The 143,957-nt window shown below is 40.1% G+C and overlaps 1 long non-coding RNA gene across 1 annotated transcript; it reads right to left on the reverse strand.

Annotated features, from left to right (window-relative positions):
- Positions 1-15,586: 15,586 nt before the first annotated feature.
- LOC139042160 (uncharacterized) lies at positions 15,587-101,097 on the reverse strand. The gene is made up of 3 exons (XR_011498481.1): positions 100,942-101,097; positions 16,212-16,268; positions 15,587-15,633 (listed from the first exon to the last, which is right to left on the reverse strand). It is a non-coding gene; the product is annotated as an uncharacterized lncRNA (long non-coding RNA).
- Positions 101,098-143,957: the final 42,860 nt, after the last annotated feature.

Consider the following 143,957-nt stretch of genomic DNA (forward strand, 5'->3'; position numbering starts at 1 on the left):
TACTATGCAAGAAAAAATATGAAATAAAATGCTATAAAAATTTCCAGGAAGATGGAATAGATGTACCTTTCCCTATTCCTCCAGCTGAGTACAATTAAAAACGTTTGACATTATTTATAAAGTGAACATAAGAAAACTCTGAAAAGTGGAGAGAAAAAGGCAGACTGGCGAGGGACCCTGGAAATGACTACCATATCATCCCCAAGGGACAGCAGGGTAGTGAGTTCTCCAGATTTTCTTCTTGTCTTAAATATCCCAGACTTGTAGCTAAAGAGGCTACAATCCAGAAACACCAAACTGTACAGATAAAGAAAAAAGAGCCCTAACAAAACTCTACTCTTCCTAGCCAAAGGATCAGGAAAGAGACTAGCAAGACAGAAAACTTTCAAACAGTAACCGTTCTACTCCAGCCAAACACCAAAGAAAAAACTGTGGCCCCACCTGACAGCAAAGAGTGAGGGGGGAGTCTAGACTCTCACCCTCACCAGGCTGTAATGAGATGTCCCAAGCCCCCTGTCAGGGTGGTGTCAGAGAAGGCTGAGTAGGGACCTAGGATTTCCACCCCCATCCTGTGGTAATGAGGTATTGCTCACTCTCCCAACTGGGACAGTGTCACAGAGACCTAAAGAAGAATCAAGACTTTCACCACTGTCCAGCAGTAATGGGGCCCCTCCCCACCTGCCATGGTGTCCGTGGAGGCTACGTGGAGAGTAACAATGAGACACTTTTATCCTTCCCAACCAGAATGATGTCAGCAGAGGCCTAGAGGGGAGCCAGAACTCCCAGGCCCAACCAATGGTAATGTGGAGACTTCCCCTTCACAGGTATCAACAGAAGCCAAGTAGGAACCTGAACTTCTACCACTGCCTGCCTGATGAGGCAGCACCTCTTTCCCCTGCCAGGGCAGTGTCAAAGGAAACCAGCTAAAACAGAAGGTTTACATAAGATCCAGATTCTCATAACATAATACCCAAGATGTCCAAGTTTCAATTGAAAATCACTCATCATACCAAGAATCAAGAAAATCTCAACTTGAATAAAAAAAGACAATCAAGACGTTGCAACAAGCAATTATGAAAAAACTTGAAACAAATGAAAAAGTAGAAAATCTCAGCAAATAATAGAAGATATAAAGAAAAAGAAATGAAAATTTCAGAACTGAAAAATACAAAACTGATTTTTTTTAAAAGAACTCAATGGATAGGCTCAACATGGAGGGAACAGAGGAGGAAGGACAGAGGAAAGAAACAGCAAACTTGAAGTTAAAATAATAGAAATTACCCAATCTGAACAACAGAGTGCAAACAGACTTTAAAAAACAAAAAACATGAATGGAGCCGCAGGAGCCCATGGGACTATAACAAAAGGTTTAACACACATGTCACCAGAATCCCAGAAGGAAAGGAGAAAGAGGGTCGTGCCAGAAAGTATTCAAAGATATAATGGCTAAAAATTTCTTTCCAAAATTTGGCAAAGACATAAGCCTATAGATTGAAGAAACTAAGATCCCAAATAGGATAAATCCAAAAAAATTCACACCAAGACACATCATAGTCAAACTTCTTAAGGCTAAAGGCAATGAATATATCTTCAAAGCAGTGAAAGAAACAACACCTTACTTACAGGGGAAGAGCAATCTGAATGACTACAAGTTTCTCATCAGAAACCATGGAGGCCAGAAGGAAGTGGCAGAACAATTTTCAAGTGCTGAAAGAAAGGACTGTAGACTCAGAATTCTATATCCAGCGAAAATATCCTTTAGGAGTGAAGTGGAAATCAGGACATTTTCAGATAAAGGACAACTAGGAGAATCTGTTGCCAGCAGACTATCTTAAAAGAATAGCTAAAGGAAGTTCTATAAACAGAAATGAAGTTATAAAAGAAGGAATTTTGGAACATCAGGAAAGAATAATGAACAATAGAAAGAATAAAAATATAGTTAAACACAACACACTTTCCTTCCCCTCTTAAGTTTTCTAAATCCTGCTTGATAGTTAAAGAAATTATAATATTGTCTAATGTGGTTCTAAATGTATGTGCAAAAAATACTTAAGACAATTATAAATGGGGGAGGGTGAAGGGACATAAATGGTTCTACACCTGAACTGGTAAAATGTCAAAACCCATAGACTGTGATAAGTTCTGTATATATAATGCAACATCTAGAGCAACCACTGAGAAAGCTGTACAAAGAAATACAGTGAAAAACACTATAGATAAACTAAATGAAATTCTAAAAAAGCCCATAGGAAGGCACAGAAAATAAAACAGAGAAACAAAAAAAATAGAAAGCATAAGCAGAACACAAAAAATAAAATAGCACACTTAAGCCCTAACATATCAATAATTACATTTAATATAAATGGCCCAAATACACCAATTAAAAGACAGAGATTGGCAGAGTGGATTGAAAAACATGACCCAACTATATATATTGTCTATTAGAAACTCACTTCAAATATAATGATTGTCTTAGTTCGTTTGAGATGCTATAACAAAACACCATAGACTGAGTGGCTTATAAACAGCAAATATTTGTTTCTTACTGTTTAGGAGGCTGGGAAGTCCAAGATCAAGGTGCCATCAATTTGGTGTCTGGGGAAAGCCCACTTCGTGGTTCATAGATGGTCATCTTTTCACTGTGTCTTCACATGGCAAAATGGACAAGGGATCTATCTGGACTCTATTTTATAAGGGCACTAACCCCATTCATGAAAGCTCTGCCCTCATGACCTAATCATCTCTCAAAAGCCCCACTTCCAAATACCAACACCCTGAGAATTAGGTTATAACACATTAATTTTGGGGTGACACAAACATTCAGTCTCTAGCAATGATGTAGGTAGGTTGAAAGTAAAAGGATGAGAAAAGCTAGACCATGCAAACATTACTCAAAGGAAACAGGAGTGAATATATTAACATCAGATAAAGCAGACTTCAGAGCAAAGAGAATTACCAGAGACAGAGAGGTGCATCACATAATGATAAAAGGGTCAATCCACCTAGAAGACATAGCAATCCTGATCGTGTGTGCATCAAGCAAGAGAGCTACAAAATACGTAAGGCAAAAACTGATAGAAATAGGAGAAATAGACAAATTCACAATTACAGTTGGAGACCTCAACACCTCCCTCTCAACAATTGATAGAAAAACTAGACAGAAAATCAACAAGGACACAGGAGAACTAAATCGACCAAAAAAATCTAATCAACATTTATAGAATATTCCACCCAACCACAGAAAATACATACTCTTTTCAAGTGTCCATGGAACATATACCAAGGTAGACAATATCGTAGGCCATGAAACAAACTTTAACAAATTTAAAAGAATTGAAATCATACAGGGAGTGTTCTCTGACTACAACGAGATCAAACCAGAAATCAATAACAGAAGGATAATAGGAAAATCTCCAAATATTTGGAAACTAAACAACAAACATCTAAATATTCCACGGATCAAAGAAGAAGTCTCAAGAGAAATCGGAATCAATGAAAAAAAGAGCTGTAAGAACTGATAAAATTTTGCAAAATGGCCAGTTACAAAATAAATACACAAAAAGTAATAACAACATTCACTTAAAATATGATGGCAAAATAATTCTGTTCACAGGCGCAATAAACAAAATAAAATATCTAGGAATATACTCAAGAGCAAATGTGCCAAAGTTTTACGGGAAATCATAAAATTTCACTGAGGACTGAATTTTGTCGATACAGACAGACTTACTCTAAAATTTATATGGAAAGGTTAAAGAACTAGAATAGCTAAAATGATTCAAAAAAGAAAAAGGAAGTGGGAGGAATCAGTCTACCCAATTTCAAGACTTATACAGCTACAGAAACCAGGGCTGTGTAGATTTTCTATATTCTTGGAGGAGTAGATTTAATAGTGGAAGAAATCCATTAATCTTCAGATAAATCCACAAATATAAAATAATTCCAATAAAATCCTTATGGAATTCACTTGGGAACAGAAGCACCAGATTCAGGTGAGACCATTTTGCAAAAGAAGGATAATGGGGTGAGATTTCCCATACCAGATACTGACATGTGTCATATAGTTTCAATAATTAAAGTGTTTTACCGGTAGAGGATTAGACAGACAGACTAGTGGAAGAGAACAGCAAGTTCATAGTCAGATCCATGCATATGTACAAATTTAGAATGAGTTTATGTACGTGAAACAGTTGTTTAATATATTTTGACGGGTTTTCTAATTGTTTGTGGCAAGAGGGTAAATCGAGCCCTGCATCTCCCTTTTGCCAGGGACAGACATCCCTAGCTGCTGTCAGAGAACAGACTGTAGGGGGTCCAGGCCATAATGGGGAGACAGCTACGGCTCTGTGGTGATCCAGACAAGAGCTGCGGTCTGGAATAGGAGAGTGGTGGGGCTCTGTGAAAAGTCCTTGAATTTGGGTGGATTTTGAAGAAAGAACCAATAGAATTTGCTAATGGATTAGCTGCATGGGTGGCAAAGAGTGGATTCCAAGATGACTGAGCAACTGGAGGAATACAGGCCTGAGCTGGGCAAGCCTGGAGAAGGTTCAGGTTTTGGTCTGGTTCAGGCTGATGTCTATTAGACATCCAAGTGAAGATGCTGAGCAGGCAGAAAATACAGAGCATGCATATGAACATACACATCTGTATTTTCAAATTTGTCAGAATGAATTACATTGTTTCTATACTATTTTATCTGAAAAAGTCACGGGTTATATTTCATTGAATTCAGAGCTTCAGAATCATCTCCATTTCTAAGTTAGCAGACTTGCCCCCTTAACAGTTCAGAAGAGGTTGAGAACGCATGTGAGCCCCCTAGAGGAGGGAGTCAGTTAAGGAGATGACTCCCCGGAGCCCCAGAGAAATCTTCTGCAGAAGGAAGAGCGGGCCCAGCCCTCACACCACCCAGCCCAGTGGCAGGCCCAAACCACCGCTGAAGCAGGGTCCAGCCCCCTGAGGTTTCCTTTTTCTTTTTTTAAGCAGAGAACCCAAAGGTGGAGGAAGATCTTCCCTCACTGCCTAGGAGGACAAAATGGCGGCTTAAAAGTGGTGGAGACGTAGACCAGCCATCCAGGTAAGGAAGTGGGTTGAATTCCACATTTATTGAGTACTTGCCACTTGCCAGGTTTAGGAGATACAAACAGGAACATAACAAGGAATTTGCAGTGTGTAGGGAGAAAAATTTAAATCACGAGCAAGCAGGGAAAGGGAAGGGAATGAACATTTATTAGTAACTGCTCAGCTGTGACATTTCACCACAACGAGGCTGTGCAAAGAGTCCAAGCTTGCAGAGGGGGAAGTGGCAAACCCTCTGACACAAATGCCTAGATGCGGGGGCAAGTTCCACACATTTAACAACAGACTTATGAGGGCGTCCTGGACAATTAACAGTACTGCCCAGGCAAGTGGTGGGGAAACCCACTGAGAAATGAGCTTACACTTAGTCCTAAAGGAGAACTGGCAGTTTCTTACAGGCAAGTAACCTTTCTGGCTTTTGTTTTCTAGAAGCCTGAGCTCCTTGAGGAGATTATGAGTAGGGAAAAGAAGCAAGAGGGGAAAAGGCCAGAACGTGTGGGGATGGAGCAGGACGCAGACAGAGAGAGCACAAGTTGCCCATCTGGGGAGGGACTGAGTCAGCAGGTGCCATAAGCAGTGGGGAGAGCTGGGCCTCAGGGGAGGCTTGGTGTATCCCGAGAGGCTGAGAGCTGGATCCAGGGCTTGTGATCCCAGGGCCAAGCTCACAATAGAAGTAGCAGAGCTACCTGCCTTCATGGAGCTGGGCTGATTGCAAGACTGAAGATGGGTCTCTTCTCCCATTGTCCAGGCTCCGAGATCCTTGCGAACCCTGGGAAGGAGGATGCTTTATTCCCACTCCCCAGGATGAATGGGATCAAATTTCCCTCCAACCCAGCAATGTGGGATTCAGAATTCAATTTATTTTGATTTAAGGGAAATAAAGGGAAGGTTCATTTCTTTTACATGGGGGTCTATGGACTAAGATGAATACTCGTCATAGATGTTTCAGAGCCCCCGCGTCATTTATTTATGGAGCAAAACTCGAGGGGTGAGTAGAAGAGAGGTTCGACTGGGGCTGCGGTCTTATGGCTCTCTGAGGAGAGCTTCTTTCATTTTTCCAATAATATTTTCACTCCTGCCATGGGCAGCCTCTGGCCTGGCTGTTGGCAACACAAACTTAACAAAGATACAAGTCCTGCCATTAGGGACATCGGTCTGGAAGAAGAGGCAGATGTGCCCACAAATGATTCCTGAGCTCCTTGTGGCCGAAAGAGACACAATTCAAGAGTTGAATTTGTCACTATTCATCTGGGAAGACCCTTCCTGCCTGGTCAGTGGCCAGTAACAAAGCACTGCCACCCAGAGGCAGGTGCCTAAATTGAAAGCTGAAAAGTTTCAAGGACATGAACAGATAGTTCAGTCCAATTCAGTGTGAGTTACAGCATCTCATATTGGGAAACCTGCTCTCTAAAGGCCTCTAGGACCAATAAATATTGTGAAATTATGGGGAAATTCCAGGATCCCCTAACAAACAGTGAACCTGAATACAGGACTAGGACCTAACAGTCTTAGTTAGGTTGCAACAAAACAAACAAATAAAGACAGTCTACATGCAAAAGTTATGAGTTTTAAAAACTAGCTAAGATTCCCCAGCCCAATATAGTGGACCAGGCAGGTATAATTTATATTCTCTTTGCATCAGCCAGAGAGTCCCATCTGGAAATAAAAGTACACTCAACTAGGTTCAATCAAGGAGAGTTTAGTAAAGACATTATTTACAAAGATGTGGACAGGGTGTAGTGTAAGTACAAAAGAGAGGCAGCGCCCAAGGGCCAGAAAGACTCAAGTCCTTTGCCTTGCCACACCTGGCCTGAGAAGGTGAGGCTACTACAGTCTGGAGCCAGAAGCCTGTGTGAAGAGAGCCATCTGGCAAAAGATTTTCCTTACTGAACCCTGCCAGGCAACCTCACAGGGAGAAAGCTGAAGGACTAAACACTGTTGGCACCCTCTGATCTTCTGCTGGGGCTCTCCATTGGCCAGATCCAACCAGACGCAGAGGGCAAGGAAGGTGGTTAACGTATCTCCACCATCAGCCTCCTGGGACAAACCTAAGGAGAGGAAAGGATGAAGAGTGGATGTGATGGGTGGCAGAGGGAAGGCATTTGACACACTCTCCCTCCTGAGACCCCAGGGAAATGATGGTAGAAGAGAAGAGATTCACTCCCACACTATGAAGAGAATAGAGAGGGATCACTGGTGGACCAGAGATTTCCACAAAGGTTTGGTTGAGGGGAAGGGACAGGTGTGAGATAGCTGGGGAGGTAGGGCAGAGAAAGCTGCCGTTTGAACACAGGTGGAAGGCCTGTAGCTGTGGGTAGGAAACTAGCCATGAGAGGCTCTAGATTCAGAATTGTCAAGCTTGACAACCATAGAGTGAGCGGTGGGATGGGAAATAGGGAGATTCATTAAAGGGTCTGAATATCTGCCATCTGCTCTCTCAACTCCCAGTGTAAAAAAAGCAGCATCCAGGTAAGCATTCTGACCTTGGGCATATGGGTACTCAATCAGTCTACGAGGTAAGAGGGTCTCTCAAAGATTCAGCAAGCTCAATGTACAAGACCCAACCTAAATACATCATTGTGAAAATCAGAAAACCACAAAGAGAAAAAGAAGATTGAAAGACTCCTGAAAGAAAACAGAGTCAGCTATAAAAAAACAAAAGAATCAGACTCACGTTAGGTTTCTCATCCGCAGTACTAGATGCTAGAGGACAACAGAGCATCATCTTCAAATTGCTGAGGGGGTTTTATTTTATACTTGGAATTCTATACCCGGCCAAATTATTGACCAAATGTGAGGAAAGAAGAGAAGCAGTTTTCAGACACGCAGACACTCAGAAGGTTTCCTTCTTATGCACCCCTTCTGAAGAAGTTACTTAAAGAGTTAGTCTAGCTGATTACATGGGTCTAGCTTATGTGGAAGACGACATGGAACTGGGAGAGCAGGGAGGAACCAGAATGTCGGCTGCTCAGCAGCCAGAGAACCAACAGCCCTGCCTGGAGCAGGAAGACAACAGGCTTTGGAAGGGAGGTCTCCCGGGAAAATGGCGGGGGTGGGATTTCCATAGGAGAGTCTAATTGGGCTTTATAATAACAAGAATATGGGAGAGAATACAAAAATGCACAGAATGCAAGGCAAAAAAAAAAAAAAGAAAGGAAAGATAACTAGAAACTCTAGGAAAAATTAACAGCTGCACCATAAAGTCATAACATTGTAAAATCAGGGTAGATCTGAGTGGAAGTCGGTGGACTTGAAGAAAGAATGGAATAAATTCTAAGTAATGGAGAAAATAACCTGGAAGGTATTAGTAATATAATGAATAAAATATATTTCTCCTTTCATCAAGAATAAAGATAAGTAACCAGCAAAGGGGGTGGGGAGAAATACACAAGAAAGTATGATCTAAATATAATGTAGAAGAAAACATGACATGACTGTTGGCAATTAGTTGAGTATAAGAATAAATTCTTTTGAACGTTCCTCTGTGGGTAGCGCAAGAGTGGGGTCTCTGGAATCATCGTGAAGGAATGCAATAATCGTTTCTTCTCTGTTCTGAAGCAAATACCATTTACTCTTTATAATATACGTATACTTACTGCATGGAACTCTCTTTCCCCAGACATCCACATGGCTTATTGCCTTATCTCCTTTAAGACTTTACTCAAATATCACCTTTTAGAGAGACCTTTCCTGACCGTTCTGTTTAAATCGCAAAACATACACTCCTGATACCCCTTCCTAGCTTAATTCTTCTCCTAAGCACAACTAGAATACTAAATATTTTACTTGTTTATTTTTTCTTCCTCCCATTGGAAAGTTATTTTTCACTAGGGCAGGAATTTTTTTTTTTTTTTTTTTTGCTATTGTCTTCACGCCTGTTTCCCCAGCACCAAGGACAGGGACTGGCTTATGGTAGGTCCAAAATAAATATTTGTTGAATTAATAAATGTTGAATCAAGCCATAAGCAAGTCACATAAACCTTAATTGTGTTTGTCTGATAGAAATTAAATGTCATTGTACTTGAAAATGCAAAAATAAAGGCACAGCTCACAAAAGTTGAGGTGGAAAGGCAAAAAACAAAAGAGGGAGAAGGAAGGTTAAGAGTGCTAATAGTCTCATTTTACCATGTGGATAATCAAGATGCTGTCCAGAGCTGGTGAAATAAGAAATATAGGTTTAGGAAAGTTATTTAAAGTTCCATAGGTATCAACCAAAATAACTAAAAATTGTGATGTAACCATATTGGTATAAGTGAGCCAGAGGGGGTGAAAGACATATAAATTAAATTTCATCTAACATAGCAAAAGTCCCCTAAATAATTCTAACATTAAGACATTCAGAAATGTAAGCACCGGCATAGTATTTAGAGTATGGAGATAACCTCAGAAGATCTTACACAAGAAATGGTTGAACATGATAGCTGTGAAATTGTGGTTTCAATAATGAAAGACTACAGTGTATTAGACTACTACTTCTGTAGATAATTATTAACCCTGGACAAAATATTTAAAAAACTATTTGAAGGCACAAGAGAATGACCCAAAGTAGACATAAAGAGGAGGGGATTTAACTCTTGAAAGAAGGGAATTTCACAGGGTAAGATCTATGTTCTTACTAATTTTTCCCAAAGTCACTCCATAGTCTGCCTGGAGTGGAGCAGATAGAACTGAAACAGAAGCCTGAGTTGGCTTGAAGTGTTAGAGTTTGAAACAGCCAGAGAAGCTGAAAATTGAGAGGAGAAAAGCCAGGAAAAAAAGAGGAGTCACAGATTGAGGAATAGCCAAATTTGCATATAAACTCCCCCCAAATCCTCAGCTGACCCTGAACTGTGAATGTGCAGGGAAACTCTAAGAAGCCTGCTAGAAAGCAGCAGCTGGAACACCGGAAAAACTGAGCAGCTGTCATGCAAAATGTCCAGTATTCAATAAAAAAATTTAGACATACAAAGAAACTGTAAAATGTGACTGATAAGTCATGGAGGGAAAACCCTATTCAATAAAAATAGATCCCAAGATGATCTAGATGTTGAAATTAGTAGACAAGGACTTTAAAATAGCTGTTATAAAATATTCAAAAAATTAAAAGATTTCTGCAGAAGATGGAAACTACAGAAATTTTAGAACTGAAAAGTATAATATCTGAAATGAAAAAATGCACTGAATAAGCCTACAATAAATTAGACATGACAGAAAAGAGGGTAAACATACTTTAGGATGGATCAATAGAAATTATCCAGTATAAAGAACAGAGATAAAAAGTTGAAGGAAAAAAAAATACAGTCTCAGTGAACTCTGAGATAATATAAAGTGGTCTAACAATAAATGCAATTAAAGTCCATGAAGGAGAGGGTAAGGAGCAGAAAAATATTTAAAAGAATAGTGACCAAAAATTACCAAATTTGGTAAAACAAAAACAAACAAACAAACAAAAAATAAAAACAAAACACAGGTTCAAGAGGCTCAACATCTACCAAGAAGAATGAACACAATCACACTTAGTCACGTCATAATCAAATTTCTAGAAGCTAAAGATAAAAAGAAAATGTTGAAAGCAGCCAGAGGGGAAAAAAGAGACATTACACACAGGGTACAAAGATAAGAATTTTCACTGATGTCTCATAAGACATAATGGAGGCCAGTTGACAATGGAATGACATCTCTAAAGTGTTGAAGAAAAATGCTGTCAACACGGAATTCTATATTCAGTGAAAGTATCCTCCAAAAATGAGATTAAATAAAGATATTTTCAGATAAATGAAAGCTAAAAGAATTCACCATTAGACATATAATACAAAAAATGCTAAAAGAAGTTCTTCAGGCTAAAGAAAAATGATGCCAGATGGAAATTTGAATCTCACGAAGGAATTAAAAAAACTAGAAGTGGTAAATAACTTTGTAAACATACAAGACTTTTTCTCTTCCCATATTTACTTTAAAAACTTTTTAAAACAAAATAATAGCAGTGTATGGTGGGCTTTATAAAGTTGAAATAAAACATATAACAACAATAGCATAAAGGATGGAGTGGGAGAGTGGATAAATGGAATGATTCTATTTTAAATTTATTACATTTGTGAAGCATGAAGTATGATCTGTGATGTGGGAAGTATAAAGTGTGAAATGAGAAGTGCTAGGTGTGAAGCATTACGTGAACAGTGTTACGATATAGTTCTAAGCAGCCTTTGATAAATTAAGGATACGTAAGTCTAGCCTTAGAATAACCACTAGTATATAATAAAAATAGGTGTAGCTAAAATGCCAATAGTGGAAATAAAATAAGCTCCAAAACCATTCAATTAATTCCAAAGAAGGCAAGATAAAATGATCGAAGGAATGAAGGCCAAAAGAAGAAAACAAAATAACAACAAGATGGTTGACTTCAACTCAACCACGCCCATAATCGCATTAAATGTAAATGAAGTATATATTTCAATTAAATGGCAAAGAATGTCAGACCATATAGAAAAGCAATACCCAATTATATGCTACCCATAAAAGACGCATTTTAAATATAAAATAAAGTGTGATTGGAAGTAAAAGTGTGGGAAAATACGTACCATGCAAACAGCACGCATGAGAATGCTGCAATGGCTATTTTAACATCAGAAAAGTAGATGTCAAGACAAAGAGTACTATTAGAGATAAAGTGAAATATTTTATAATGAAAGAGACGACTCATCGGGATTCTAAACATGTATGCACCTAATAACAGAACTTCAAAAAACATGAAGCAAAAATGACAGAAGTAAAGGGAGAAATCAACAACTATACAAAAATTAATTTGAAATAGATCATAGACCTAAACTTATAAGATAAACTACAAAACTGCTACAGAAAAGATAGGAAAAAATCTTCATAACCTTGAAGTAGAATGTGATATTGTGATTTATAGTAAGAAATATATATTTAGTCTTCAAATCTGTTCCTGGCACGGAACTCTAAAACCCTCAGAATTTCCTGTGATGAAAACCATAAAGGTGTCTCCTGTTACGTGAACGAGGTGACTTTTGGAAGGCTCCTAGGGATAGGGGCTGGTTGCCAGGAGAACCAACCACGTGATTGGAGGGTCGCACCTTTCAGCCCCATCCCCTGGCTCTGGGGAGGGGAGAGAGGCTGGAGGTTGAATCAGTTGCCAATGGCCAATGATTTAGTCAGCCATGCCTGCGTAATAAAGCCTCCATAAAAACCCAAAAGGACAGGGTTCAGAGAGCTTCCAGGCTGGGGAACCAGAACACTTCCACATGCAACCATGCCAGGCCCACACTGCAGGAGGACAGAGCTCCTTTGTTCGGGACTTCGCCCTCTGTACCTCTTCATCTGGCTGTTGATTTGTATCCTTTAATATCCTTTACAAGAAACCAGTAATCCAGCGAGTAAACGGGTTTCCTGAGTTCCGTGAGCTGCTGTAGCAAATTAGTCAGAACCAAGGAGGGAGTCCTGGGAACCTCCAATCTGTAGCTGATCGGGTCAGTCAGAAGCACGGGTAACTTGGGCTTGTGATTGGCACCTGAAGTGGAGGGAAGTCTTGTGGGACTGAGCCCTTAACCTGTGGAATCTAATGATATCTCAGCGCAGACAGTGTCAGAATTGAGTTGAACTGTGGGACACCCAGCTGGTGTCAGAGCTTTGCTTATTGGTGTGCGAAACTGTCGCCCCACGTTGGAACTGGAGTACAGAACAAATGTAGACAAAGATGTCTTAGAACACAAAAAGCACTAAATGTAAAAGAGAAAAATCAATAACATGCACTTCATCAAAATTAAAAATCTCTGCTAACCAAAAGACCGAACACTTTCCTCCCAAGATTGAGAACAAGACAAGGATGTCCACTCTTACCTCTTCCGTTCAACGTTGCACTGGAGGTTCTGGCCAGGGAGATTAGGAAAGAAAAAGAAACAAAAGGCAGCCATACTGAAAAGGCAGAAATACAACCATCTTTATTCTCAGACAACACAATCTTGTATTCAGAAAATCCTAAGGAATCCACTTTAAAAAAGAGGACTATAACTAATAAATGAATACAGGAAGTTGACAGCATAGAAAATCAACACACAAAAGTCAATTGTATTTCTACATGCTAGCAATGAACATCTGAAATGAAATTAAGAAAGCAGTTCTGTTCATAATAGTATCCAAAAAAGAGTTAGGAATACATTTAACAAAAGAAGTGTAAAACTTATACTCTGAAAACTACAAGATATTGTTGAAAGAAATTAAAGAAGATCTAAACAAATGGAGAGACATTACATCTTCATGCACTGGAAGGGTCAAGATAGTTAAGATGGCAATTTTCCGCTAACTACCTAAGACTATGCAATCCCACCAAAATTCCAGCTGGCATTTTTTTTGGGCAGAAATTGACAAGATGATCTAAAATTCCTATGCAAATCCAATGAACACAGAATAACTAAACAATCTGGAAAAAGAAGAACGAAGTTGGAGGACTGATATATCCCAATTTCAAAACTTAGTACAAAGCTACTGTAATCCAGATGGTGCGGCACTGGCATAAGGATAGACATTTGGATCAATGGAAGAGAACTGAGAGTCCAGAAATAAACCTGTACATTCTCAGTCAACTAATTTCCCACAAGGGTACCAAGACAATCCAATGGGGCAGAGAATCCTCTCAATAAATGGTGCAGGCACAGCTGGATAGCCACATGCAGAAGGCTATATTTGGACACTTATCTCACACCATACATCAAATTTAACTCAGAACAGATCAAGACCTAAATCTGAGAATTGAAATTATAAAACTCTTAGAAGAAAGCATAGGGGTAAATTTTAGTGACCTGGGTTAGGCCGTGCTTTCTTAGATATGATATTAAAAGCATAAGAGAGAAAAGAGAAACTGAGAAATTGGACTTCATTACTCCCTCTAGTGGATCTAAAATATAACCTTATTTATTATTATTTCATCTTTTTTTGAAACAATAGTAAAAGAAATTTCTATAGCTATCGCTCTAATCAGTGGTCATTTTAATGGTCACTCCTGTGAATTAACTTTGACAAGAGGCATGAGGGCCCTTTCTGGATAGAAATGACCTGTATCTTGAGTGTGGTGGTAGTTGCACAACGGTACCAACACCAATTTATCTGAAGACTGTTAACTGTGTGTTTCACTGTATGTAAATTTCACCTCAATAAAAACTTTATTTTATAAAGTGGCCGCTCTGAGGAGTGATACGAGAGGAAAGGAAGTTGTGCCTGGAGTCTGCTTTTCATTATAAGCCCTTCAGTGTTTCTTAAAATTTGTAAAAGCATGTGTATGGATTACTTTAAATTCTTAAAGTTTTGAAAAATAAAACACATTCAAATTTGAAGCTTCGTTGCTTCGTGGAAGACAGAAGATGAGAAGAAATCTGTTTGGGAGGGCATCACTGACCCCGAGCTGGAGCGCTGGCTGGGGACACCCCCCGGAGGTCTGGGGGCAGGGTCTGCAGTCAGCACTTGCTCCTGAAAGCCACAGTAGAAGCGAGGTTGTCATCATTTACTCCCTGTTGTGGGGCTACTGTACCAAACACATAATCTGTACAAAAAATGAAAGTCAAAATCTCAAAAGCTTCCGTTTTTTTCATGCTAAAGCTTATTTGCATATCAAAATTGCCTCAGGACAATAAGCAGAATTTAAAAATTAAGGAATTTCATTAGATAGAGAGAAAGAAGTAGGACAAATGCGTCAAAGTATAGAGCACTCCCCTCTGTCACCGAAAAGCTGGTTTCAAGTTGAAATTAGCCACCGCGAAACATTCTTAAATAAAGAGCGAGACAAACCATCACAGTTGTTGAATTCTGGTAATTCTTCTACCGTAAATTTCTTTGCTAATTCAGAGACAAATCAATCTTTTTCATTAAAAAATATACATCTGTACAGCATTACTCCCTCTAGTGGATCTAAAAAATAACCATGTTTATAGCAATTTCATCTTTTTTGGAACCATAGTAAAAGGAATTTCCATAACAATCACTCTGATCTGATCGGTGGTTATTTTAATGATCACCATAGCGAGTTAATTTTGCTTTCCTGTGTAGGATGCTTTTATCCATTCCCTCTCCTCTAAGAAAAAGGTACTTCACATTTATCTGAATAATTAACCACTCATAAATCAGAAAATGATAGACAAGGATAAAAATTTGAAAACTACCGAAGGTTGTATAGTACTTGACATAAATCATAAATATTCAAAGAATTTCAGTCACTTTCGAGTAAAGTGCAACTTAGAGAGTCATTTCAACAGCTCCCACGTGTCACTCAAAGTGTTCAAAATTGGGTTAGCAATCACTTTTTAATAAGTAATCATTCAGCTTTCATATCTACTTATTTTTTTATAAAGAAAAATTTAAAATAGAATCTAATTATTCATCAGAACATCAAGGCTCAAATGCTATTTAGAAGTTTTCAGGGAACATTTTGTTTGCCTACATTTTGCATTTGGGGACATGTAGATAAGTAACAAAATGGCATGTTTCATTGGCACGACTTCCATTTCCAGACAAGCGAGCTTACCACAACTCAATTAGTTCGTCCAGACGCCGCGCCTCCAGAACGGGCACCTTAAAGAAAGCAAAGATGGGTGAGTTCAGCTGAGCGGATCCCTGCGGCCGAATCCATGTGAAATTTTAATAGTCAGACAGCAAGCCCTGTGACTCCGGGACTTGGAACTAGTTTTACTATCGCAAATAACCAAACAGAGTTTCACATAGCTTTTCAAAATGAAGAATTTGAAATGGCAACACATCTTAGAAGTGCGGGCTCTTACGGAAGTGGATTTGGGTAAAATGTTGATGACAAGGTTTCAAGTGCCCAGGAAGTAACATTTAATGGCAGGCAAAGAGATGCATTTCCCACCAAAATCGAATGCCACTGCCATCAACAACCCCACAGAGGCCCAGCTACCTCAAATGGAAATGAAAATATAATGTATGGAAATATTCTCTTAGAAAAACTCCTTAAGGCTTCACATGTATTAATGTATTAGTTTGCAAACATTAAGATCAAAGCCAAAGCAACAAATACATCCTAAAAAGTTTTTCGTCAGATTTTTATTAACGATATACAAGTAGCAGGGCATAAAAAATTAATAGGCTCAAACCTTGAAATGTCAAACCCGATGATCTCTAGCCATGCTCACCTCCTTTGCTTTTTGTTTCAGTCTTGCTGGCTGTGGGTCCTCTTGCCTTGAGCGTCTCTATATGGTTAAAAAAAGGAGAAGGAAAGGTTAACAGATGGTTTAAGAGCCCCTCGTCTGTTGCAGTAAGTTAAAAAATAGCAAAGGAAGGAGCATAGGACCCAAGGTGTCAAACGCAAGGCCTAAATTCATAGACGTGTAATGTCAAGCCTTTAGGCTTACCCAATCGACTGCTAAATATTCAGTTTTAAATAAAATCTACTGTAGGTTTAAAAAAATCAACCCACTTTACTTATAATACGGCTAACTCTTAAGTTTAAAAATGTTCCTGTTCTTTTTTCCGTATAAGATGCTGTACACTGAGTCCGCCACATTCATTAGGCCCTCTAAGTAAATCTGTGCCCCCAATCTTTTCTTTCCAGGAAACCCAACTCATCTGATAGAGAAGTGGCCACTATAAAGCCAGAAAAGAAATGTGCATAACGCACATTTCCCACTTACTGGATCCCAAAATATCCTGTGGTGCCCAACTTTCAGTCCCCAAATCTCTTGGACAATGAGGTCAATCCTTATTGCTAACAGATCTTCCCACATCTATCACATAACTATGCCAGCCACGTGTGCAGGATCCCCTCTGCCATGCTATTTAGCACGTGCTGATATACTTAGGACCTAAAGAGCTACGTAAAGAAGAAAATAAAAATTAATAATGTTTAACTTGAAAAGACAAGAGATAACAAATGCTGGCAAGGATGTGGAGAAAGGGGAACCCTTGTGCACTCGTAGGAATGTAACCTGGTGCAGCCACTGTGGAAAACAGTGTGAAGGATCCTTAAAAAATTAGAAATAGAACTACCACATGATCCAGCAATTTGACTTTGGGGTTTTTATCTGAAAAAAATGAAAAGACTAACTCAAAAAGATATAAGCACCCCCATGTTCACTGTAGCATTATTTACAATAGCCAAGATATGGAAACAACTTGTGTCCATCAACAAATGAATGGATAAAGAAAAAATGTATATTCATATATATGAAACATTATTATATTTAGCCATAAAAGAGAATGAATCTTGCCATTTGTGACAATAAGATGGACCTTGAGGGCATTATGCTAAGTGAAATAAATCAGACAGAGAAAGACAAATGCTCTATGATCTCACTTATACATGGAATAACGAAAAACAAAACCAAGCTCATTGATACAGAGAACAGAGATACAGAGAACAGGTGGGTGCCAGAGGCTGGGGGTGAGGGGTGGGCAAAATGGGTAAAGAGATTCACCTGGTACAAACTTCTAATTTTAAAATAAATAAGTCATGGGTGTGTAATGTATAGCATGGTGACTATAGTTAATAATACTATTTTGCATGTTCAAAAGTTGCTAAGAGAGTAGATCTTAAAAGTTCTCATCAACCAAAAGAATCCTGTGGCTGTGTTTGGTAACAGATATTAACTAGATTTACTGTGGTGATCATTTCACAATATACACAAATATTGAATCATTATGTTGTACACCTGAAACTAATATAAATTGTATGTTAATTAGGCCTTAATAAAAAAGAAATCAAAAAACAAAAAATATTTGACTTGAAATTCCAAAAGAAAAAAATTGCCTGGTTCTAATCTGTATTTATTAGCAACACGTTTTATACAGACAAAATGGAGAATGCTAAGCCACACTGTGCCGGCTTACACGGATCAAGGGCAGAGACCTTCATCAGAGGGACGTGAATCTGGACACTGACACCAACGCGGAGATGTGATGGGAGAGGAGACAGCTTCACTGTTGGCAGAAGGAGGAGCCTCCTGGTGCTGGACTAATGGGGGCTCCCCTCTCTCCCCAGAGAGGAGCCCTGAGCTGCCCCGTGACTGCCACCAGTGCCTGTCCCCCATCCTGACTGCAGTGGCTGGACCCTCGCCATCAAACACACAGCTGTCCCAGGCAGCTTCTGATGTACAAACTGCCTCCTGACACACACGAGCTTTTCCTCCTCTAGATAATAGGCACCGGACCCTCCCAGTTACTAGAGCTGCTGACGGAGATCAGCTTCTTGTCTCATCACTGCTTCCTTCCTGCCTCACCAGAGCCTCCTTGTACGAAACTGGTGGGAAAAGAAAGAAAATGAAAATAGAGGAGCAAGGAGGAGACGTAGGAAACGAGGTCGTTATTTAAATGTGAGGAAGAGAAAGGGTGTTAAAGATTGGAGGAGAGATAAGAAGGCATAAAAGAGTGGTCTTGGAGAGTGGCAGAGTGAACCCGCTGGGAAATGGACTCCTACACTGGGCTGTGCTAAGGACCCACTTGAGGTCTGCGGTGATAACATTAAAGTAGGGCTGACGTAGCGGGGTACTGGGCCAGCAGAGGGACGAGGGAGTTGGGAATGTTCCGAGGAGTATAGCTGTGGACCACACACATAGAGACGGCTGTATTTCTAGTTACCTAAAAAGGGATTTAAATCAAATGAAAAGAGACACTGTCCCCAAGAAGTGGAATGATGGATAGTTTTCGCTACCAAAACTCTATATTTTTCAGGTCTTTATATGTTTCAGGATTTCGTAATATTTTTCAATGAGTATGTATTTCATTTTATAAACAGATAAAAACAATAAAACTATTCCTTAAAATAAATTTAAAAATTTGAAATGCAGCAAAATGAGCTTTGTTAGGAAAGCAAGCAACTAACCCAATTTCCTGTAGAAAAACCGCTGCCCTAAATTTGGATGCTTCCTTGACTATTAATTTGGATATTAATGATAACCCTCTACAACAGCAAAATACTAATGAATCGCTTGGGGAAAATGCAGAAAAGCACAGTACTGGAAATCACACCCAAGACGAACCTGCAAAGCCGCTGGAAACATACCCGGACGTCAACAGGACCCGAGCGTCCTCCTTGTGGATTTCCAGGTGAAGTGGGTGGAGACCATTTTCTAGCCATCCCTGGAAGGTGGGGTAAAGAGGAAGAATTCCCTACCAGCTCAATCGAAGCAATAACAGAGCAGAAGATGAGGCGGCCTTGGAAAGGCTGTGACGCTTATTCAGAGACTCAGGCCAGGGCTGCAGTCTCTTTCCTGTTGTGTGCGGCCCACTCTGCCCTATGAAGGCGGGACAGAGGGGCCCACAGCCCCTTCCTTGTCACACCACAGGCTGAGCCTAGGGTCTGACTTGGGAGAGGATGGGGTGCCTCCAGTTTTCTGGGCCCTGAAGGCCAGTGGGGTGTGGGTGTTGGGACTCAGCGTCTACAGCTTTCATCAAGAAAGTCAAGAAGGACCAACCTGTGGGCTTGGGGAAAAAAGTGCCTGATAAAGACACACACAGATATACCATATTTTAGTTTGTTTTCACTAAATTTCAGCTTTCAGTTCTTGTTGGAAGACATGAGGAAGGAACTTGACTGAAAGACCCTTCACCTCCTCCTGCTTTAAATTTTAAGGATGATAAATTACCGTGAAATTAATTGAGTTTCACTATTACACTTTACTGTGAGCCCTGAGCCGAGGACATTTTTATGTTAAAGTCTTTGTAGATGTAACATTTTGTACGCCTGAAATACTTCTGTGTATAATACTGATATTGGAAAAATCTATTAATATTTTGTAAAATGACATGTCTGGTATGGCACTTGGTTTTTTTCTGGGGGAAAAGAAAATAATTCTACAAAATATTAGAAATTCTACTGAGTGGACTGTGCAGCGACAGTTACGCCAATCTCAATAAGTTGAGGTCTTCATGAACGGGAAACTACTGTTTGAAAAGATAATTTCTGATATAATTGTAAATTGGCCAGGGTGGGGGGAAGGGGGTCTTAAGACTTTCCATAAAAAGTACCTTTCTGAGTATTTTGCTTTTCACCCCCCAAAAATTAAAACTCCTAAAGCCACTCCCACTGGTGCAAAGACTATACCAGGGCTTTCTCACTGGGCTTCTGTTATAATTGGGAGCAGCATATTCCAGCATGATTGCTTGTTTCGGACACTTGCCAGCTTTACAGGGTTGGTAAAAGTGAGGAGGAACTCTGCTTTGCCTGACCTCATTTACGAACGGGAACACACGTTCGTTTAGAATTTGAAACCCCAAGTACTCACGCTTTAATCTTTCAACCTTGGCTTTCATCAGAGCTTTTCTCATAGTCATGCCTCTTATAGTTTTATAATTTTAAGAAGGTAATACTGGAAGAGTTTAAGGCACTGGTATCCGTTTTCCATTAAATAAAGTGTCAAAACTCCTGTTGCTATACTACAGAGTCACCACCAGGCCAACAATTTCAATTTTAAACCCGTTTTCCCCATTCCGATGACATTAGAACTTCACCCATGGCACTTCTACCTTATAACTTTCATTTTTAATTAAAGAAGCTAAATTGGCAACAGAAAACACTTTGCTTTCACATTAGCTTTGTTAATAAAAAGTGAAAGTTAAAAGCAGTGTACCTGTGGATAAATCTAGTTCTGAACTCCAGGTTCTCCTTTCTCATAAAGGCGTTAAGTTAAAGGTCGATGCTTATGACGAAATAAAATAAAAAGAACAAGGAAAGTCGAAAATATTTAAAAACCAACTATTGGGGCTGATTACTAGTCTAGAATAGATATTTCTATTCAGCAAAGCTTTCACCATTCTAAAGACACTTGGCAAAATGGTACGTAGATAATTAGTAAAGATAGACAGCAGAAATCCCAAAAAGAGTGAAATAAAAATAATTCTTCTCAAAAAGAAACGTGTAGATGTTGACGTATAAGAAAGAAAGCCTGCGATTATCAAATCTAAAGAACTAATGTTAAGGCATAAAAGCACTATACAGATGTAAAGGGTTTTATTATTATAGAGTGAACAAATTAAGGTACTTTTTATTTGGTTAACATAAAGAGACAGAAAAATCTGGATGTCTTCTTTATCAGTTATACATATCTTCTAACATTAACGAAAAGCTCTATTTCAAACCAATGAGCTGAAAAAGCCAAACATCAGATTTCCAATCAATTCCTTTAAAATTCACTCTTCCACTTGTCTAATAGCTATCTTTGTTATCAACAATAACAAAATAAAAACAAAAATAAACCCTACGAGCTTGGAATGCATATGGGGGCCAATCCCATAGCACTGCCAAGGCTTTGCAAACGGAATTGCCATTGGAACCATAACCCATAGATCTGATTGAAGATTTCAGCCTGAATCCAACAGGGTAGATAAAGGTTTACTACATAAGGCAACTATAACATCAGAGGGGTGATAGAATCTATATGATGGTGAGTTTCTACATTCCACCGGAAGTAGTAAAATATTGATTCTAGATAAACTGAAAAGTTAAGTGTGTTTATTGTAATTCCTAGAGCAATGAAATTATACTGAGATATTATCAAAACCAAAACCGATAAACTAAAATGGAATACTGAAACCTTTAAATATTACAAAAATATTCATAGCAGCTTTATTTGTAATTACAAAAAACTGTAATCAGCCTAGATGTTCTTCTGCAGGCGTGGTTAAACAAATGGTGGTACCTACATACCATAAAATATTACTCAGCTATAACAAGGAACAAACTAATAATACATGCAACGATGGATGGATCTCCAGAAAATTATGCTGTGCAAAAAAAGCCAATCCCAAAAGGTTATATACTGTATGATTCCATTTTTATCATATTTTTAAAATAATAAAATTTTAGAAATGGAGAAGAGATTAGTGGCTGCCAAGGATTAGGGCAGGGGAAGCTGGAAGAAGGTGAACATGGTTATAAGAGAGAAACACAGGGACCCTTGGGCTCGTCGTGGTGTTGGAACTGTTCAGTATCTTGACTAGGGTGGTGGATACACACACATACGCAGGCAATGAAATTGTACAGAACGTAATATACATACACACACAAATGAACACAAGTAAAACAGGGGACATCTGATAAAATTAGTAGGCTGTCTTAATGTCAATATCCTGATTGTGATATTATACTATAGTTTCGCAAAATGTTATCATTGGGGGAAATGGACAAACTGTACAAGAGGTCTCTTCATGTTATTTCTTAGAACTGTCAGTTAGATTTTTCTTTTAAAGTTTAAATAACCCAAAAGAAGGCAGGAAAGGTAAACACAGGAAATAAAAAAAGAAGGAACAAACAGAAAACAATAAAATGACCCATCAAAACATATCACTAATTACATTAAATGTAAACAATCGAAACACACCAATTAAAAGATAAATCAAGTAGAATGGGTAAAAATGATCCAACTAAATGCTATTTAAAAGAAACTCACTTCAAACATAATAATTTGATATGTTAGAAGTAAAGAATGGAAAAAATATACCATGACAACACTAATCAAAAGAAGGAATGGCTATATTAATATTAGACAAAGTAGATTTTAGAACCAAAAATTATGTGAGATAAAAAGAGACATTGCACCATGATTAAAGTATCAACTAACCAGGAAAACATAACAATCCCAAATGTGTATGCATGTAGCAACAGAGCTTCAAAATACACGAAGCAAAAACTGACAAAACTGAAAGGAGAAATAGACACACCTGCAATTAGAGTTGGAGACATGAACACTCTGTTGGTAGTTAACAGAACTCGTAAACAGAAAATCAGCAAGGATACAGGAGAACGAGTCAACCCCATGGACTGACGGAATCTAAATCTACGTTACTGAAGGCTTCACTTCAGGACAGCAGAATACACATTCTTTTCAAGGGTGCGGGGAACATTCACCAAGTTAGGCCACATCCTGGGTCATAAACTACGTCTTAACAAACTTAAAAGAATTAAAATTATACAGCCTATATTCTCTGACTATAACTGTAGTAAACTAGACATCAATATGGAAAGATAAAAGGAAAAATCCCCTCCTCAAAACTTAGAAATTAAACAACATTCTCCTAAATAATTCATGGGTCAAAGAGACAGCCACAAAGGAAATTAGAAAATATTCTAAATTAGAAGAATATGAAGATAAACATTTCAAAATTTGCGGGGCGTGGTTAAAGTCGTGCTTAGTGGGAGGGCCAGCCCAGTGGAGCAGTGGTTAAGTTCACACGTTCTGATTTGGTGGCCTGGAGTTTGCCGGTTTGGATCCCCAGTGCAGACCTGTGCACCGCTTGGCAAGCCATGCTGTGGCGGGCGTCCCATGTATAAAGTAGAGGAAGATGGGCACGGATGTTAGCTCAGGGCCAGTCTCCCTCAGCAAAAAGAGGAGGATTGGCGGCAGATGTCAGCTCAGGGTTAATCTTCCTCAAAAAAAGAAAAAAGTAGTGCTTAGTGGAAAATTTATAGTGTAAAATGCTTATATGAGAAAAGAAGCTCTTGGGGCCGGCCTGGTGGCGTAGTGGTTAAGTCACCCACTCCACTTCGGCAGCCTGGGGTTCACTGGTTCAGATCCCGGGCAGGGACCACTCATCAAGCCACGCCGTGGCAGCATCCCATATACAAAATAGAGGAAGAAGGGTGCAGATGTTAGCTCAAGACTAATCTTCCTCAGCAAAAAGAGGAAAACTGGCAGTGGATGTTACCTCAGAGACAATCTTCCTTAAAAAAAAAAAAGAAAGAAAGAAAAGAAGCTCTTAAGTCAATAATCTAATCTTATGTCTAAGAAGTTAAAGAAAGAAGAGCAAACTAAGTGCAAATCAAACAGCAGGAAGGAAACAATAAAATTAGAGCAGAAATCAATGAAAGTAAAAAGAGAAAATAATAGAGAAAATTAATGAAATCAAAACTGATTCTTTGAAACAGTCAATAAAACTGAGAAATTTCTAGCAAGATACACCAAGAAATTAGAGAGAAGATACAAATTACCAATATCAGGAATGAAACAGGGATATCACTACAGATAGGCACACTAAGAACAACTCTACACACAGAAACTCAACAACTTAGATCAAATGGGCCAATGTTTGAAAGCCACAAATTATCAAAACTCACTCAAGATGAAACAGATATTCTGAATAGTCATAAAACTATTAGAGAAACTGAATGCCTAGTTTAGAAAATCTTCCAGGAAAAGAAATCTCCAGGCCCAGATGGTTTCACTGGTGAATTCTACAAAACATTCAAAGAAGAAATGATATCAATTCTACACAATCTTTTCCAGAATATAAAAGAAGAAATTTTTTTTTTGAGGAAGATTAGCCCTGAGCTAACATCTGCTGCCAATCCTCCTCCTTTTTGCTGAGGAAGACTGGCCCTGAGCTAACATCCGTGCCCATCTTCCTCTACTTTACATGTGGGACGCCTACCACAGCATGGCTTGCCAAGTGGTGCCATGTCCACACCTGGGATTCAAACGGGTGAACCCCACCGGGCTGCCAAGAGGCAGAAAGTGCGAACCTAACCACTGCGCCACTGGGCTGGCCTCTGCTTGATTTTCTTAAAAACAATGAGTATGTATCTGTTCAAAAAAAATGAAGTTACTTCTCTTTTAAAAAGATCTCTTTAAAAATCTCTAAAAAAATTAAAATGATAATTTGAACATACACATCTACTTTTACTCTGAAAACCTCACTAAAACCATAGTAAAGTTATTTTCTCAAAAAAAAAAAAAAAAGAGACAAAGCCACAAGAAGAGGATGAATAATAGAAGCAACAAGAACAAACTTTTGGGAGGTGGAAAGCAGGTGGAAGAATGACTTAGACACAAGAACACCGAATCCTAAACTGAGAATTGACTAATCTGCACTGTGCTCCCTTCACACTCCTTCTCTGTGCAAACCCCCTCGATTCTCCAAAGACCTCCTCCTTTTGGACATTATCGATACTCCAGCCCGCCCTCTGTTCACTCTAAAATCCTGCCTTTGTGGTTCTAATAATAATAATAACCACGAACCATCTAAAGAGCACTTAACAAAGTGCCCAGTGTAATGTCAAGTCTTTACAAAATGAATGGACTTGGGCATTTGGAGGTTCTCAAATTGTTTCTTATTGTTCAGTATTTTTTCCCCGACTTTGGCGTAAATCTCTTGAGAGGAGAATTTCTATTTTATCCAGCTCTAGATTTTTTTCACAGCACCAGACTCCAATGGGTAATTAATAAGTACCTAAGTTGCATGAGTTCATAGACTACGCGTCTACTGACCTTCATTAGTGCCAATTAGCCAATGTCCAACCGGCGATTAAAAATAAGGGAGCATGGCTTTGTTGCCAGTTTAGGTCTCGCCACCAAAAAATTTGCCAGTTGTCCCAAAGGACAGCAGGTGGCATATCAGAGAGCCATCTATCCACTTACTGCAGGGTGACCTGACTAGTTTAGCATTTAGCAATCAGACTTCTAAACAGCAATAAACCCCATGCTGAGTAGGCAACAGATGAAAAAAAAAAAGAGATGCCTTTTATGGCGCTTCATGATAATGGCTTTATTGCCAAAAGCCGTATTAGCAGAAGATGGAAGATTCAATTTATAGAATCTCCTGAATGTCTGTCTGTTCAGCAACAGCCTGTTTATGCCCCCAAAGAGATGGGTGCCTGTGGAAAACGTATTTGAAGGACAACCCGCAATGCTACTTGAATTCACAGTCTTTTCTTTTTCAAGCCAAAAGGGGGCGAAACTAATCAAATGAATTAGTGCATCCTGCTCTAAACTTCAGAGTCAAATTGGAACATTGAGAATTAGGACCACCCCACTCACTGTGATGATCCAAAAGTCACTGAAGACGATTCAGAGAAATGCCAGAAAAACTTCCTTCTTTCTGAGACAACAAAAGCAGATGGAAAACTGCTAAAATGGCTCAAGTATGTGGCACTTTTATAACATTTATGTGGCTCTTGAAAAAAATCCGCTTTAATTGACTTTTTGCTTCCCATGTCCTAATTCTGTCAAAAGCTCTTCTGGTGTTTCAGGGGTTTGAATCAGAGAACACACCATTCCAAATATACCTTGAATTCCTATGCTTCAGAAACAATGCGCTTCTTCTCAGGTCCTTGCAAAAAAATTATAAATAAAATCCATTTCTATCATGGCATTGAAAACAAAGCAAATGGAGGAATTACACTGGCAATAAATTTCACCAGGTGGCCTAGCAGAGCCTCCAGCTCTCTGTGTGACCTGGAAAATTCCGTTCAACCTCTCTGTTTCATATTATCTCCATATGAAGAGTAAGAAGTGAATATTCTTCTATGTCAAATACCGACTATGAGAGCTGAAAGAGGCCTTGATACTCACCTTGTTTATCTGCCTTAGTTTATACATGAGGTACCTTGAAAGGCATGTGGTGAAAATAAATGCAAGGATGATGGTTCTCTAAGTCTCAGAGGGTGTAAGTAATGGGTTTAAAAAACAAAGAACTAAACAAAACTATCTTTCACCTTCTTTATGGACAAATTTGACCTTGGGTTAACATTCTTGCTCTGTCCCCCTGGAAAGCCAATCAAGGTGGAAGGTCAGCATGTTCCCAGGCTGTCCTTGTGTGGAGGAAGGGAGGCAAAGAGGATGACTCACTGGAGTGAGTAAACAGTGCCAAACATGGTTGATTTGGGTCTTGTGGGGCTAAATGTCTGCCTAGACCAGAAAACCCCCAATATGGGGCCTTAATAGAACAAAATCACTATACACATCTCTTAAAGTATTTTAGTCACCTTCTCATTACTTTTTTCTTTTATAACCTTTTTATTATAAAATAAACATCATTATAAAAAATAAACAAACCTTGTAACCAGCACCAAGGTCAAGAAATACAAATTTACAGGCGACCCCAGAAGTCCCTCTGTGTGCCTTGTCCCGGCATCAGCTCCGTCCTATTCCCCAAAAAGAACCAATATCCTGGCTTTGCTTTTTTTTTTTTTTTTTGGTGATTTTATCACCAAGTGTGTACCCCTCATATACACCTTGCCATGCCCTTTTAAAAAATTTTATATGTCTTTACAATACTTCAAGCTAGTAGCAAGCAAAAGAAAGCAGGTGTTGCAATACTTATATCAGACAAAACAGATTTCAAAATAAGGCAGGTAAAGAGAGACACAGAGGGACAATATATAATGATCAAAGGGACACTTCATCAAGAAGAAATAACACTTATAAATATCTATGCACCCAACACAGGAGCACCAAAGTTCATAAAGCAACTATTAACAGACCTAAAGTAAGATGTTAAAAACAACACAATAATAGTAGGGGACCTCAACACCCCACTCACATCAATGGACAGATCATCCAGACAGAAAATCAACAAGGAAATAGTGGAGCTAAATGAAAAACTAAAACAATTGGACTTAATAGACATATATAGATCACTTCACCCTGAAAGAGCTGAATACACATTCTTCTCAAGTGTGCATGGAACATTCTTAAGGATAGACCATACGTTGGGAAACAAGGCAAGCCTCTACAAATTTAAAAAAATTGAAATAATAACAAGCATCTTCTCCAATCATAATGCTATAAGGCTAGAAATTAATTACAAGAAAAAAGCTGAGAAAGGCACAAGGACGTGGAGACTAAACAACACACTACTGAACAAGCAATGGATGATTGAAGAAATTAAAGAAGAAATCAAAAAATACCTGGAGACAAATGAAAATGATAACATGCCATACCAACTCATATGGGATACAGCAAAAGCTGTATTAAGAGGAAAATTCATCGCAATACAGACACATCTTAACAAACAAGAAAAATCCCAAATAAGCAATCTTAAACTGAACCTAACCGAATTAGAGCAAGAAGAACAAACAAAGCCCAAAGTCAGCAGAAGGAGAGAAATAATAAAAATCAGAGCAGAAATAAATGCTATTGAAACGAAAAAGGTGGTAGAAAGGATCAATGAAACAAAGAGCTGCTTCTCTGAGAAGATAAATAAAATTGACAAACCCCTAGCCAGACTTACAAAGGAAAAAAGGGAGAAAGCTCAAATAAACAAAGTCAGAAATGAAAGAGGAGAAATAACAACAGACTCCACAGAAATACAACAGATTATAAGAGAATACTACAAAAAATTATATGCCAACAAAATGGATAACCTAGAGGAAATGGATAAATTCTTGGACTCCTACAATCTCCCAAAGCTCACTCAAGAAGAAGCAGACAATTTGAACAGACCAATCACAAGGAAAGAGATAGAAACACCAATCAAAAACATCTCAAAGAATAAAATCCCAGGACCAGATGGCTTTCCTGGGGAATTCTACCAAACTTTCAGAGAGGATTTAATACCTATCCTTTTCAAGCTATTCCAAAAAATTAGGGAGGATGGAACACTTCCTAACGCATTCTATGAGGCCAACATCACGCTGATACCAAAGCCTGACAAGGACATCATGAAAAAAGAGAACTACAGGCCAATATCACTGATGAACATAGATGCAAAAATTCTACACAAAATTTTGGCAACCAGAATTCAGCAATTCATCAAAAGGATCATACATCATGATCAGGTGGGATTCATACCAGGGACACAGGGATGGTTCAACATCCACAAATCAATCAACATGATACACCACATCAACAAACTGAGGAATAAAAACCACATGATCATCTCAATAGATGCAGAGAAGGCATTTGACAAGATCCAACAGCCATTTATGATAAAAAGTCTGAACAAAATGGGCATAGAAGGGAACTACCTCAACATAATAAAGGCCATATATGACAAACCCACAGCCAACATCATATTCAAGAGACAAAAACTGAGCGCCATCCCCCTGAAATCAGGAATGAGACAAGAATGCCCTGTATCACAACTCTTATTTAACATAGTACTGGAGGTCCTGGCCAGAGCAATCAGGCAGGAAAAAGGAATAAAAGGAATCCAAATAGGGAGGGAAGAAGTGAAACTCTCGCTGTTTGCAGACACCATGATCTTATATATAGAAAACCCCAAAGAATCCATTGGAAAACTGTTAGAAGTAATCAACAACTACAGCAAAGTTGCAGGGTATAAAATCAATTTGCATAAATCAGTAGCATTTCTATATTCTAATAACGAATTAGAAAAAGAACTCAAGAACACGATACCATTCACAATCGCAACAAAAAGAATAAAATACCTCTGGGTGAATTTAACTAAGGAAGTGAAAGACCTATACAATGAAAATTACAAGGCCTTTCTGAGAGAATTGGATGACGACATAAGGAGATGGAAAGACATTCCATGCACATGGATTGGAAGAATAAACATAGTTAAAATGTCCGTTCTACCTAAAGCAATCTACAGATTCAATGCTATCCCAATCAGAATCCCAATGACATTCTTTACAGAATTATAACAAAGAATCCTAAAATTCATATGGGGCAACAAAAGACCCCGAACTGCTAAAGCAATCCTGAGAGAAAAGAACAAAACTGGAGGCATCACAATCCCTGACTTCAAAACATACTACAAAGCTACAGTAATCAAAATAGCATGGTACTGGTACAAAAACAGGTGCACAGATCAATGGAACAGAATTGAAAGCCCAGAAATAAAACCACACATCTATGGACAGCTTATCTTTGACAAAGGAGCTGAGGGCCTACAATGGAGAAAAGAAAGTCTTTTCAAGAAATGGTGCTGGGAAAACTGGAAAGCCACATGTAAAAGAATGAAAATTGACCATTCTTTCTCACCATTCACCAAAATAAATTCAAAATGGATCAAAGACCTAAAGGTGAGACCTGAAACCATAAGGCTTCTAGAAGAAAACGTAGGCAATACACTCTTTGACATCAGTATTAAAAGTCTTCTTTTAATGTCTTCTCAGAGAAGGGAAACAATAGAAAGAATAAACAAATGGGACTTCATCAGACTAAAGAGCTTCTTCAAGGCAAATGAAAACAGGATTGAAACAAAAAAACAACCCACTAACTGGGAAAAAATATTTGCAAGTCATATATCTGACAAAGGCTTAATATCCATAATATATAAAGAACTCACACAACTCAACAACAAAAAATCAAACAACCCGATCAAAAAATGGGCTGGAGACATGAACAGACATTTCTCCAAAGAAGATATACAGATGGCCAATAGGCACATGAAAAGATGCTCATCATCGCTGATCGTCAGCGAAATGCAAATCAAAACTACACTAAGATATCACCTTACACCCATTAGAATGACAAAAATAACTAAAACAAATAGTAACAAATGTTGGAGAGGTTATGAAGAAAAAGGAACCCTCATAAACTGCTGGTGGGAACGCAAACTGGTGCAGCCACTATGGAAAACAGTATGGAGATTCCTCAAAAAATTAAAAATAGAACTACCATACGACCCAGCTATCCCACTACTGGGTATCTACCCAAAGAGCTTGAAGTCAGCAATTCCAAAAGTCCTATGCCCCCCAATGTTTATTGCAGCATTATTTACAATCGCCAAGACATGGAAGCAACCTAAGTGCCCATCAACAGACGAATGGATAAAGAAGATGTGGTATATATATACAATGGAATACTAGTCAGCTGCAAAACAGAACAAAATCATTCCATTTGCAATAACATGGATGGACCTTGAGGGAATTATGTTAAGTGAAAGAAGCCAGATAGAGAAGGGCAATCTCTGTATGACTCCACTCATGTGAGGAATTTAAAAATGTGGACTAAGAGAACAGATTAGTGGATACCAGGGGAAAGGTGGGGTGGGGGGTGGGCACAAAGGGTGAAGTGGTGCACCTGCAACACGAATGACAAACATTAATGTACAAGTGAAATTTCACAAGATTGTAACCTATCATTAACTCAATAAAATAAATAAATAAAAATTTAATACATCTTTTAGGTCTCTCTTAATTTTACAGGACTCTCTCCATCTCTTGCTTTTCATTACAATTTATCTGTTGAAAAACCTAGGGCACTTGACCTGTAGAGTTCACAGGTTGGTTTTGCTGATTGATACCCTTAGTGTAATTCAACATGTTCCTATGTGTTTCTTACAACTTGGTAGCTGGATCTAAAGGCTGGATCAGACTCAGGTTCAGTCCCTTTGGTGATAGCATAGGTGGTTCTGAGGTCTTTCAAGAGGAGGCACATATAGTCTGATGATCTCTCTATCAGATGTGAGCAGCTGTCAAGGTGCAGTGCCTAAATTCATTAAAATGATGACATTCTAATTCTAATTCTTTTTTACTTATTAGGTGGAATGTTTTTATAAAGAGATGCCTCCTCTCTTCTACAGTCTGGTTGCCACTGTCCCAGGTCACCTAGAAAAGGCTGATTAAATGCTTGAATCTTTCCTTTTATTGATGAATTACAAGATAATTAATTGGACCCCTATCATTCTTTGAAGGTGACCAACCGAGTTTTTATTTTAAAAATCATTATGCACTCATGGATTTAAACAGACTGTGATAAGCTTTGATCCATTACAAATATTTCCCTTATTGTAGTGCAAATGGTCCTAAACTTGGCCAGTAGGGGTCTTTTCAAATTAGCTTCTGAGTCCTTATAGTCTCTGCTAGCTTCCTCATTATGTGGCTAGACAAGATGCTCCAGTTCATCTTGTACATTCTCTGCTCCAGATCTGGAACCAGCCATTTCTCCGAGAGCCCTGGTTTCCTTTAGTGGGAAATGATATTGTAAGGCTACAATCTGGGCACTGGGGGTGCTCGCTCAGTCCTAGGCCTTTTCATTAGTCAGAACTAGAAATACACTTACACACAAATGCACACACATATAACATTTTTCTAAATAAAATAGCTTATGGGTTTATACTGATAACTTCTCATTTAAACTCAAGACTGCTTTTTAACATAATCTCGCCTGCATTATACCTACGTCTCCTTTCTTCTATACTTCTAGACCATTCTACTCTGGTCCTCTAAAACACAATAGATGACAATTAGAATATCTCACAATTACTCATTTTCTTTATCCCAAGTTACCCAACATCTTCAGATTAACAATACTAATACTACCACCGCCAACCGAATTACAGAGAACAGTTAAAATAATCTTGCATATGCTCTCTCCTTTCTCCTCCATTTTTTGTAGTTGTACCATACAGCGTCAGCGCACATACCATCACATACCACGCTCTCTCTCACCCTCATTTAGTCTAAAATTTGTAAGTAATTATATGTTTAATGTTCACCACCAGTCCTTATATTGATGCCTTTCTAGGCATTTTGGTTGTCTGAAGCTCTTTCTCTAGAAGATTCTTCAAAAAAGGTTCATAGAAACATTATTTTCTGAGTTCTTGCAAACTGATAACAGTAACCTGTATACTTGAAAGTCAGGTTTCCTGGATATAAAATCTTTGGCTCGCATGTCCTTTCCTTGAGTATTTCAAACATACTACTCCATTTTCTTCTAGCATAAAGTGCTGCTGCGAAAAAAAGTCAATAATTTAATTGACTTTCCGTTTTAAGTCACTTGTGCTTCTCGTTTAGGGAGCCAAAGGAATTGTTTTCCATTTTTTGTCCAGTTTTCTTGATATAATTGACATACATCACTGCATAAGTTTGAGTGATTACCATAATAGTTTTTTTCTTTTAAGTCCAGTTACTTTACCGGAATATGTCTTGGTGTTGCTCACTCTGGATTAACGTCCATTCTGGATCAATATTCTCAGTAGGCGGTGGGCTCTTTCAATAGGCAATTTCAAATATTTTTTAAATTCCAGAAACTTTTCTAAAATTATAGCTTTGAGCGTTTGTTTGCTCCCCTTGCCGTCTTCCTCAGGGACTCATTTTTTGCAGGTTGCACCATCTTGGCCTCAACATTCATCACTTCCTCTAGAATATTTTCATCTCTTTCCTCATTTATTTTTTATTTTTAACAATTTCCTCCTTTTAACTATTTTTTTTTAAAGATTTTATTTTTTCTTCCTTTTTCTCCCCAAAGCCCCCCAGTACACAATTGTATATTCTTCGTTGTGGGTCCTTCTAGTTGTGGCATGTGGGACGCCCAGGTTTGATGAGCAGTGCCATGTCTACGCCCAGGATTTGAACCAACGAAACACTAGGCCGCCTGCAGCAGAGCCCACGAACTTAACCACTCGGCCACGGGGCCAGCCCCTCCTTTTAACTATTTTTAAGATGTTATCTATAGTTTTGTTTGTTCTTCTATTCCTTCTAGTTTAGTCTTAATTTCTAAAACGATGTTTTCTTTTATTCTTAAAAAAGTTCTGGCACCTTTTCTGTTTTTCTAATTCTGATTTATGTTGTTCTTTCACGACTTGTATGATTTTCTTGGCGTCCTTTACCTTACTCTGAAATAGAACGTGAGAGTTTTGATTTGTTTTGTGGGCACGACTTTATGTGTGTTTTCATTGTCTGAAGACATACTATTCTGCTCTCTAATCTCCCTTTAAAAATAACAACTTAGTATGGGATTTGACCTCAATTGCTTGCTCATTTTTATGTGAAATTAATTTTCCTGAAATTTTAGAAGAAAGGGTTAGCTTTTCTAATTTCACAGAGCTCCCCCTTCTGTCATTCTCTTGAAGCATTAAAAAATATGGAGGTTGATTTTTTCTTTTTCTTTCTTTCTTTTTTTTTTTTTTTCCTGAGGAAAATTCACCCTGAGCGAAGATCTGTTGCCGATATTCCTCTTTTTTTTGTATGTGAGCCATCACCACAGCATGGCCATTGACAAGTGGTGCAGATCTGTGCCCGGGAAGAAAACCCAGGCAGCTGAGGTGGAGCACACTGAATTTAACCACTAGGCCAGTGGGGCTGGCCCTGGAGGTTGCTTTTTGAGACGTCCTGTCTCTGTTCCCCTCCAGCACTTTTATCTGGACCTTCTCTTTCCTTCCTCTCTATTGCCTCCACTCAGCTCAACTTAATTTCCTTCCCTAGCAGTTGCTTCTCAGTATGAGGCCCTATCCTAGAAGGGACAAGCTAAGAGCGTCCATACAGGCTAGTCCGCTCCAGCCCCTTCCACCCTCCCTTCAGGAGAGAAGATGGCATGACCCCTCCTGGTCTCAGCTATGGTTTTCAAATTGGTCCGCTCACTTTCCCTTGAACCCCTGTTGGCTACTTTGGGGTGCCGCTATTCTGAAGTTGGCCAAATGCCCCGTTACTTTCTCTGCATCCTTCCACATGGACACCGATACTCCAAAGCTCTGCGGCTGCTGTCGCTTTGTCTTTGCTCATTGGTGTTTTAGAGTTTGTGGGGATACCTGGGCACCAGTTTTGCTGTAAATGTCATCCATAGTTTTTGGTTTTGCCATCTAGTGCTCTCTTTTTATGTGTAAATTTGCATAGATCAGAAAACTCTGCCACCACTAGTGCCAACATCTTCCCAGAATCCCTTATTACTATGGCTACTTTAATATGATCATTCAAACAGCTAATATGAATACCAGATACCAGGACGGGTCTCCCTGATGCACTTACGGCATCAATATCCTAAGTATTGGTTGAGGTGAACCTAGAATTCCCAAATATTATAAGAAGTACCCCAAAATTGTCCTGCCAATTTTTGCCAAAAACCCAGTGTGTGTGTTTTCATGCACATTGGCTTCAGTTCCTCTGTAAGAGGTTCACATTTATTTTTTCTTTATGCTGGAATTCCACTGCCTGAGTAACAAGGGTAATATTTTTAAAATATTAAAAATATGTAATTTTTACTCCCTTCTGGTCATATTCCACCAAATAAGCAAAGCCAAGATTTCGTGTACCAGGGAAGGAATCAGTGGCATAGCCGAAAACTGATGGGTCCCTTGTCAGCTTTCCATCTCAAAACTGGCTTTTTGGAGGCCACAAAAAGACCAACATCCTGAAGGGTGAGTTTTCTTGAAAAAGAAAGGCCCCTCCCATCTCCAGCCCCAAAGGTCCTCCATAAATATCCGTGTTCCATGCTGGGAGGACTTCCCAGGGAGGACCACTTCCTGAGGCAGAGAAGACTCAAATCGCCACAAGGGAGATTCCCAGTGAACAAGAAAGGAAGAGCCTTCTGTGATGAAGAGGCGCCAAGGGCATGAGAGAAGCTCAGGAGGGACCTGTCTTGATCCAGGCTCCTGAAAAAGCAGAGCCTGCAGCATGGTTTCATTCGTGATCACACAGGGCAGATGTGCGGATACAGGAGGATGAGACAGGAACAGCCAATCCGGGGCACTTTCTAAGTTCACTACCACAGCAGACATGGGTGGCTCAATCCCATGGGACTGCCCAAGGAGCTTGATGAAATGTGTCTGGGAACCGCCAACCCCGCCCACTGCCCCGCTGCAGGGAAGAAAGGAGCAGCGTCTATCCATCAGCCCCATCCCCCACGAGTTAAGGGTTTCCCTGGGGATATTATCTCCCCTAGACTTCCAAGGTGCTCCTGTGGGAGTGCTGAACAGGTACCCATGGGCCTCCCACAACCCAGCATCAGAGGCCCCAGGGCAGGAATCAAGAGGCGCAGGGAAGTGCTGACGGTTTCACCGTGCAGAACTGGTCGCTGTGGTGGCGACATCTAGAAGAGGGGAGAGCACAGGCTGCATCCGGTACAGGACCCACGGAAGCGCTTGCCACAGCAAAGGTGAAAATTCAATCCGATGTCCTACCTCTCATTACAGCGTGATGGATCACTTTCTGTAAGAAGAGAAGATATCCACAGTCTGTTGACATCAGATTTTTATTTCTTTCATGCACAATAAAGGACGTGTAAAGTGCTATGTAGATGTAAAAAAATACTTTATCAGTCACCTTTACAGAGAGCAGAGCTGCCCCTGTCCCCGTGGGAAATACATTTCTCCCAGATCACACGTGCTCTGCACATTCGCTCCACAGTCCTCTCTGCCTTCAGAGCAGCCGGTAAGCTCTGCTGCAGACAGACACCAGCCGGGGGCGGCCGCATCCTCCTGAACCTGCCAGGCAGATGAGGAGCGATTCTTCCAGTTAGATGGCGTCGGCCTCACTGAGAACCAGGGAGGCTCAGGAGCAGCTCCCGGGTTTCCCACATCGTATATAAAATGCCAGCAGACTGTCCTCCTGTGACACACAGCCAGCCTCCCTCAAGACTGATTCAGGAGCCACATTTTTCAGTACCCTTGAATCAACAATCTCATAACTGAATCTCTGTAGGTTTAAAGTTTTTAATACCCTTTCACCCTTTAATATCTGCTTCAACCAGGATAATGTTCTTCTTACAATATCGTTTGTCTATCCTGCCACTTACTCAAATATAAGGAAAGTCTGCATCTCCCTGACTCGAAGTCTCTAAAGTCAGCAACCACGGCTTAGCCATCTCTGCACCTCCAGGATGCAGCATAGGGAATCACTCAGTACGTTTTAGTTAAACAGAAATGTAGTTAAGTTTTATCCCTCTAGTCTTAGAAACATCCGCGGTAAGATTATCTTTTGGTAACTGCATATTTAAGGTGTGAATTTCAGCCTAGGAGACAGGCTTCCTTTTACAGTCTGCGGTCCTCGGCTCGCTTCGTCATTGCACTAAATCATCACTGGGCTCGGGGTCACATTGACTCAAGCCAGGCTCTGCGTGTCAAATGACAACCAGAGCCAACATCTACTGGGGGCTTAGCGGGTGCTAGACACCACTCTATGCCCTTTACATGCTCTAACTCATCCAATGCCCTATCGACCTTATGGGTAGATACTATTATTATCTCCATTGTACAGGGGAGAAAACTGAGCAAGTTCAACAGCTTACCAGGCTCCCACAGCTAGGAAGCGGTGGCTTCATTTCCAGCATGTAAAGCGTCCTTTGGCCATTTCTGCTCTGAGGACTGAATGACGTACTTGCTGGAGCAGTCTGTGCTGCTCTGTGATGCTGTCTTGGTTCCTCCCTAACCTTTCTGTGGTTTCTAATACTCCCATTACCACAACATACCCTGTGTCCTTTCAGAGAAATGAGAGCCATCAAACGATAACTGTAGTTCTTGCTGCCTTGATCACGTGTCTGTCCTACTGCCCGCTCCCGGGATGGTTCCTCCCGGGTGGGTGGAGGAGCAGAGCTTTCACTGGGTGCTAGGGCTGCTCCTGAGCACTCACTGTGTGCAGAGCACGCGGCAAGACGCTGCGCTCCGGAGCTTGGCAGGAAGCCCTAACCCACGAACGTACAAACACCAGAAGACCCGCAAATGAGACATGCGAACCGCACGCCAGCAGAGTCCAGAGGAGGGAGAGCACTGTGAGCTGAGTGGGAAGGCTTTCTGGGTGACATTTAGACAGATGGAACACACGAAACAGCGTCTCAGGAGGGAGACCAACTTTGAAAAGGCGCAGAAGTGGGAACACAACTGCTGCTGTTGCTATTCCAAGTCTAGGCTCAGTGACTCCTTTCGGGGGAAAAAAATTGCTGGCAGCGATGGCTACTAGCACTTAGAAAACTACTCAACAACAGTCTAGATCAAGGGTTGGCAAACTCAGGCTGTTTTTGTGAAAGTCGGTTTCTCGAACAGCCACCCGATCATTTATCATCACCCATGGCTGCTCTCCCACCACAGCAGCAGGGCTGAGCGGTGTGAGACCAGATGGTCCACAAAGCCTAAAATATTTACTGTCTGGCCCTTTAAAGAGAAAGTTTGATGGCCCTTGATCTAAAGCATCAATTCTGCAAAAGAAAAGCTAACAAAGCAACTGATTGGCACTATGGGTGTACTATGCTAAAAACATCGGAAACTTAAACGAAATTCAAGATGCTCAAGTTAATCGCATTCTCAAAAATGGCATCAAAGAAGATAATCTGAAAAAACTGATATTACAGATTTAAATGTAACCATTTCCCATATGTTCTGAAAGCTCCTGGAGCGTGCTCTAATCTGTACACAGTCTATGGGGATGCGACTGAGGGTCCTGGAAGATTTGGGATTTCAACAACCAGATTCTCACATTCATTCCTAGCAATAAATATAAAAATATTCAGAGGTTGTCTATACTCTATTTGTTAAGCATATAAGAATATATATATATATATATATATAAGCATAAAAGAAAACGTGCATGATCCATAGATGTGAAACAACTTTAAATAAAAATTCAGTTAAAAAATATGTTTTATAGGGATAAAAATAACAAAATGAAAATGCAGTAAAGCCAAGGTCATCTCACCAAAAACGTCACTAAGCAGGATAAGTCCCCATCTGCCAAAATGACGATTAAGGGAGAGCGGGTGTCTCTGTGCGTATAGGTATTTATGGGAATAGGGGAAGCGCTGATGGACATGGAGATGAAAGGCAGGTAGAAAAAGCCCTGCCTTGAATCCACAGGCCTCAGTCCAAGCTCCACCAGGAGGGAGCCGTTTAACCACGAGGCATTTAACCAGCCGGGCTCAACTTCTCTGCAGAAGGAATCTTGCTGGATGATCTTTAAGGGCTTTTCCATTTCTGACATTCATGAAAATTAACAGAATATTAGACTATATTTTAGAACATGGGAAAACTGATTAATTTAGTGAACACAAACAGAAAAAATCCTTCCACAGCCTTCTGATGTTTTTTGGTGACAGTATTTAAGTAGACTTCCTAAACTTGAACTAAGAAAACTACTTCATGTTCGGCCTAATATTATCTAGACTTCCAAGAACCTTAACTTGTTGGACCCCCCCCCCCCCAGATCAGAAAGAAAACTGTAGACAGAGCAAGGAATGAATACAGAAGTCCCCTGAGAAGACTGAGGTGCTTAAGAATCAGCCTGTGGCCTTAAGCCACTGTGGGTCGCCCACTGACCGGGCTCACTTAACAGTATGGCACAGAAGCCAGGAACTGCACCCACATTCTCCCTAAGGCCCCTCAACAGGAGTGAGGAAAGCTGCCCTCCAGGGAAAATTCAAATGAGATTTGAGAGACGGCACCAAGCACATAATAAATGAATAGGAAACGTGAGAGAAAAGCTCCACATTACCAAAGGAGCAAAGATATAATAGAGGGGTGGAGGAGAAAACTGTTTCTTCCATGACTCTGTCTCCTAACAGAGGAAAACATTCAGGATTCAGATTCCAAAGAGTCGCACAAACTAAACAACCAGGGCCAGAGGCATTGTGTGAGGACACCTGGGGAGCAAGTGTGTAGGTGATTGCACAGCAGGGCCAGGACTCGGATCCAAGGATTGTCAGATAGAATGGTCTGGAGCTCCGAGATTTGGACAGGGGTGCTACTCAGTGAATGGTCTGCATCTAAGTGGGTGTGTGATGTCACCTAGAGGGAGCCCATGCATCCAGGAAGGGAGTGCTGGGGAAGCCATGGGAAGGAGCTAAATGCTGCTGGAGAACCAGTAGGGAGAGGCCTGGACATCAACCATCAGAATTAATGACACAGGAGTGACCTGTGGTCAGAACAAGAGCTGTTCCAGTGCAAGGCTGGCGCTGAAGGCAGACAGGATTGGGTGGATGGAGGGGAGAGAGAGTGAAGAGGACATGGAACAACATGTGTGGACAACTCTTTCCAGAATATGGCTGTGAAGGGGGTGGGAGGGTTCTTTAAATCCAGATAGATGTGAGCTGGTTAACAATAAACAAAGGATCCCGCTGAGAGAAGCAAGTGGAATATATAAGAAATGGAAAGGATGATCTTCAGTGGAATTTTTCAAATTGTGAGTCAGGATCCACCCGTGGGTTGAAATATCAATATATTGGCCAGAATTTTAAACATTAAATGGAATGGATAGAATAAAACAGAACAAAGTAGAAAATATCAGAGAACATCCAAATAAGGATTGCTTCCTGAGACCTGTAGGGTAAGTGTGTGTGCATGCTCACGTGTGCACACTGGAATGCAAGGGAAACTGCAGGGCTCAGCCAAAAAGTGTGGGAGCCACTGATGCAAAGGGCAAGGCTTGAGAAGATGGGGGAGGCCAGCATGTATGACATCCAGGTGACAGAGTGTTTTGGAGAGAGCGACAGCCCCACTGTTGTACTAGGAACCAAGGAGGAGAGGATGGGGAATTCCTGTAAGCAGCAAATCAGAGACTCAGGATTCCTCCTGATTCAGCCCCTGCTCTCTTGCTTCCTCCCTCCCCCATTTCCTCCCTGTTAGATCCACTCCATTAGAAAGGCCTGGCCATGAGGCCAGAAGGGAGGAGGAAGAGATAGAAGTGGCAAGTCAAATACCAGCTCCTCCTATTTTCAAGAAATTTTAGGGTTGGGGGATGGGAAGGAAAGAAGGAGACCAGAAGACTAAGAAAAAGCAGAGCAGTCAATGGCCTGGAGGACCCGGTCAGGGAAGAAACGTGGTGGAGGCCGCTTCACCAGAAGGACTTGCGGAGGCACTCAGCATGAAATGTCTGAATAAGTCAGCAAGCCCCAGGGATGATAAGGCCAAGGTGCAGCGGCTGAAGTGAGGAAGAAGGTCAGCGGAACCCCAGGGTCAAGGCGCCGGGCAGATTGTCCAAGTGCTCACAAGGAACTCCGGGATGACTGCAAGGCTCAGAGTGGAGAGGGAGTCACGACCCAGACGCCTACGTCGTGAACAAGGCTCTCAACCTCAGCCCCCTGGACAGTGAAATTGCTGCCCTCTGCCGGCGCAGAAGGGGGCAGTCCCCCAGGAGTACTGAGGCGGGGAGGATCTGGGGCTCCAATGGGCTTTCAGACGGCTTTTCATAGAATTCCCCTATTTTCAGGTTCACTTTCCACCTCCGGCTGCCTATTCCTAGGCCTTCGCAAGACTTTGTCATATAAATTGAGATGCTTGCTGGCTTTCCCCGACCGGGTTAGGATACGCTTTCTTCTGTCGGCCGAGTTACCGCTCATCCACGTGCTTCCTAGCTTCCAAGATGCTGCCGTCTTCTTCTTTCTTGTTTGTTTGTTGTCCTAGAGGATTTTTATTTTTAAAAAAAAATCTTTCTGGTCTTGGTCTGGACGGGTTTCAGGAGAGACCACAAGTAAATGCATGTGTTGAATGCACTATGTTTACCCGTGACTTAATTTTTCTAATTGTAAAAAATAATACTATATTTATTTCCACACACAAAGATATGTGGCCTCCTTGGTGTGTGAACTAACGCCCCAGCCTCCTGCCCCGGGGCGGGCTGATGGAGTTGGCTGAGGGGAGCCCAGTCATGCGGGCAGTTCGCCCAGAGGCAAGCACGGGCCCCTGGCCGGCGGCCAGCCCGCCCCCACCTCCAGAGCTGCGTCTCTCAATGAAAGTTATCAGCCCGCTGGGGAGAAAATCACCAAACTGTTCTCTGAACATCATGGCAGAGTAGAATCCTCATTCATTTAAATAAAACATTTTAAAACATCCTTTCACTGTAAGGTACAGATATGGAACCCAAATAAATGATTTAAGAAAATGGTTTCATCAGAAAATGTAATTCCTTCATGATTCAGTAAAATGCCATCTAGTTAAACCTTCCTGAAGCTTTGATCGCCATGCAACACAAATGCAAAGAGCGGTTTCAGATGTTTCACTATCACAGTCAGAAACCAGAAGCATCATGAGAGAGAGAATCGCAGAATTCAGGGACTTCAGAGGTGGAAGGAACGTTAGCTACGGCTGTAAACCGAAACTTCGTACGTTGAAATCCCAGTCCCCAGTGTGATGGGGTTAGGAGGTCGGGCCTTTGGAAGTGATTAGGTCATGAGGGTGGAGCCCTCATGAATAGGATTAGTGCCCCTAAAAAGGGACCTCAGAGAGCTCTCTCGCTCTTAACGCCACCATGTGAGGACACAGTGAGAGGACAGCCATGTCTGAACTGGGAAGTGCGCCCTCCCAAGGCACTGCCCGTGCCTTGATCTTGGACTTAACCCCAGAACTGAGACACGAATGTTTGCTGTTGAAGCCACCCAGCCTCTGGTATTTTTGTTACAGCAGCCCAAGTGGACTGACACGCCTGCCATCCAGCTCTGTTTCAGGAAAACAGACCACCTGGGGAGCTTTATAGAAATGTCCACGTTGGGGCCCAGGCCCAGAACTCGGGGACAGACTCAGGGCCCAGGCATGGACATTGATCAAAGTGCCCAGATGGCTCTGCCAGTTCCAGGCACCCCCAGGAGACCACTACTTGTGTGTCCCCATTCCGTGCCGTACACGGCCTGAAAATTGGCTCAGAGAACTTACGCACTTCACCAGAGAGGTACTCAGACAGGCCTGGCGGAAGAGGCATTGAAAACAGGCTGGCACGTGTTCCGCTTCCTTTTACATCTCACTTTATTCTTCCATTTACTCACTTATTCTTTCCAAAAAATGTACCGATATCTACCATGTCTTAAGAATAATAGCAACATTTATTGAGCACTTTCTAGCTGCCTGGTACTGGTACTGCTTTACAGGTATTATTTCATTTAATCGTCACAACAGTGTTATGAGGTAAGTGCTCTTAATATCCCCCATTGTACAGATGAAGAACAAAACACAGAGAGGTTAAATAACATGCTTGAGGCCACACAGCCTAGAAATGACAGTGCTGAAATATGCCTCTGGAGCTTGGGCTCCTTCCTAACTACCAGATGTCAGCTGCCTTTCAGCCACTCTGTTTCCAGGCATCAGGTTTGTGATGGGGTGTAGAAAGAAAGAGCACACACTGGGAGACAGGTGGGTGCTAGTCCAACCCAACACGGTAAGTCGGATGGAGGTGGGCACCCAGGTGCCATCAGAGCATAGAGGGGTACACTCGTCCCAGAGGTTAGGGCCGCTGAGCTGACTCCTGAATGACAGAAAGTGGGGAAGGGGCGATGAGAGTGGGGGAGGAGTCCAGGCAGCAGAAATAACAGAAGACTACCATTGGGAAAACCACAGCAGTGCAATGGATTCAAATTTCAGTGCACACATCCCGGTGGCAAGATGTGCCGTTACCTCTTTTCTTTGGGACCTTAACATCTAGCAGGATCCCCCATTCTCTAGGTGTCAGAAACAATTTCCTTCAATTCAGAGGCTGAGTTCACCTTTGCCCTGGGACCGTGTCCTCAGCTGGGGCCTTCTGTGGAGCCATGGTACGTATCTGCATGGAGGACGGGGTTGGGGGGGGGAAACTATCCTTACTCACCAAACACTCCACACGTTTCTGCTGACACAGCCAACAGGGGTCCCTGGTCATGGGTCTATGATTTTTCCTATCAGAATACCGACTTGCCTTAGCAAGCCTATCCGATCATCTGCTTCCGGACCTTCTATCCTCCTATGGTGATGGTTCCCTCTCTATTCCCTTCACTGAATAGCTTCTCCAAAGACTCTCACCGCCACGTCTCCACTTCTTCACCTCCCAGGCTTCATTCACTGTTCAGCACACAGTAATGTGGATTCTGTTCCTACAACGCACCCAAATTGTTCTGCTAAGATCGTCACTGGGGTATATGTTGCCAACCCAACAGATGCTCTTCTCTTCATCTTAGCTGATTTCCCTGCTCCTGTGACTCCACACTCTCCTGCTTTTCTTTCTACTACGTTGACCACATCTGAAAGTCATCCTTGATTTTTCCCTTGTCTCCTTGATTTTACCTCCTCCCCAAATTTAATCTATCAATAAGTTCTATCAATTGTACTGTCAGAAATTATACATCAAGTCCCTCCACTCCTCTGCAGTACTGCTGCTGACAGAGTGGCATATGCTACCATTCTCTCTCCCCTGGATTTGTGAAACAGCCACTTCACTCATCTCTCTGCTTCCACACTTGCCTCCGACAATCCAGTCCCCACAAAGTGATCTTTACAAACAACACACTACTGTAATTATGGCATTCTCTTTACTAAAACCTTTCAATGGCTTCATGCTGCTGCAGGAGGAAACTCCAAACCCTTGGCCTGACAAGATCTGACCTCTGTTCTTGGACTCCTCCAGCTGCCAGCACCCTTGCTGCCTGGGCCCCGGCCTCACTGGCTTTTCTCCCTCTCCTTCCCCGACTCCTTCCCACCCTGGGCCTTGGCACTCTGCTCACTCCGCTCCAAGAGCTCTTCTCCCAGCTTTGCACTCAGCTGTGACCTTCTCCCCCTTCACGTCACAGCTCACCTGGCACTGCCTTAATGAGGTCCTCCTCCCGTCCCCAACTTAAATTCAAGCTTCCTTTTATATGCCATCTAGATCTCTGTGTTTTCTTTTCACAGGATTCACCACAATTTCAGGATTGTTTGTTTAAAACAGGCTGCCACTGCTAGACTCTAAGATGTGGGAGGTCTGGGAACATGTCAGTTTTATACCCAAGCTACGTAACCCTTGCTTCAGAGAGTCAGATTCAGTCAATGTTTCTGGGATGAATGACCTAAATGGTCTAAGGATTTAAAATGGAAAATTTAGCGAATGACAATAATTGACTTTAAATATACACAACAGATGTGGTGGTAATTATTCTATCTTCACGGAGAAGAGGAAATAAGCTTAAATACAGCAATTCCAACCTATCTTAGGTACAAAGAAGTTCTTCCTGAAAGGAGGGCTGATTTTGGAAAGAACAAGTCCATGGAAAGGTGTGTGACATTGTTTTCTTGGAAATCACTGAAGCATGAACAGCCACATTCTCTAGATGACTAATCCAAACTTCCAGGCCTGTCTTACACCCTCATCCCAGAAAGTCCTTCCCACTGCATCTTTCTCCACTCTCTACTGCCCTAGTTCTTTGCTCCTCTTTACGATAAAACTCCCAGAAAGAGTTACCTGTCCTCGTTGGCTCCCAGTTTTTCTCTCCTACTCTCTCTTTGTTTCATTTGTACACAATCTCAACTTAAAATAGAAAGAACTTAATTTTTCTTAAACCGTTGTTAGGAAGCTGCCAATATGGCGCTGCATCACGCTTGAATAGTCCAGTGCACAGTTTCTACGAATGAGGACATTCTCATATAAAACCACGGTCAAAACATCAAAATCAGAAAATTAACACTGATACGTGACTTCCATTTAATCCTCAGACCACGTTCAAGTTCTGTCCAATAATATCCTTTGTAACAAAATAATTCCGTTCAGAATCACATGTTGTATTTAGCTGTCACGTCTCTAGTCTCCTAGTTTGAATCAGCTCCTTAGTCTATCCTCGACTTCCATGATCCGGACAGTTTTGAAGATTACAGGCCAATTAAATTGCAGAAGCTCCATCAATTGGGCTTTGTCTCTTCAGATTTGGGTTATGCATCCCCGGCATAAGTGGTGCTGTGACCTTCCCATTGCATCTGATCAAGTCGCACAGGATTTCAATTTGTCTCTTTACTGATGATGTTGGGTTTGGTCATTTGATTAAGGGTGTCAGCCACACTTCTGTACTGCAAAGCTACTTTTCCTCTTTATAATTAATAAGCATTTTGTAGGGAGGTACTTTGACACCTTTTGAATATCCTCTTCCTCACCAAACATTCAATTTATTCATTCATTTATACCAGCGTGAACTCAAGGATTTCTGTTTTCTTCAATCCATTGCTCTCACTCTTCTGATGCTTTAATTGTCCCAGATGTGGCCAGTGGAAGCCCCTTTGAGATGGCCTCCCTGTCTGTTTGATACATCTCCATCATTTTTGAAGTACACACATACTTCCCGGCATACGATGTTCCAGGTTCATCTTATACTTTCCTACCCCAACCTTCCTTCTCCCATTTGAGTTCTGACACTCCATGCCAGGCAGCTTTTCCACCCTTGCCATATGCATGCCTTCTTCATTCTGCATGGACTCTCATACCCCACACCAAGCTGCCCACCATGTGTGGATGCCCTCCTCACCCTTAGGGCTCCAACACCCCACGTCAGGCTGCTCTCCTATGCAGATATCTCCCTCACCTTGCTCAAATTCTGATCCCTTGTGTGGGCATCCTCTCATCTGGTCAGTCTCCAACCCAGCGCACCAGACCCTCCTATGCAGACAACTCCCTCCAACTCAGACACCCTCCCCCACTAGGTTTTCATCCTACATGAATGCCCTCCTCACCCCAATGTTCTGCACCCCAAGCTGGGCCATCCATCCATTTTGTCCCACTCAAGTTCCAATGCCCTGTATCAGACCACCACACCTCATCCTGGTTGGCTCCAACACTCCAAGCTGGGCCATCTCCCCGCTATGTGGCCACCCTCTTTTGTAGGACACCAGTAGACACGTACTTTGCGGTATGGGGGCTTCCTACCACTGTATATGGATACTTACCTTGCTTGGTCTTATCTAATGGCTTTTAAATTGATTTGTTCAGGAAAAGAAAGAGGTGAGGGGAGAGGAAGAGGAAAAGCCTATTCTCTTATAAACCCTCTCTAATCAGACTTTTGTCCCACCACTCCGCCAAAACCTCCCCCATCAAGGGGGAGAAAGTGACCAATGATCAACTCTCAGTATTCATTCAACAGCGTGATCGCTCTCTCCCTTCTAATATACTTTCTTCACTTGGGTTTGAGAACACACATTGTCCTGGTTTTTTTCCTACCTCTCTGGAAATACCTAAGTAGACAAGCCACTTGTTCGTGAACCTAAGACACTAAAATCCTGAAGTGTGTACTACATTCCTGAATTAAAGTGCACCAAAAATGTCACTGCCCTGACATACCCACCACAGATGTATACAAAGCGATTAGACCCACCTACCATGAGAACAAAATTAATAATTTTATAGTCATTCATTATAAAACAATCACCTTCACCAGAGGCCAAAGTTAAATAATAATTTAAACACTAATCTGGTCCTTAGTTTTAATTAATTTTCTTTAACATAATCATCATCATTTATAAACCCACACTAACGAGTGCTAATTCATATCACTGAGGTAAAAAAGAAAGGGGTTTTTGTTTGAAGTGCTTTTCCAATTATTTAACAAAACGAACACTCCTAAAATATTTCGTGTTTAAAATCTTCTCTGCCAGGGCTCCAGTTAGCTTTCCCACTGAACAATGCAGCTCTTGAGAGTTACGGCAAATGGCTTGTTAAATGAGCTAAGACAGAGGCTGAAATAGAAACATTTTTGTGAAGTGTTCATATTTTATCAGCCAAACTGAACTACAGCAAATCATCACATGTCTAAAAAATGTAGAGAAAACTGTGAGCTGCTCATTTTATATCGATTCGACCTTCTGTTCCTTTAATGACCTGATCTAAAATGACCTGGCAGGCTCGGCATCACCCCCGGCTCAGTGTCAGCAAAGGGACCCACTCTGTCCATCACTGATGTGACGCAAACTCGCCGCTGCCGCTCACCAGCAGGGGGCACTGCAGCGGGGTCTTTCTGTAGGCAAAATCGTTCAAAAGCTGAAGATTGACAAACGAGTATTTCAGGAAACTGAAAAATGCATGTCGCCATCCCAGACAAACACATTGCCACACAAGTGATAGGACATCTCCACGTGTGCTTCGGTGGGAATGGCCACTGTAGGGTGTTCTGAGGACTGGAGTATATCTTAAAATGACAAAATGGCACTGGTTGGGTCATAATGGTTGGGTCATAAATACCAAGCCCTTCTGGAATCCTTTCAGTAGCAGGAACGTCATAAAAGACAGAGTACCAAACTCTCCCTCATTAACACTGCTTCGGGGTGGCCCGGTGGCCCAGTGGTTAGGTTTGTGTGCTCAGCTTCAGGGGCCCAGGGTTTCCCCGGTTCGGATCCTGGGCACAGACACGGCACTGCTCATCAGGCCATGCTGAAGCGACGTCCCACATGCCACAACTAGAAGGACCCACAACTAAAATATACAACTATGTACTGGGGGATTAGGGGAGAAAAAGCAGAAAAAAAAAAAAATTGCCAACGGTTGTTAGCTCAGGTGCCAATCTTTAAAAAAAAAAAAACCAGACTGCTTCAGTTCATAGCTTCTTGAGCCTAAATTATTTCCTAAGCAGGCTCAGCTATAAGCCAGGAAAGTGCCCTCAGATGTAAGAAAATGGTCCAACTATTAGTATTTAACATAAATTCAACCAATTAACCTGAGCCATATGTCACATTTATTATTACTAAAATAGGGTTACCAGGTTTAGGAGAACTGGTAAGTACTAAAATATAAACATTCTAGATATTTTGCATTAGCAAAAGTGTCTTGCAGGAATAATTTTGAAACCTCCAAAGTTATAAAAAAGAAAGTTTAAAAATCATATAGAATCCTGAAGTCACAGGCGGTCAGTCACAATCCAGTGATATCTTTTCATAAATGCAACGAGCTGAGCAGAAAACTAGTTTTAAATGATTATTTCTATGAATCACCCTGTCAAGAAAATAAGTAGAATGAAACATTTTCCCCAAACACAGAATTATAAGATTGGAAAGGCACGCTGCAGATTTTTTCAATTTGGTACCTCATCAGGAAAAAATGTGGCAACATGCTCTCCAAGTGGATGTATATTTTACTTACAAATTATTCCCAAGATCGTACTGATATAGCATGTAATGATATAGTGTACTGATAAAACACATAAAAATAAAAATTGTTAAAAGGCAGCGTAAAAAGAATAAAGATGTAAGTTCTAAGATTTTTCTCCCATATCCCAAATGATCATCTTTCTTGAACTTTCCCTAGAATATACATTCCCGACTTTAATGTGGGGAAATTGGGGCCCATAAGTTATGTGTTTTCTGATACATGAGAGAGAAAATAAGAATTTTCGTTTTGTTTGATGTTAAAAAGAATGCAATGGCTGAAGCACAAAGCTTCATTTCATCGGTTTATTTCTTCTCTATCGGATCATTCCAATCAGTACGCTTTTTTCCCATCTTGAGAAACACAGTTTTGAGCTTATTTCACCCTCTAGTTAATGCCCTATTTTTCCTTCCCTTTACAGTGAAACTCCTCATACGAGCTGTGTTGGACACACTCTAAGGTGACCTCCCCATGATCCCACCGTCTGGTATCACCCCCTTGAACAGTCCCCTCCCCTTGGCTGTGGGCAGACCTGTGACTTGCTCCTACTCAACAGTGTATGGCAAAAGTGATGGGGTGTGCTGCCCGTGATTACATTATGTGGTATAAGGCTCTATCTTGCTATCAAGCTCACTCTAGAGACTCTCTCTCCCTAGCTAGTTGTGAAGAAATAAGCAGCCATAATGGGAGGCCCATATGGGTTTCTTGCCAAAAAGCTGAAGGCAGCCTCTAGGGCCTGAGGACAGCCAACAGCCCGCAAGAAGCTGGGGCCCTATAACCACAAGAAAATGCGTTCTGCCAACAACCTGAGTGAACGTGGAAGCAGGTTCTTCCCCAGCTGAGTCTCCAGATAAGAACACAGCCCAGCCTTGATCGTAGCCCTGTGAGACCCAGCTAATCTGTGCCAGGGCTCTTGTGAGACAACAAGTGTGTTTTCTTTTAAGTCGCTAAGTTTGTGGTAATTTGTTATGTAGCTGTGTCCAGAGGTCTCCAAGACCAACCTTGGGTTCATTGATTTGCTAGAAGGACTCACATAATTCAGCAAAGCCATTACAATCATAGTTAAAGTGTATTGCCATTAATGGATACAGATTAAAATCAGCAAGGGAAAAAGATGCATAGAGCAGAGTACAGGAGAGACCAAGCATAGGTTTCCAGTTGTTCGCTCCCAGCAGAGCCATGTGGACAGCACTTAATCCCCCCAGCAATGTTTTGTGACAACTCACACAATGTATGGCCTAGGAAGCTCACTCAAGCTTTGGTACCCAGGGTTTTATTGGAGGTTGGTTATGTGGGTGTGGCCGACCTTCAGTCTCCAACCCCTCCAGAGATCAAACACATACTGTGTAGCCTAAGGCCCCACCACAAATCACAACATTAGCATAAACTATCCGGCCTAGCCCCAGGCCTCAGGTAAACAAAGACACTCTTAACAGGCAGGATATTCCAAGATATTAGAAACTATCTCCCAGGAGCCAGGCAAGGACCAAACCTTTCTTTGGAATGTGCAAGGTTTGGACAATCCAGCCTTGCTGAGTTAATCTTTTACTTCACGGCAGCAACAGATAACTAATAAAGATTTTGTTACCTGGTAGTAGTACTACTGTAACAAATACCTAAAAATGTGAGAGTGGCTTTGGAACTGAGTGTGGACAGAGGCTGGAAGAATTTTGACAAGCATCAAAGAGAAAGCCTAAACTGAAAGGCTTAAACAGACTATAAGTAGAAATCTGGACGTGGAGGATACTGCTCGTGACATCTCAGAAGGAAATGAGGAACATCTTTTTGGAAAATGAAGGAAGGGGATCATTGTTATGCAGCAGCAGCAAGCTTAGTTAAATTGTCTCCTGCAGTTACATGGAAAACTGAACTTGTAAATAATTGACTTGGTTATCTAGCTAAGGAAATTTCCAAGCAAAGTATTAAAGATGCTGCCTGGTTTCTTCTTGCTGCTTATAGTAAAACGTAAGAGGAGAGAGGTAAATTAAGAGAAGAATTGTTAAACAAAAACAAAACAGAGCTTGATGATTTTTAAAATTCTCAGCCTTCCCAAATAGCAAATACTATTAAATGACTTCCAAGCATTAATGGGAAAGCATTCTCCATAGAAAAAGCTGAGGGCATGACTGTACAACCTTTTCCTTAAATCTCAGAAGGATGAAAAGGTCACAGTATTCAGTCACACAGTGTCCTTTCAAGAGATTAAGGGTAGACCTTGCAGATCCTCTCAATCTAATCATACACCCTGTAGGAGCTTAGGAAATTGTCCCCCAACCCTCTTGGCAGGAGACCCAGGTAGGCAAGGGCTTATCTTAAAAAGATCTGTGCATGGGTGGCTTTGTTATACGGGGGGGAATCTAAGAGAAATCCATGGAAAGCCCAAATAATTCTTGAGAAAATTATTTCAGCAGAAACTAAAAGAACAGACTAAAAGGGAAAAAGAGTACAAAATGAAAGAAAGCCATAGGACCCCTAAAATTCTATTGGCAGGAAGCAGGCTGGTAAAATTCAGGTGCAAACACATGCTATCTTTTGTGAAAAGGGAAAAATGACTTAAAGGCAGAAGCAAGAACCCAGAGAGCAGAGCTGAGAAACACTAAAGGAAAACTGTTTCTCTACTCAGACTTCTGACACCAGATGTGTGGGTCTTCTCCACACTAAGAACCAATTCTCCAACTCTCTGGACACTAACTAGATGTCCTACAATTCAATGCAATTCAATTCTGATACTATCTACCTGGATTTAGCATCAGACCCCATGAGTTAAAGGCTTGGTCCCACAAGACCAATCCACTTCAGATGACAGTTGCAAGTCCTGGGTCTCTGGTACTTCTGACTGACTTGGTAACAAATTAGGGATTCTCACAATCCCCTCCTTAGGTTTGATAATTTGCCATAACAGCTCACAGAACTCAGAGAAACTTTACTTACATTTACCAGGTTATTATAATAAGGATAATATAAAGGATAAAAATGAACAGTCAGATGAAGAGGTACATAGAGTACAAAGGTGAGGGAATCATTGGGATTAGACTGTGGTGGACAGACTCTAAGGTGACCCTCAAAAATCCCCACATCCTGGTATTAGCAGCCTTGTATAATCCTTTCCCCTTGAGTGTGGGCAGGACCTATGACTTGCTTTTAACCAGAGACTATGACAAACGTGATGGGAGGTCACTCCCACTATCATGTTACACCATATATGATTCCATCTTGCTAGCAGACTTACTCTTGGAACTTTCTCCTTTGCTGGATGTGAGGAAACAAATGGCCATGATGGAGAATCCTAAGTGGGAAGAAATTGCAAGTAGCCTCTATGAGCTGAGGACACCTCGAGCCAAAAGCTAGAAAAAACTAAAGCTCTCCATCATACAACCTCAAGAACAAAATGTTGTCAACAACCACATGAGTGGGAAAGGGATCCTTCCCCAGGTGAACCTCTAGATGAGAATCCAGTCCTGGCCAACACCTTAACTGCAGCCTTGTGAGACCTTAAACAGAGGGCTCAGCTAATCCATGTCTGAACTCCTGACTCATAGAAACTTGAGATAATAAGTGTGTGTTGTTTTAAGCCACTAAGTTTGTGATAATATCGTTATGCAGCACTAGAAAACCAATACAATTTGTTTTTAATCACAATCTACAATTTCTCTCTTCCTATTTTCTATTAAATCCCACCACCTCAGAGAACACACTTCATGTGATTTTAATTCCTTTAAATTTGTTAAGATTCATTTTATGACAGAAGGTGTGGCATATCTTGGTGAAGGTCCCACATGTGCTTGAAAAACAAATGCGTTTCGTTGTTGGTAAGTGGAGGTTCCATACATGTCAATTAGATCCAGCTGGTTGATGGTGTTGATCAATTCTTCTATATCCTTGTTGAGTTTCTGTCTATTTGTTACATAAATTACTGACAGAGAAGTGTGGAGATCTTGTAATTGTGGATTTCTCCTTTAAGTTCTATCAGGTTTTAGCTTCATGTATTTCAAAGCTCTGTTGTTAGATGCATACATATTTTAAAGAGTTGTGTCTTCATGGTGAATTGAGCCTTTTATCACTGTGTAATATCCATCCATATCCCTGGTAATTTACCTTCCTCTGAAGACTATTTTGATATTAATATAGCCACTCCAGTTTCCTTTTGATTAGTATTTGCATAATATATACTTTTCTAATATTTTATTCTTAATTTACCTATATCATTGTATTTAGGGTGAGTTCTCAGAGACAGCGTATAGTTGGCTTCTGTTTTTTAGTCCAATCTGACCATCTCTGACTTTCAGTGAGTATGTGGCGATCAGTTACATTTAACGTAATCATTGATATGTTTGGATTTAGGTCCACCATTTTGCTGTTTTCTGTTTTTTCCATTTTCATTTTCTATGCTCCCCCTTTCCTATTTTCTTTGGTTTATGCAAATATTTTTAGCATTCCATTTTAATTTATCTGGTTGCTTTCTAATACTATATCTCTTTGTATAGTTTTTTGTTGTTTGATTTTGTTGTTATAATTCTTGCCTAAATTTTCACAGTCTAATTAGAACTAATAGTTTACCATTTCAAGTATTTAATCTATTTACATGTAATATAATTACTGATTAAGTAAGATTTACATTTGCCGTTTAGCTATTTTGTATGTGTCTCATGTCCTTTCTGTTCCTCTGTGCCTCCATTATTGCTTTCTTTCATGTTAGATATTTTCTATTGAATCATTTCAATTCTCTCATCATTTCTTTTATTATCTATCTATATTTATTTTTTCTTTATTTTCTTAATAGTTTCTCCTAGGGATTATAATTAATAACCTATAACAATGTAGTTTAGATTAATACCAACTTAATTTCAATAGTATTAGTTATCTTTACTGGAGCTCATTATTTCAGCATGTGGATTAGGTCACTGTCCAGTGTCCTTTCACATCAGCTTGAACCACGCTGTGGTGGGCGTCCCACATATAAAGTAGAAGAAGATGGGCACAGATGTTAGCTGGGCTAATCTTCCTCAAAAAAAAAAAAAAAGAAAAAGAAATCATAATTTACTGTAAATAATCCAAGGATTATATGTTATCATACTTTAAAAGACACTAACAATTTCTTAAAGATATCAGAACAACACTCATTACTACTATAGTCAAGAAAGTGGCAGTTGACAAATAAACTGAGGCTTTTGAAATAGACTCTGATGACAGTCTCACCCAAAATACAAAATTATAACCAATACTAACCCTAAAGCAAGTTCTGAACTAAAGTCCAGAATAAAACATATGCATCAGAAAATTGTAGATCATGATGCTACTAAAAGTACCACAGTTAATTAATAAAGCAAAAATAAAATAAAATAAATACTGAATATGTAAGAGGGGATAAAGGACAAAAACATAAAGAAGCAGAATGCTTCCTTCATCTCACATGTGGGTATGTGACACTGAATCAGGCTTTTTAGTAGTGAAACATTGCAACATGATCACCTTCAAACAAAACAAAACACACAAAAGAACTAATGTGCAGTTTTTATCACATTCTAAAAACCTATTTGCTTTTCCTTTTCCTCTTAAGAAAGCTGAGAGCTCGCGGATCCCTCATCTGACTTTGTTGTGCCTATACCTCCAACATGAACAAGAGCCAAGAATCTACCCCGAGAGAATGGTCCTTAGAGGGTTCTTTTAAGCCCCAATCAGAAAAGCACACAGAGATGGATGGGGTCCAGGCTGTGAAAATGGACAAAAGGAAGAGACAGGTAAGCTGGAAATGAGGCCAGCATGGTTTTGTAATTTCCCCCATATCCCTTCGTAAAATAGAGATCAAGTAAGACAGCAAAAGACAAAACTGATGGAGGACATCATCAACAAAACTAGATCACAAAGAATTCCCAATAATCTTGGAATGCAAGTGGGTGGGGCCGAACCACTGACAGCAGGAGACCCACAGGAGAATGAAGCAGGCCACACGCAGCGGAAGCCAGGGTCCTACGTGCTGGGGGACTGAGAGATGGCCAGCAGTCAGCCCCAAAAGGAGGGGCTCCCACTGAAATGTGGATGCGGGCACAAAGGTGAAACTGGGAGAGGCCTCACGGTGAGAGTGAGGCCACTACAGGAAGATTGAAAATCGGTGAGGCAGCTGACCATTAGGACTCTGAGTAACACCCAGTAGGGCTACCTTCTGCAAAGGCAGAACCCCACATGGAGGAGAAACAGCTGGGAGTAGAACCCAAGTCGATCAGGGCAGGACACCTGGGCAGAAAAGACAGAAAATGTTCCTATACTAGTGGGGAGAGGACAAGAGGAAGCAAATATCAGAAAGCATAAAGAGATGAACGCACAGGACCCATTAGATACTTTGTGATAAAATTGGAAAAGAAAGACATTCTGGTCTACCCTCATCCCCTACACAGAAACTTCCTTGTGAAAATACAACTTCAGCCACAGAAAAAAGACTATGGTCAATCTTCCATTCGAAAATACCAAAAAGAGAAAAATTATCCAAATAACCTATATTCAGAAAATAAATGTTTTTCAGAAAAATATGACTACAAAGCAAATGAAAACAGCTAATCTTTCAAAAATGAGTTAAATAAAATTAAGAAAATAGTAGAAGCTAAAAAAGAACAGCATAAACCAGAACTAAAAGCTGAGAACTGAGATGGCCAGACAGCAGGCAGATAGGAAGAGAGCTGGCAGACCTCGGGACCAACTCTAAGGAAAAGGAAAAACTTCTCAGGAATGAAGACTAAACTAGAAGGAAAGACTAGAAACCACAGAATGGACAGCAAGAAATAAATTTTAGAAATGAGAAGAAAAGGGCAAAATAAAACAGAAATGAGGAAATAAAAAGCAGTAAGAGAAAAATGATAAATATAGAAGGGCCAACATATGCACAGGAATAAAACCAAAGAAAGTAGTGAAAAAATACTTAAAAACATAAAACTATAACTAAAAAACCTTCCCTGAAGAAAAAGAAGTCTTGAACATTCATATTTATAAGATACACCATGTATCTGGGAAAATCAACCCAGAATGGTCAATATTGAGACATATTCTAGTAAAACAATGGAAGTTTAAAGAAAAAAATGCACTCAGCATTCAGGCAAAAAGACAAAGTGACTTTTAAGAAAAAGAAAATCAGCTTGGCACCAAATTTTTCAACAACAACCGCAAAACCAGAACACATATGAGTAGCATATTTAAGGCCCTCAAGGAAAGATAATTTCCACCAAAGATTATCTGCTGAATAACAGTCAAGTATAAAGTCACCAACCAATTTCTTATGAGCACATCAGATATCCGATATCACCTCTTCCTTCTTCCTCTTCCCCCTTCCCATCCTGAACAGTTCAGTCCTAACTCAGCCAGTAGGTGGAGGAGAACAAGGTAGTCACCTGCACGGGGGGTGAGGGTGAGAGCAGGGAGCAGCTGTGGTGGCCTAAAGTGGGCTGCAGTGCCCAAGTGGGCTGAGGAAGGCATTCACAGGGGAGGGTGCCTAGCAGAGTTTGGGTGGGAAGAGAAAGATATTGACACAAAGCAGGCAGCCTGCCATGGGGTTTGGGGGCTCAGGCGGTAAAGCCTGAGATAGAAAGTCAGAGTCTGAAGGGGATGAAAAAGATAGTCTAGATTGGGGTGCCAAAACCCAAGCAAGGGGAGGAACCATCAATGTGTGTGGAGGGAGGGTGGGGAGGCACCCCAGTATAGGGAGTCAGAGGCCAAGTAGGATAAGGGCATGTAAGGGACCACCTGGCCCAGGTGAAAAAGGCATCCACATAGGGAGCATCCTGGCATGGGGAGTGAGATCCCAAGCAGAGTGAGAAGGGCATCCATGTGAGGGCTGAAGGGGGCAGTCAAGATGGGAGATTTGTTACTTATAAGAGGGTTAAACAAATAAGTTAATACATTAAGGATAATAGGAACCAGTTTCTCACTGTCAAAGAAAAGGGATACAAACATGGAAAAGAAGTGAAATAGAATGAACTCTGTGATTCTAATTGGAATTGGAGGAACTGATGTGACTCCTGCTTACATACATAGGTATACGATGGGCGGATGGATGGATGGATGGATGGATGGATGGAGGATAGACAGACATAGATGCAAATATGTATATATGCAGAATATTGCATACAAATATCCCTTTGTTTGTTCACTGAGTGTGCCTGGGAGCAACTATACCACAGAATTGGTCAGCACACCCAGCACCCAGATCTTAGTTTCTGCGTATCACTCCGCAATAGAAGAAACCAGGGCTCCTTGGAAAAATGACTGAGTCCAGGGCTGGGACAGGAACAAGATCTGCCTAGATATCTTGTACCAGAAAGTAAGGAAGTTCTCAAAAAATGATAGGCACATGTCAAAAGAACACAAGAATGAGCTTGAAGAGGCGCCCACTCGCCAAATCTGGGACACATTGAGCATTAAATTGAATAATGATGACAATGGAATATAATCTACTAAATAAAATAGAAAACCTTGAGTCTGATATAAATGAATGAATGAATAAATTGGAAGTTTGATGAAGAACAGCGTATTTATGCAGTTATAAATTACCTCCCCACAAAGCACTAATTAATTACAAAGGGGAAGAGACACTTTGCAGCAGAGAAGCCTGGCAACATCACCTTAATCAAGTGAGCACCGTGAACACATCAGTAAGGAGACAAATCAAAATTGCATGACACCTGATAGGACGCATTCAGAACATAGCAGCACTTTTGTAATATTCTTCGCCTAAATGGATAACCTGAGTCTAATTGTCAGATGGCGTCAGACACCCAACTTGAGGGACATTCTACAAACTAACTGGTCTGTAATCTTCAAAAATATCGAGGACATCAAAGTCAAGAAAAGACAGAGGAACTGTTTCAGACGGAAGGAGGTAAAGAGATGTGAGCACTAAACACGATGCATGTTCCTGGCTGGATCTGGGCTGGATAACGTATAAAAGACATTACCAGAACGACTGGTGAAACTTCAGCTGTGCCTGAGGGTTAGACGTTAGTAATATATCAATGCAACTTTCCTAATAATATTGAGATTACGTGGGCAAATGTCTGTTTTTTATTTATTTATTTTTTTAGGGTATGCTTTTTGGTGAGGAAGATTGGTCCTGAGCTAACATCTGTGGCCAATCTTCTTTTTTTTTTTCCTCCTCAAAGCCCCAGTACACAGTTGTATGTTATAGTTGTAGGTCCTTCTGGCTGTACCAAAAGGAGGGGGGGGTGTCTTTCTAAATATCAAAGGAAATACCAAGAGAGACAGAGTGAGAGAAAGAGAGACTACGGAGAAACTATACATATGAAAACAAGAGAAGGGCCACTGGGCTCAGGCCAGCACCCTTCTCAAGGAGGATGTCACAACCACCAGCAAGGTGCTCACGTTCTTCCAGAACGTGATTCCAAATGTGCCCGACACCCAGCAAAGCCAGGGACCCTGGGAAAGAGTCTATGCGAACACATGGTAAAGGAAGAAGGATAAGAGTCCATATTGCTTTTCAGGAAATAGAGCAAGACAAACCTTCAGAACCACAACTTAAAAAGAGCGTGGTCAGGGCTTTCTGCATAGCTGTGATCTATTTTAGGAATAAACACCTTTTTCAAGAGAATGCTTTTCAGTGAAAGAGGCTGATAGGGAAGGAATTCTCCTGGGATAAGAAGCACGAAAAGACCTCTACAGAAGGTTTCCAAAGAGAAATGACAGTGCCTCTTCCTCACCAATAGCAACACACCCTACGGCTCGTGATGATGCTCAAGCCACCAGCCCTCACACAGACAGCAGCCTCGGCAGCATGAGAAGTCGAAAATCATACACCTATGAAACAAAAATGATAAACTTCACAATACTGGTTAGACTGCTAATTACTTAGGTTTATTTAGCAAATCTACTGCCTTTATGTTTTCTGTTTAGGCTCTAAAATAAATCATTGCATAAAGCTGAAATTCTCTTTGAAGTGCTTAATCATCTACCTAAGGGGGAATAAAGGAAAATAATTTTCTTCCACATTTGAGCAACTAGCATGTTCTCTTCCCTCATGATGAGCTCAAGAGACAGGAGCTTCCAACAGTCTCTCCAACGGACCATCCCAGGTGCTGACAGGCTCACGTGCCATAATCTGCTGAGCCCTCACAGCAGTGAAAGGCCTGGACCTTCAGGTTCATACCCGTCCTTGGCTCCAGGTGGGCACAAACACACAACTGTTATAGGTACCCATCTAACCTCACCTCTTCAGGCTGGTAATTGGTAAGACTTTGGGTCTGTCACCAACAGCCAATGCCCTCAATTCTTCTCCTGTTCCTGTTAAACTATCCTCATATCTCTACTTAGCCAGTCCTGAATTTAAGTCAATACAATTAGCATTGATCTAACACATGTCTCATGTCAAGCCTTGGGGTGGGCACCACCCCAGATAAGACACACTGTTCCTGCCCGTGAAGAGCTCGGTTTAGTTGGAGAGACAGATGTGAAATGACTGCCACAGGTGCAGTAAGCACCTCAAGAGACATGATTCAAAGACACCGAGAGCACAGAGGAGGAGGGTGCCAACTCTGCCAGAGGGATTCAAAGGAGCTTCGGACAGAAAGAAATATTTACACTGGATGTTCAAGAATGGATGTGAATTTGCTAGGCACTTGGGGGTGGGGGGATGTCAGCGGAAGAGACTAGCATGTGAAAAACCAAGAAGGCGTGAAAGAGCATGGCGTGTTCTAGATCTTCAAGCAGGTCAGGATGACCAAAGCATATACTGTATATGTGAGGAGGGGACGAGAGCCTGGGTGCGGTACAGGGGACCGGCAGAGGCCAGATCCTACGTGGTCTTGGGTTCTGTGCCAAGGAGTGTAGATTTTCTTTGAAGGCAGCAGCACAGAAGAGTTTCCGTGGGGGAGTAGTGTGGTCAGATTTCAGTTGTAGAAACATCACTCTGTTGGCTGAACGGAGTCAGGTAAGACCAGAGAAAGCGAGACCAACAAGGAGGTCACTACAGCGCAGCAGCACGTTTAGACAAGCCGACCCTGGGAGTCTGCGGACCTCCGTTTAACGTCAAGTTCATTGTCATAATGTGAGACTTTCACTTGGCTTCCTTCTGCCTCAGATTCCTCACCTCAGGACTAGCTTGTCTGGCCTGGCTAGTCACAGATGGCCCCACCATTGGAAGGGCTCTGCACTTGCTTTAATGCTCTGTGGTCCCTGTCTTGAAATTCTTGGTAATTTTTAAACAACGAGCCCCACGTTTTCCTTTTGTGCTGGACCCTGCAAATGATGTCACCAGTTCTGCCTCACCTCTAAGTAGGTGTAATAATAGCACCTATGATGAGCACAGCTTATTGGGAAGAGTAAATGAGCAAATGCTTAGAGAAAGCACAGCGTCTGGCACAAAATCTTCCATAAACGGAAGCCATTTTATTACTGTTATTATTATTACACCCCTGAAAAGAAGAGGAGAGGCCTGAAGTAAGGAGCCTGCAGAAGAGAGAGAAGAGAAGGAAAGCACAGGGCAGATCGGACAAGATCTCTCCGGAGGGCAGGAAGGCTAGCTGGGCAACAGCTTTAATAAAGTGGAAAACAACCTGCAAACATTCGCAAGGCTGTAAACTAAAGCACCTCCAACATTCATAGCCAAACACAACCCTTTCTAACAGGGAAGTCTCATTGCTACTTCTGTGTGGTTTTAGCAATCTCAGAACACGGTACAAAAAAGGCTAAGACGTGGCCTGTGGCCTGAACAGTTAAAGGAGAGGGGAGTAAGCCAGGAAGGCAACAGAGCCCAAGGGATCATGTTCCAGCAAACTACCCCAGCTCTCATCAAATTAATCTGCGACAACTAAGAGCCAGAGTTTTAATTAAAAGGCTGGGTGAGTGTTAAGAAATATTACTAAAGCAAACAGAAGTATTAGGTTGAACCATTTGGAATTGCCATTTCTGTAGCCAAAAATAGTCAAACGTCAGCAATTTCATATAACCCATTAAACGTTTCCTGAAAATATAGGTAGCTATTAAAAAGGCAACACTAACCCAAAACATGACAGTAGCAAAAAGAACATTACACCAAAAAAGGGGCAAATTTAAGAAAAGGGCATCATTTATCACTATTATGATTAGAGAAAAATAAATATTGATTTTTAAAATGCGACAATTCAGGAAAGAAAGGAACCATTTTACTAGAAGACATCATAAGATAGGATCAGAGAAGAAATAAATGAACGCAGGTCCTGACAAAAACTAGAGCTGAAGAAAATAAGTCTGGGTAAAGCAACAGATACTATAATAAAAATAGTCTTCTGTTTGAATTACAGGCATATTATAGCACATGTTCAATAATACAAAAAGTAGCAATTTATTAAAACATGAACTCTGCTTGATAAAAAAAGCAAATTAGTGACTGGGTAATTCCTCTATTTATTATTTATTGAGCTAATAACAAATGCACAGAGAAATGAGACAGAAGGCTTTTAAAACCTATTGGAACTCTGTTTGTGGAATTGGGCCAATCAGATCTTCCACGCAGTTCTAACTCATGATATAAAAAGCCCTCTAGAGCATTCGGATGGGCTCTTTAAAAATATACACAGCTGCTTGACACCAGGATGCCACTATGGGGTAGGTTAAATGGCTACCAACAGACACAAGGCCTCCAGCACGTTTCAATTCTTTAATCTCTTTCATTCTAGGCCTAATGATACACTTAGAATGGGATGGGGGTTGTGGCGTGGGTTTTAATTCCTCCCCCCAAGACCATTAACAAATACTGAGAACTATAATTAAGATAGCAAAATACAAGAAAATCAAAGATAAAAAGGAACCAAAGGGTTTAGACGGTTTTGGTCTCCTCTCAGAGCTCATCTTAACCTACAGCAGCATTTGACACAGTGATTTTCCCTTCTTCACGTGCTGCCTTCTCGTGGCCCCTGCCTCACCGCACTCCTCCTGGTTTTATTTCAGTCTTCACTGGCGTCCTCCTCCCCTTCCCTTGCTAGATCCTTTGCCCTTCTAGCAGAGTTCTAGCTCTTAGAGTTCCACAGGCTCAGTCTGAAAACCTCTTCTCGTCTCTCTCCACATGCCTGGGTGATCTGAGTACTCTCACCCGAGCCTGTGGTTTTAAACATGATCCTAAGTGTCTCCAGCCCCTCCGCACCCCACTACCCCCCGAGCTCCCAGCACGCATAACAAGCTGCCCATTCCATTTCTACTTGTATGTCTAACCGGTATTTCAAACTTAATACGGCAGGAGCAACTCTTGATTCTCCCAATGCCCTCGTTGTCCTGTCTTCCCCATCTCATGAGTCAGAATAAAGACTAGGAGTCATTCTGTTACGGGCCATATCCAATCCATCAACAAGTTCCGTGAACTCTATCTTCAGAGTGTACCCACCATTTATCACCATCTTCACCAGCACCACCCACATCCAAGGTACTGTTGTCTCTCACCCAGATTACTACAACAGCCTCGGAACTGTCTCCTGCTTCCTCTCCTACTCACCACCCCTAGGTCCCCACAAAGCAGCCAGAGTTACTTCTCTATTAATCAGATTGTATCGTCCTCCCACTCAGTCCTCCAGTGGCCTCCCACCACCCTTGGAACAAAGTGCGAACTCCACCACTTCAAGACATGGGCATATAAATCGATACAACTACCCTGGAGAACAATCTGGCTAATGCCTAGTACACTTGAAGATCAGGACATCTTTTGACCCCCATTCCTCATCCCGCATCTCCCTGAGAAATCTCATGCAAAGATTCTATACAGAGATGTTCATTGCAGAATTGTTTCTAATAGAAAGACATAAATGTCCTTCAGTAGAAAAACTGAAAAATAATTCTTTTTTCCACATGGTAGACTGCTATATACTAGTTAAAATCAATGCATTAGACCTGTGGGTATGGTACTAGAGTCTGTTTGATGTTTGACCACTGACAGCTTTCCAACCCCACTCCTCCCTTGGGGCCGGCAGGGAAGTTCAAACCAGCACGCCCCTCCACGGAACCCGTCCTCCACCTCGCTTCCTAGCCACCAAAAACCAGAGCCATGACGCCCACCTTCTCTCTTTTCCACTTTAGACCAAACTCAAGCCCTTCTCCTTCAGGGAATATTTCTGATGTTGACAATGTGGGGAATAAACCGTGTTTCATGTCCATTGAAAGCTCTGTGTCAACGTAGGCACCCCAATATCCATAAATTCTTGGGAGGGGGTGCCCTGCATCCAGCAGGGAATGCTGCATCCAAATAAAACAGACACCAATTAGATAAACCTCAAAAACATAAAGGCAACCAGGGGGAAAAGTTGTGACTGGACAGATACTGCATCATATAATTCATGTAATGATCTGTCCTTTTCTTTCTTTTTTTTTTTTTTAAAGATTTTATTTTTTCCTTTTTCTCCCCAAAGCCCCCGGTACATAGTTGTGTATTCTTCGTTGTGGGTCCTTCTAGTTGTGGCATGTGGGACGCTGCCTCAGCGTGGTCTGATGAGCAGTGCCATGTCCGCGCCCAGGATTCGAACCAACGAAACACTGGGCCGCCTGCAGCGGAGCGCGCGAACTTAACCACTCGGCCACGGGGCCAGCCCCATGATCTGTCCTTTTCTAATGATTTTTTTAAAAGTCTATTTTATCTGCTAGTAATCTTCCTTTTGGTATTTGCCTCATATATTTTTTATCATCCTTCTGTTTTAGATGTACCTCTTATAAATAGCTAATTTGTAAAGGAATTTTAAAAATCCAGCCAGATAATCTTTCTCTCTCCGTGAGAACATTTACTCTATTTACACTTATTGTAATTATATAGAGAGATAAGTTTATTTCCAGATTCTTAGTTTATGCTGTCTTATGCTTTTTCTCTCATCTTTGCCTTTTTTAAAGAACTGTTTTCTATCTTCTTATTCCATTCTTTTCCCCTACTGGTTAGGCAATTACATGCTCTATATTCTTTTAGAGGAAACCCTAGATATTTTAACTTTCATGATTCACTTATCCACTGCGAATTTGGTCCATACCTTTAGCCTCCTCGGGAACAACACAGGACTTCAGATCAATTCTACCCTAGTCATCTCTGCCCCAGACTCACAGGCTATTGTTGCCATGTATTTTTATTCTATCTTGTTTTTGACTCCCCAAACCCTTATTATTATCATTGTTTTATACAATCATCTTCGTCCAGGTTTAACCACGTATTTATTATTTTCTCTGATCTTCATTTCTTAGTGTATCTCAGACTTCTTATCCGGGATCACTTTACTTTTGTCTAAGATACATCCTTCACACCAGTGCTGTCCAATAGAAACATAACGTGAGCTCACGTGTAATTTTAATGTTCTGGTCGCCAAATCAAACAAAATTTTAAAGGAACAGGTGAAATTTATTTTCATAAAACAAAAATATCCCACGACGAATGTTTGACTTGATGCAGTTTTTCTTAGTTAAAACAAAAGCGTCAAAGAATTATCTTTACTCAAAGATGACTTTGTCATTGCTAACAATTTAGTATGCCTCGATTTTCAAGATATACAAGAAAGGATTCTCTAGGAAGCTGCCACATTCACAGGGAGCCGTGTGTGAACATAGTGAATGCCGAGTTTGGAAGGATTCAGGAGAAGCTGACCCCTGAGTTCCACCTATGCTAATCTATTTCATGTCCACTCTCTTTTTAGGCTTTTAAGCTGAATTTCTTATTGATATTATTATACATCCTATAGCCATTCCTCAGATTTTCAGAGAAAACTTTCTGAGTCAGAACTGAAGCTTTCAGCCCATTGGTGAGCGGGAGCCAGCTTGCACCAACTCACAACAGCAGATTGTGCAAGATCAGGAATTTTATGAGTTAAACCCCTGGTAGCTTGAAATTGGCCATGGTGGGAGTATTTACCGCATGGAAATCAGCAAACGCTACAAGTCAGAGCTTCCTCTTTTTAGAGCCTACCGCTAACACCGCCATTTAAATTCATCCTCACTTTCACCCATTTCAACTTCATCATGTTAGGGGCTGTTCTTCAGGTTGCAAGTAGAGACCCTGTGACTAGATCATAAAATGAATGTAAGCCATCTCAAATAGCATCTTTCAGCAAAATAAAACAGATTAAGCCAGAAACTATTAGATTTTATTATATGTAGTAAAGATAAATATAGATTTTTTTTTTCAGTTCTTTCTGTATGTATTTATATTTGTATGCTGTGTATGTCCAGGGCTGTCTAGCTTTGGTTTGAATTAAAAAATTGAAAGCCACTGCCAGAAGGCTAAGTTTGGGGGGATATGAAACTGTAGTTACATTCAAGAAAGCGCTCAGAGTGTCCACTCAAAGCCCCAGGAAGATGAGGCATTTGTGCTCAGTGGGTACCACAGTTTCAATGTGGAAAGATAAAAAACTTCTGGAGCAGGATGGTGGCAATGACTGCAGAACAACGTGAATGTACTTAATGCCACAGGACTGTGCACTTAAAAATGGGTAAAATCACCCATTTTATTGCACGTATATTTTACCACAATTTAATAAAACTCATGGACTACAGAAATATTTATATTTTCTATCAATAGTGTTTATATAATATTCATAATACTAATAAACATTCAGACACGACATGACCTGAGGCCCTAATCCTGATGGCTAAGTGGCACACTGTCTCCAGAAAGAGGGACCAATTATCCTGTTCCTCTCTCCTACAAAAGTGGGGCCTCTACTACAGCATTTGTCCTTTGCTGGAGCCCAGCTAATGGGTTTTGTTTTAAGATTTTAAGATTGTCTGTTTCATTGGAGTGCTAGAAAAAAAAAATTTTAATCCAAAATTCTGACACAGGCTACAACATAAATGAGCCCTAAAGACATTATGCTAAGAGAAGTAAACTAAATATAAAAGGACAAATATTGTGTGATTCCACTTACAAGAGGTACCTAGAGTAGTCACATTCCTAGGGACGGAAAGGAGAATGGTGGTTGTCAGGAGCTGAGGGGAGAGAGGCAAAGGAGAATTATTGTTTCATGGGTACAGAGTTTCAGTTTGGGAAGACCAAAAAATTCTGGAGATGGACGGTGATGATGGTTGAACAGCAATGTGAATATATTTAATGCCACTGAACTGTACACTTAAAACGGTTAAAATGGTAAATTTTATGCTATGTATATTTTACCACAATAATAAAAATTAAAATCAAGCTATATGCTGTTTCCCAGAGATATACCTAAAACAAAAGAACACAAAAAGATAAAAAATAAAGAGCCGTAAAAAAGAAAAGCCAAAAGAAAGCTAGAGCAACAGTATTATAAATAAACAACACAGATATTAAAAGAAAAAATGACAAAGGGGCATCAAATAATAATACAAGGAAAAATTTGCCAGGAAGACATAACGATCTGTAACTTATTTATATCTAACAATACATATAAAAATGTATAAAACGTATACGGCAAATATTATAACAAGAGATTTAAACACTACTTTCAGAAATTGACAGATCAAGAAGACAAAAGAAATTTGTAATGACAGAAGATTCAAACATCATAAATAGCAAGGTTGAAATAATGGGAAGATATAGACACCTGACAATTACAGAATACATATTATTTTCTACCAACCTGAAATAGATAAGAAAAAGAAGAGCATATACTATATCACAAAGACAGTCTGAAAAAATAAAGAATTAATATCATATAAAGCACATTCCAACCACAATGCAATAAAATTGGATGCTCATAACAAAAGACAGTCCCTGGGGCTGGAATGGCATGGAAGTTAAGTTTGCACACTCTGCTTCTGCAGCCTGGGGTTCACAGGTTCAGATCCCGGGCGTGGACCTAGCACCACTCATCAAAAGTCATGCTGTGGTGGCATCCCACATAAAATAAAGGAAGTTTGGCACAGATGTTAGCTTGGGGCCAATCTTCCTCCAAAAAAAAAAAAGTCCCCAAAATTGATCCATGAAGTACTAGCAGATTAGGTAATTCAAAACAATCCTCCAAGGACCACTAGTAAAGCTGAATTAAACATGATTTGTAAAAATCTTTTTAAAAGCAGATGCTGGGGCTGGCCCCGTGGCCAAGTGGTTAAGTTTGCACACTCCACTGCAGGCAGCCCAGTGTTTCGTTGGTTCGAATCCTGGGCGTAGACATGGCACTGCTCATCAAACCACACTGAGGCAGCGTCCCACATGCCACAACTAGAAGGACCCACAACAAAGAATATACAACAATATACCGGGGGCTTTGGAGAGAAAAAGGAAAAAATAAAATATTAAAAAAAAAAAAACCAGATACCAGCTAAAAAGAGAATGAAGAATTCTTGAAACAAAATCTAGGAGGTTAGAATCCAGAGAAGTAATCCAACATTCAATACACCTTTTATGTGGGCGACATTTAACAATCCATAAGGTAAAAATACACAAACTGAGTTATAGCTATGAAATGAGGGAGATAAAAGGGAAATTGCAGGATCCACACACAGCTGAAAGTCTGATAAACACTCCTTCACCTTAAGCTGGGACAAGACCTCAAGACTTTGCTTCATCTGGGTGATTCTGGGGATCTCAAGCCTTGAACTTGCTGTAAGGTGGTCCTAAACTAGTAGGGCCTGCAGACTACTGGTAAAAGCAAACAAAAATTCTCTCTGGAAGAAGATTAAATTATCTCAATGTCTCAAAATTTTCCTACAAATAGGTTTTCAAATACAATGACCAGAATACAGTCAAAGAGACATAAGCATACAAGGAATTTTTAAAAGACCCTATAAATAAGAAGCAGTAGAAAAAAACAAAAGAGAGACAACAGAAAGACTTCAACACAAGAACCTTAGATATTAAGGTTTTCAGACCCAGACTATAAAAATCACTATTTTTACTACAATCAAAGAAATAAAAGAAAAACTTGAAAACCTCATCAAGAAACTGCATACTTTAAAAAGTGGCATCACAGAAGTGAAAAGAATCCAGTGGCAGCTGTACAACTGAAAAGCATTCAGCAAAATTAAAGGTTCAGTGGACAGATTTAACAGCAAATTAGGCATAGCTGAAGAGATCATTGATAAGCCAAAAGATAAGGGAGAAGAAACTACCCAGGATGAAGCATGAAGGAAAATATACATATATTTAATATTTCCATATATATATGGAAAATACAGATGAAAAGGAACAAGAGCCAGAGAATAGTGAGAAAGTTTAATGTACATTTATTCAGAATTCCATATAAAAAGATAGAATAAATAGAGGCAATATATGAAGATATAACGACTGAGAATTTTCCAGAACTTATGAAATTCACCAAACCATACCTTCATAAAGCTTAAAAAATCCCAAATAGGATAGATAATTTTTTAAAGTCACACCTAGACATATCATAGTGAAACTACATAAAGTCAAAGAGAAAAATGTCCTAAAAGGAGCCAGAAAAAAACAGACAGAATCTTCAAAGGAGCAACAGCTGGCCTGACTGCTAATATCTCAAGAGAATATATGGATGCCAAGAAACAGTAGAATGAGATTATCAATATACTGAAAGAAGATAATTAGCAACCTGCCATAATGGTATAAAGCCATTATATCTTCATAGACTGCCTCTGTTTATACCCAGCAAAAAAAGAGCCTTCAAGAATAAAGGTGAATAGAAGAGAAAATTCCATTTATGGTAACAACAAAGAAGATAAAATACTTAAGAACAGATTTAACAAGAAATATGTAAAACCTATATAAGGAAATTTATAAAACACTCCTGAAAGACATAAAACTAGACTTGAACAGATGGAAAGACATCTTTTCTAAGATTATCCCTTGTTCTTAGAAAGGATGGATAAATATCATAAAGATGTCAGTTCTCTCTAAGTTAATTTAAAATTTTAATGCAGTCCCAGTAAACAACACCAACAAGATTTTTTATGGAACTAGGCAAGATGATACTAAGCTTGATCTGAAAAAATTAAAATGTAAAAGAATTAGGAAAATACTGAAAAAAATACATGCTATAGGTAAAGCATAGAGGGGTTTCAGGGAAGTGAAAACACTCTGTACAATACAACAATAATGGATACGTATCACTATACATGTGTCCAAACCCACAGGATGTACAACACTAAGAGTGAACCCTGATGTCAACTGTGGACTTGGGTTGATTATAATGTGTTAATGTAAGTTCATCAATTATAACAAATTCACCACCTGGTGGGGGATGTTGGTAATAGGGGAGGCTGTACATGTATGGGGCCAGGGGATATATGAGAAATTTCTGCATCTTCTTCTCGATTTTGCTGTGAACCTAAAAAACAAAGGCTTTAAAAATAAGTAGTTACATATATAGACAGGTAGGTGGGTAGGTAGATAGGAAGGAAGGAAGGAAGAAAGAAAGAGAGAGAGAGGGAGACAAATGCTACACGAGGGACTAGCCCTACCAGATATTAAAATGTACTATAAAGATTCTATACTTGAAACAGTATGGTGCATAGGAATAGACAGAAGGGTGGAATAGAATAGAAAGTCTGGAAATAGACCCAAGTACACATAAAACTTTAGTATATAGTAAAAGCTGCATTTCAAATCACAGGTGGGGAAATGGAGTTTTTAATAAATGGTACTAGGAAAATTGATTAATCACTCAGAAAAAATTAAATTAGATTCATGCCCCCAAAAATACACAAGAATAAACTCTAAGAGGATCAGACATCTAAATATAAAAATGAAACCATGCAAGTACCAGAAGAAAACAGGGATGAATTTTGCTTGAATTTGAGTTTAGGAAAAGGCTTTCTAACTATGGCCCCAAATCCAGATCCTATAAAAGAAAAAATTGATAAATTTGACCATATAAGAATTTTTTTTAAAAACTCCTGCATTTTTTACCATAAACAAAGTCAACAGAACAAAAAAAAAACTTCTGCAATGTATCACAGATAAATTAACAGTATCCCTAATTTTAATATATGCCTTAAAAATGGAGGGAAATAACATCAATCCTTCTAAACTCTTCAAAAAAATTGAAGAGGAAGGAACACTTCCTAATCCCAGACACAGATACTACAAGAAAAGAAAACTATAGGCCAATAACCCTTATCAATATTGATACAAAAATTCCCAACAAAGTATAACAAGCTGAATTCAGCAGTATATTAAAAAGATTATACATTATGACCAAGTGGGATTTATTCCTAGAATGCAAGGATGACTCAACATATAAAAATCAATAAATGTAATACTCCATGTTAATAGAATGAAGGGGGAAAAAACATAATCATCTTAATTGATGCAGAAAAGCATTTGACAAAATTCAACATCTTTTCATGATAAAAATACTCAGTAAACTAGAAATAAAAGGAAACTTTCTCTACATAATAAAGGCCATACATGAAAAACCCATAGTTAATATCATACTCAACAGATTTTTCCTCTTAGGAACAAGACAAGGATGCCTGCATTGGCCACTTCTATTCAACATAGTACTGGAAGTTCTAGCCAAAGCAATTAGGCAAGAAAAAGAAATAAAAGGCATCCAAATGGAAAGAAAGAAGTAATAGTATCTCTATTCACAGATGACATGATCTCATATGTAGAAAATCCTAACATTCCACAAAAAGACTGTTAGATCTAATAAATGAGATCAGCAAAGTTGCAGGATATGAAACATAACACATAAAAATCAGTTGCATTTCTATACACTAGCAGGGATCAATCTGAAAAGGAAATTAAGAAAACAATTCAATTTATAATAATGTCAAAAAGAATAAAATACTTAGGAATAAATTTTACCAAAGAGGAAAAAGATTTGTACGCTGAAAACTATGAAACAACACTGAAAGAAATTAAAGAAGATACAAAAAAATGAAAGACATCTCATGTTCATGATTGGAAGACTGAGTATCATTAAGATGACAGTACTACCCAAAGTGATCTACAGATGCAAGCAATCCCTTCCTATCAAAATCCCAATTGCATTTTTTGCAGAACAGGAAGAGCCAATCCCCAAATTCATCTGGAATTCAAGGGACCCCAAATAGCCCAAAAAAATCTTAAAAATGAAAAAGTTGGAGGATTCATACCTTCTGACTTCAAAAATTAACTATAAAGGAATAGTTATCACAAAAGTGTGATGCTGGCATAAGGACAGACATGTAGATGAATGGAATAGAGGCCAAAAATAAACCCTCATGTATATGGTCAACTGATTTTTGACAAGGATGTGAGGACCATTCGATGGGAAAAAGGACAGTCTTTTCAACAGATGGTGCTGGTAAAAATGGATAGCCACATGCAAAAGAATGAAATTGAATCCTTACCACACACAATATACAAAAATTAACTCAAAATGGATCAAAGATGTAAACCAAAGAGCTACAATTATAAAACTCTAAGACAGAAACATAGGGGCCAAAGGTAGAAACAACCCAATTGTCCATCAGCAGATGAAGGGATAAATAAAATGTGGTATACACATATGATGGACTATTCTTCAGCCATAAAAAGGAATGAAGTCTGATCCATGCTACATGGATGAACCTTGAAAACATTATGCTGAGTGAAATAAGGAAGATACAAAAGGACAAATATTGTATGATTCCACTTATATGAAAATCTAGAGTAGGTAGGTCATGGAGACAGAAGGTAGATGAGAGGTTAAGAGGGTGCGTGGGAGAGGAGAATGGGTACAGAGATTCTGTTTGGAGTGATGAAAAAAATTTGCAAATAGTGGTGATGGTTGCACAACATCGTGAATGTAATTAATGCCTATGAATTGTACACTTAAATGGTTAAAATAGCAAATTTTATGTTTCACATATGTGTTTATGTATATATATATTTTACCACAATTCAAAAAAAGTAAGGAAGTCCTCAAAGAATCATAGGGATATGTCAAAAGGACACAGGAGCCAGCTTGGGGGGTTGCTACTGGCCAAATCTGGGATAATTTGAGCACCAATATAAATAGCATTTATAATCAAGAATTACAGCCTACCAAAAAAACCCCCTCTATAACTATAAATAAATAGTAGAAATACAACTAATAACCATATAAAGAATAATGGAATTGGAAAATCACCATGTGAGAGTCATAATAATAATAGGTGATTCAGGCAAGAATGATCAAGGGACTAAAACTAGAAAGTAAAAGTGTGAGTAATAGGATATTTATATGGATTCAACGTACCCTCCGGAAGATATTTATTAATTCAAAAGGGTGAAATTACAGTGGGGGAAAAATACTCACACACACTATCCAGACAGAGAGGATAAAACAAAGGTATTAATATTACATTTGGGGAATCTGAGTAAGCGTGTTGGGAATTCTTTGTACTACTCTTAAAACTTTTCTGTAAGTCTGCACCTATCCCAAGATGGAAAATCAAAATAAAGAATAAACTTGAAATAAAGACATTTTAGGTAAACAAAAATGGGGAGGAATGGTTAGCAGATTGAACCAAAGGAAATTTCTAAGCATAAATTTTAGGCAGAAGAAAAATGATCCCATATGGAATGTCAGAGAAGCAAGAAGAGGTGAAGAGTAAATGCAGTGGTCACCATGTGGGTAAGGGTGAATGAACACTGACGTCATAAAATAATTATAAAAATGCCTTGTGGGGATTTTTAAAAATATAAAATTGAGCTAGACAACAACAATAGCAGGTAACTCAGAATGGGAAATGATGGAATTAGTGTGCTTGAAGGTATACAGTGAGGTCTTTGATTAACATTATACTTTGATAAATCAGAGAATAATTTTGAAGTTTTAGGTAACCACTGTAGAAAATAGTATATAATTTCCAATCTAGTGGTAGGGGAATGATGACATCATTTTTTCAAAAAATCAATCCAAAACAAGTCAGGAGACGAGAAAAAATAGAGAAGAGGTGATACAAACAGAAAGCCCAGATTTGAGCCCAAATATATCAGCATTCACTCTCAAGTAAATGAACTAAAAGTCAAAATGGATAAAATAATAAAATTTAACCATACACTGCTCATAACAGGCACATCTAAAACATAAAGATATAGAAATGTTGAAAGCAAAAGAATGGGAAAATTATATAGCATGTAAATAAAAACCAAAAGAAAGCTGAAGTAATTATTTTACTGTCAGACAAAATAGAATTTAAAGCACAAATTGTTATTGTAAGGAAAATAGGGCACCTCAGAGAAAGCTTTCACATCCACCATTAAGTGCGATGTTTGCTGCTCCTTCACTAGATAGAGATTATGATGAAGAAGCTATAGGTAACATGCTCAGTGACAAAATAGGTTTCTTTTTAGGATCAGGAATAAATCACTTATACGAAAGGACTGTACATGAACAGATGCTCAACATCGCTAATAATCAAGGAAATGCAAATCAAAACCACACTGAGACATCACCTCTTGCCTGTTAGAATGGCCATCACCAAAAAGACAAGAGATAACAAACGCTGGTGAGGATGTGAAGAAAAGGGAAGCCTTGTGCACTGTTGGTAGGAATGTAATTGGTACAGTCACTATGGAAAACAGTACGCAGGATCCTCAAAAAACTAAAAATAGAACTACCATATGATCCAGCAATTCCACTTCTGGGAATATAGTCAAAGGAAATGAAAACACTAACTCAAAAAGATATCTGCACCCCTATGTTCACTGCAGCATTATCTACAACAGCCAAGATATGGAAACAACCTAAGGGTCCATCAAGGGATGAAAGGATAAAGAAGATGCGGTGTACATGTACATAATGGAATACTACTCAGCCATTAAAAAAAAACAAGGAGGAGGGGCTGGCCCCGTGGCCGAGTGGTTAAGTTCGGGCGCTCCGCTGCAGGCGGCCCAGTGTTTCGTCGGTTCGAATCCTGGGCGCGGACATGGCACTGCTCATCAGACCACGCTGAGGCAGCGTCCCACATGCCACAACTAGAAGAACCCACAACGAAGAATACACAACTATGTACCGGGGGGCTTTGGGGAGAAAAAGGAAAAAATAAAATAAAATAAATAAAATAAATAAAATAAATTAAAAGAAAAAAAACAAGGAAATCCTGCCATTTGCAACAACACAGATGGACCTTGAGGGCATTATGCTAAGTGAAATACGTCAGACAGAGAAAGACAAATACTATATGATCTTACTTATATGTGGAATCTAAAAAAAACCAAACTCATAGAAAAAGAGATCAGATTTGTGGTTACCAGAGGTGGGGAGATGGGGGGGTGGGGGATTGGAGAAAGGCGGTCAAGAGGTACAAGTGTCCAGTTACAAGATAAATAAATTCTGGGGCTATAAGGTACAGCATGATGACTATAGTTAACGCTGCTGTAGGATATATTTAAAAGTTGTTAGAAGAGTAAATCCTAAGTGTTCTCATCAGAAGGAAAAAAAAATTCTTTTTTTCTTTTTTAGCTTTCTCTTTTTATAAATCTATATGAGATGATGGGTGTTAACTAAACTTACTGTGGTAATCATTTCACAATATGTCTAAATCAAACCACTATGCTGTACCTCTGAAACCCACACAGTGATGTATGTCAATTAGGTCTTAGTAAAACTGGAAGGAAAAAAGAAGAAATCACTGGTGTCCGCCATTACCAGTTCTGCTCAGTACTGTACTGTAGCCGGCAGAGAAAGTCATGGAAAAGAAAAAAAAAGCACAAAGATTAGAAAGAAAGAAACAAAACTGTCATTAACCACAGATGATCTATACTTAGAAAACCCAAAAGCACTGACATCAAGAATTTTAGCTTAGAGCACTGTGGCAGGTTACACCGTCACTTGACACAGCCCGTCACCATCGTTAATCCAACCTCTACACATGTTCATTGAGCGAGTGTTCAATACTATACACGGGGTTTTGCTAAAACACCTATGTTCCAGTGAAGCATTTCTCAATCACCTGAGACAATGGTTAAAAATGTAGATTTATGGATCCCACCCCCGAGTTATAAAATCAAAATGTCTACAGTTTAGACCTGGGAATCTTCACTCTTCAAATTTCCCAGTGATTCACTGGTGTACTAAACCATTATGATGGATTCCAGAGGAACGCTACAATTCTGTTACTTCTAATAGTTTCTTAGGAATGCTGCTAAATAACACTCCTCAATTACAAGCCAGTAAAAGCCACCCGTCAAATCCCAATCCATTTCACTTATAAACAGCATATTTTAACGCATCTGCTTTTGAAATCTCTCTCTTACTCAATTAATTTTGCTGGCCTCTCTGATGTCAACACAGCAGAATGTCTATAAAGCATATGTTCAAAGTAATACTAGATTCTCACCCCAAAATACACAGAAATAAATATGTAGGCAAAAGAAGAAAGTAAACACACTTGTATGCAAGGTGATCTGTTTTCTTATAACATAAAAAAAATCCCAACTAGCACAATGTTTTTAGGAGAAAGGCAATTTAATTTTATCCATGGCTTACCCTATGAGTGAACTATTTTAGCTCAAGCAGTACCTTGAAGTTGCCTCTCAAACAACCACGATAGAGTTAAAACTGCTTGCTGCTAATCCTGATGTTTGGCCTAGACTAGGGATCAATTCCAGTTTAAGTGTACAGGCAAATAATTAATAAAGAGACTGAGAAAGCACAGGCTGTGTGATGGAATTTAACCACACCATGACACTGACCTAGAGGGCAGCATTATTGTAACTATTTTTAAGAATTACAACTTAGAGCTCGTTATGTGTCAGTCACATTACGACTGACAAAACAGCTCACAATGGATTTGGCATTAACTTTATAATAAATTTAATCATCCTCCCTACAGACAAGGATCTAATTTTACTACATATGAAAGGAAAATATGCATTGCTATTCTCCTAAAGACCTAATGAATTATAAGACTTAAATTTAAATTATTTTTAGAAAAATCGTCTCCCATCGCTCCCCTATACTTGTGCCAGTTGAAGTGAATAGCTAATTATTCCCCAAAGACACACACACACACACACTCTCACTCTCTCTCTCTCTCCCTCTCGCTCACGCTCCATCCTGTGCTTTTATAGCCAGGATAAATGTAGCTACATTGTTGAAATGCCATCAGTCCTTCAAGGTTCATCTCCAACACCGCCTTGTCCACAACCTCTCAAACTGGATTCCTTCACTGCTGGGTAAATTGTCTTTATTGCATCTTGTCCTCCTGAGGGCAGAGGCTGGATTTTACCTCACTTGGCATCGTGCCTCACCTTCCCCACCTCCTGTGCAAAAAGGAGCTTCTCCAGAAATTAATTGGTGACCCTTTAAGTCAATGTGCCAATTCATTAAATTCGTTTGGTTTTGCTACCCAAATATAATTCACACTTCTTCGATATATGCCTCTTTGCTAAAAGAATAAAGAGCCAGTTAGGAGAATACATTTGGATTTTTTTTTTACCCAAAAGTAGGCACAATAATGACTTAAACTGTTAGAGAAATAAATCCACAGCCCAAAGCTGTGCTGTTTCTATTATACGCGCTGTAAAACCTAAGCTGCCGCCTTGCAGTACCTGCCGATGCTCCCCACCGAGCCCTCATTGTACAGAGGGGAGGCCACAGACATCTTGTGCGGAAACCACCAGGCCTTCTCTCCCAGGGGGAGGATATCTGAGCCACCCATCAATGGCTTGGTATCGAAATGATAAAGAAACAAAGAACATTTAAAAATCAAAACGGCAGCATTCAACAACAAGTGACCGAAACTTCGGTCATGAGGACATTAAACAAAACTAAGCTATTTTAAAAGAAAGTAGACATAAGGAATAATGAAACAGGCAAGAATAAAACACTAAGAGCAAAATAAATTTATACATAAGAAAACTATTTTTCAAAATTCTTGCCCGGCTTTGGATGCTCTGTCTGCCTCCCAGCTACAAACACATTCTTCACACATGCTGGGAATGCTGCGCAAAACTAGTCAGCATTCAGAGGCTTAACCCACACTCCCAGTGCTGTGCCTGTGGGCTTAATAGTCAGATGGCCATTTGTCCTCGGGAGAGGTTAGGGGTTGAAATGCAAATATGCAAGCAACTGAGTTCTCTCCCTAAGATAGCTGGAAAAAGCACGATCCCTACTGCTATTTTTTTAAAAAAGGAAAAAAGCTTGCAATCTTAGAGATTTGTTTAAATACCTCAGTATAATACAATTTTGAGGGAGAAAACAATGGAAAGGAACAAACACACTTGTCCTGGGTAAAATCTATCCACCGGCGAAAAGGTTGACATACTTGTGAGAGGTGATTTCCAAGACTCACTGAAGATTTATTGATTTATCAATCAGCGCCTTGGGCACTGGATTCTGCCCAAGGGAAAATGAACAATTCCAACTAAACTAACATATTCTATTATGAACAAAAACGAATGCAAGAATCAATCCTGTCACTTTGTACAACATCCAATTATGAAAAATTATTTCTATTCTTTTGGGGATACCTAAAATTAAAAGTTATTTAACGAAAGAAATAATGTATTAAATAACCATAATTGAAGCCAATAGACATTTTTAAAGGATGGCTTTGACATGTTTTAAAGGAGATAAGGGAATCTCAGAAATGCAATTGCATAACTGGGTTAAGAACATAATTTTTTAAGTCAGACTACCTGGAGTGACTGCCGCCTCTACCACTTAGCAGATGCATTCTCTTGAGCTTCTCTAAGCCTCAGTTTTGTCATCCATAAAATGGAGAGCTGCAGTTGTCCTTAGGAGAATGAAAAGTGATAATGAATATAAAGCACTTGTCACGGTCGCTGGCATACATCAACTTTCTGCTGTGGCGGTTCCATTTTTATTACTGTCATTCTAAAATCACACGATGTGTAATTCTAGGATGATGGATTACAACACGGACTGGCATTGGAGCTGAAACACTTCCCAGAGTACAAAGGACCTTTCAAGTTTTTTTCAGGGTCGTTCAGTATCAACTGACAGCTTAAAAAAAATTAGTAGTTAAGTAATATATATTAAACTTTCTTTAGTGTTACCCATTGACCAGAAAAATCAACATCTATGAGGATGTTTGAAAGGAAAGGTCAGCAAACTATAGCTCGTGGGTCAAGTCTGGTCCACCACCTATTTTTATAAATCAAGTTTTACTGGAACAAAGTCACACCCGCTCATTGATACAGTGCCCCGGCTGTTTTGGCACTAGAGAGAGAGAGACATTGACAGAGTTGAGTAGCTGTGACCAAAACCGTCTGGCCTGCTGTTTTTACCATATTGTCTTGGGTGAGGTATGGTGAGGCCAGATGCAGATCAAGAGAGAAACTGGAAAGAGTTCCACAATTTTGTCACTCATAGTTCCCTGGGGGAGGACACAGCAAACCACACAGGGCCACTCAGGGAAGCACCAGGGTTGATCACAAGGCAGAGGGACAAGGGGAACGGAGGGCAAGTACCTTCATCATAGTTTCCACAGAAAGGAAACGATGAAAACAGGGTAGGCAGGCTTAAGCTAGGCTAATTTGAATCATTTCAGAGGGCTCTGGGGGGCATTGGGGCTGTCCTTGGTTGCCAAGTATCTGGCCCGGGGTGGGTATAGAGTGGCCCAAGGGTGAGAGCCCCATGAGGGAGGTAGTTGGGGGCATGGACTTAAACGGCTGCTCAAGGAAAAGAACTGACCAGCCCCTAGCGGGGGTCTCAAAACTGGGTCCAGACAGCATTTTACAAAGTCTGTTACACCTGCAAAGCCTAAAATATTTACTATGTGTGCCTTTAAAGGAAAGTTTGCTGGCTCCTGGTCTAAAAAGGAAGTCTAGGCGTTCAGTTTAAGATGGAGATCACAACCCATATCTCAGAGGTGCTCTCCACAAATGCTTACAGAAAGGGTTCGGGGAATTTCAAATAGGTAAAAAGCTAAATCCATACTGGGAATGAGGGAAAGTCATGGGGTCAGTTCTCAGCACCACCATCAGTCCCACAGGCTGCAGTGAACCCCAAGACTCAGTTGCAGTTCACAATGGCCCCCAGGTAAGAGGGCTAGACACTGTGGCTCTCACCGTGGCAGTGGAGCCCAGTGGCCAAGAACTCAGGCTCTAAGGTCTGACAAACCCAAGTTCCAATTTTAGCTCCACCACTTCCCAGCAGTGTGCTCTTGAACAAGTTACCTATATTGGTTATCTACTGCTGCATAACACATTATGCCAAAACTTAGTGGCTTAAAATAATTACCATTCATTATCTCAAATAGTTTCTGAAGATCAGGAATCCAGAAGCAGCTCAGCTGGGTGGTTGGGCTCAAGATCTCTCACAAAGTTGCAGTCAAGCTGCCAGCCGGGTCTGCAACCATCTGAAGGCTCGAATGGGGCTGGAGAATCCACTGCCGAGCTCATTCCTTTGGTTGCTGGCAAGTCTCAATTCCTCGCTGGCTAGTAGACAGTGTTCCTTACCCCAGGGGCCTCTCTGTAGACTGCTTGACTGAACTTATAATACTTTCCCCAGAACAAGTGATCTGAGAGCGAGTGAGCAAGACAGTGGCCAAGAAGGAAGCTTTAGTCTTTTATAACCTAATCTCAGAAGAAACATACCCTCACTTCTTTTGGATGTTATTGGTCCCACAGACCAGCCCTGGTGTAATGTGGGAGGAGACTATACAAATATGTAAATACCAGGAGGTGAGGATCATTGGGAACCATCTTGGAGGCTGGCTACTGCATTACCTAAGTTATCCAAGTTTTAGTTCTATCGTCTATAAAGTTGGAATAATTATAGTCCTTGGCTCAGAAGGTAATTATAAGGTTTCACTGAGAGAATGCATGGAAAGCCCTATCATAGTGCTGGCACTCAGAGAAGCACTCAATAAATGCTAGCATCTGTTATTGACCTCATTGTTGCTATTCCTACTGCTGCTACTTCCACAACAATAACAAAAGGAAAAAAACAAAGCAAAACGCTTCAGCCCCACAGGGAAGTTCCCTGCCCTTGGCTGCTTCTGGGTGAGCTCTCTTCTACTCTACACAGACAATCGTAACTCTGTCTGGAAAAATAAATCCCTGGCAAATGCAAACTATTCTCTTCTCCTCTCACCTTGACCTGAAATACTTGAAACAGGTACCCATCATAGAATAACTGATCAAACCTATTATTATTTAAGCATTGGCCAAACATAGTTCCCTCTATAAAGATGAACCAAAAATTATCTAAGAATAAGAAATTCAATAGCTTAAAATAAGAAATAAATTCATTGTAAGAAATTGGAGAAACTTCAGAAAACATCAGTTTGAATATTTAGGACATTCATTCATTCAACAAGTATTTATTGAGCAATTGTTGTGCACTAGACACTGTTTTAGAAGCTGTGTAAACAACCTTGACTACAACAGACAAAAGTCTCTGCCCTTCTGGAACTTTCAGGCTAGTGGGAAATAAACAAATACATAAATAGGTTAAAAATAATGGAGTATGTTAGTGGGTGGTAAGTTAGATGTAAGGAGGCAGGTAGACACACAAGTCTGGAGCTCAGAGGAGAAGTGTGAGCAGGGGTTATAAATTCGGAGTTTCCATTAGAGAGATGATATTTAAAACCTGCGATGGATATGATCATCAAAGGAGTGAGGGCAGAGAAAAGGTCTAAGTCCTCCAGCATTTAGAGATGGAGAAATAAAGGACTCCACGAAGAAGTGGCCAATACTGTAGAAGGAAAACCAAGAGAGTGGTGTCCCCAAAGCCATTGATGAAAAGGTATCGGGAGTGATCAGTTGTGTCAGATGCCATTGGTAGGTCAGGTAATGTCAGGATGTGAACTAACTAATGGATTTAGTGACACAGAGGTCACTGGTGACCTTGGCATGAGAGGTATTGGTGGAGTGGTAGCAGTGAAGGACTGACTGGAATGGCTTCAGGAGAGACTGGGAGGGGAACCGGAGACAGTGAATATAGATAATGCAAGGATTTGGGCCATAAAAGTAAGCAGAGAAATGGGTGGTAATTGGAGGAGAAAATGGGGCTATGAACGAATTTCACTCTTCATAATGCAAATAATCCAGTAGGGAAGGAAAAATTGATGATAAAGGAAAGAAAGGAGAGAGATGCTGTAACAAATGCCTCAGAAGGTGAGAGGGGACAGAATCTAGTGCACGGTGGAGGCTGCCTCAGACAAGGGCCAGAACATCTGTCCTCAGTGGTAGGAGGGAAGGCAGAGTGCCTGGGCACAAAGGCCAGAAGGTGGGTAGTGAGTCCCATTGCTCTCTGCCCCTCCTCATTATACCCCTGACCAGGCAGGGCTGTAATTACCCCGTGTTTGCCTGTGTGCTTCTCTAAGACCTGTGAGAGTCACCGTGCTGATCAGCATCAGGTCAGCAGCACTCAGAACAAAGCCTGGCACAGGGAAAGTACCAACACATATGGTGAATGGCTCAACGGAAAAATGAGTGAACGTAAACAAATGCAGACATTAGAAAAACTGTAAAGCTAGAAGTTTTAATACAATGTGGTAGTGGCACAAGACAAAACAGACAGATCAGTGCAATAAAAAATCTAAAAAACAAACCCAAGTGCATATGAGTGTTGTGTGTGTTTGCACAGTGATACACACACACAAATATGATAAAAGTGACATTGCCAACAAGCTGTTACTGCTTAATAAATGCTATTAACCTGCTAAATAAACAGGGAAAAGAAATGTTTGTTATGTCACACCACATGCAAAAAGTAAATTAGAGGTGAATTAGAGGTTTAAATTTTTTCAATGAAAGGACCAAAATATGTGAATATTTGTAGAATCTTAGATCAATACCAAGAGCGGAAACATAAACAAAAAAGAAAAGAAAATTACAGCAAAACTTTATAGTTCAAAACATCACAAACCAAATAACAAGAAAAATTAAAATGCAAATTATAAGCTGGGAAGGTTACTTCTAATACAGATGAGATTCTAATGTATTCCTTAATACATATAAAGAATTCTTAAACATCCAGACAAAATGCATACATGCAAATGTGTGGGTGCGTGTGTATATGCATCCACATATTGTCTAGCAATGTCTACTGACAAGGCCTAAAAGCAAAACATCCCAGTAGCAATGAGCACACATAGTGTCCATATCTTGGTCTCTAATACCATTCCATGTTCAAAAGAATTAGGATCCTTGGGCCAGCTCCAGTTGCCCAGCGGTCAAGTTCAGCACACTCTGCCGTGGCAGCCCAGGTTCGGCTCCTGGACGCTGACCTACACCACTCATCTGTCAGTGGCCATGCTGTGGCAGTGGCTCACATATAAAAAATGGAGGAAGATTGGCAACAGACGTTAGCTCAGGGCAAATCTTCCTCAGCAAAAAGAAAAAAAAAGAATTAGGATCCTTGGAGAAATGAATGAATTTTTGGACTGGGAAGGTGTATGATGAGCCTGGAATATCTTGTTAGAACAGAAAGTAAGAGAATGCCCCCCAAAATTAATAGAGGCTCACAAAGACACAGGAGCCAGATTGAAGGGACTCCCACAGTCCAAAACTGGGACAATGTGAGTGCCAAAATAATAAATATAAATAAATCACAAACCATTGAAAAGTAGAAATCTGGGGGCAGGCCCTGTGGCAGAATGGTTAAGTTCGTGCACTCCGCTTTGGCGGCCCAGGGTTCAGATCCTGGGCACAGACATGGCACCACTCATTAGGCCTTGCTGAGGTGGCGTCCCACGTGCCACAACTAGAGGGACCCACAAGTAAAATATACAACTATGTACTGGGGGGATTTGGGGAGAAAAAGGCATGGGGGAAAATAAAATAAAAGTAGAAATCCATAAGTACATATGGATGATAGATGATAGATTAGATAGATAGACAGACAGACGGATGATGGATGGAGAGAGAGACAAACAGAGGAGAAGAGAGGATTCTTGCTTACAGTAGATGCCTAGCACCAACTAGAAAACACGGAGGAAACACCACAGTTGGAAAATCATCATTTTACAGTGATGGAGTGCAAGACACTCTATCCCAAAATACAGCATCTCGGCATATGGAATATCCTAAGCTGAAGGAGTTTGAGAAAATGGCAGAAGCTGGAGGGTCACTCTGACCTCCTCACCTCACCCTTCTTCCCTGAAACAGGCCATAAATGTCCCATGTGAAAGGTGTGCTCCCTGTACCCGGAGGAAAGAAGACATTCTTATCAGCAGAGGCAGGAACTGAGGGCCAAGAAAGCTGTATAAACAGCCTTGTTAAACTAACCCTTAGCTTCCTAGTCACTTCTTCACCATTTACTGCCCCAGCCCCAACCCCAACTCTTTATCAATTCTTCACAAATTCGTTGTTTCTTTGTCCAAAATATATAAACGTTTCCTGCTCCGGTCACTTCTTTGCGTCTTCGTTCTCTTGGGAAGGCTCCCACATACATGTAAAAATTCAAAAAAATGTGTATGCTTTTCTCCGTTAATCTGTCTGTCAGTTTAATTTTCAGACCCAGCCAGAGACCCTAAGGAGGTCAAGGAAAACCTTTTCCTCCCCTGCGGCCACCATAGAGAAGATTAGCAAGGCACGGTCCTCAATGGGGGCTGACACGGGAGGGAACGTTGATGAGAAGCAGGATGTGCACAGCCTTAAAGGGTCTCCTCATAGCTGGCTTATTAGTTTTAAGGGGAAAAATAGTTAACTATCCAGTGGACAAACAGGACAACAACTTGATTAGATGATCAAAATGAATATGACCATTGTGGGACAGACGGACATCGAGGGTCTCCAGATGGACATGCTCAGGACACCTCCCATGTAAGTGATATTCTAGCCAAGAATGCATTTCCTAAATCCAGTCATGAAAAAGCATCAGAGACGCTCAAAATGTGCGACATTCTAATAAAAAAATGAGAGGTCATAACTGCTGTGGTCTGAATGTTTGTCCCCCCACATTCTACGTTGGAAACTTACCCCCCAAGGTGATGGCACTAGGAGATGGGCCTCGGGGAGGTGCTTAAGTCCCGAGGGCAGAGCGCTCATGAACGGGATGAGTGCCCTTTATAGGGCTGACAGAGCTCCCTACCCCCCTTCCACCATGTGAGGACCCAGCAAAGGCCAGAGTCTGCAACCCAGAAGGGGGCCTTCCCGGGAAGCCAACCATGCTGGCACCGTGATCTTGGGGTTCCAGCTTCCAGAACTGCGAGAAGTCAGTTTCTGTTGTTTCTAAGCCACCAGCCTGTGGTACTTTGTTGTAACAGCCTGAATGGACTAAGACAATCGTCTTTTAAAATGTCAATGACATAAACGCTGTGGAAATGCTCCAGCTTAAAGGAGCCTAAAGAGACAGGACAGCTACCTGCAACATCTGATCCCGGACTGAATCTTGATTTGAGGAGAAACAGTGCTACAAAGGATGTTATTGGGTCACTTGACAAACGTGGAATGCTGACAGTAGATTAGATGGAGGTACTACGCAAATTTACCGAAGTTGATAGTTATACCTGGGTAATGTAGGAAAACCTTCTTATTTCTGGGTAATACTCACTGAAGCATTTAGAGGAACAGGGCCATGAGACAGGCAATTTACTCTCCAATGGTTCAGGAAAAAAATTAGATACATAGCGAAAAGAAAAATAGGCAAAATGTTAATAATATGTGAATCTGGGTAAAGTGTATACAGGTCTTCTTTGTACTACATTTAGACTGTCAATTTTCTGTAAATGCAAAGTTATTTCCAAATGAAAAGTTTAAAAAAAAATCAAGACAGAAAAACTAACATCCAATCGGAAAAAGTGGCACAGGACATGAGCAGACAACGCACATGAGAATAAACATAAAAAGACTGCTTAGCCTTAGTAATGACAAAAATTCCAATTAAAATATGTGTCACTGCATTCAAGTCTTGTGACGTCACTTTCTCAATTCGGGTCACCCAGACTTCTCTGACTAAAACTGCACCCTCCTCCCTACCCCTTAACCTGCTCTGTTTTTTTTTTTTCTGTAGCATTTATTGCTTTCTAAAACACGAAAAGATTTACTCAATTATTACATTTATTATTTACGTTTGTCTCCTCCACTAGAACATAAGTCTCATGGGGGCTGTTCTCTTTCATGAATCTGTCCTGAGCACTGAGAGTAATACCTGGTCCATGGCCAGCAACCCACACCCATCTGTTGAACGACACAGTAGATTAATGCAGTTTGGGTTTTTTTAAATAATAAGACCCATAGTAGGTGAGCGTGTGAATAACCCAGACTCTCTCATGTACTGCTGATAGGAGGGTAAAGTGACGAAATGAACCACATACAGCCATACTACAAAACACTAAATAATCATTAAAAGTGATGTACAATGTGGCGAAATGCTCGTTACACTATTATGCAAAAAATACAAATTATCAAATAGCATGTACAGTATGTTTCCACTGTATATTTTGTTTTTAAACTGGAAACAGCAGAGGGTATATATAACAAAATCTTATTTACGAGATTACAAGTGTTTTTACTTTCTTCTTTTGCTGTACATATTTATTTTCCACAATGAATATGTATTACATGTGTAGCAGGCAGGGGAAAAGTTTTTTTTTTTTTTTTAGATTGTTTTTTTTTTTAATTTTTTCCTTTTTCTCCCCAAAGCCCCCCAGTACATAGTTGTATATTCTTCATTGTGGGTCCTTCTAGTTGTGGCATGTGGGATGCCGCCTCAGCGTGGTCTGATGAGCAGTGCCATGTCCGCGCCCAGGATTTGAACCAACGAAACACTGGGCCGCCTGCAGCGGAGTGCGCGAACCTAACCACTCGGCCACGGGGCCAGCCCCGGCGAAAAGTTTTTTAAAGGGAGAAAATAGGAATTACCTACTCAATATAAGGATGCTTTCCTGTTTTAACAAGGATACCAGAAAAGTTTTTTAAAAAGCATTTTAAACTTTTTAAATACATACAGTTATATAGAAGGGAACCTAGCAAACAAGAAGAGATGGGGAATCAAATGCACTCTATTGAAATGTCCCCATTATTGTCTGTTGTTTTTAAACTGCAAAAAGTATAAATGTGCATTAAATATATTTTATGCAGGGCCAGCCCAGCGGCGCGGAGGTTAAATTTGCATGTTCCGCTTCAGCGGCCCAGGTTCACCAGTTCAGATCCGGGGTGCAGACCTACACACCGCCTGACACGCCATGCTGTGGAAGGCGTCCCATATATAAAGTAGAGGAAGGTGGGCACGGATGTTAGCTCAGGGCCAGTCTTCCGCAGCAAAAACAAAAAAAAGAAGAAGAGGATTGGCAGCAGATGTTAGCTCAGGGCTAATCTTCCTCAAAAATAAAAAATAAAATAAAAATAAATGTTATGAAAGTTTTTCTTCTCGGTAAGATGAAGATACTCTTCTGGAACAAAATTCATAAATTCTGACCATCCCTGAAGCCAAACCAAGTCTGCCGGCTACACACGAATCTGACTTTTACTCCCTAACAAGGCGGAGCCTCCTTTGGGCTGGGCTGGGGGCCTGCAGGGCTGTGCCAACCGGATGAACCACCAGAATCAGCACAGCTTAGAATGAAAATTAATTCAGGGAGCCTTAACTCCACAAAACAGAATGACTAAAAAAGCGGGAGAAAGCCTGCGGTTTATGAATTCTAGAGTCATTATGACTCCAGGACCAGGTGTATCATACAGCAACATGGGGAAAACACCAAACATACATAAGACATCTTTTCAAATCCATCAGATAATTACAGACCATAAAGCCATTTGGGCAACTACTATAAAATACTGCCCTCTGGTGTTGAGGTCATTCCACGTTTATTAACATAACACAAAAAGAAAAAAGAAAATCCTTTCTTTAAGTGTAAAAACCACTACCTTCAGGGACCTGTGTTTCTGGCTTGCAAAAATCTGAACACAAAATCCCACAGGATTTTACTGGAATATATTGTGGACACTTCCCTGCTGTGCCCGAAAAATACCAAGTAATGTTATTACAAGCTGTCTTAGCCGGTTCATATCAGAGAATCTTCTCTCTAGAAACTACATTCACCTGTCTCTTTGAAAAAAAATAAAGTGTTAAGAGTTTCTGCTGGGAACAGGTTTCTGGAAAATAAACCAAGGAAATTTTTCACAGGAAAATTTCTATTAATTTTGGTAGGAAGAACAAAAATAAATATGATAATATATATATTACATATTATAGAAGTCTTTAACAAATTAGACAATTTTTATGCATAACAAACAAAAACATTAACAAAGACGCTGGCAATAACTATCTATATATCAAATATCTTATCCCCTCCTAAAGGTACTTCAAGAAGACCATTCGGTAAGGAGGTTCTGATGGTTAAACACCCGGGAATAACCTGTGCAAATTCAGCAAAAAAATTCAAAAGAGTAATTAAATACAAGTAACACTGTGTAACCATCGAGCCAAAGACAAACTCTGAAGGAAAAAGTTATTTTATTTTATTTTTTTTAAAGATTTTATTTTCCCTTTTTCTCCCAAAGCCCCCCGGTACATAGTTGTGTATTTTTAGTTGTGGGTCCCTCTAAGTTGTGGCATGTGGGACGCCGCCTCAGCATGGCCTGATGAGCGGTGCCATGTCTGCGCCCAGGATCCGAACCGGCGAAACCCTGGGCCACCCAAGCAGAGTGCGCCAACTTAACCACTCAGCCACGGGGCTGGCCGCAGAAAAAGTTATTTTAAAGACAAGGAAAGAGGTTATTTTAAAGACAGGGAAATAATGTTTAATTTTCTCACATAAATAGAGTTTACAGTGTCTACTTCTCAGTCTGGATATATATATATATATATATAAAACAAGCTCAAATAGCTAAGATTTCTAATATGTCAGATCTGAGACTTAGAATTCATAGTATATAATACTAGAAAAAATATTTACCTAAATTTCACCATTTTTGGAGCAATTATTTTGCAACCAAATTCTTCCCATATCCTATCCATTATATTCAGAACTTATTGATAAATGTTTAACAAACAACATGCTTACTCAAATTAATAAAAATATCAACTAAAGGAATTTTTGACATAAATTTGTGAGATAAGTGATAATAATATTAATTATAGCTAATATTCATTGAATATTTAATATGTATCACTAACACTAAGAAGTACTTTGCCAGAATCGTTCCATTTAATCATCGTAAACTCCATCGGGAAGGTATAGCCCTATTTTATAGAGGAGGAAAATGGCACACACAGAGATTAATAATTTTTCCAAGATCATATGGCTGAAAAATGGGAAGTAGCATGAAAACCCAGGCATCCGGCCCCAGAAGCCGTGTTCTTAGCTCTGCTGGACTGATCCCCAGGGAAGAGCATATTTGTACAAACTGTTACCCAAATTAGGACACAATATAAAATTAGCTAATTATCTACACTTACAACATATATAAGAAAAGATTAACATCCAGAATTTAGAGTTCTACAGAGTTCCTACAAATACATAAGAAACACAGCCCAATAGGAAGATAGGAAAAGAATTTGCAGTTACCAAATGTGTATCATTTGCCCTGACCTTTCTTTTATATTCCAAGGGTCAATATCCCCTGGCTTCCTTGTTATCTCCACTTGAATGTCTTTGGCATAGCTGCTAAGAACCTATGTAAGGTGACTACATTAATTTCCTAGGGTGTTATAACAAAGTACCACCAACTGCATATAAACCAACAGAATTTTATGCCCTCATAGTCCTTCTTTGCCTCTTCCAGCTTCTGGTGGTTGCTGGCAATCCTTGGTTGTCCTTGGCTGGTGGCAGCATAACTCGTCTCTGCTTCCATCCTCACGTGGCCATCTTCCCTCTGTTTCTGTCTCTCTGTGTCCAAATGCCTCTCTTATAAGGACACCAGCCATTGGATCAGGGCCCACGCTGATCCACTATGACCTCATTTTAACTCGATTACATCTGCAAAGACTCTATTTTCAAATAAGGTCACATTCACAGGTACAAGGCGTTAGTACTTAAACATATCTTTTCAGGGAGACACAATTCCATCCAGTACAGTGGTATTTCAAGTTCTTGAGAGTTTCTAATTCCCACGAATGGGCTCTGTGTGGTGTATGTGTGTATTTTGAACATGTAAATTTAAATACATTTGCATACATACAACACTTGGGCACACATCTACAAATACATACGCATATAAATAGACATATACGTAAAGGGGACAGATTCTATAAAGAATAGGCTCTAGATTACGCTGAAATATTATATTAATTTTAATGTTACTTCTATCCATGCATAAAGGACACCTTTCTAAGAAAATTAATTTAACAATAAACATTTCCTATAAGATTATTCAAAGTACCAAATTCTTTGACCAAACAATGTTTTTTAGAATAATAAAAAAAGCAATATGGGAGTTCCACACCCAGACATGATAGGGTAACTAGAATTAGACTTGCCCTCCCACTGTAAACAACTAAAAAATTGGACAAAATACATAAACCAACTACTTTCAGACATGAACAAGAGGCAGCACAAGACTGTGACCCCAGAAAGAAGGGAAACAGTGTGACCCTTACAATTACCCTGATTTTCTGCCTCTGGGTACTTACCAAGACCATGATACAGGTATGGAGATCCCTAAAAGCTAATAGCAAACTCAGTGAACTGAAAAGAAAGATATCAGAGTTTTAAAAGTGAGAGGTAGCTGGAATGTATGGGGCACAGTACCAGAGAAGAGAAAGTTGTACAGAGAAAGAGCTCCTGATATCTGCATAGTGGTCCCCTTGAATTGTTGGCTGGATTCCAGACCACGCAGGCATAGAGTGAGATACAACAAGGCAAGACAATGAAAAAGTTCTTGGGAAAGAATGGCTACCAGGGATATATAAACTGAAAAACTATTGGAACTCCCAGTGTTTGAATGTTTGATGTTTGAATACCCATCAACTGAAAGAAGTGACCTTGTTGAAAACTCTGGGCAGGAAGCAGAAACACCAGAAAGGTCACAGATAAGTGGTAAGATAAGGAGTAAGTGGGGTAAACTAGTCCTAGTGTAAAGGTTCTTCCAGACTCACCCTCACAAATATTAAAAACTGGTTCAATAAGATCAAATTAATTCATAGATAAATCATTCAGCTTCCAAAACAAAACAAAATTCAATATAGAATTAAAGAAAATAAAACAAAATCCAAACATTAAACAAGATGATATTTACATCATTTAGCAGTAAATAAAAAATTACTAGACATGCAAAGAAGCAGAAAAATGTTACCTTTAACCAGGATAAAAATCAGTCAATAGAAACAGACTTGCAAATTATTGGGAGGATGAAATAAAAAAAATGAAAACTTTAAAGAGATACTATAATTTGAATGTAATAACTGAAACCATAAAAATCCTAGAAGAAAATATAGGCAGTACACTCTTTGACATCCGTGTTAGCCTCACCTTTTTGAATACCATATCTACTCAGGTAAGGTAAACAAAAGAAAAGTTAACAAATGGAACTACATCAAACTAAAAAGCTTCTACAAAGCAAAGGAAACTATCAACAAAATGGAAAGACAACCCACCAACTGGGAGAAAATATTTACAAATCATTTATCAGACAAGGGGTTGATACCCAAAATATATAAAGAACTCACACAACTCAACAACAACAAAAAACTAACAACTCAATGAAAAAGTGGGCAGGGGATATGAACAGACCTTTTTCAAAGGAAGATATACAGATGGCCAACAGGCACATGAAAAGATGCTCAACATCACTAATCATTAGGGAAACGCAAATCAAAACTACAATGAGATAGCACCTTACACCAGTCGGAATGGCTGTAATTACAAAGACCAAAAACAACAAATGTTGGAGAGGATGTAGAGAAAAGGGAACGCTCATACACTGCTGGTGGGAATGCAAACTCATGCAGCTACTACGGAAAACAGTATAGAGATTCCTCAAAAAACTAAAAATAGAAATACCATACGATCCAGCTATCCCACTACTGGGTATCTACCTAAACAACGTGAAATCAACAACCCAAAGCAACATAAGCACCCCTATGTCCATTGCAGCGCTATTCACAATAGCCAAGACGTGGAAACAATCCAAGTGCCCATCAACCAATGATTGGATAAAGAAGATGTGATATATATACACAACGGAATACTACTCAGCCATAAAAAAGACAATATCATCCCATTTGCAACAACATGGGTGGACCTGGAGGGTATTATGCTAAGTGAAATAAGCCAGACTAAGAAAGACAAACACCACATGATTTCACTTATATGTGCAATATAAACAAACACATGGACAAAGAAAATTTCAGTGGCTACCAGGGGAAGCGGGTGGAGGGTGGCCACAAGGGGTGAAAGGGAGCACTTATGCAGTGACAGACAAGAAAAAAATGTACAACTGAAATTTCACAATGATGTAAACTATTATGAATCTCAAAAAAATAAAAGTAAAAAGTTGAGATACTATAAATATGTCCAAAGATTTAAAGGAAAACCTCAACATGATGAAAATAAAAATTTAAAAGAAAAAAATGGAACATCTATAGATGAAAAATAGAATATCTGAAAGGGAATATTCACTAGGGTGGGCTCAAGAGCAAACTAGATACTGTAGGAGAAAGGATCAGTAAACTTAGAGACAAAGTAGTAGAAACTATCCAAACCGAAGCACAGAGTAATAAAGCCAAAAAAATTAACAGAGCCTCTGTGACCTTCTCAGATACTATGACATATTCTGATGTATATGTAATTAAAAGAAGGAATGTAGGCAGAAAAAATAGTGGGAAATTTCTTAGATTTTCTGAAACTATAAACCCACAGACACAAGAATTTCAACAAACTCTAAGTATGAAAAACACAGAGAAAGCAATGCACAGAATCATCATAATCAAATTATGAAAACCAATAAGAGAAAACCCTAAGAGCACTCAGAGAAAAGACCCATTACGGACAGAGAAACAAAGGCAAGCATTATCACCTACTTGTCTTCAGAAACAATGCTAAGCTGGAAGACAACGACATCCCATCTTTAAAGTGCTAAAAATAAATCAACCTAGAAAATATCATTCAAAATTCCCACCCAAAAAATCATTCAAAAAAGAAAATAAAACAAATATTTTTTTCAGACAAACAAAACCTAAGAGAATTGGTTGCCAGAGACCTACAGTATGGAAAATAGTAAAGGAGATTATTCAAGCTGAAGGAAAATGATTCCAGAGGGAAACTCAAATCTACAAGGCAAAATGGAGATAATCAGAAATGGTAAATATTTGAATAAACATAAAAGATTTTTCTTGTTCAATTTCTGTAAAAGCTAATTGACCTTTAAAAGCAAAAGTAATAACAATATATTGTGGAGTTTATAAAATATGCAGAAGTAACACGTAAAATAATAAAAATAGCTGAAAAATGAGAAGTGGGGAATAGAAGTATTGGTTTAAGATTCTTATATCATATGTGAGGTGGTGTAATATTTTAAAGTAGACAGTAATACAGCAAAGTTGTATATTGTAAACTCTAGAGCAAACACTAAAAACAAAAAAAGAGGTGAGCTTATAAGTCAATAAAAAAGTTAAAATGGAATATTTTAAAATAATCCAAAAGAAAGCAGGAAAAGAGGAAAAAAGAAAAAGGATAAGAAAACGGATGAGATAAATAGAAAACAATTAGCAAGATGGTAGATTTGAATGAGTCATATCAATAATTCTATCAGATGAAATGACATAAACACACCAAATAAAAATGAGAGGTTGTTAGAAAGGATAAAAGGCAACTATATACTGTCTACAAGAAATTCCCTTTAAATATAAAGACACAGGTTGAAAAATGATGAGAAAAGATACTCCATGAAAACACTAAGCATAAGAAGACTGGAATGGCAATATTAAAATCAAGTAACGTAGAGATCAGAATATGGAATGTTACCAGAGATAAAGATTAACATTTCATAATGACAAAAAGGTAAGATCATCAAGAAGACAAAACACTCTTGAACCAGTATGCAACTAACAACTATGTATGTCCAAATACATAGAACAAAAACCAACAGACTGAAAGAAAAAATATGCAAATCCCCTATTACAGTTGGAAATTAAACATTCCTCTCTCAGTAATTGATAGAACAAACAGATAAAACTATTAAGGATATGCAAAATCTGAATACTATCAATGAACTCAAATTAACTGATATTTATAGAACACTACACCAAACAACTGTAGAATATTCATTCTTTTCAATTACACATGGAAAATTAACAGGATAGTTCATATGCTGCCATAAAACAAGTCTCAACAAATGTAAAAAGATTGGAAATATACAGAACATATTCTCTGACCACAACTTAATTAAATGAGAAATAAAAAACAAAAGGATATTTGAAAAATTTCAAACTATTTGGAAATTAAACACAGTTCTAAATGACCCATGAGTCAAGCAAGAAATCACAAGAGAAATTAGAAAATATTTCAAACTGAATTATAATGAAAACATAATGTACCAAAATTTGTGGGATGGAGCTAAAACAGTGCTTAGGGAAATTTTTATAACTTTAAATGCTTATATTGGAAAAGAAGAAAGGTTTAAAACAAATTCTCTAAGCTTCTATCTTAAGAAGCTAGAAATAGAAATAGATGAACAAATTAAACCCAAAGTAAGTAAAAGGAAGGAAATAACAAAAATAAGAACAGAAATCAATGAAATAGAAAACAGATAATACAAAAAAAATCAATGAAACAAAAAAACTTGTTCTTTGAAAAGACTAATAAAAGAGAGAAGCTGCTAGCTAGGCTGATCAAGAAATCAAGAGAGGAAATATATTACCAATATCAGGAATAAAAGAGGGGACATTACTATAGATCCTAAAGTTATTAAAAGCATAGTAAAGGAATATCATGAACAAGTTTATACCAATAAATCTGACAACTTAGAAGAAAAAGATAATTTCTTTGAAAGTCACAAAGTACCAAAAGTGTCACAAGAAGAAACAAAATCTGAGTAGACCTATATCTATTTTTAAAAAATTGAATTTGTATTTAAAAACTGTTCCTCAAAGAAAACTGAAGTCCAGATTTTTTTAAAGGAAGAAATCTTACACAAACTCTTTCAGAAAACAAAGTTAGAGGAAACAATTTCAAAATTCATTTTACGTGGCCAACATTACCCTTATACCAAAATCAGACAGAGACATTACAAGAAAATAAAATTACAGGCCAATATCGTTCATAAACATAGACATAGAGATCTTTAAGAAAGTGATAGCAAATTCAGCAATATATATAAAGGAGAATAATCATAACCAAATGGAGTCTTTTCAAGAGGGCAGGGAAACTTATTTTTCAAAAATCAATCAATGTAATTCACCATGTTCACAAAATAAAAGAAAACAAATCATATGATCATCTCAATAGATGCAGGAAAAGCATTAGACAGAATTTGATATCCATTTAAGAAAAAGAGCCTCAGCAAACTAGGAATACAAAGAAACTTCCTCAATCTGATAAAGAGCATTTATGAAAAACCTACGTAATGAAGAAAGACTGAACACTTCCCCCCAAAGATCAGGAACAGGCAAGGATGTCCACTTTTACCATTTCTATTCAACATTGTACTAGAGGTCCCAGCCAGTGCAATAAGGCAAGGAAATGAAATAAAACACATACATATTAGAAAAGAAGTAAAACCATCTATACTCACCATCAACATAATCAGGTATGTAAAATCCTAAGGAATCTACAAAAAAGCTACTAGAATTAATACATCATTTTAGAAAGGTCTCAGAATACAGGTTTAATATTCAACAATTAATTGTATTTCTGTGTACTAGCAATAACCAACTGGAGATTTTAAAAATTTGAAATACCATTTATAACAGCATCAAAAATTTTTGCATGAAATAGTTCCAGGGACAAAAAATACTAATTTAAATGCATTGAGGACTCATGGCAACATGACATACTAGGCTAAAACAGATAAAACCCTCCCAGCCTATTATAAATACCCCTTAACACTGGAGTGCCCAACAGGTCAGTCCTTGCATATTTTTCTTCTCCAGCTATACCTGCTTCTCATCTCAGGACTTTGAATTCCATCTATGTATAAGTACCCTCCAAATGTCTACCTCTCATTTGCACCTCTTCTCCCCTGTCTTGTATATTCAATAGCCTACTCATCATGTCCCCTTGGATGTGTAATAGACACTTCAAACTTAACCTGTTCAAAACTGAATTCCTTATTTTCCACCCCCCTCCATCTGCTCCTCTTGCTGCCCTCCCTATGTTAGCAATCAGTTTTTCCAGGGACTCTAGTCGGAAACTTTGAAGTCCTCTTTGACTCCTCTCTTTCTCTCACATCCACCTCCAAATCATCAACAAATCATGTTGTCCCTCCCTCAAACTATAATCAGAATCTGACCACTTCTCTCCTCCTCTACCACTACCACCCTGGTCAAACCACCACCATCTCTTGCCTGGCTTATTACGATAGCACATAATTCTTCTCCTTGCTTTTATTTTTGCTTTCCTACCGTCCATTACCTATGAAGCAGACAGATTAATCCTTGTAAAATGTTATGATCATGCCACTCTTCTGTTCACCATTTATGTATTCCCAGTATGCAGAACAGTAATTGGACACAAAAAAAGTGCTCCATAAATTTATGTTAAGTAAGTGAACAAAAAAATGGATAAAATACAATTTAAATGTTTTAACACAAAATGAAGCTCAAAACAAAGATGGAAATGTCCAAGTGCCAAAAATAGAGGAAACTCAAAGCTAGGCTTGGAAGAAGGAGCTGAACTGACAGCGACTTTCAGATGCAACATTAGGCTTTAAGGGAACATGGATAGGAGGTATGGCCTTAGGATCACTTGAGGCAGGGGGCTGGAATTTGCTCCCCTGCATGAAACCCTAGGCCTCCACAGGCTCCCTGTTCCATGATAAGTAGATCAAAAAAAGATCCCTCTCCAACCCCAGACAGAGAAGTCTCAATGGAAGCATGCCATTCACCCTGAACCAAGAGTAATGAAGAGAAAAAACAATTCCCAGGAAATATAAGCCCTAGGTCTGTGCCATAGACAGATGCAGGTCCAAATTGGCACTTCTGGAGTGGTGCGGGAACTCCAGGAGGATTGACCAGCACACAGACTTTCTAGGGTCACTGGAACTCTAAAGCTCCACCACGGCCAACATGCCACCACCCCGCAGAGGCCTCCAAGCCCAGAACACACTACATCACTTACATTTTCAAAAAGCAGCTCCCGTGGAAGATAAACTCACCATAAAAGCTTACATAGTGCACAAGAAAACAAGTCACCACGGGGGAGAGGGGTAAACCCTATATGATAAATACATTTAAAAATATTTAAGGAGATACTTCTTTAAAAAAGACAGATCCGTTTTTTTTACAAAAAAATAGGTCAATTTTAAAAAAACAAATGAAACTTCTAGAAATAATAATATAGTCATTAAAATTTAAAAGTTGGTGATTGGATTAAATAGGTTGGACAAAGCTAAAGAAGGAATAAACAAACTGGAAACATACAAAAAAATCACCCAGCATATGGCAGGGGGAGATAAAGACAGAGAGAGTGCAGAAAAGTAATAAAAAATAAAATGATAAGATCTAACATATACCTAATAGAAAAGCCACAAATTAAGAATTCACAGAGATGAGAGAAGGCAATATTTCAAGTACAATGGCTGAAATGATGAAGTTATGAGTCCTTACTGCTAGGTAGGATAAGGAAAAACAAAGCCCATCAAAAAATCCTAGTTAAGGGGCCCACCCAGAGGTGTAGTGGTTAAGTTCACACACTCTGCTTCAGCGGCCCAGGGTTCGTAGGTATGGATCCCAGGCACCAACCTACACACTGGTCATTAAGTCATGATGTGATGGCATCCCACATACAAAATAGAGGAAGACTGCCACAAATGTTAGCAAAAAGAGGAAAATTGGCAATGGATGCTAGCTGAGGACCAATCTTCCTCACACACACACACACACAAAAAAAAAAATCCTAGTTAAGGGGCCAGCCCCATGGCCTAGTGGTTAAGTTCAGCATGCTCTGCTTCAGTGGCTCGGGTTCACAGGTTTGGATCCTGGATGCAGACCTACACCACTCATCAGCCATGCTGTGGTGGTGACCCACATACAAAATAGAGGGAGATTGGCACAGATGTTAGCTCAGGCCTAATCTTCCTCAAGCAAAAAAAAAAAAAGAGGAAAATTTGCAACAAGATGTTAGCTTAGGGTTAATCTTCTCCAGAAAAAAAAAAACTAGTTAAACTGGAAAACATATTGAATATAAAAATATAATCTTAAAAATCTACCATGAAGAAAATTCAGATTTCCCTCAAAAAAAAATTATCTGACCAGCAGCACACTTCTCATCAAAATTATAGATATCAAAATCAGCAGTTGGAAGTACGAAAGTATTTAGGGAAAACAATTCAATCTAGCATTCTGTACTTTTCTGAATTATCTGTGAGATAATCTGTGAGAGTGAAGTAATGACATTTCTAAACTAATATTGAGGAAGTGTATGACTCATGGACATTTGCTGGAAGAATTAGTAAGGGGTGCACTTTGGGAAGGAAAGTACACTCCAAAGGCTGATGCAAGAAGAATAGTTAGCAAAGAAATTCACAAACATATCTAAATAAGTATTGACTATAACAACATATGTTTAAAAAGTAACGTCCAACTTGGGGCAAGAAGAGGTGATTAAAAGAAGGTGGAATTTAAAACCTGCTCAGTGATATGAACGATAGGAGGAAATCAGCTTAAAAGTTTGCTAAAGTCCTTATATTATTCTGTAGGAAAGCATAGATATTGCTTACTAAGCACGTTAAAAAGATAAAAGTAACCTAAAAAGGAAGAGAAATAGAATGTAAAACTTCCAAACTATTGGCAGGGTAGGGAGAAAACACAGAAAACTAGATGAATAGTGCCAGGAAGGGAGCAGGGCGAGAGCAGCATGATTACACAGAGGAAGCATTACAAGATAGAAACACATCCAAATGTGTCCATGGGTTAGTTTGGGTTCCCTCAGGAGCATAACTTGAAACAAAGATTCAAGTGCAAGTAGTTTAGTTGGGAAGTGATCCCAAGAAATACTGGTTGGGGAATGGGAAAGTGAGACAGGGAAAGGAAGACAGTCACAAGCATTGTGAAGCAGGTTCCCATCGTGGATAAGCGCAGCTTAGTCCCTCTGGAGGTTTCTGAGAGCTGCGTAGAGTCCAGTGTGGAACCAGAGCTGAGAGTGAAAAAGGAGCGAAGAAGCTGGGGTGCATATTTATCAGTCACTGGTTGAGAGACGCTGCCGGGTATTCACTCCCACACACCTTCACCGTAGACTGCTCGTGGCTGAGCAGACTTCAGCTGTTAGAGAAAACTCCAGGCAGAGAGATGTAGGTGGCGGCAGGGATAACTACGGTGAGGCAGGGCATCCCAGAGCTCCTGCTGCCATCAGGATTCATAACACATGTAAACCGACTACAGTTGCATAGAAAAGACAGAGTCCTCAGACTGGATTTTTTTTTTAAGAAAAAAATTCCTTTATATGCTGTTATAAAAGAGACATACTTATACACACAAAATTCTTTGCTCTGGCAGGTGAGAGGGCCTAGAAGCAACGACATCCCAGTAGCAATGAGCACACCCAGCACCCAGATCTTGGTTTCTAATACCAGTCTCCAGCAGAAGGAACCAGGACTCCTTGGAGAAATGGCTGACTCCAGGGCTGGGGCAGGGAAAAAAAAAAGCCTACATCAATAGGAGCATGTCCAAGACACACAGGAGACAACTGAAAGAGCTCCCAGTGGCCAAGGACGGAACAACTTAAGCAACAAAATTAAGTAGATTGGATTGCAGCTCAAAGTATGGAATAAATATCCAAGCGTCTATACTGATATAAATAAGTGATTAAGTAAATAAACGGAGGAGAAGACACAATCTTCCAATGCAGAAGAAGTTAAAATAATTTACGTAGACACTCTGCCCTCAAAGAGGTGCAGAATAACTGTCCACTCCTTAGATGTGGGCTGAACACAGGGACTTCCTTCCAAAGACGACAATAAGGAATGGATGGACAGGAGGGTGGACAAAGTAACTTTACAGTGGAGAACCCGGACAAACATCACCTCAGCCAGGCGATCAAGGTCAGCATCAACAGTGATGTCATATTGACAGTATACACTTTGATATGACATGATGAAAATGGCATTTTACCTCCGTGATCTTCCTCCCTAAAACCCACCATTCCAATTATGAAAAAACATCAGAAAAATCCCAGTGGAGGGATATTCTGCAAAATACCTGACTGGGACTCCTCAAAACTGTCACAGTCATCAAAAAGAAGGAAAATCTGAGAAACTATCACAACCAAGAGGAGTCTACAAAGACATACAACTAAACGTCAAGTGGTGTCCTGGATGGGATTCTGGGACAGAAAAAGGACATTGGGTCAAAACTAAGGTCCGCTAATTCAAGTATGGACTTGAGTTAATAATATCAATATTGGCTCGGTAAGTGTAACAAACGTAATACACTAACGTAAGATGTTAATAATGGGAAACTGGCTGCAGAGCATATGGGGACTCTGTACGACCTTAGTCATTTCTCTGTAAATGTAAAGCTGTACTAAAAAAAAAGGTTATTTTTAAAGAGAGAGAGAGACATCTAAGAATACAAAGAGAGAGCGAAAGTAAAGAGATAGGAAAAGAAATTCCAACCAAACACCCACACAGAGCTAGTATAACATAAGAGAAAATGAGACTTAAGGCCAAAAGCATTATTGTTACTTAACAACAACTCACCAGAAAAATATCATGATCTTATAAACACCTATCAACATAGCCTCAAAATAAATGACTTGTATACTCTTTTTTTCCCAAAAGCTTTAATTCTGAAGTAGGCTCCCAGATAAAGCCCAGGATATTCTCATTTTTCCATTATTTTCCTGCTTCTTATCCTAAATGGTACTGTGACATACTGAAAAATATTCCAAGTTTTACTTTATGTAACTTTAAGTGAAATTATGAAACTGTAGTCATTCTTTTGGGCAAAAGAAAAATGTCTTACAGGCAATTCACATAGAGAATTATCAAGGATAGTCCATGCGTAGGCCTGAACTTTGAGTTTATAATTTAGCATTAGCCTGAAGTAAAAACTCCTAACTCAGTGGTTTGCTTTCTTACAATTTCCACCCTCTCCAGCCTCAAAGACACTTCTATCGGGAGTTGCACAGCACGCAGTGCTCGGGGCTCTCAGAAAAACGCCTGGCAACTTCAAGAGCAGCAGGAATCAGAACCCCGAGAGAGCGTCCAGGTTTCAGCATCTGGAGAGCTCACCCACAGAATGCAGACTGCAGAAGGAAAGGAGGGACTCAGGTGGGTCAATCAATAAGTAAGCAAAGACATTTGCAGAGTTTATCAGGAATATGTCACATTATGTTGACATAGATTTATAAAAAGAGAGCAAGTTTGGTAAATTAGGAATTATGAAATGGTGACGAAGGTAGGAAAAACTGCGAAATCCTCTGCCTCCCCAGGCAGCAAGGAAGTGTAAAGAACACGAAGCCTGCCAACGTCACACTTTAAGATCTCCCCTGTGCTTCCAGTCGGGAAGGACAACGAAATTCCTAGCGCGGCCTGCCTCAGTTTACTAGAACGGTAAACCCCGCACCTTGAGGTCTTGCTCTAAGTTATTTCCAAAGTCAGAGGAACACTTTTTTCCTTCATATCTTAAGCAAATATTGGTGGGATTCGTCTGCCAATTATACTTATATAACAATCACAAATACAATAAATATTTGGGAAAATGAGTATTTGCAACTATATCTTTTCATATCAAAGGGGTTTTCCAACTCAGAATCAATCAGAAGAACTCAGTTATGTAAAGCACATGAGTGTGTGTGTGTGCACGTGTGTTTCTAAAAGCTTAAAAATTATTGAGAGCAAAACTCATTTTATGTAACTAATTTTTAAAAATACTGGTAAGTGGTCTGATTTTTAAATTTATAAAAGGAGTCATTTTTAAAGTTTGAAATCCTTCAGGGGAAGGAAAAACTAACAATGAGTGAGTGCCTACTAGAAATCTAGCTCTGTTTTATATGTAGTATTTTATTTAATCCTTCCAACATCCCACAAGCTACGCATCAGGAAGCCTACGTTATCCACCACGACTCAGGATGGCTAAGCGATCTGCCCGAAGCCACAAGAGCTGGCAAATGAAGACCCAGGACGTGAATTCACATCTCCCTGACGCCAAAGCCTGTATGCGCCATCCAGCACGTAACACACATCCAGTAAATGTTTGAAGAACAAATGTTTCCAAGTCTTACTTTAAAAATTTTATGAACCAAGACTACTACGTAACTCCTAAGAACACAATTAGTTTTATATATATATATATATACACAAAGACAAAAATATTTACTAATACTAGACCCACATACACGTTTAGCTTCAAATATTTTTAAAGTGTATTTAGATTCAGTTCTTCCTGATTCACACTTTCAGAATAAACTGGAAAATCATGTCAGTGACTGGGAGTCAATCCCCAACAAACAGCTCTGGGATGGGAAAAACGGCCACCGAATGAGCAAGGGGTGATTGGAACCAGAGTTCTCCTCAATCTCTCTCATCTTTGTTCCCTGCAAATACAAAGGGGACAACCTTATCAAAAGAAGCCACTCGCAAGGAGGAAACACTGACCTGCTAACTAATACAGGCCCCTCCAGGAGATTCGCACTGGGAGCCACAGAGGATCTACACAGGGACAATTTTCCAACCTCCAGGTGTGTAAAGGTGGGGTCACACCCAGACCCCTTCCAGAGGTGTGGGCACCTCAACCAGTCACAGCACACATTTCCCTCATCCCACCCTCACGTGAACAGATTCTACCAAAAACTTCATTGAACACAGTGGAGAACTGGATTGTTCTGACGCTTATCTTCAATTAATATAGAAACAAACGTACTTTTTCAGAACACAGAAAGTCAACATGATACCAGATGATGCATCTGAACACGTCTCTCCCCCGTGACCTCACAGGTGTGCCAGGGCTCCACAGCTTCTTTTTCTCAGCCCCGTCCTTCCAAATGGCTTCAGCGCATCCATCCACACTGGGTGGGGTGGGGGACTGCAAGAATTTCAGATACTTAGATTACAAATAATGTGACATAAAGTATAATTCCTCCTAAATAAGGCAGGTGTTCAGGGCCGGCCCCATGGCCGAGTGGTTCAGTTCATGTGCTCTGCTTCGGTGGCCCAGGGTTTTGCCAGTTCGGATCCTGGGTGCGAACATGGCACCGCTCATCAAGCCGTGCTGAGGAGGCGTCCCACATGGCACAACCAGAAAGACCTAAAACTAGAATATACAACTATGTGCCAGGGGTCTTTGGGGAGAAGAAGAAGAAGGAAAAAAAAAAGAAGAAGAAGATTGGCAACAGACACTAGCTCGGGTGCTAAACTTAATAAAAAAAAAAAAAGGCAAGTGTTCTTTTTAGGAACTCCAAGTTATTTGAAAAAAGAACTAGCTGCTGTCACAAAGTTTCTAGAAACCATCCCCAGAGTTATAAAACTGGTGACATGAAAAACAGTGGATAAAAACATAACTAAGAATAAAAAAGTTAATGTAATAATATTCTAAAAGTATAAAAATATTTTCCGAAGATTCTGAAATAACTATAAGCAATGCTCACACTTACTCTGTCAAGCATTGAAGGCCTATGAGTCTTCGCAACCTGTAAACTAGATCAACTCAAGGCCTGGGGTCAAAGTTTCATTTTGAGCGACTTCTCATGAAACCACAGCTGCACGCCTCAATCTGCAGCAATACTCTCCTGCCCGACCAGCGGGTGGACAGCGGCATGGTCTCCTCCTACCTCACCTCACCCACCAGAAAAAGGGAAAAGGGCTGCTGTTATTATGTTATTTGGATGAGCAAAATGAAGTCACACTTTTTAATAGAGAAAAAAGCATCAACCATGAGAAGCAGAAGATTTCAAAAAGGGAAAATATTATAGAAGGAAATTAACTTATAAAAATGGGCAAAATAGAAAATTGGAATACAGAAAAAGGGAAGACAAAAGGAAAATGAGGGTTCAACTGGTGAGAATTTTTTTCTATTTAAATCACCGATTAGAAAAAAATTGGAATTTTAAAATGTTAAAATATCAATTATAAAATAAGAAAGGTTTTCATTTAATATATTTTAAAGCACAAAAGGTAACTTTTGAGAATAAATAATTAGGGCAATAACAACTGAACACATCCCACAAATACGCTGTTTTCAGGCACTAGGCATGATGCCTGGTTCCTCCCCCATATTCCTTCTGCTCAATGTGAGGATCAAGCTTCAATCAGAAGAGCCAGAATAAGGAACTTACATAAGGGCTAATTAATCAGCAAATACTGGGGAGAGCCTACTGAGTACAAGAGGTACGAGATGCCGTGCGGGCCCTCATTGTACTGCCACTTCTGTAGATCCCGCTCCTTGAAAGATACACCAACCTCTCCACCTGGCCTTTGCATACCTTCCTAGATTTATCTCACCCTGCCCCCTTGCCACTGACACTCAGCATCTTGCTCACTGCCTCCACTGTCTTGCCCAATGGCCTCTCCCTCACCTGTGGATCAGCAAACCCCTGCTCCTCAGTTGAGGCTCAGAGCCAAGGCCTCTGTGAAGCCGTCTGTAAAGGCCACAGTAGAGTGGCTCCCCTACTCTTTCTCTGTGTGATGGGGCTTTGCAAGCACATCTAATTCCCTGCCACCCTGCCACCTCCTCAAGGACGGGGAGTATGCTTCATCGCCTATGCTTAACACAGAGTAGGGCTCCTATAATCATTTACTAAGTCAGACTGTCACCTAAGATAAATCATAAGGAATCAAGACATATGGGTTTGCTACTGTGATTTTAAACAAAGCTCACAGAGAAGAGTGAAACTTAATCTATTTTTTTAAACAGTAGGAGCATCTCTGGATGCTGTGGGATATTTTTCTTTTGGGGTTATTTCATTGCAAATTAAGAAATTTTAGGGATTGAGTATAAATACCTTGTCTTTCTTAACCAATAGATAAAAATGAAGTCAATGCATCAACATCCCAATCCAAACCAGCACCCCTCCTGAGTCCCCGTCCTCCCGCCCACCCAGTCCCCCAAGTCAGAAGGCCCAGCATCAGCGCTGGATGCCACACTAGGCACCACGCAGGGCAGGAGACCTCTCCTGAAGTACCCTCTGGGCTTTCCCTCTGCCCCCACTGGCCTCTCCTTCGTGTCTCCTCTTGGGCCTCTTTCTTCTCAGTCCGCATTCTCTCTTGTGGAGGAGGATGCCCAGGTCCCTCAGACTCCCTTATACTGCTTCTTCACACACCTTCAGCTGTAATGTGCCTTTGATCCCCATGGCAGCACCTGTGCCTCTTGCTTAGAAGGCTGCCCTTGGTTGCCAAAATCACATGGTTCACTGGCAGAGTGATGAGTGCCTGGGAGCTTCCATCGACCTCAGGGCCTTTAATAAGACCGATGCAGGAGCAGGAAGGCCCCCCTACTCCCTTACCTAAGTTCACACAACTCTGAGGCAAACACAAAAACAAGCACGAATGCCCCTGTCAGACCAGGCTGAAGCCCATCCATTGTGGGGCTCTGGCCTGAGACGCACTCTTGCTTGCCTTCCTGCTATTCCATGTTCTGCTTCCCACAATCCCTTACTAGTGTCCCTTGGGAGCAGTTCCTTAATAATATCTCACTTGCACATAAATCCTTGTCTCCGGATCTGCTGCTGGGGAACCCATTTTGCAGCAGGATGGGAGCAAATTCGCCCAAATTGTTCTACAGATTCAATGCAATCTCTATGAAAACTCCAGCTGCTTTCCTTTTGCAGCATTGACAAGCTATCCTAAAAGGCACATGGAAATGGAAAGTCCCAGAATACTCCAAACAACCTTGAAAAAGAAGAACAAAGTTGGAGGACTCACACATCCCCATTTCAAACTTTGGTACAAAGCTACAGTACTCAGGACGGTGTGGTATTGGCATATAGACATATAGATCGATTGAAAATCCAGAAATACAATTGAGAACTCAGAAGTAAACCCCCATATTTATAGTCAATTGATATTTGACAAAGGTGCCAAGACAGTAGAAAGGGAAAGAACAGTATTTTCAATAAATCGTGTTGAAACAACCAAATATGCACACACAAAAGAATAAAAATGAACCCCTTCCTTACACCATACACAAAAATTAAATCAAAATGAATCAGAGACTTAAATGTAAAAGCTAAAACTATAAAACTTTTGGAAGAAAACATAAGCATAAATCTTTATGATTTGGGGTTAGGCAAAGCCTACTGAGATATGACACTAAAAGTATAAGCAATAAAAGGGAAAAATAGATAAATTGGATTTCATAAAAATTAAAATCTTTTGTGCTTCAAGGGACACTATCAGGAAAGTGAATAGACAACCCACGGAATGGAAGAAAGTATTTGAAAATCTGATAAGGGACTTGTACCCAAAATATATAAAGAACTCTTACAAATCAATAGTAAGAAGACAGCCCAATTTAAAATGGACAAAGAACTTGAATAGTCATTTACCCAGGAAAGATACATAAATGACCAATAAACACATGAAAAGATGTTCACCATTAGTGATCAGGAAAGCGCAAATCAAAACCACAATGAGATACCATTTGACACCCACTCGCTGGCTATAGTCAAAAAGACAGATGATAACAAGCATTTGTGAAGATGTGGTTGAAATCAGAACCTTCATATACTGCGGGTAGGAATGTAAAACGGTGCAGCCACCTTGAAAAACAGTTTGGTATTTTCTCAAAATGGTTAATGTAGACCACCCACCACGTAACCTAGCAATTCCTAGGCATCCACTCAAGAGAAATGCAAACACATATTACATAAAACTTGTACATGAATGCTTATAGCAGCATTATTCATAATAGCCAAAGGTGGAAACAACCCAAATTTCCATCAACTGACAAATAGATAAATAAAATGCAGTGTATCCATACAATGGAATATTATTTGGCCATAAAATGGAACGAAGGACTGACTCATGCTACACCATGGATGAACTTTGAAAACATTATGCTAAGTGAAAGAAGCCAGACACAAAGACTGCATATTATATGATTCCATTCATATGAAATGTCCGGAGCAGGAAAATAGAGAGAGACAGAAAGTAGATTAGGGGTTGTCCACAGCTGGAGGAGGACGCTGGAGAGGCAGGGGGTGATAGCTAAAGAGCATAGGGTTTCTTTTTGTGATGATGAAAATGTTTTAAAATTCATTGTGGTGATGGTTGCACATATCTGTGAATAGACTAAAAACCACCGAATTACATACTTTAAATGAGTCAATTGTATGACACGTGAACTATGTGTCAATCAAGTTTTTTTTAAAATAGCAAACCTGACACTAAAAGGTTAAATAAGAAAACATATCCTAATCACATGTTTTGGGTTTTGTAAAAATATCGAGTACAGAGGTAATTACTAGAAGAAAAATATCAACCTTCCGAAATATCCAAATAAATTTAAACAAAGAAAGTATCAAGCAGAAGAAAAAATACAGAAAATACAATACACAAGTAATTATAAAATAATATGACAGAGTTGATGCCATTAATTAATGTGAATGGGCTTAAGTCCATTGAGAGGATTAACTAATTTATTAAAAGAAAAAGATTTCCAATTTGGCTCACAGAGAAAGACCCAACTATACACCGTATACAAGACACAAGCGAACCAAACGGGTTGCGAAAGGCTAAAGAAAGGGGTGGGCACCGATAAAACAGGCAAAGGGAAACAAGAAGAGAGCACTGGAGGGACAAGGCCTGATTTGCCTTTTTGAAAGACGGCTCAGGTTTCTGCGTGGAGAATGGACTGAGGTGGTAAGATAAACGAGCCAAAGATGGCCTCTGCACAGCGGCCCCCAGCCTGTGTATTTCCTCACTGCAGGCTGAGACCCAGCAGCTCAAAAGACCCCTGGCACCAAGCTCAAATTTTTACACATCCGATCGTTTAAAAGTAGCCCAAAGAAGCAGATTTTTAGCCATTTAGGGCCTCCCTGCCTTGCATAGTCCACAAAACGACACCCAGCATCTGAAGGCCATGGGTAAGACACAGCCTTATGGTCACCAGACTTCAAGCCGCTACTGGCCTTCAGAGCGCTTGACCCAGAGGCTCCCCGCAGTGCTGCTGAGGGACACCACCTAGACACTGAACCCGCCCTCCCCCGGAAGTCTCCCTGCCCGCCTCTGCGTCCGAACAGCAACCCCCGGCTCCGGCCTCTGGACGACTGGCACCCAGAGCGGCTTCCTCAGGTGGGAGCTGTCAAACCACCGCCCAATAAAGCTTGTGTGCGCTACCGCCACCTTGTGGTCATGCCATTTTCCTCACTCAGTCCGCAACCCCTACAGGAGGCAGTCTCCCAGATGACAGATGACAGCGGCTTGACTAGAGAGGGTGGATATGGACATGGGGAAAGGTGGATGGGCTTGGAGCTCCAGAGGCAGATCTAGAAAAGAATGGTCACGTTAGCACACAGATAAGGAAACGAGGAAAAGATGGTAGTGTCCCTCAAAAGACACAATGTCAGTAGGCCCTGCAGACCATAGGTGAAAAGTGGGGCTCCTGTGGTGAACAGGGAAGTCCTACCCAGAGGGCAGGGCATGGCATACAGGAGAAGCTCCACACCCTTTAAGCCAGTCTGCTTCTCAGACGTCTTTCAGGTCAACCCTTGGTAAGAAATACGTTTTGCATCATGTTCCAGTGTGTATGTGTGTACAGAGATACCCACACACAGACACGGACGTAAAGAGTCATGGGATGATAGACACACACAGACACATGAAAAGAGTCATGGAACGATAGACACACACACACAGACACATATACAAAAAGTCATGGAATGACTGACACACAGACACATATGTAAAGAGTCATGGAGTGATCGACACACAGACACATATGTAAAGAGTCATAGGGTGATTGACACACAGACACATATGTAGAGTCATAGGACAATACTCACTGTCACTGGGCCACATCTTTGTATTCTCTATTTGCTCCTTTCTTTTTAACGCAGGTCATGAGCCTTTACATTGCTTTCATTATCTACCAACATGGAACAGCCTGCACTTTAAAAAATAATGCATTTAGTGGTGATTATTTTTCTCCTCCCTGAATTTAGAAGAAGAAAAATTTTTAAGTGATTTTTCAGAAGTTTCCCTTCTTTTGTCCATGTTGCTGGTCAGCTCCAGTTATTCTAGGAAGCTTACACTTTTGATTTGCTGGGGCCTCTGAATGCTGAGTTAAACAAGTGGCTAGAACCTTCTGGCTACAATAGCCCGGAGCCAGAGGGAGAGAGAGTCGGGCAGACGGTTCCTCCTGGCGATCGGAGCGCTCCCGCACCCCGGAATCCTGCCCCTGTAGGAGGCTGCTCTCGTAAAAGTAAACCACTTGTGATTCTCTCAGAATTCAGCCACACTTTCTGGGGCATCTATGATAAGTGGAACTTAAGAACCAGAGAAATTGTTTTAAAAAAAAAAGAGAAGTTTGAAATACATTCATGTATCTTTTGTATGTATGCATAAATACATACCAATAAAAGGCACACAAAAGGAAATATATGTAAGCACTTTGTAAGTTCTTTAGTTAATAAAGATGTGAATCTCCATAGTAAGTTAACATTACTGAGAACAGAATAAACAGGAATCCAGATGCTCAAAAATTTCCCCTGACTTTTATCTAGAATAAAAACATTACACAGAAAACGAATATTCGGTAAATAAATACAACAGAACAGGTGACCTGCAGTTTGACTCCTCCACAGCCGACAGTATCCACAGTCACTTTTTGAACACAATGTATTTTATGAATAAACTTCTACACTTTGAAAATTGAGTTTTCTCTTTTTGAAGTGCAGCTTCGAGCAACTACAAGTTTCCATCCTGCTAACCCCAGGCAGCGGCTGCTTTTAACTTCTATCTTTTATTTAAAAAACTTAATTGGAAGTTTTTGTAGCCAGAAGGAGCACTTCAAAGAAAGGGGAAAAATGCCAAAAATTAATACTTTATGTCAGAGGTTAGTAGAGAAAGAAACAAAGATTACAGAAACGAGGGGTTAATGGGATGTAAGAAGCGGTGGAAGAAGGGAAGAAGGCAGGAGATGGACTGACTATGAGGGGGAAGGAAAACCCCTAACTTTGAAAACAAGGTGTGGGTACCTTTGCCCTCACTCGGAGCAGACAACACGAGGCTTCGGGCAGCATTTATAATTCCCCACGCAGCCCGAAGGCCCTGTGCTCAGATCCCACCCCTACTCAAGTCATTTCCCCCTGTCGACAGTTGCACATCAAGGGACCACAGGTCTTCCGACGCTTTGATTTCTAGACATTCCTTCACTGCAGATCCTAAATCAACTCTGACAAAACAATATTCAAACCTCAAGCATGATTTAGCGCTCTGCCTTTGAGCAGTGTGAGACACGAGCAAGGCGGCCACGGGCTGGGAGGGTCGAGGGACCAGGTCCTTGTCCTATCTCTGCCACCAGCTGATGGGGGACAGCGGGCTGGCCCCGTCCCCTCTCTGGAGCTCAGTTATGTCATGGTAAAGTGAGAAGGTTGGAGGAGATTCCTGAGACTCGTTCCAGTTCTGACAACCCATTGCTCTGTGACGTTAGTGAACCTCCTGTCACTCACCAAGGATGCTGACGAATGCATAAATGAGATGCACATCCAAGACTTGCTCCCAGACGTTCTTAGAGTTGAAATAAATAATAGATCCTAGTATTTCTAATGGGGAAAGTTTCCCACACTTGGACCAGTTCTTAAGATCAGCATAGCTATGAAATAAGACTAAAGACCTCGCTGGTCCCAGACAGACAAGACTTCTCTTACACAAAAAATCATAAGAGCCCGTTTCCCATGCTCTGCTTTATAGACTTTGCCTAGCAGCACACTACAGAACAGTTTTCCAACATGACCTAACAGGTTCCAACTCTGATAAAGGAACTTTGGGGTAGGAGCCAGGAGCGATGGGGAGAAGGCCTGATAATGAACACTGAGCTGGCCTGAGAGGCCAGGGCACTGATCAGTGCTCCCTAGACGTGAATCTCAAGGCTTCCTCAGAGCCTAGCAAAAGGCCCTGGCTTCCAGACGGGGCTCTGCAAATGCACTGAGTCACCACACTACACTTTGATGCAGTAGCAGCTTCTGGACAGACACTCCTTGCTACAGAAGCTGAAGGTGACGACCAACGAGGACCAGTTCACCAACAGCCCACAGACAGAAGGACCAAATTGGCCAGTTTGCCATTCCACAGCCCTCTGTACGTGGAACCACTCAGCATACAGACCCAATCGAATTGGGAATGGGCACATGTCCCAAGGGCCAGCTAACTCCCGGGCCGGCCAGGTCTCTGATGGTGGGATCTGGAGCAAAATGATAAGCCAGGCCAATCAGGGTCCCTTGCTGGGGAATGTGAATGGGGACATGAAAACAAAGCAGTTAGCAAAGGGAGAGGAAGGTTAAAGGTCATGATGAAAGGAGAGGCTGGAGAGACCCTGATGGAGGGTGGGGCCAGAGGGTAAACAGACTTCATGCAGCAAGCCCAGCAGCTGCAACCACACACACACACGCACACACACGCACACACATGCACACACACACACACACACACTCTGACATCCTAGACAAAATGGGAGGGGAGAGCTTAATCTATGACAGAGTTCAACAGAAAAACAGGGGAATTCCTACATGCCAGAGACAAAGAGGAAACCAGAGTGAGGAGTGTAAACTGAGGTTGAAAAGCCTTGAAGACAAAACCACCATGTGACATTAAAGTGGGTCGCCATGCTGCAGTGAGAGGTGCAATTTGAAACTTGTACACACCTAATTATGTGGCTTACGATATATAAAGCAAAATTAAAGAATTACAGGGCCAGCCCCAGGGCCGAGTGGTTAAGTTTGTGCACTCCACTTCGGTGGCCCAGGGTTTTGCAGGTTCAGATCCTGGGCATGGACATGGCACCACTCATCAAGCCATGCTGAGGCGGCTTCTCACATGCCACAACTAGAAGGACCCACAACTAAAATATACAACTACATACTGGGGGGTTTTGGGGAGAAAAAGGAAAAATAAAAATCTTTAAAAAAATAGAATTATAAAGGGTAGGAGAGTTTAATATGCCTTTCTCGGCAATTTACAATGAAGAGGACAAAAATTAATGAAGATTTGGAAAGAACATTTGAACAACAGTTTGACCTAATGAACCCATAGCTAAAGAAGACATACTCTTTTCATTCACATGTGGCAATTATGAAAACCGACCAAAGGTACGAGGCAAATCATAGCAAATACTAAACACTCCAAAGCAGACCTGCCTTAACCTCATCAAAATGTAGTTAAGTTAGGAATCAATAATAAAAATAATAACTTTAAAAATCTGTATATTTGTAAATTTAAAAATACCAGAAATACACAGAAGTCAGAGAAAAACTAATCACAGAAATTAGAAAGTGTTTAGAATGGAAAAAAATTTTTTAGTTAAAATACAGCATGTCAAAACCAGTCGGATACTTCCGCTTCCACTTAGGATGCAGAAAGTTGCAAGAGAATGCCGCTCCCACCCTGACAACAAGGGAAAGGTGGCCAACCACAAAATCGCAGTCTTTGCTAGGACATCAGAGAGCTGAGGAGGCAATGAAACTAATGAAATAAAATCCAAAAGCAGACAAGCGTGGTTGCCTCTAACCTCGGTACAGCAGGGGGAGGCAGGGGAGGCTGTCACAGACGGGTAAGAAAAGCATTAGCTTGTAACGAATTTCTAGAGATTAAACAAAGGTGAGCATGATGGACTAGAATCCCAAACGGCTCCCAGACACAAAGAGTCCACACCTACGGCCAGCTCCACTCCATGGGCCTTTACTAAACATATACGAGAAAACCAGACACAGGGCAGGAGAATCACCAGACGCCCTCTCTGAGGCACACGTGTGGGGCCTCAGGGCCTGTGAAACACTTGAAAAATGACGAGCATATGTGTGATTGAAGTGTCAGAGGCAAGGAGAAAGAGAAAGGGTCAAAATAAATACTGGAAGAAATAATGGTTGAAACTTTCCCAAACTTGGTAAAAGAGACAAATTCAATATTGAAGAAGTTCAGCAAAGCACAAGTAGAATAAATACAACAAAACAAAACGAAACAGAAAACATCCCCACACATATCAGGGTCAAAATGGTGAAACCAAGAATACAGAGAAAATCTTGAAAGCAGCCAGAAAAAAAGTGGAACAATAATTTGAATACCACTCCCTTCTCATCAGAAACTATAGAGATCAGAAGACAGGCAGACAACATCTTCAAAGTGCTAAACAAACAAAAAAAAGAAACAAGAAAAACCTGCCAACCCAGAATTCGGTATCCAGAGAAAATATCCTTAAAGAATGAAGTCAAAATAAAGAGATTTTCAGATAAAACAGGTTGATTATAGAACAAAATGAAAGAGTTATAACCATAAACCTTCAAAAGAAATAAGAGGGGCCAGCCTCACGGCTTAGTGGTTAAGTTCCACACACTCAACTTGAGCGGCCCCGGTTCAGTTCCCAGGTGTGGACCTACACCACTGGTAGCAGCCATGCTGTGGCACCAAGCCACATACAAAACAGAGGAAGACTGGCACAGATATTAGATCAGGGTGAATCTTCCTCAGGAAAAACAAAAAGAAGAAGAGAATATCTTGGCAAGCTTTGGGCAGGCAAAGATTTCTTACAAGGACACAGAAAACAGGCCGGCCCAGTGGTGCAGCAGTTAAGTTTGCACGTTCCACTTTGGTGGCCCGGGGTTCACCAGTTTGGATCCCGGGTGCAGACATGGTACTGCTTGGCAAGCCATGCTGTGGTAAGTATCCCACATATAAAGTAGAGGAAGATGGGCACGGATGTTAGCTCAGGGCCAATCTTCCTCAGCAAAAGGAGGAGGATTGGCAACAGATGTTAGCTCAGGGCTAATCTTCCTCAAAAAAAAAAAAAAAGGACAAAGAAAACACAAAACATAAAATAAAATAATTGATAAACTGGATATCACCAAAATCAATAACTTCTCCTATTCAAAAGTCACCATTAAAAGAAAGAAAAAGCAAGCCACAGACTGGAAGAAAAAATTCATAACACATATATCTGACAGGATTCGTATCCAGAAGATACATGAAAGAACTCCTACAAATCACTAATAAAAAGATAAACAACCCAATTGGAAAAAATGAGCAAAAGACTAAATAGTGTTGGTTCACAAACTGGCCACTGTGCACGGAGGGTAAAAGAGACAGAAGAAAGAGGCAGGCAGGTGGCAGCGTTAACAAGCAAGGGAACTTACACAGGGGCTTGTCTCCGCCGCCCCGAGATGAGTACATAGATATCCACACCCGCCCGCCAGAATCTTAAAAGCTTACACAGAGGACTTAACAGGGTTGAGTCACCTGCACAGTCCAGATGGTCTCAACGACACTTTACTCTCTCAAGGCTGCGTCCTTGAAACAGCGCCAGCTGTGGGAACAGTGGGCGGAGCATACACTCCAAGGACCCGGCGAGGGGAGGAGCCTTGGATTGCCCGGGTCCAGTTCTTGGATCAAACAGCAGTCGTGTCCTCACCTCCAAAAAATAGACACTTTACAAAGAAGATGTGCGAATGGCCGATGAGCACATGGAAAGGTGCTTAACATTATTTTTCATAAAGAAATGCAACTCAGAACCACAGTGGGACACCACCACTCCTCCTATAAGAATGGTTAAAATTTTTAAGTGCTGGAGAGGATATGGAACAACCAGATCTCTAATACTTCGCCAGAAAGAGTGTAAAATGCACACACACTTTGGGAAACTGTTCAGCAGTTTCTTAAAAAGTTAAACATACACCTACTCAGTGACCTAATCATTCCACTCCTAGATATTTATCCAAGAGAAATGAGAAATAAAAACATATGTCCACATGAAAACTAGTATAAGAATGTTAGCAACAGCTGGATTCATAATAGCCAAGACATGGAACAAGCCAAGTGTTCCTCAATAGAAGTCACAAATAAACCACGGTTCATCCATCCGAGGGACTATTAGTCAACGATATAAAGGAATGAACTACTGATACTCACAATGCAGAGGAAGATCAAAAACATTGTGCTGGACGAAAAGAAGCCAGAGATAACAGAGTACACGTTCTATACTCCATTTATATGAACTTCAAGAACAGGTAAAAGTCTGGGGCCGGCCTCGTGGCCCAGCAGTGAAGTTCACATGTTCCACTTCAGCTGCTGGGGTTCGCCAGTTCGGATCCCAGGTGCGGACATGGCACCGCTTGTCAAGCCACGCTGTGGCAGGCGTCCCACATATAAAGTAGAGGAAGATGGGCACGGATGTTAGCTCGGGGCCAGTCTTCCTCAGCAAAAAGGGCAGGATTGTCAGCAGATGTTAGCTCAGGGCTAATCTTCCTCGGAAAAAAAAAAAAGAACAGGTAGAAGTCATCAACGGTGACAAAATCCAGAACAGTAGACAGTTCTGGGAAGGGAGGTTTGACCAGGAAGGAGCATGAAGGAACTTTCTTGGTTGGTGAAAATGTTCTATAACTTGATACTGTGTAGGTTATAAGAATATATGAATTTATCTAAGCTGATCAGACCGTATACTTAGGATCTGTGCATTTCACTGTGTGTAAAACACACCTCTACTTTAAAAACTTGCAGGATGCAGTTTTTCCTAAGTTATACTTAGGAAAACTTTTAGCCTTAAATGCTTACAGTAGGAAAGAAAAAAAAGACTGAAAATTCATAAACTAAGTTTCTCACCAAAGTTAAAAAAAAGAATATCAGAATAATTTTAAGTGAAAAAGAAATAAATGTTATATATTTTAATATTTTTATTGCAGAAATTTTCAAACAAACACAAAAGTAGAGAGGATTATAGTATTAATTTTTATTACCTGACACTCAGCTTCAACAATTATCAACAAGTGGCCAACGTTGCTTTGTCTAGAACCTTCAATCATTCCCCTGACCGTAATATACATGGGGTTATTTTAAATCAATTCCAGAATTTATATCTTTTCATCCAAAAATACTCTCTAAGAGATCTTTTTAAAATATAAAATTTTAATAGCATTATCACACCTAAAAATAACAATATATGTAATAATATAATAGAAAAAACTATAACAGAGAGGATCAACAAAATCAAAAGTTGGTAAAATGGATAAACTTCTGACAACTAACTAAAAAAACCAAACAGGCACAAATAATATTAGGAAAAAAGTAGAGATTCAAAAAATTTGGAGAAGCTATTATCTGCAATTAAATGTCAATATCTCTGGAAATTACATGAGACAGATATTTTAACAGAGAAATATAACTTTTCCAGAAAGAAAAAGAAAATTTATACAGTCCTACCAGTATTAAAGAAGTTTAATCTGTCATTAAAATTAAACCCACAAGGAAAAAAATAAAAATTAAAGAATGTCCAAAATCATTTTGAAGGTAAATTCTATCAGTCAAGGAATAGATTATTCTAACTTTATCAACCTCTTCTGTTAAAAAAAAAAAGAAAGGAAACATACTTAGTCCATTTTATGAAACTAGCATAACTTTTATATTGACATAAGAGAAGGCAATAATAGAAAGCAAAATTATAGGCCACTCTCATAAAATACTACCAAACCCAGGAACATATTTTTAAAAATAAAAACTAACTAGGATCATGTGATTCACCACATAACAGATTGAAGGATAAAAAGTATGATGCTTTCATATGTGGGCACATGCATGCACACACACACATAAGCGTTTGGTAAAATTCAAGACCCTTTGATAACAAAAACTCTTTAGCAAAGTGAGAACAGAAAAGAAATCTACCAAACAAAATACTAGAATTCAAATATTAGCATTTCCTTAATAAGCAGCAACAAAGACACGTGCGTCCTCATTTCTCCCCAACGCTGTACTGAAGATATTAGTCAGCAGAGTAAAACATAAAAGAGAAGTAAGAGGAACAGAGACTGGAAAAGAAGTCAAAACTGTCATTAATCATGTGCGATAAAATTGTCTAGATAGTAAATCCAAGAAAATCTACTCATAAATTACTAGAATAAGAATTCAGCAGGGCCAGCCCAAGTAGCCTAGTGGTTAAGTTCAGTGCACTCGGCTTCGGCGGCCCAGGCCTGGTTCTCAAGCATGGTCTACACCACATATCTGTCAGCGGTCATACAAAAAGAGGAAGATTGGAGGCAGATGTTAGCTCAGGGTGAATCTCCCTCAGCAAAAAATAAAGAAAGAATTCAGCAAAGTTTTGCTATATACAAAAGCAATATACAAAAATCAATTTCATCCCTACGCGCCTACAATAATCAGAAATTTTTACTTAAAAAATATCACTTTACAGTAGTAATAAACATATAAACAAACAAACCTAACAAAATATGTGTAAGGCTTCTATGGAGAGAGGTGTAAGATGTCATTGAAAGACATTAAAGAAAACTTAAATAAGTGGAAAATAGATGCCACATTCATGGATGAGAATACTTAATACCATAGCCAAAATAAGATAATTCTCTAATCTAATATATAAATGCAATGCAATTCTTTTTTTTTTTTTTTCTTTTTTTGAGGAAGATTAGCCCTGAGCTAACTGCTGCCAATCCTCCTCTTTTCGCTGAGGAAGAGTGGCCCTGAGCGCACATCCACACCCATCTTCCTCTACTTTATACGTGGGGCACCTACCACAGCATGATGTGCCAAGTGGTGCCATGTCTGCACCCGGGATCCGAACCGGCGATCCCGGGCCGCCAAAGCGGAAGGTGCACACTTAACCGCTGCGCCACCGTGCCGGCCCCTGCAAAGCAATTCTAAATCAAAATCCCAAAAGAGATTTTCATGGAGCTTGGTAAGCTGATCCTAAAATTCATAAGGAACAGCAAAAGGCTAAGAATAGCCAAGAAATTATTGAAGAAGAACCAGGACATCCAGATATCAAGACTTCCGTTTAAACTATGATATTGTGTTATAGTGTTATTGAAGCAGTAGACTGATGGAATACAATAAAAAGAGTACAAGACAAACGTGTGTGAACTTGGCAAATGATTGAGGGGGCATTAAAAATCAGCGGAGAAAAGAAGCACTATTTAATAAATGGTGTTGGGACAACAGATAACCCACATGGAAAATAATAAAAACTTTATCCTTACCTCACATCTTACAGAAAATTAATTTTGCAGGTGAATTAAAGTTCTAAATGTGAAAAGCAAGATTTTAAACTTTTAGAAGGAATATAGGAAAATAGTGTCATAACCTCAAGGTAATTTCTTTAACAAGAGGGGGGAAAGCATGAACCACAAAGAAGAAGACTGCTGAGTGTGATTACATTAGAATTTAAAGCTCTGTATGACAGAGGCACCATCAACAAAGTGAAAAGGCAGGCTCAGAATGGGAGCTCTCAGCAACACAGACGACTAACAGAGGAATGATGCCCCAGCGACATGAAGACCTCTGACAAATCAATAAGAAAAGACAATGAACCCAATTTGCAGTAGGCAATGAAGAATAGTGTTCATGCTCAATAATGACCTGATAACACTGGAAGCATAGAGAAATGACGGGAGAGCATGTTTATGGCGGCAGAGATAGGAAGGAGGGTTAATTCTCACTCTCCAGTGAAAAAGATAGTGCCTAAAGCTGAAAACTCAAGAAGTAGCAATGCAGGTAGGGTATTTAGAGTATCAGCTGAAAGAACTGAAAGTGTTTGCCTGGGGTAGAGGAAGAAGAGGAATGAGACAGAGGGAGAGGTGGCAGGGGATGCTGTTTTTTACAGTGAACCTTGCAGAAGTATTAACTTTGAATGAAAAGTGTAAAAAATGAAACCTGGGAAAGAAAGAAGCCAAGAAAAAAATATAACTCATGGAGCAGAAAAAAAATTTTAATTATAACTAATGTCCTCAGAGAGAAAAGATATTTCATCCATGAAACAAGATTAGGAATTATAGGGAAATGACACTCAAAAAATAAGAAAAGCTCCTGGAGATCAACAATTCAACGATTCAGTAGGAGAGATTTAATAAAAAGAAAGAAGTCAAGGAAACTTTCCAGAAGAGGAGAGAGAAGGAAACATCGAGAATCAGAGAAAGATTGAAAATCAGTTCATGAGGTTTAGCATTCAAATGAGAGGAGTTCCAGAAAGTGAAATGAGAGACCGCTGAGGAAGGATATCATAATTCAGGAAACACAGATCTCTAAACTGAAAAGACCCATCTGAGTACCCATCTCAATGAATAATTGGAAGGAAAAAAAAGACTCACACCAAGTCACACAATTTTAGAGCTCCAGGGATAAAGAGAAAATCATAACAGCTTACAGAGAGGAAAAAATAACACACGAAAGGATTAAGGATCAGAATGACTTCTTACCACAACACTGTAAAGTAGAAGAGACAATGCCTTAAAAACTATTCTAATATAAAAAGTGGCATGAAAGTGAAAAATTATCATCATTTGCAGATACTGTGATTGTCTTACCTAAAAAGTCCATGACAATCAACTGAAAAACCAACCATCAGTACCAGTAAGATGACTGGATCCAACACCAACGTAAAAAATCAGTAGCTTTTTTATACCTGCCAATCCCTCAAACTCGATAGGTTTTAACCAAACTCATCTTTTTCCCAAAACAAGGCAGTATTCTGCATGTTCGTATTTCTGTGAATTTTATCATTACTTTCTCAGTTACTCAGGCCACACACCTTAGAATTGTGCTGTAATTTTCCCTCCACATCCAAACAGCCACCACATTTTATAGATTGTTCCCAGACAATGCCTCTTGATACCACCTAAGACACCACTCACATGCTGTCATTTACTTCACTCAACACTGAGTCCAGCTCCCTTCTCCCTTACCTTGCTCTACAGTACAGGCTGGAAATATGGAAATACTTATTTACCAGAATTCCCAGCCTTGAGGTCAGAGGTGACCATCTGACACAGTCAGGCCAATGAGCCATATGCAGAAGTCCTGGGGTGACTGCCGGTATAAGTAAAGAGAGACGAGATGAGGGTCAGAGAGCGAGGAGGGAGCCAGATCGTGCAGGGTCTTGTAGCCCATTGTAAAAACTCTGGCTTTACGCTAAGATAGGAAATCACTGGTGAGTTTTGAACACAGCAGTGACCTGATTTGACTTCTATTTAAAATAATAATTCGGAGTGCTGTATTGCAAATAGGTAGTAGGAGCACAAACACTAGAGCAAAGAGGCTAGTGGGGTCACTACTGTATTAAATCCACAAGATGATGATCCTTAGAACAAGGATGGACCATGGAGATGGAAAGCGGTCAGAATCTTGATACATTTTGAGGTCACGCTGACAGACTACCAGACATCCAAATGGAGATGTAGAGGCAGCTGGATATTCAAGTCTGAGCTTTAGGAGAGAGATCTCAGCTAAAGATACACATCTGGAGATCAGAGTGTAGATGCCATCTAAAGTCTGGAAGAGGAAGCAGATGGAATCATCGAATGAAGAGATTTCTGCTGACATTTCTCTGTATAAAAATATACAGGTGACTCAAGATGTGGCAGTCTGGGGTTGCAAGAGCCTCTGGATTGATCACCTCAAGCCATGGGCAGCCTTACTGACCCCAATGTGACAAAACAAGCAGTCATCTTCCGTGCAGGCCCCGATGTGAAAAAGTTTGGGAAGCAGTAATGTGAAGAATAGGAATACAGAGGAGGCGCTCCAAGACTGAATTGTGGGGTAGCCGACATTTAGAGGTTAGGGAGATGAGGAATAACCAGCAAAGGACACTGGAGAGGAGCGAACAGTGATGAAGGAAGTGAGCCGAGACGGGGTGTTATCTGAAGCAAGGGTTTATAAAGACTTTGAAGAAGGCGGGAGTGACGTGTCAGATGCCACAGGCTGGTCGCGTAAGATGAGGTCTGAGAAATGACCACCGGATTTAATAACACAGGGTCATCAACGACCTTGGCAAGGGCCACTTCAGTGGAGGGGAGGGGGCGGCTGAAAGCCTGACTGTGTGCATTCAAGAGAGAAGAGGACAACTTCTTCAAGGAGCTTTGCCACAAAGGGAGGAGAAAAAAAAGTCATCAATAGAGAATGACATAGCGTAAACAAGCTTTTCTTAAACTTTAAAGTGGGTGACATTATAGCAAATGTGCGTGCTGATGGGAGTGATCCAGTAGATAGCGAAAACTCGATGGTACAGAAGAGTGAGAAACCGGAGTAGGGTGCCGGAGGAGGCAAAGGAAGCGGGTTCCCAAACTAACGGGAGGGGAAAAGGCCAAGTAAGCCTGGAGGGAGGCCGTCATGGTGTGGATGTGGTGAGGGGAAGTCCACGGGCTCTCCCTGACTGTGGAAAGTGAGACTGAGAGAGAAGGCATGTGAAGTTTCGGGGAAAAAGAGAAGTTGTTAAAGAGTCATCTCAGAGAAATCCATGGCTTTCTTCCCCCAACTCTGAATCCAGAGAAACTGAGTCATTTTAAGGACCTGCTGCTCTCAGTATATTATCTAATGAAAAGAGTTCTTACGTGTTTATGTTATACTTCATGTAGATACTCAGTCTTTACTATGACATAAGAGAAATGATGAACCTTCCTTACATAAAGTAATTACACTGTACTCCCCACTCTCTCTGCTCTCAGCTGCACAGTTTAGGAGCTACTTACACTGAAATTATCCTTGTACACATCCAATCCATTACTTTAAGAAGCTAGTCGCATTTAAGGAGATGAGCCTAATAATCTGTGTGAATGAAATCACATCTCAACTTCCCCATAAAGTACGTTAAGAGCAGAACTATGACTTAATGTCAAGGACATTTTAAATATTACACCTTAAAATGCATCACGTTCACATAAGCAGCTATGTAACAGCCTGGAAATTCAGGAGTAGGTAATGCAGCTCTCAACATCAATCGTGAAGGTTCGTTTCCTCCACACCAGCCCTGCCTCTACAGTCCATTCATATACGAGGTATGAACAGCTTCCAAAAATATGATGCTTCTGAGTGGATGTTCTCACCTTGATTGGAGTGTAGTTAGGGGACCAAGACACTCTAAGAGCCGAGGACAAATAAGTCGCCCACTACCCCTCCCCACGATATGCACACACTATAAGTAAGCCCACCTGCAGACAGAAACTGCGTCAAGAACCAAGAACCAAGACCCCAGAGCCCTGTGCACCCTGCCCCCCACCCCCACTACACACACACACAATAGGATTGTGTTAAATACACCTGCAGATGTTGTGGTTCAGGGCAATTGTACTGGACCAAGAGCCAGCACTTCTGAGTTTTCATCCCAGTCCTGCCATTAAGGAGCAGCGGGCTTGATAAACTGCAAGGAGAACCTGGTGGGGACCAGGCCGTGATGTGAACTTCAGCTCTGATTCTTACCGGCTCACTTAGGTCAATCTCATTACCTCCTCCGGCCTAAGGATATTAGTTTCCACTCTGCGGGGGTGCTGGGACACAACAGACTCGATGAATGTAATTATTATTATTACTTCCCCGCTCTAAGCCTGTTTTTAATCTTTACAAATGCAATGGCTCCTAATACCGCTCCCCTTACCCTGCAGGGCTGCTGCCAGCATCCTGGGAAATCCCACACATGAAGGGCAGCCATACTACAGCCTGGTCGCCGAAGCAAGAGAGGTGGAGGAGAGATGAAATAGTGAGAGTGATATGATCATTTATTTGATACAAAGAAAGTGCTTCTATTTTGGAGAAGTATACTTTCTCAAAAAAGAGCCTGGACAGAAAAAAAGAAGAACTAACTGAAAAATGGATAACTGTGAGAGGAAGGCTAGAGAAAGCCTGCTTTAGCACACGGTGAAAATTAAGGCACAAGTTCACATAGTTTATTCCTCCCAGAGCCTCCAAAGAATCATCTTCTAAGGTTGCTTACTGCCAAAAGTGGTGTTTCTCAAAGTGTGGCCCCAAGGACCACCTACTTTTGACATCCCTAATGAAAAATGCAGATGCCTGGGACCCTCCCCCAAGGATTCTGATCTTCAGATCTGGATTTGAACCCAGAAATCTACATTTTAATAAGTCTCCCAGGTGATTCTGATGCCACCAGATATTGAGGACCAATGGGCAGCCCACTGACCGCGAGCTTGAACTTACTCAGAGAAGACTCCTAATACCAGCCTCAGGCTGAGCTGAGCCTCTTGCTACCCCGCAGCACTCCACAGGCTGGTGTCGCAGTGACCTGTGCCTCCCCTCACAGTCATTGGTTCTGGAAACGGAGAGCTGGCTCTGTAGAATATAATTATTACTAAATTATTACACCAGGAGCAAGAATGCTGAAATCCTGATATAAAACACTGCTAGAAATAAGAGGGATGGGAGGATCTGCTACACATCTGCATTTTTGGTCAGAGAGAAGAAAATTTACAATGTGTAGCAAATGTTTTTAAAATGTGCAAACCTTTTGAGCCAACAATTCAACTTCAAGAAAACCATCCTCAGGAAATAGCAAGATGTGTGCAAAGATGTGTGTACAAAAATATTCACTACACCCTGTTATAATAGGAAATAATTTAAACCAATCATCCAAAAACTGTAAACTGGCTAGAAAAATAACAGAGCCATAAAATGAATTGCTATCTAACTGCTACTACTAACTACTTTCAGAACTCATGTTCCAAAAAATATTTATTGAAAAGGAAAAATATTCCTGATACTTTGCTAAGTAAACAGCTGGTTACAAAATAGCATGTAGAGTATCCTATTTGTTTTATTTATATATATATATATATATATTTACATATATTATACAAACATGTATTCACCACACAAACATGGGAGGGAGATAGAAGGATATTAATGAAACTATTAAGAGTCCTTCCATCCCCCTTCTTATTGTTGAAAAAATCCACCCATGGATGCTAAAAACAGTGGGCAAAAGTTTAAAGAGAACAGGATTTGTGTAGTCTCAAAGATATCCATTTGGGCCGGCCCCGTGGCTGAGTGGTTGAGTTCGCACGCTCCTCTACGGTGGCCCAGGATTTCGCTGGTTCGGATCCTGGGCGCGGACATGGCACCACTCATCAGGCCATGTTGAGGCGGCGTCCCACATACTACAACTAGAAGGACCCACAACTAAAATATACAACTATATACTGGGGGGATTTGGGGAGAAAAAGCAGAAAGAAAAAAAAAGATTGGCAACAGTTGTTAGCTCAGTGCCAATCTTCAAAAAAAAAAAAGATATCCATTAATACAAAGAGAAAGATAGTAACTGTATAGTGTAGAAACCTAGCTGACACAACCTTACCCAAGTGATCAAGGTTAACAAAGCCAGTAATAAGACATATCGAGATCACGAACCCCTGGATATGATGCACCAAGAAAATCACATTTCTGTGGTATTCTTGCCAATGGTACGTAACTTCATTGCAATCATATAGGAACATCTAACAAACTCAAATCAAGTTATATTCTACAAAATAACTAGTCAGAACTCTTCGAAAGTGTCAAGGTCATGAAAGACTGAGGAGCTGCCGCAGACTGCAAGAGATGAAGGCAACATGGTTAAAGGCACTGTGGTGTCCTAGATGGGATCCCGGAACAGAAAAAGGACATGAGTGGAAACGCTGATGAAATTCAAACGAAGTCTATAGTTAGCAGTACTGTACCAGTGCCGGTTTCCTGGTTTTGACCCTTGCACTATGTATGGTATGTACAATGTTAACACTAGGGGAAGCCGAGTGAAGCATATACAGGAACTCTCTGTACTGTTGCATTAGTTTTCTATTGCTGCATAACAGATTACCACAAATTTATCAGCTTAAAACAACACCCATTTCTCATCCCACAGTTTCATAGGTCAGAAGTCTGGCAGGGCATGGCCAGGTTCCCGCTCAGCGTGTCACCAGGCTAAAATCAAGGTACCCACGGAGGCTGTGGCTCTCATCTGGGACTCGGGGTCCTCTTGCAAGCTCACTCGGGTTTTGGCAGGATACAGTTCCAGGCACTTATAGGAAGGACATTCCATCTCCCTGCTGGTTGTCAGCCAGGGGCCACCCTTCTCTCCTAGAGGCCTCTCTCCGGTCCTTGGCTGCCTCCGGCGCGTGGCCCCCTCTGTCTCACAGCTAGCAACAGTGTTGAGTCCTCATGCTTTGAACCCGACGTCAGCCAGAGAAAGGTCTCTGCTTTTAAGGGCTCGTGTAATTAGATTGGATCCACCTAGATATTCCAGGCTACTCTCCCTATTTTAACGTTTGTAACCTTAAACTGATGGTCTGGTGGTAAAGATTCAGTGCTCTCACCCACACAGCATGGTTTCATTTCCCAATCAGAGAACCCCACCACCCATCTGTTGGTTGTCATATAGCTGCGTGTTGCTATGATGCTGAAAGCTATGCCACTGGTGTTTCAAATAGCAGCAGGGTCACCCATGGTGGACGGGTTTCAGCGGAGCTTCCAGACTAAGACTGGGAGGAAGGACCTGGCCACCCACTTCTGAAAAAATTGGCCATGAAAACCCTATGAATAGCAGCAGAGCATCATCTGATACAGCACCAGAAGGTGAGAGGATGGCGCAAAAAGCCGGGCAGGGTTCTGCTCTGCTGTCCTCAGGGTCGCTAGGAGTCAGAAGCAACTTGACAGCACTAACAGCAAAAACAAAAACCTTAAATATCTCTGCAAAGTCTCCTTGCCATCTAACATAACGTATGCAGAAACCTCTGAGATTAGGGCATGGGTATCTTTGGGGGATCATTTTCCTACCACAACTATATCTGCAGCTTTTCTCTAAGGCTAAAATTAGTTCAAAATTTTAAATTTAAAAAGAATGATTATCTCTCGGTGTTGATACTTGGGGAGATTTGTTTTTTACTCTTTTCTAAGTCTTCTGCACTGAGAATATATTATTTCTACAGTCGTAAAGCGTTGTCTTGAGAATATATACATGCTTCTATAATGCTGTGCAAAGTCAGTCTGCATAAGGAAATCCTGCTGACTTTTTCACCCCAGACCGACTCAGGAGCACCAGACAGGAATGCTGCCCACCTGTAACTCCCACACTCTCCCTTCCTTCTCAGGCAAACGCTGCTTGGAATTCAAACAGAATGCTAACCCTAACTCTTCCTGTCAAACAAGTCAGTTTCTTATAAGGTGTTGCCTGTCAGAGATTCCCCTCAATATATTTTCTGAAGATACCTAGTCATTTGAGCAGTTGAAGGCACTTGAATTACTTTAGTAATAAGTCAAAATGTTTAAATAGGTTGTCATAAACAGGCCTAGAAATGTCATTTTCACGAGCATTAGATCAGTTTAGATGTTGCTATTCATTGAATAATAACAGCATCACGCTGTCTTTCTAAAATTCCAACACAGCGTAATGAGACCAAATTACTGGGTAAGCTCAGCCCTGAGGAGGCCAAGAGGATGGATGTTCTCGGCAGCTGTCCAACTTAGAGAGTCTAGAGGAACGGGAGATGTTGTACAGAGGCTGCTGACGACGCAGGGCTCGGCCAGGAGGCTCCAAGTATGAGGGGTGTCCTGGAAAAAAGGAAAAGGTGCTCATTGTTTCAAACAAGAAAGTAGGGGAGGCACAGATTTCAACTATTTGCCAAATACAAACCGATTTCAAACCCGTCAGCAATTCTGCAAGGCATTAACTGTTACTCATTCAATAAACGTTTGCTGGGCATTGTTTCAGCGCTGGAGACACAGTGAGACAGAGCTTGCGGCCTGGTGGGAGAGACAGACATTAAACTAGTAACCACTCAAACGATTACAAAACTATGACATGCTCCAAAGGGAAAGTTCAGAGTTCAACAACACTGTTAGTCTGGAGGGTCAGAAAAAAAGGATGCTCTGAAGATGTGATTTTTTTTAATTGAACTTTTCATTTTGAGATAAATGTAGATTTACATGCAATTATGAAAAATAATAAAGAGATCTCTTTTTTTAATGTTCAGTTTTGAGAGTTCTTTATATATTGTTGGATAGGCGGTTTGCAAATATTTTCTCCAGCCTGTAACTTGTGTATTCATCCTCTTCACATGGGCTTTAGCAGAGCAAGTGTTCTTAATTTTGACGAAGTCCAATTTCTCAATTTTTCCTTCTATGGATCATGCTTTTGGTACCAAGTCTGAGAACTCTTTGCCTAGTTCTAGATCCTAAAGATTTCCTCCTATGGTTTTTCCCTAAAAGCTGCATAGTTTTGCATTCTACATTTTGACTTATAGGTCAAGATTCATTTTAGTCTATGGATATCCAATTGCTCCAACACTGTTGAAAAGCTATGCTTCCTACACTGAATTGCTTTTGCACTTTTGTCAAATTAAGTTGGGTGTATTTGTGTGGGTCTATTTCAGGGTTATCTGTTCTGTTCCGTTGACCTGTGTGTCCACCCCCCCTCCTATACCACACTGTCTTGATTACTCTAGCTATACAGAAGGTCTTAATATCAGGTTAGAGTGATTCCTTCATTATTCTTCTTTTTAAAAATTGTTTTAGCTGTTCTAGAGCCTGTGGCTTTCCATACAAATTTTAGAATAAGCTTATCTACTTCTACAAAAAACCTTGCTGGGATTTTAAGAGGAATTGCATTAACCTTCTAGATCAATTTGGGGGAGAACTGACATCTCTACTATGTTCCAATCTATGAACAAAGTATGTCTCTCCATTCATTTTGGTCTTTGATTTATTTCATCAACATTTTGTAATTTCAGTATACACATCCTGTACATGTTTTGTTAGGTTTATATCTAAGCATTTCATTTTCTTTGGAGCAACTGTTGTAAATAGTATCATGCTTTTTTTTTTTTTAAGACTATTTTTTTCCTCTTTTTCTCCCCAAAGCCCCCCGGTACATAGTTGTATATTCTTCGTTGTGGGTCCTTCTAGTTGTGGCATGTGGGACGCTGCCTCAGCGTGGTTTGATGAGCAGTGCCATGTTCACGCCCAGGATTCGAACCAACGAAACACTGGGCCGCCTGCAGCGGAGCGCGCGAACTTAACCACTCGGCCACGGGGCCAGCCCCAATAGTATCATGCTTTTAATGTTGGTTCCCACATTGTTAGTATTTAGAAATGCAACCAACGTTTGTGTATTGATCTTTTATCCTGAGATCTTGCTGAACTTACTTATCAGTTGTAGGAGGGTTTTTTGTTATGTTCCTTGAGATTATCTGTGTAGATAATCACATCATCTGCAAATGCAGTCAGTTTTATTTCTTCCTTTTTAATCTGTATAGCTTTTATTTCTTTTTCTTGCCATACTTCTGTGGCTAGAATCACCAGTACTGTGTTGATAAGAGTGGTAGAGTGGACATCCTTGCCGTGTTCTTAATCTTAGAAGGAAAGCATTCAGTCTTTCACCATTAAGTATTTGTTAGCTGTAGGTTTTTGTACATGTTCTTTATTGAGTTGAGTAAGTTCTCTGTTTCTAGTTTGCCAAAAGTTTTTATCATGAATGAGTTTGATTTTGTCAGATGTTTTTTTGTGTCAACTGATATGAACACACAATTTTTTTTCCTTTAGCTTGTTGATATGGTGGATTACATTGATTGATTTTCAAATGTTGAACCAGCTTTCCATACCTGGAATAATTCCACTTAGTCATGGTATGCAATTCTTTTCACATAATGCTGGATTCAATTTCCTAGTATTTTGTTGAGGATTTTGTATCTAAGTTAATGAAAAATATTGGTCTGTAGTTTTACTTTTTGTAGTATCTTTGTCTGGTTTTGGCATCAGGGTAATACTAGTCTCATAAAATCAGTTAGAAAGTATTTCCTCCTCTTCTATTCTCTGGAAAAGATTATATAAAGCTGGTGTTAATTCTTCCTTAAATGTTTGGTAGAATTCTCCATTGAAACCATCTGGACCTGAAGATTTCTTTGGGGGCAGATTTTTAATTACAAATTCAATTTATTTAATGATGATAGGACTATTCAGGTTATCTATTCATCTTGGTTGAGTTTGGGTAATTTGTGGATTTGAACAATTAGTTCCTTTATTCCAATTCATTGAATTTGTGAGTATAAGGTTGTTTGTAGTATTCCTTTATTATCCTTTTAATGGATGCATGATATGTAACAATATCTCCTGTTTCATTCTTGATATTGGTGACTGGTATCTTCTCTCTTTTTTCTTTGTCAGTCTGCCTTGAGATTTACCATTTTTATTAATTTTTTTAAAAGAAACAACTTTTTGTTTCATTGATTTCCCCTAGCATTTCCTGTTTTCAATTTCATTGATTTTTGCTCTTTATTATTTCCTTCACTCTACTTGCATTGGGTTTATTTTCTAGTTTCATGAGGTAGGAACTTAGATTATTGATTTGAAATATTTCCTCTCTTCCAATGTAAGCATTTTGTACTATAAATTTCCCTCTCGGCACTGCTTTGGTTGTATTCCACATATTGTAATATGTTGTATTTTCATCTTTATTCACTTATATGTATTTTTTTTTCATTTCTCTTGAGATGATGACGTGAACTTTAGGCTGAGACTTGGATGATGAGTTAGCCAAGAGAAGCGGGGAGTAAAAGAAGAGAGAATTAGGTTGGTGGATTGAAATTACATCACTCAATCTTCCTCTATCAACACCTAACAAAATAAATGAAAACTCCTAAAAACCAGTAATCATATTTTCCATCAGGAAACAGGTATAAGCTCCTAAAATAACATAATGCATTTACCTAATACACCACAATAACTTCAGAAGATGGTGGGCCATGGACATAGAAGGCACAATACCATTAGTCAGGGCAGGCTTCATGGGCATTCGACCCATGTAGTCGTATAGGGTCCACAATCAGAAAGGTCCTATGTTTGGTTTAATGCTCTAATGCCACCATCCTGAAATTCTTAATAATTTTACCTTTGAAAGTGAAGTCAGATGGAAAAATTGAGCATGCACGTGAGCAGAGGAGATAAAGCAATATGCTTGCCCCCTGATTCTTGCTCCTCATTTGCAAATAGTATTCATGATGCCCCACAATGTTTGAGAGTTTAGCTAGAACCACAGCAAGTACAAGGTAAGTGTGTCACTTCTATAACTGAGTAAGCAGGACTGGTAACCCCAAGAGGCCACACTTTCCATTCAAACCAGAACTTGCTTCAAACACAGGAAGAAGGCAATGGTGTTCTAAGAAACACAAACAACCAAGGAACCTTATTGTAACCTTTCTTATTTGTGTAATTGCCCCGTATTAGCCAACTACTTATGATGAAAATGAGGACCTTAAGGGAAAGATAAGGCAGCCCAAAGCTCATTTTCCTCTCAGTCGTTTTTTATTCATCAATAACCTGAAGGTCGAGAACATTGGTATAATATGTGCATACAAATGAGTGAAACAAAAACAGTTCAGTTGGTTTTGTGCAGCTTTTCCACTGTTCTGGTAAGAACAAAATATATATGCATGCACAAGCTATGAAATACAACTACAATTTTGGTTATTCTACATTAAATGCTCATATATTTGCATTTAAAACTAGCATTGCGCAATATAAAGATGAATAGCACAATTCATGCTAATAACTTAAATTTTTAATTTTTCTTTACTTAATGTGATATTAAATATCTAACAAAAAACATGGCAAGTAGAGAGGGAGACCACAAAAGAAAGGAAAAAGAGTTGTATTTTAGTGCCTTTAATGGCACGTTTATTCTGCTTATTTTATTCTTGAAGAAAATCAGCTCAAAGAACAGAGGAATACTTCCTCCCAGCTGCTGCTCACCACAGCAAGTCAAAAAGAACATGAATTCAATAAAGCTCAAGGATAAGAGAAAACAACAGAACGGTATGAAAAGGATCATTACAGACTTAAGGAAACTGAGGACCCAAACAATATTACAAAACTAATCAGTACATTAGAAATGGCAAGAAACAGACTAGACCTCAGGTAATGATCAAATTCATGACAGACCGGAACAAAGGCTTACAGGAATGACAGTGAATAAAGATTCAAAAGTCAAGCCAATTAAAGCAATTAAAGGGACGTTTACAGCCATGCAGGTCAGGTGAAGATGATCCCATATAAGGATGATTGGTGTCGCCACAGTGAAAAACCCAACAAATGGAACAAAAGTTTTCAAAGATAAAACACAAGATAATTTTCCTGAATGGGGTTGAGGGGGGAACTCTGCATATTGAAAGGGCTACCACAGAACAGAAAATTTGATATAAAAATCTCAGTGTGCTACTAAAGTCCCTGAACTTCAATCACGAAGACTTCTTCAGCCTCTCTCTGTCTCTCTCTGTCTTTCTGTCTCTCTCTCTTGTTCTCTCTCACTCTCTCTCGGACCCTTCGATCTGGTGGAAGCCGGCTTCCATGTTCTAAGTACACCCTGGCAGCCCATGGGGAGACTTACATGGCAAGAAACCGAGATGTCTGGCCAAGGCCAGTTGACCCAAGGTCTGCTCGCAACCATGAGAGCTTAGAAGGAGATCCTCCGGCCCCATTGTGGACCTGAGATGACCAGGACCTCAGCTGACATCTTAACTTCAGCTTTGTCAGAGATCCTGAGCCAGAGCCACTGGTTAAGCTCCTGCTGGGGACACGACCCTCAGGAACTATGCCAGATAACAAACATTGTTTTAAGCAGATAAGACCCAGGGGTAATTTGTTACACAACAATAAGTAACTAACACACTGGCCCAATATTATTGGGAACAGAAAAGAAAGAAAATAAAATCATATCCAGATATAACTATCACACTGAACAGTTCTTTTGTTTTCTTTCTTTAGAATTGTCTATTTTTACGATTAGGAAATAGTTAAATCAAGAAACAACACATTGATGTAGAAATAATTATATCCACGCCATAGACGTAATTTTCTTCATTATTCTAAAACTCATCTGTAGGCTTTTAATGTCTATTTCAGTCTGGCTCTCTCTTCCTTGGTTGACCTGACTTCCTTCCTTCTCAGCAGAGTCTAGGCTAGTCAGACTTCTTTCTATACCAGGAAGACAACGTGCCTTCAGCGATATCATGTTCTCACTTCATCCCACCACACAAAATCCTAACTCTCCTCCAAAACACGGTGCGGATGCCACTCTGCTCACTCTCCTGAGAGCTCCCGTCTTTGGACTGGATTACTCAGGTTTGCATGTGTCAAACCTGGCTAGTTGATATGCCTTTTATTTAATATGTATTAATTTTTATTTCTAAGATAATGAATTCCTAAAATACAAGGATTCCAAGAGCAGCCAGCTCAGCACTGAATATATCTGATTCACGTAAATTCTGGTGGATTAACAGATGCACTATGACCAACAGTAAACATGTACTGCATAGTGCTTTATGGTTTGCCAGTAACTTTTGCAAAATTATTCATTTTGCAAAACATTTGCAAAATTATGTCATTTAACCCTCACAACTTACTCAGCCAGGACATGGTTATGGGCTGAATTGTGTCCGTTCCCCTAGATTTTTTTTTTTTTATTGAGTTAATGATAGGTTACAATCTTGTGAAATTTCACTTGTACATTAATGTTTGTCAGTCATGTTGTAGGTGCACCACTTCACCCTTTGTGCCCAACCCCCACCCCACCTTTCCCCTGGTATCCACTAAACTGTTCTTAGTCCATAATTTTAAATTCCTCATATGAGTGGAGTCATACACAGATTATCCTTCTCTCGCTAGCTTATTTCACTTAACATAATTCCCTCAAGGTCCATCCATATTATTGCAAATGGAATGATTTTGTTCTGTTTTGCAGCTGAGTAGTATTCCATTGTATATATGTACCACATCTTCTTTATCCGTTCGTCTGTTGCTGGGCACTTAGGTTGCTTCCATGTCTTGGCTATTGTAAATAATGCTGCAATGAACATTGGGGTACATAGGACTTTTGGGATTGCTGACTTCAAGCTCTTTGGATAAATACCCAGTAGTGGGATGGCTGGATCGTATGGTAGTTCTATTTCTAATTTTTTTGAGGAATCTCCATACTGTTTTCCATAGTGGCTGCACCAGTTTGCATTCCCACCAGCAGTGTATGAGGGTTCCTTTTTCTCCACAACCTCTCCAACATTTGTTACTATTAGTTTTAGATATTTTTGTCATTCTAATGGGTGTAAGGTGATATCTTAGTGTAGTTTTGATTTGCATTTCCCTGATGATCAGCGATGATGAGCATCTTTTCATGTGCCTATTGGCCATCAGTATATCTTCTTTGGAGAACTGTCTGTTCATGTCTCCTGCCCATTTTTTGATCGGGTTGTTTGATGTTTTCTTGTTGAGTTGCGAGAGTTCTTTATATATTATGGATATTAAGCCTTTGTCAGACATATGACTTGCAAATATTTTTTCCCTGTTAGTGGGTTGTTTTTTTGTTTCAATCCTGTTTTCATTTGCCTTGAAGAAGCTCTTTAGTCTGATGAAGTCCCATTTGTTTATTCTTTCTATTGTTTCCCTTCTCTTAGAAGGCATGGTGTCCGAAAAGATCCTTTTAATACTGATGTCAAAGAGTGTACTGCCTACGTTTTCTTCCAGAAGCCTTATGGTTTCATGTCTCACCTTTAGGTCTTTGATCCATTTTGAGTTTATTTTGGTGAATGGTGAAAAAGAATGGTCAATTTTCATTCTTTTACATATGGCTTTCCAGTTTTCCCAGCACCATTTGTTGAAAAGACTTTCTTTTCTCCATTGTATGCCCTCAGCTCCTTTGTCAAAGATAAGCTGTCCATAGATGTGTGGGTTTATTTCTGGGCTTTCAATTCTGTTCCATTGATCTGTGCACCTGTTTTTGTACCAGTACCATGCTGTTTTGATTACTGTAGCTTTGTAGTATGTTTTGAAGTCAGGGATTGTGATGCCTCCCGTTTTGTTCTTTTTTCTCAGGATTGCTTTAGCAATTCGGGGTCTTTTGTTGCCCCATATGAATTTTAGGATTCTTTGTTCTAATTCTGTAAAGAATGTCATTGGGATTCTGATTGGGATGGCGTTGAATCTGTAGATTGCTTTAGGTAGAACGGACATTTTAACTATGTTTATTCTTCCAATCCATGTGCATGGAATGTCTTTCCATCTCCTTATGTCGTCATCCAATTCTCTCAGAAAGGCCTTGTAATTTTCATTATATAGGTCCTTCACTTCCTTAGTTAAATTTACCCCAAGGTATTTTATTCTTTTTGTTGCGATTGTGAATGGTATTGTGTTCTTGAGTTCTTTTTCTGTTGGTTCATTACTGGAGTATAGAAATGCTACTGATTTATGCAAATTGATTTTATACCCTGCAACTTTGCTGTAGTTGTTGATTACTTCTAACAGTTTTCCAATGGATTCTTTGGGGTTTTCTATATATAAGATCATGGCGTCTGCAAACAGCAAGAGTTTCACTTCTTCCCTCCCTATTTGGATTCCCTTTATTCCTTTTTCTTGCCTGATTGCTCTGGCCAGGACCTCCATTACTATGTTAAATAAGAGTGGTGATAGAGGGCATCCTTGTCTCCTTCCTGTTTTCAGGGGGATGGGGTTCACTTTTTGCCCATTGAGTATGATGTTGGCTATGGGTTTGTCGTATATGGCCTTTATTATGTTGAGGTAGTTTCCTTCTACGCCCATTTTGTTCAGAGTTTTTATCATAAATGGATGTTGGATCTTCTCAAATGCCTTCTCTGCATCTATTGAGATGATCATGTGGTTTTTATTCCTGAGTTTGTTGATGTGGTGTATCATGTTGATTGATTTGCGGATGTTGAACCATCCCTGTGTCCCTGGTATGAATCCCACCTGATCATGATGTATGATCCTTTTGATGAATTGCTGAATTCTGGTTGCAAAAATTTTGTTTAGAATTTTTGCATCTATGTTCATCAGTGATATTGGCCTGTAGTTGCCTTTTTTCGTGGTGTCCTTGTCAGGTTTTGGTATCAGCGTGATGTTGGCCTCATAGAATGTGTTAAGAAGTGTTCCATCCTCCCTAATTTTTTGGAATAGCTTGAAAAGGATAGGTATTAAATCCTCTCTGAAAGTTTGGTAGAATTCCCCAGGAAAGCCATCTGGTCCTGGGGTTTCATTCTTTGGGATGTTTTTGATTGCTGTTTCAATCTCTTTCTTTGTGATTGGTCTGTTCAAATTGTCTGCCTCTTCTTGAGTGAGCTTTGGGAGAGTGTAGGAGTCCAAGAATTTATCCATTTCCTCTAGGTTATCCATTCTGTTGGCATATAGTTTTTTGTAGTATTCTCTTATAATCCGTTGTATTTCTGCAGCGTCTGTTATTATTTCTCCTCTTGCAGTTCCAATTTTGTTTATTTGAGCTTTCTCCCTTTTTTTCTTTGTAAGTCTGGCTAGGGATTTGTCAATTTTATTTATCTTCTCAAAGAACCCGCTCTTTGTTTCATTGATCCTTTCTACTGCCTTTTTCGTTTCAATAGTATTTATTTCTGCTCTGATTTTTATTATTTCTCTCCTTCTGCTGACTTTGGGCTTTATTCCTTTTTCTCTAGTTCAGTTAGGCGTAGTTTAAGATTGCTTATTAAAGTTCAAGAGCTTTTAACAGCAACACTTGTTTAGATATCAGAGAAAGAAAAGATCCACAAGGTCAAAGGGATTTTTATTAAAACCATCGTGGATCCTGTAAAGACCCAGGGCAGAATGCAGACACCAGGTGAAGAATTGGTGGCTACTCTGCTCCCACCTTGGAAGGCCCTCTAGCCTCCACTCTGTTTTCCAGCAGCCAGGCAGGCAGCCACCTTCCTAGGAACAGGCACCCAGCGCTCCCCTGAGGACGCCAGTGGTTCGGAAGCTCATATGGCCCAGGGCTCTGCTTTGAGGTCCCACCACCAAAGGGGTCTGGTCCACGATCATCATTACTGCATGAAATCCAACCAGTCACTTGAGAAATAGAGTAACATCATCTCTCTATCGATGTTACCAAACATTTCTTTTCACAGGCATCATCTCATTTAATGTTCATGGCACTAAGGCACTTATCAATACCTTCATTTTACAAATGAGATACTAAAGTTCAGAAACACTGAGTGTCTTACACGAGGTCACAGTGGCTCAGCTGGATAAAGTCCAGGTCTTCTTTGCCCTAAATTCAGGGGGCCCTTCACCTCTCAATATTTGACAAAAGCAGTTGACCACCTTGTCCCTAAAGTCGCCACTGGCCACTATCCCTACTCCACTCCAGCCAGCTACCCTCTCATCACCCTATTATTTCCTCGCAAAATTATTTTATATGTTGTCTGTCTCCCTTTTCCTCCCTCAATACCTAAAGAAATGAACACATGAACACTTCGAACATATCTTCTAGAACATCTGTTCCACCAGGATAGGGACTTTGTCTGTCTTGTTCACCACTGTTCCCCAACACCTTTAGCAGTATGTGGAACACAGCAAGTATGCATTAAAAAGGAAATGAATGAATGAAAGATTTATGGGGCACAAGACATGTTCAAAGGTCTCAAAACCCATATGTGGCATTAGAAAGTAGTACATTTTTGAGACTCCTGGTTGGATCCAGAAATCAACCCAATGCTACCATCTTCCAGTAAGACTGGTGTCCCAGAAGACACAGCATCCTCAATTCTGTGCAACATCACGTCATGTCTGGCTCCGAGAAAATTCAGTTCTGTTTTTCTTATGAAAATCTTTTGTTTTGTAAGATATCCTTGATGTTTTCTGGCATATAGTTTTATTTATCTTCATTTTAACTGTCAAATTAAAAGATGCAGACACACGCCCTCAGTAAGAGCCTGTTACTTGTAAATCCTTAGGTTTATATAGTGAGACATAAAAAGTAACCTGATTCTTTTAAAAAAGTAACTTGATAGCAGGGACTGTGGCTTAAGGAGTTCATAAATTGGCTGGATAAAAATAATAATGAAAATCTAAGCAAGGAGAAAAAGATAGAAACAGTGCAACATAAGATACCATCACAAGATAGCACAAGATTAGTTGCCAAATTAAATATGAACAAATTATTTGCTACAGAAATTCAGAAGAAGGAAAACATTTGAAGCTGGACTGGAAAGAAAAAACTTCAGGGAAGATAGAAAATAAACTGGAATTGGCCCCTGAAGAATGAGTAGGATTTATATAAAGCAGAAAGAATGAAAAAGTCATAAAAGCTCAAGTAAACTAGTTTTGCTAAAGAAGAAAGTATGGTTTAGTGAGTCATGAGAAAGACAGCTCACAACAGAATGAGGTCAGCCCAGCGAGGACCATTAATGCCAGGAGGAGAAGTCTGAAATGTATTTTATAGGCAATGAGAGCCACTTAAAAGTTTAATGTAGGGCTTCCCATGATCGATGTGGTATTTCAGGAAGATTATTGTGGCATGGTGTGAGACTGAAGAATGAGAGGAAGCTGTCATTAATCCACTCAGCCTCCTGGTAGAGAGCTGGCTTTTTTTTTTTTTTTTTTTTTTTAGCTTTGCGAACACAGTTATCCTCCAACAATAGCTTCTGGATGAACATCTCCAGGATGCTCACTGCTACACATCCTTTGTTTAACTGGAAGAGACCACAGACAACCAAACCACAGGCTGACACATTCAAGCTCTGCTTTACTCTGAGGCTGCAGAAGACAAGTCTTTACTCAGCCTGTAGCCACTGGGCAAGCAGGAGTTGCCCTGCACTCTGCTCCCTCCTTCCCTACATCCAGACGAAACACTAGCATCTCACTTTGTTCCAGGCAGGTCCCTTTGTGAATTTTTTATGAGGTCAGTGAGTATAATGTAAAGATCCTGATGGTGTTCCTTACCCTCTTCTTGTACCTCACGCCACTGCTCATGCTGTTTAGGTCCTAAGATTTTGGGGCTTCAGCTCCTTTGGCCTTGCGTTTCTTTGGCTGTGACAGCAATGGTCATCTTTCTACAGTTGAGACAAAGACCAATTATTTTGATCTTGATCTCTACTCTTTACCTTTTAGGGCTTCATCCTCTGGGGCAGATGCTACAGAAAGAAGAATCCTGGAATGCCGTCACTATGTGATGACAATAAGTTGTTCCTACTCTTCAAAGCATGGTAAACATGGGGGCAAGTCTACGCATTCTGCAAAACAGTACCTTGAGAAAGAAGCTTAAAATGTACCCACTCCCATTCTGTGCTCAGCATAAAACATACCCACCAGCAGAAAACTAAGGAATTGCAACTCTGAGACTTCAGTCTCAGACTTGCCTTTATTCTATTCAACAGTTTAAGAGATATGACAGTTAATGATGTATCTTCCTGCTCAAATATTATCAATATCTCCAAATACAATCCTTTGGGAAGAAAGAAACTAATATTTTGGGGAGTATCTTCGGTATCAGGCCCTCTTCCACGCAGCTTTCATACATTGTCCATTTAATCTTCAAACCAAGCCTTTTAGGTGGGTCCTATCCCCATTTTACAGATGAGAAAATTAAGGTTGAAGAAGGTTATGTAACATCGCCAAGGCAACAGAGAATGTAAGGAGTGGGCCCAGGATTCAACCTAGCGCCATCTCTATTGTACCACCATGCCCCCCCTGCCTTCACATGGCATTCAGGCTCTGAACAGTGCGGCCCCAAACTGCCTCTCCAACCTAATACACATGTTCCCATCTTTTATTTTGTTATATATACATCAAAGTTATTTCTCCAATATAATTTCATGATTTCAAGAAAATAACATCGTAGAAAACCAACTAGCAGTAGTTGCTAATGTTGAATACACACATACTTTACAACCTAGCAATTCTACTCCTAGTTAAACACCAACAGAGACACGCATACATGTTCATCAAAGACAGGTACAATACTCACAGCCACGCTACTCCTATGAGTCAAAAGCAAAAAATGGACATAAGCCAAATGCGTATCTACGACAGAAGGGATAAATATTTATGCAAGGAAAACGTAAATAGCAACGAGAACAAACTGCAGCCACACACACACATGAATCTCACAAATGTCATGCCACGTGAAAGAAGCTGGGCACGAGAAAGCATATGCTCTATGATTCCATTTACATGAAGTTCAGAAACAGACAAAACTTATCCATCCTCCTGGAAGCTGGGACAGGGGTCATGCGCCCCCAAGTGGAGGGAGCAGGTATGACTGTGAGGGAGCCGACGTCTTAGCACCAAACCATGTTCGAGTCATTGTACTCTTCACAGTCATGACCTCACGTGGGAAAAAAAGCCAGTCTTACTAAAGAATATTCTTTTTTTTTTTCACATGTAATGCAAATAACTTTATTTATTCCATCTCTTCTTCTTTTGTCTTCTTCTTATTTAGGATACATTTTTCATTTGTCTTTTGGTTGATCTCATCCACCTTGTCAATAGTGTTTTTCAATTGCTATAAAGTTCCTTTGTACCACTTTGGAACGAGAATTGTTATCTTTTTATTTTTACTTTTATGTTGTTTTATCTTAGGTAAAGTGGATTTAATTCCATTTTCCATACTGATATCCAGCTAGTGTTTCCACCAGGAGTTATTAAATATTTATTTCTTTCTAGTCAATGTATTAATTTTTTTTTAATTTTTATTTTTTTCAGATGTACATCATATTTCAAATTCTGGATACATTACATCATGTTCACCACCCGAACACTAATTATAATGCATCCCCTCACATGTGACCCTAATCACCCCTTTTGCCCTCCCCCCTCCCCCCTTCCCCAATGGTAACCACCAGTCCAATCTCCAATGCTATGTGTGTTTTTTTTTGTCGTTTTTATCTTCTACTTATGAGTGAGATCATATGGTATTTGACTTTCTCCCTCTGACTTATTTCACTCAGCATAATACCCTCAAGTTCCATCCATGTTGTCACAAATGGCTGGATTTCATCATTTCTTATGGCTGAGTAGTAGTCCATTGTGTATAAATACCACATCTTCTTTATCCATTCGTCCCTTGATGGTCACCTAGGTTGCTTCCAAGTCTTGGCTATTGTGTATAATGCCGCAATGAACATAGGGGTGCAAGTATCTTTATGCCTTTGTGTTTTCAAGTTCTTTGGATAAATACCCAGCAGTGGAATAGCTGGATCATATGGTAGATCTATCCTTAATTTTCTAAGGATACTCCAAACTGCTTTCCATAGTGGCTGCACCAGTTTGCACTGCCACCAGCAGTGAACAAGGGTTCCCTTCTCTCCACACCCTCTCCAACATCTTTTGTTTCCTGTCTTGTTAATTATAGCCATTCTGACCGGAGTGAGGTGATACCTCATTGTAGTTTTGATTTGCAGTTCCCTGATAGCTAATGATGTTGAGCATCTTTTCATATGCCTGTTGGCCAACTGTATATCCTCTTTAGAGAAATCTCTGTTCAGATCTTTTGCCCATTTTCTAATTGGATTGTTGGTTTTGTTGTTGTTGAGCTATATGAGTTCTTTGTATATTTTGGATATTAACCCCTTATCTGATATATGGTTTGCAAATATCTTCTCGCAATTGTTAGGTTGTCTTTTTGTTTTGTTGATGGTTTCCTTTGCTGTGCAGAAGCTTTTTAGTTTGATGTAGTCCCATTTGTTCATTTTTTCTTTTGTTTCCCTTGCCTGGTCAGACATGGGACTTGAAAATATGCTGCTCAGACCACTGTCATAGAGCGTACTGCCTATGTTTTCTTCTAGAAGTCTCATGGTTTCGGGTCTTACATTCAAGTCTTTAATCCATTTTGAGTTGATTTTTGTGCATGGTGTAAGGTAATGGTCTACTTTCATTCTTTTGCATGTGGCTGTCCAGTTTTCCCAACACCATTTATTGAAGAGACTCTCCTTTCTCCATCGTATGCTCTTGGCTCCATTGTCAAATATTAGCTGTCCATAAACATGTGGGTTTACTTCTGGGTTCTCAATTTTGTTCCATTGATCTGTGTGTCTGTTTTTGTGCCAGTACCAAGCTGTTTTGGTTACTATGGCTTTGTAGTATAATTTGAAATCGGGGAGTGTGATACCTCCAGCTTTGTTCTTTTTTCTCAGGAATCCTTTGGCTATTCGGGGTCTTTTGTTGTTCCATATAAATTTTAGGATTCTTTGTTCTATTTCTGTAAAAAATCAAAGTTCTTGGAACTTTGATAGGGACTGCGTTGAATCTATAGATTGCTTGAGGAAGGATGGACATTTCAACAATGTTAATTCTTCCAATCCAAGAGCACAGAATATCTTTCCATTTCTTTGTGTCTTCTTCGATTTCTTTCAACAATGTTTTATAGTTTTCGGTGTACAGATCTTTCACCTCTTTCCTTAAGTTTATTCCTAGGTATTTTATTCTTTTTGTTGCAATTGTAAATGGGATTGTATTCTTAATTTCTCTTTCTGCTACTTCATTGTTAGTGTATAGAAACACAACGGATTTTTGTACATTGATTTTGTATCCCGCAACTTGACTGTATTCCTTTATTATTTCTAAAAGTTTTTTAGTGGACTCTTTAGGGTTTTCTAGATATAAAATCATGTCATCTGCAAAGAGTGACAGTTTCACTTCTTCTTTTCCAATGTGGATCCCTTTTATTTCTTTTTCTTGCCTGATTGCTCTGGCCAGGACTTCCAATACTATGTTAAATAAGAGTGGTGACAGTGGGCATCCTTGTCTGGTTCCTGTTCTTAGAGGGATAGCTTTCAGTTTTTCTCCATTGAGAATGATATTTGCTGTGGGTTTGTCATATATGGCCTGTATTATGTTGAGGTATTTTCCTTCTATACCCATTTTATTTAGAGTTTTTATCATAAATGGATGCTGTATCTTGTCAAATGCTTTCTCTGCATCTATTGAGATGATCACTTGATTTTTATTCTTCAATTTGTTAATGTGGTGTATCACGTTGATAGATTTGCGGATGTTGAACCATCCCTGCATCCCCAGAATGAAACCCACTTGATCATGATGTATGATCTTTGTAATGTATTGTTGTATTCGATTTGCTAGTATTTTGTTGAGGATTTTTGCATCGATGTTCATCAGTGATATTGGCCTATAATTTTCTTTTTTTCTGTTGTCCTTGTCTGGTTTTGGTATCAGGATAATGTTTGCTTCATAGAAGGAGTTAGGAAGCCTCCCCTCCTCTTCAATTTTCTGGAAGAGTTTGAGAAGGATAGGTATTAAGTCTTCTTTGAATGTTTGGTAGAATTCACCAGGAAAGCCATCTGGTCCTGGAATTTTATTTTTTGGGAGGTTTTTAATTGCTGTTTCAATCTCCTTACTGGTGATCGGTCTATTCAAATTTTCTACACTTTCTTCGTCCAGTTTTGGAAGGTTGTATGTTTCTAAGAATTTATCCATTTCATCTAGATTATCATATTTGTTGGCGTATAGCTTTTCATAGTATTCTCTTATTATCTTTTGCATTTCTGAGGTGTCCGTTGTAATCTCTCCTCTTTCGTTTCTGATTTTATTTATTTGAGCCTTCTCTCTTTTTTTCTTGGTGAGTCTAGCTAAGGGTTTGTCAATTTTGTTTATCTTTTCGAAGAACCAGCTCTTGGTTTCATTAATTTTTTCTATTTTTTTTTAGTCTCTATTTCGTTTATTTCTGCTCTTATTTTTATTATTTCCTTCCTTCTGCTGATTTTGGGCTTTGTTTGTTGTTCTTTTTCCAGTACCTTTAGATGCACTTTTAGATTGCCTATTTGGGATTTTTCTTCTTTGTTGAGGTAGGCCTGAATTGCTATAAACTTCCCTAGTAGAACCGCTGTTGCTGTATCCCACAGATTTTGGCATGTCGTGTTTTCATTTTCATTTGTCTCCAGGAATTTTTTTATTTCTTCTTTGATTTCTTCATTGACCCAATCATTTTTCAGTAGCGTTTTGTTCAATCTCCATATTTTTGTGGCTTTTCTGGTTTTCTTTCTGTAGTTGATTTCCAGTTTCATACCTTCGTGGTCAGAAAAGATGCATGGTAGTATTTCGATCTTCTTAAATTTATTGAGACTTGTTTTGTGGCCTAATATGTGATCAATCCTGGAGAATGTTCCATGGGCATTTGAAAAGAATGTGTATTCTGTGGTTTTTGGATGGAATGTTCTGTATATATCTACTAAGTCCATGTGGTCTAATGTATCCTTTAAGGCGAGTGTTTCTGTATTGATCTTCTGTTTGGATGATCTATCCATTGGTGTAAGTGGAGTGTTAAAGTCCCCTACTATTATTGTGTTACTGTCTATTTCTCCTCTTATGTCTGTTAATAATTGCTTTATATATTTAGGTGCTCCTATGTTGGGTGCGTAGATATTTACAAGTGTTATATTTTCTTGTTGGATTGTTCCCTTTATCATTATGTAGTGCCCGTCTTTGTCTCTTATTAGTTTTTGATTTAAAGTCTATTTTGTCTGATATAAGTATTGCTACCCCTGCTTTCTTTTCTTTGCCATTTGCGTGGAATATCTTTTTTCATCCTTTCACTTCCAGTTTGTGAGTGTCTGTAGGTCTGAAGTGTGTCTCTTGTATGCAGCATATATGTGGATCTTGTTTTTTTATCCAGTTGGCCACCCTATGGCATTTGATTGGAGCATTTAATCCCTTGACATTTAAAGCAGCTATTGATAAATATGTATTTATTGCCATTTTGTCACTTTTTCTTTTTTGGGGGGTATTTTAGTAGTTCTTCTCAGTTCCTTTCTTTTTCTCTTGCTCTCTTCACTTGTGGTTTGATGGCTATCTTTAGTAATATGTTTGATTTCTTTTGTCTTACTTTTTTTCCTGTTTGTTATAGGTTTCTGGTTTGTGGTTACCATGAGGATCCTATTGAATATACTATGCATGTAACAGTCTATATTGATTAGATAGACTCTTTAGCTTGACCTCTTTCTAAAAGCTCTACTTTTTCACTCCTCCCCTCCCACATTATATGTTTTTCACATCATATATAGTCTCTTGTGTAGTGTGTGTCTATCCATTACCCTCTTATCATTGAAATAGGTAATTTTAGTACATTTGTCTTTTAACCTTCATATTACCTTCACAGGTAGTTGATCCGCTGCCTTTACTATACTTTTACCTTACACGTGATTTTATTGCCTGTTTTTTCTTATTGTTGTTTTGGGTTTTTTTGATAATTTTTTTCTTTTATCTCTATTTGTGGTCATTGCTTTCCCACTTAAATAAGTCCCTTCAGCATTTCTTGTAGAACTGGTTTCTTGGTGATAAACTCCTTTAATTTTTGCTTGTCTGGGAAGCTCTTTATCTCTCCTTCCATTCTGAATGACAGCCTTGATGGATAGAGTATTCTTGGTTGTAGATTTTTTCCTTTTAGCACTTCAAATATGTCGTGCCATTCTCTTCCCGCCTGTAGGGTCTCGACTGAGAAGTCCAATGACAGCCTGATGGGCTTCCCTTTATATGTCACTTGTGGCCTTTCTCTTGCTGCTTTTAGGATTCTCTCTTTGTCTTTAATTTTAGACATTTTGATTATAATATGTCTTGGTGTGGGCCTCTTTGGGCTTCTCTTGTTTGGAGCTCTCTGTGCTTCCTGAACTTGGATGTCTGTTTCCTTCCTCAGGTGAGGAAAATTTTCCTCTATTATTTCGACAAATAAATTTTCTGCCCCTTTGACTCTCTCTTCTCCTCTGGGACCCCTATAATCTGAACGTTAGCACGCTTGATATTGTCTCAGAGTTCCCTTACACTGTTCTCATTCTGTCTAATTCATTTTTCTCTTTTCTGTTCTGCTTGGGTGATTTCCTCTGGTCTTTCGTCTAGCACACTGATCCATTCTTCTGCTTCCTCTACTCTGCTATTGAGTCACTCTAGTGAATTTCTCATTTCGACTATTGTATTCTTCATTCCTGATTGGTTCTTTTTTATATCTTCCAGTTCTTTGCTGATGTGCTCACTGTATTCATTCATTCTTCTCCGCATATCTGTGAGCATCCTCATTATATTTTGTTTGAATTCTTTGTCGAGGAAGTCGCTAGTTTCTGTTTCACTTAGTTCTTTTTCTGGTGTTTTGTAGTGTTCCCTTGCTTGGAAAGTATCCCTTTGTGTCCTCATTATGCCTCTTTCTCTGTGCTATTTTCTTTGTGCTAGGTGAGTTGGCTATGTCTCCTGATCTTGGAGAAGTGGCCTTATGTATGAGATGCCTTATGAGGCCCAACAGTATGCTTCCCTCTCGTCACCAGACCATAAGAACCAGGAGTGACCCCTTTGTGGGCTACTTGTGTTCTTCTGCTGTGGCAGGGTTGCTCCCACTGCAGGTACACAGGGAGTCTGATCCTTCCCTACCTGGCCAGCTGTTTGTAAATCCGGTTTGGAGGGGCCTCAGCACTGTTGGCTACAAAGTCTATTAGCACACTCTTATTGCAAGTGTCCTCTTAATTGGGTTGGTACCCAGTGTAGCTGGTTGCTAGGCTCAGGGGCGTACAGTTGTGATAGGCCTGAGGCCAACAAGGCTGTTTTCAGTTCTCTTAGGAGTGCAGCTGAGTGGGGCTAGCCCTTGGCATGGAGGCACTCAGTTGTTTCAGGCTTTGGCAGGTGGGGCTGATCCTTTTCATGGCTATTTGTGAAACACAAGTCTTCTGCCGCTGATAAGCCTCACCCCGCACTGGACCACATACACTGTCAACACAGTCCTGGTCCATGCACACTTCTCAACCCCCTGGAGCATACCCCACCGCCACACTGCAGAAGCCCCCACCTCTGCCCCAATGCCCCCCACAGTTCACCTGGTCCTTACACAAGCCCTGCCCCACAGAGGCAGACACCCTGGCCTGCCTGTAGAGGATCAAGGCACTCAGTCAATGCAGGCTGAAAAGTAGCCTGAGGGCTTGCCGTTAGGTGGGGCCAGTCCCTAGGGTGGGTTGCCTACCCTGGCTGAACTGGATTAAATCTCTGCTCTAGTGGGTGTGGCAGACCCCTGGGCTAACAGCCCAAGGGACGCACCTCAATGGCCCGCACCGGTGTCTGTATCAGCACTCCTGGACCAGCTCAGAACAAGGGCCCCCACCAATGTCTCAGTCTCAGGAGAGGATCCTCCTCTCACCAAGATGCCCCCAGAGCCCACCAGGTGAGTCTTATTTCACCAAAGGACAGTCAGCCTTCTCTCTGGTGATT

The sequence above is a fragment of the Equus asinus genome, chromosome 26 (assembly GCF_041296235.1).
Source record: "Equus asinus isolate D_3611 breed Donkey chromosome 26, EquAss-T2T_v2, whole genome shotgun sequence".
Taxonomy (NCBI): Eukaryota; Metazoa; Chordata; class Mammalia; order Perissodactyla; family Equidae; genus Equus; species Equus asinus.